The 144,179-nt window shown below is 46.0% G+C and overlaps 3 protein-coding genes and 1 pseudogene across 3 annotated transcripts in view; 2 read left to right on the plus strand and 2 right to left on the minus strand.

Annotated features, from left to right (window-relative positions):
- Positions 1–34,191: 34,191 nt before the first annotated feature.
- On the minus strand, positions 34,192–103,762 carry LOC120847579 (juvenile hormone acid O-methyltransferase). The gene is made up of 4 exons (XM_040219409.1): positions 103,716–103,762; positions 100,399–100,977; positions 46,456–46,612; positions 34,192–34,444 (listed from the first exon to the last, which is right to left on the minus strand). The coding sequence occupies exons 2-4, from the start codon at positions 100,951–100,953 to the stop codon at positions 34,266–34,268; spliced, it is 891 nt and encodes a 296-aa protein (XP_040075343.1). The 5' UTR covers positions 100,954–100,977; positions 103,716–103,762; the 3' UTR covers positions 34,192–34,265.
- Positions 89,277–89,870, minus strand: LOC120847580 (annotated as a pseudogene).
- Positions 103,763–117,135: 13,373 nt separating the features above from the next.
- LOC120847578 lies at positions 117,136–135,421 on the plus strand. Its single transcript, XM_040219408.3, has 2 exons — positions 117,136–118,245; positions 135,335–135,421. Exons 1-2 carry the CDS (start codon positions 117,136–117,138, stop codon positions 135,419–135,421), a joined length of 1,197 nt encoding a protein of 398 aa, XP_040075342.3.
- Positions 135,422–138,565: 3,144 nt separating this feature from the next.
- Positions 138,566–144,179, plus strand: part of LOC8039628 (retinol dehydrogenase 12) — a 32,513-nt gene continuing 26,899 nt past the window's right edge. The window contains exon 1 of the mRNA XM_042293999.1: positions 138,566–138,623. Within this exon, the coding sequence (XP_042149933.1) occupies positions 138,566–138,623 (58 nt within the window). The remainder of the gene's footprint in view (positions 138,624–144,179) is intronic.

Genomic DNA, 144,179 nt, shown 5'->3' on the forward strand with positions numbered 1-144,179 from the left:
CAGGCGGGGATACTGAGCACTATACTAACGAGGAGGGATGGGAAGAGGGTGAGCCAAACTCGAGCCGCTGAATGAACGTTCCACAGTAGTGGGAGAAAAAAAAATGGAGTTGCCGTCGTAAAAAGATAACTCCCCGTCGGGGAATCGAACCCCGGTCTCCCGCGTGACAGGCGGGGATACTGAGCACTATACTAACGAGGAGGGATGGGAAGAGGGTGAGCCAAACTCGAGCCGCTGAATGAACGTTCCACAGTAGTGGGAGAAAAAAAAATGGAGTTGGCGTCGTAAAAAGATAACTCCCCGTCGGGGAATCGAACCCCGGTCTCCCGCGTGACAGGCGGGGATACTGACCACTATACTAACGAGGAGTTTTTTTTTTTTCTTTATTCAGCGTTTTAAAACAATAAAAACGACTACCCAGCACTTGTAGGCAGACGTACAATTAAAATTCTTTCATTTTCATCACATCATCAAATAGGTTTGCCCATTCCGGCAAACTCACACTGTATTCATAGACACTCTTCACCTGGGTTACCAGTTCAATCAAAAATGCTCTTGCCCCTTTCGGTGGGTGCTCGGCATGTCTAACCGACATGCGAGATTTCCAGAGACTGAATATTGCCAGCAGCATAAAAAGATCATAGGGAACATTATCTTCACATTCAACAGCCAGAAAACGTATATTATAGGATGTTATGACAAATTCTTTCTTCAAAGTCCTCTTGAGAACATCCCATAGAAAAACAGCGTCCCAGCAGTACAAAAAGGAGTGCTCTACTGTCTCCGGGACTTTACATAGTGGGCAGTTAACGCCCCCAGGAACAGGCAAACCTCTTTCCCAAAGCCAGGTTTTTACCGGCAGCGTTTCAGAATGTAGGCGAAAGAAAAAAGATTTTGCGGATGGAGGTATTCTCATCTTCTTAACTCGACATAACACATCATTTCCAGGTCCGTTTTCATATAGTGAACGATAAACAGGTACAGGATACTAACGAGGAGGGATGGGAAGAGGGTGAGCCAAACTCGAGCCGCTGAATGCACGTTCCACAGTAGTGGGAGAAAACAAATGGAGTTGCCGTCGTAAAAAGATAACTCCCCGTCGGGGAATCGAACCCCGGTCTCCCGCGTGACAGGCGGGGATATTGACCACTATACTAACAAAGATTTTTTTTTTCTTTATTGCCGGCTTGGAACATAAACGTAGTTAAACAATCGCACAAAAATGGGAGGTTAAAAGCATCCGGCTCGACCTAGCCGGCGCACATGGTTTAAAAGACTCTCAGGGCGACAAGACTGTCTAACACTGGAATCCAGTCAGGCTGTTCACTCTGTGCTCTGTACAATTCTCTTAAGTGAACAATATGCTCGATAAAGTAATCCCGCACGGGGCGAGCATCGACGTCAGCGTGTCGCACAGCCATCCTCGATTTCCACATGCTGTGCAGGGCCAAGGCCATAAACATGTCGTAGGGAACGCCCCCTTCATTTTCTACGGGAAGAAAACGGATGCCATAGGATGACACTGGGAGACTCTTTTTTAAAGTACGCTGCATAATGTCCCAGTGGAATACCGCATCCCAGCAATCCAAGAAAATATGATCGATAGTCTCGGGTTTCCGGCACAAGAGGCAGTTAATCGACCAAGGAACAAAAATGCCTTTTTCTTCAAGCCATGGCTTAACGGGAAGCGTGCCGGTGTGTAGCTGAAAAAAGAAAGACTTCACGGCTGGCCTTACTGGCATCCGTTTAACTCTTTTAAGGACATCCTGGCCCGGGCCCTCACAGAAAAGAGACCGATACAAAGGCACAGGGAAGACCACCTCGACTAAGTCTTTGTACAGGCGCTTTCGTGTAACTTCGCTTAAGTACTCCAACGAAAATCGAACCTTGAGAAAATGGAAAGCCAAAATCACTTCGCGCAGGAAACCTCGAACCCGCGTACATCTGACATCACTCGAGGACACAACAAACTCAGACAATGCATTACGGAGCCTAACTTGTAATACAGTCCGCAGAAAAGGATCCCCCTGATCCCGCAAAAACATAAATCTTGACACCACTTGCCGCAGAAATAGATGAGCCAGGCCTAGCCCGCCACTTTTCACAGAGCGGAACAAATTTGTACGACCGGTGCGCTCCCACACCGACCCCCACACAAAAATCGCGAACACTCGGTGAAACTTTTGAACGCTTACTCTAGACATACACAAAGCCTGGAGCACGTACCAGACTTTAGTAACGATAAACAAATTACAAACTGTGGAGCGGGCAAACATTGAAAGATTTAGACCCCCCCACTTTGCCGTTTTATCCCGAGCCCTCTCGACTTCTTCCCTCCAATACTCAGTAGAATCGCGGTAGTGCTCAAGCGGCACTCCGAGGTACCTGCCCGGCAAACAAGACCAAGTAACTCTTTCAAAAACAGCTGGTGTACTTTCCCAGCTACCAAGCCAGTAGCCCACGCATTTATCCCAATTGATAACACTGCCCGAAAATTTACAAAAATTAAGTGCTTCTTTGACTACCTCGCAAACACTTTCTTTGTCTTCGCAGAAGACGGCAATGTCGTCTGCGTACGAAAGTATCTTGACTTCGCTCGACAACAACCTAAAACCGCGTATTCTTTCATTAAAAAGGAGTTTTAAACAAAAAGGCTCTAAATAGAGAGCAAACAACAATGGCGATAATGGGCACCCTTGCCGTACCGAGGAGAGGACTTGACAACTTTCTGTAACTTGCTTATTAACAATCACACTCGCATAACACTCCGCGTAGGACATTTTAACCCATTCCAACAATAAAGACCCAACGTTCACGTGCTCTAAAATACAAAAAAGGACGTCATGTGCTACTCTATCGAACGCCTTTTCCAAATCAAGCTGCAACATAGCTACGCGACCTTCGAAAGCATCACAACATTCCAAGATACTTCTTGCTACGTGTATGTTAGTTGCAATCGTTCGCCCCTTGATGCCACATGTTTGATGGGGTCCGACGATAGATTTTATTACACCTTGCAGCCTTCGCGCTAAGACCTTCATGACGATTTTATAGTCTACGTTTGTTAGGCTAATGGGACGGTAGGACTTAACAGACAACAGTTTCGCGGGATCATCACTTTTGGGGATTAATACTATATGCGTTTTCCGGAAGGATGGAGGCACTGCTTTACTATTGTACGCCTCCGTTATCGTGCGGTGCAGGACCTCAGCCACATCAGCTTTGAAAGCCTTGTAGAAGGCGGCACCTAAGCCGTCGGGACCGGGCGATTTCCCTGGAGTCAGTTCATCAATAGCCTTCTCTATTTCTCTCACGCTAATCGGTGCCTCAAGGCCGGCTTTAATTTCATCATCTAATTTTGGCATGAGGGGCAAAAGGACGCTGGCAAATCCTTCTTCCACGTTTCTGCGGCGACCCAAAAGATTTTGGTAATATTCCACGAAAGCGCGTTTGATGGTCTTTTTATCGCGAGTCACCACGGTCCCATGCTCTATTTCTTTTATTTCATTTTGCGTCGCATATCTTTTCTCGTCCCCAAGTGAACGCTTCGTCGGCGTTTCACCCAACCACAGACGTTCGGCGCGGGCTCTTATCACGGCTCCTCTATATTTTTTGATATCGATAAGCTCCAGTCTACTTTTAACTTCTTTTATTTCCCTCGTAAAATTTCCGGGTTGTGCACATTCAACGCTTAAAAGGAAATCTAATCGACACTGTAGCTCTTTTTCTTTTTGCTTTTCCTGGCGGCGTAAGATACACGATCTTTCAATCGCGCTGATTTTGACTTCATCTTTGAAGCGCTCCCACAGTACAACAGAGTTTCCCGACTCAGCCTCCAGCAATTTCCCAATGCTTTGTTTTACCCCGTCCATAAAAATCTCATCTCTTAGTAGCTTATCATTAAATTTCCACAATTCCCAGTTGAACTGCGATTTTGTTTCTCTCGATCCGATTGAAAATATTACCAGACTATGATCACTGAAAGAAACGTGTTTCACTTCGTAATTCTCGCACAGGGGAACCAGGGCTGCGGAGATATACGCTCTGTCTAGCCTCGCGTGACTCTCGCGTTGGAAGTGTGTAAACTGGGGAAAATCTGCCTTCGACAAAACAAACCCGACGTCCTCTAAATTGCACTCCTGCACTAACGAGTTCAAAAATAAAGCACTCTGGTCCCGAAGCGGCAGCTGTCGCGCCCTGTCTTCTATTGCGCAGACGCAGTTAAAATCACCAAAAAAAATAACAAATCTTTCACAGTTCAGATAAGATTCAACGCGTTCAAAAATCATTCTCCTATCACTCTCCCGGTTTGGCGCATAAACGCAGATAGCTCGCCACTGCAACCCCGAAAAAGAAAAATCACAAACAATCAAGCGGCCTGATTCACAAACAATCACTGTTTCTTCCACAATTCCCAAAGAATTACGCAAAAAAAGAGCACAACCCCCTGATGTACCAACGGAGTGGCACACACATACATTGTATCGCGATCTGAAAGGTTGCACCATGCGGTCCGTTTGCTCTTCGCCTTCCACCTTTGTCTCTTGGACAGCGACTACGTCAAGGTCGTTTTCCAGGAAAAGGCGGCTCAGCTGGTACTGCCGCCGCCTTGCTCCCAGGCCTCGCACGTTCAGCGTAGCGACGCGAAGCGCTGTCTCAAGGCTTACTGCCATCAAAAACTAGATCAAACGGGCCGCATGGTGCACAGCTCAAGTCGCTGAAAAACGACGACAGACTCACAGTCCCGGTGTGCCGCCCGGTGGGTCCGACGAGAGAGTTCGCCGAAAATTCGGGCCACAAAGCGGCGGCACGAGGACATCGTCCCCTCAAAGTATTGTCGGTTTCCAGTCCGAGAAGAGGTGCCCAACAAAAAATGAAAGCCGCTTACAACTCCCTGTAACGCCGAATTAGAGCGCAGCTCTTGAGGAGGAGGAGGGAAGGGCACTGGGGGGGGGGGGGTTAAACTAACCAGGGGGGGGTCACGTTACCTTGGGGGTCACGTGACCCCCAATGCCGATGATGTCATCACTGACGTCACTGATGACGTCATCAGTGACGATGACGATGCGGGTACCGATGACGTCATTAGTGACGTCACTGATGACTTCACCAGTGATGATGACGATGACGATGCGAATGTCGGTGACGTCATCAGTGACGTCGCTGATGACGTCATCAGTGATGGTGACGATGACGATGCGGATGCCGGTGACGACATCAGTGACGTCACTGATGACGTCATCAGTGATGATGACGATGACAATGCGGATGTCGGTGACGTCATCAGTGATGATGACGATGACGATGTGGATGCCGGTGACGTCATCAGTGATGATAACGATGACGATGTGGATGCCGGTGACGTCATCAGTGATGATGACGATGACGATGTGGATGCCGGTGACGTCATCAGTGATGATGACGATGACGATGCGGATGCCGGTGACGTCATCAGTGATGATGACGATGACGATGTGGATGCCGGTGACGTCATCAGTGATGATGACGATGACGATGTGGATGCCGGTGACGTCATCAGTGATGATGACGATGACGATGCGGATGCCGGTGACGTCATCAGTGATGACGATGACGATGTGGATGCCGGTGACGTCATCAGTGATGATGACGATGACGATGTGGATGCCGGTGACGTCATCAGTGATGATGACGATGACGATGTGGATGCCGGTGACGTCATCAGTGACGATGACGTCATCGGGGGGTCACGCGACATCGGCGGGGGTCACGTGACCTCGAGGAGGGGGCCACGTGACCTCAGGGGAGTCACGTGACTTCGGGGGGTCACGTGACCCCCCACGAGGTCACGTGACCTTGGTGGGGGGCTCGCGCGGTGCATTATGGGACATTTCCCATGATGCACCGCGCGGTTACGCCGACGCCGACGGCGACGGCGACGGCGACGCCGACGCCGACGCCGACGCCGACGCCGACGGCGACGCCGCTCAAGCCGCAAACGGGCCCCTAAGAGCTGCGCTCTAAAACGGGTTATCGCACCTACGGGGGTGGTGTCGCCGGTGGTCGCCTCTCCGGAGGGATGTTGGGCTTAGGCTTGAGGCTTGCCCGACGCACAGGAGTCGCTTTTCGGGGCGGTTCCTCGGGAAGGACCGCACTTACGATTAGACCTTCGTCGACGTCTTCGCGAGCCCGCTTGGGGACTGCGCCGCTGGAGCCTGCCTCCCCGACACTCATGGCTTCCGACTCCTCGCCGGGCGTCGCCGCCACAGCCGAAACTGCCGTCTCTGTGACACCTTTCGAAGCAGGGGTACCGTCCACAGGCAGCGCCTCAGGATGACGGCGTCGCTCACCGTCGTTCCCGCTGTCGGCTCTGTCCCCGGCGGAAAGCCCGGTGGGCGTCGCCTCTGTAGGAGGCTCGCCACCTTCGCCTCCGGCTGCTTCTTGGGACTCGACCACATCCATGAGTAGCTCGGACGTGCCTTCATTCCCTACGGGCCCCGTGACGCTAGCGTCACGGGCCCGTAGGCTGCTTCTTGGGACTCGACCACATCCATGAGTAGCTCGGACGTGCCTTCATTCCCTACGGGCCCCGTGACGCTAGCGTCACGGGCCCGTAGGCTGCTTCTTGGGACTCGACCACATCCATGAGTAGCTCGGACGTGCCTTCATTCCCTACGGGCCCCGTGACGCTAGCGTACGTCCTTATGCACTGGCTGTCTTCGTGGCCGAAGCGCCGACAGAGAGCACAACGCGGCACACGACACTCTCGACGAATGTGGCCTTTCCCTCGGCACCGAAGGCACAGCGGCGCCCTGCCCGGTACAACCACGAGCGCCAGGTCCCCAGCGACGCGCAGCTGATGAGGGAGGGAGTCCGCGGTGAGTCCGGCCTTGAGCCTGATGGACACCGAGCGCGTCGTGGACAACATGCCGGCGCACCCCTGGGCCCGCCACACGTCTCTGGCGACTTCCGTCACCTTTCCGTAGGGCGCCAAGGCCACTCGCACTTCGTCGTCCGGGACGTGGTGCAGCAGCCAGTGGAGCTTCAGCCGCGTGTCCTGGTTGCTTGGGTCGACAACGACGCACCGTCCTTCCTTGACTGTGAAATCCCCGGCGGCGAGCAGTTTTCTCTTGCCCTCGACACTCTTGAAGGTGACGGCCCAAACGTGGTTGTACTGGTACGCCCCCAAGGCGACCACCTCGGGGAGCAGCGCCAGGCCAACCAGGGCGTCACGAAAATGTTCCAGACGGTATGGCCTCATGGTCACATCGGCGTGCAAAAAAGCAGTATTCAAAATGGTTGTACCTGTTGGAAGCGTTGGCAGGATAACTTGGTAGTCCTGTTCGGCAGAAGCCATGTTCCTGTTACCGCGGCCAGCGGCCGCTGAACCCGCTCCGACGGAGCTCATGCTCACACGTCCTTTCGCTTCGGCGGCCGGAAGTGGAATCCATATACTAACGAGGAGGGATGGGAAGAGGGTGAGCCAAACTCGAGCCGCTGAGTGAACGTTCCACAGTAGTGGGAGAAAAAAAATGGAGTTGCCGTCGTAAAAAGATAACTCCCTGTCGGGGAATCGAACCCCGGTCTCCCGCGTGACAGGCGGAGATACTGAGCACTATACTAACGAGGAGGGATGGGAGGACGGTGAGCCAAACTCGAGCCGCTGAATGCACGTTCCACAGTGGTGAGAGAAAAAAAATGGAGTTGCCGTCGTAAAAAGAGAACTCCCCGTCGGGGAATCGAACCCCGGTCTCCCGCGTGACAGGCGGGGATACTGACCACTATACTAACGAGGAAGTTTTTTTTTTATTTCTTTATTGCAGGAGGAATGCAAAAACGGTCATGTCACTTTAAAAAAATACTCTGCAAGACTTATTGCAGGGTACATTAAAATCCTCGCATTTCGAGGAGCGGTTTACAAATTCCTAGCAACTCGGGTTTCGTTTTACGGTTTGAAAAAACACTTTCGACTTGCTTAACAAGGCTGAAAAAATAATGATGCACTTCTTTCACACTAGGGTCGGCATGACGGACCGCCATGCGCGACCTCCAAATACTGCACAAACCCAACAACATAATCATATCAAAAGGTATGCCATCATCGTTACTCACATTCAAGAAACGTATAACCGATTGGCTAATGCACAGTTGTTTCTTCAACGTGCGCTGGAGCACATCCCAAAAAAATACCGCATCCCAGCAAAAAATGAAAACGTGCGCGATGGTCTCAGGTTTCTTACATAATATACAGTCTACCGACCACGGAACATCAATACCCTTTCCTTGTAGCCACACCTTAACGGGCAGTGTATTGGAATGCAGTTTAAAAAAGAACGTTTTCACGGAAGGGGGAACGCACATATTCTTCACTCGCTTGAGCACATCTTGGCCCCCGCTACAGACTACAGTTCTATACAACGGGTTTGGAAACAAACTTATCAATAAATTGCGTGTAAGTGTTTTCTTGCTAACAGCGGACAAATACTCAAAAGAAAAACGGGAAGACAAAAATAACACTGCGTCTACCACCTCCTTTTGATATCCCACTAATCTCTTAAGTTCGCCGCCATGGGACGAAACGAGAAAAGATGGCAAATGAGGAGACAATTTGGTTTGTATAAATGTACGTATGAAAGGATGCTCTCGGTCTCGTAGAAAAAAGAATCGGGACACAGTCTGTTTGCAAAACAAATGCGAGAGACCGAGACCACCGTGACGAATCCGATGGAAAAGATTGTCTCTCCTCATCGGCTCCCACTTTGAATTCCAAATAAACGTGGCAAAAACACGGTGAAACTTCTGCACATTCAAGCGAGCACAATGAATGGCCTGCATCACGTACCATTATTTTGCTATGAGAAAAATATTACATGCTGTCGTTCTGGCAAATATGGACAGCTCACGCTGCTTCCAACGGGAAGCGCGTCTGTCCAGGTCGGCGGCGACTCCCGACCAATAGGATTTGCTTTGCCTGTAACATTTTAGTGGCACACCGAGGTAAGTGCACGGCACACGGTCCCAACACACCCCTTCAAACACCGAAGGGGTTGTGGCCCACTCTCCGTGCCAAAACCCACGGCACTTGCTCAAATTTATGGCTGCCCCTGTAGCCTTACAGAAGTCTCGTGCCAACTTCACAGCCGCGCTAATACTTGGCTTATCGCTACAAAAAACCGCGACATCATCTGCATAGCTCATGACTTTTATCTCCTCATTTTCCAGCCGGAATCCGTGACATTGATTACTGTTCTGAACACTTAAACAAAAAAGTTCCAAATAGAGGTTAAACAATAACGGCGACAAGGGACATCCTTGTCTTACGGATGTTCGCACACGTATCGGTTCAGTCAATTCCCTGTTCACAATGAGCCTAGTGGTACACTCTTGGTACGCCATTTTAACCCCGTCCAAAATACGCTCGCCCACATTAACGTGCTTTAAAACATCAAAAAGGACATCGTGCTTAACACGATCGAAAGCCTTATCTAGGTCCAGTTGAAGCATGGCAACTTGGCCCATGCCATCGTCACATGCCTCCAAAACAGTTCGGGCAACGTGCACATTCGTCAAAATAGATCGACCCTGTATTCCACTGGTCTGATGATCTCCAATGAGCTGGCAGGCAACACTCTGGAACCTCCTCGCTAGGATTTTAGCAAAATTCTTGTTATCTACATTACACAGAGTTATCGGGCGGAAACCAGTGACTTGACGTAGTTTCGCAACGTCAGCGCTTTTGGGAATTAACACAGTATATGTACGTGAAAAAGACGGCGGCAGTACTTTCCTTTCGTATGCTTTACAAATCACTCCTAAAAAAAGCGGAGCGATTACGCTTTTGTATTTCTTATAAAATTCGGCGCATAGCCCGTCCGGTCCTGGCGTTTTCGAGCTCGGCAAATCGTCTATTGCTCTCTCGACCTCTTGAAGAGTGATCGGCTCTGTGAGGTTTTCCTTCTCCTCTTCCGTTAGTTGCGGCAGGGACTCTAGAAGTTTTCCACACATAGGGTCCTGCCTTCCTTTAACTTGGGTTTCAAAAACTTGCCTTTAGTGTGCGACAAAAGCCTGCTCAATACTACTGGGGCTAGTGTTAATCACTCCGTGGTACTCGATTTCGCCGATTTCGTTGCGAAGCGCGAACCTTTTCTCATCCGCTAAAGACCGTTTAGTAGGCTGTTCTCCCATCAAGTACTTCTCTGATCGAGCCCGAACAATGGCTCCGCGGTAACGCTCTTGATGAAAATGCGCCAGGCGTTGCTTAACCGTTTCCAAATCTTTAAGAGCTGTGCCGGGTCGCTCACACTCAGCTCTTGACAGAGCTTGCAAATCTTCGATTAAGCCACGTTCGTCGCAACGTGCCTCGTACGCTAAAATCGACGACCTTTCGATAGCGGGCATCTTCACTTCCTGTTTGATGAGCTCCGATGTTTCGAATATATCGTCCCTTGCGGTTTTAAAAAAAAACTTTTTGAAGACGTTATCTACCGCTGCAAGAAAACTTTCATCATCAAGCAGTTTTGTGTTAAGCTTCCACAGCTTCCAGTTAAACTTGGCCTTCGGCGGCGCTTTTTCGCCGATCGTTGTCGAAATCATGCAATGATCCGAAAAAAACACGGGTGTGACGCGATACTTTCTCAACATTGCTGCCGCGGAAGCCGATACGTATACTCTATCTAGGCGTGCATGAGACGACGCTTGGAAATGGGTGAAACGAATCTCGCTCGTTTCATTCGTCACCGTTCCGGCGTCAACCAAGTCAAAGTCTTCAACCAGTTCGCTTAAAACTTGCGCACTCTTGTCACTGCTCCGCCTCAGGGGCGTTCTGTCTGCTGCCCTTACAACGCAGTTGAAATCGCCCAACAACACAATCGTTTTATCACATTCTAGAAAACGGCGTAAGCCAATAAAAAAGGAAACACGGTCTTTAACCGTACTAGGCACATACACACAAACAATCACACATGATGAACCGCCCTTCCGTGTCGGTGGTTACAGCTAACTCCGACAAGGGCAGGGACTTTTTAAGAAAAAGAAAACATCCGGCAGAAAAACCAACCGCGTGGGTGACACAAATTTCGTACGACTGCAGAAAAGGCCTAAGCGCACTAGCAACCTGTTCCTCCTCAGCCATTTTAGTCTCTTGCACCGCTAAGAAATCGGGTTTCTCTTTAAGCAGCAAACGCTGCAATTGGTATTGTTTTTTCCTGGCGCTCAAACCTCGAACATTTAGCAATGCGACCGTTATTGCTGGTTGGAACGTACAAATCATGTTTCTTGCTGTAGCACTTGCCTTGTCATTCGGACGTCAGTCTTTGTAACCAGGCGTCAGCCGTCTTACTTGCTGTTGAGTCGCCTCCGGTCATCTGGGGTTAAGGTGGGCGTGGACTGGAAACGCCCCTTCTTTGTCCTCTCCATCCAAGGGTTGGGCCTAGGTGTCATGCCCGGCGTCGATGGAGGGTTCTCGTCGAGACCACGCGTGATGGATTCGGTGGTTTCGTCCATAGTGTCGTGACCTTCGGAAGGCGCCTTCTCGAAAGTCGGGGGGGAGGCCTCGCGTGGGGTTACGGTCTTCTCCATTGGCGTCGCCGTGGGAGGGGGTGCCGCACCGCCTGGTTCAGGAAAGCCACCAGCCACCTCCTTCTTGTCCTTTACAGGCGAGACTTCAGTCGAGCCGTCCGCTCCAACAGGATGGCTGCAGGGCTCACCAGACGGTGAAGCTTCGTCTTTTTGTCCCTGAGCGGAACGCTCAGCCTCGTCGACATCCGTGGTTAGGGGCGAAAGGTCTTCCGCCTCCGCTGCACCAGTTGCTGGGGCGTAGGTCTTTACGCACTCCACCTACTCGTGGCCGAAACGTGAGCACACCGAGCACTTAGGCACGCGGCAGTCGCGCCTGATGTGCCCGGCACGCTCACAGCGCAGGCAGACCGGCGCCCTCCCTGGGATTACGATAAGAACGTTTGCTCCCTGAAGCCGCAGCTGATGAGGCATTCCGTCGGGCGTGACGCCGCTCTTCAGCGTCATGCGCGCCAGCCGGGTAGTCGACTCGATGCCCTCGAATCCCTCGACGCGCCAGTTCTCACGTGCGACTTCTATAACCTTCCATAACCGACGGGGAGATAACTCCCCGTCGGGCAATCGAACCCCGGTCTCCCGCGTGACAGGCGGGGATACTGACCACTATACTAACGAGGAGGGATGGGAAAAGGGGGGGTCAAACTCGAGCTGCTGAATTCACGTTCCACAGTGGTGGGAGAAAAAAAAGGAGTTGCCACCGTAAAAAGATAACTCCCCGTCGGGGAATCGAACCCCGGTCTCCCGCGTGACAGGCGGGGATACTGACCACTATACTAACGAGGAGGGATGGGAAAAGGGGGAGTCAAACTCGAGCTGCTGAATGCACGTTCCACAGTGGTGAGAAAAAAAAAAAAAAAAAAGAGCCGCAGGGGCGTAGAAAGATAACTTCCCGTCGGGGAATCAAAGCCCGGTCCCCCGCGTGACAGGAGGGGATACTGACCACTATACTAACTTTTTTTTGCCAGCTTTGCGTTTCTATTTATAAAATACGGCTATTTACATGATAAAACGAATAAAGACTTTTCACAAACATGGGGTTCTTTAGACATGACAATGCGAGTTCCTTATGCGCTTCATTTCATTGGGACAGGCGCTTGGGCTGCCTTCCATCAGGGGAACCGGCAACACCAAAGCCACCTCACTTTAAAGGGGTACTCCGCCGATTTTGGAGCTACCTCAACTAACTATATTTTCTGACTCCCCGGCCTTTACCCTTTCTGGTATGCTATTTAGTATCGTGAAATTCATAATAGTTATTGCTAAACCGTCAAATGAAAATGGTGCAAAAACCAACATTCAAATATACCCGCCCTTTTCAGTGCCGTGACGTTAGTGGAAGGTCAGCTTGCGAGTCGGGCGAGCAGTCTAAAAAATAGAATATGCCAATCATTTGTTCCGTGCTGAAGCGCGGGTCCTGGAGCGAGCTTCCAAAGCATTCATTTGACACCATGAAACTGCTTCGAATCAGTTGGGAAGAAATTCTACAGTCCAAAGAGTGAACCCCTACACTTTCACTGACGTCACTTTTTCGCTGTTGCCAGTAGAGACTTTCAGTTTGAAAAACACGGTGAGGACCAAAATTGTAAATTCAATAACTTCATGAAAGAAATTATTTTGACCCAATATTTGGGATACTATTTTGGCGATGTTGTTTGGCGAGTTTAGCAAAATTTCAAGAAAATCGGGGACCATGAAGAAATCGGCGGAGTACCCCTTTAAGCTAGCCTCCAGCACCTCCCAGCGCTCATGGCCTTCAAAGCATGTTTCTTTTATTATTGAGCATACGTAGCGGAACTCCTCCAGAAAGTGGCGCCGCGCAGGCCTGCCCCGATCCCAAACCGAATTTTGTCCTTTCGGGAGTTCCAAATGCATGCAAACAATTGAGAGTCATCATCTCGACACACTGGCTCTGTCCATGCTCGCATGTATTTAAAAATTTCATGTCGAACCCATGTAGGTTACAAGTCTACTCTCAGCACTGCCTGAAGCTCAGCCCAAAACAATTCTGCATTAGTGCAGTACAAAAATGTGTGCTCGAGAGTCTTATCGACAGGACAGAGGGCACAGTTAACACCCCAAGGGAGAAAAAAAACCTTTTGCCGCTTCCCACGTCTCCATTGGGAGTACCTCGGTATGAAAACGCACGAAAAAGTCTTTTGTACCAGGGCGGACAGGGTACGCCATTAAACGCTTGAACACATCCGAGGTTTCACACTGCGAAAACATTTGACGATACAGTGGTGGTGGCATTACGAGGTGAAGGGTGTCCCAGTACAACCGTTTTCTTTTAACTCTCTTCAGCTACTCCCACGAAAACCGCGCCTGCTCGACGAAGCTAACCGCATCTCTTATTTCCCGGTAGTACCGTAGTGTAGTGACTTTCTTGGGCACGCCTTCAGCTTCCTCGAGCCAGGGAGTAAGGTATTGTCTACCCAGAACCCGCAATGCCTCCGCCATTACAGAGTGCCTTTCGCGGTCACGGAAGATCAAAAACCGTTGCACTTTAAGCTTTATGTCTAAGTTTGCTAGGCCGAGTCTTCCCCTTTTCTTACTGATAAACAAATTGTGTCTTCGCATTCTTTCAAAACACGAGTCCAACATATAGGTTGCACAAAATCGATGCATTTTTTGCACGGCACTGTTAATACAAGGCACGGCCTGCGCAGAGTACCATACAGTCGAAAAGAACACAGCGTTGCAAATGAAACTTTTGCTTAGGAGAGGCACTTGCTTTCCATGTCATTCTATCGCTTTTCCTCTTAGTGTGTTTAAATGTATTCCTCCCGCACCCGTGCTTAGCGCATGTCTGCTCAGCCCAACTCCCAAGTAGTTTTCAATGACTCCGGACCCCGTAAGGTTTAAAAATGTTTCTGGCTTGGAAGGCCACGGTCCCCAGCCAAGATCCCGCCGATCTTTCGGGGTTCATTTCAGCCCCGAAAACAACACACAACTCGTTCACATGCTCCAAAGCGATTACCATTTCTTTCTGGGAAGAACATACCACAGTAAGATCGTCTGCGTAAGCAAGAAGTTTTGCTGACGCTATGCCCACCTTAACTCCTAAGATGTTATCATCCATTATAATCGCCTTGCCCAAGGGTTCGAGATAAATATAAAAAAGAGTAGGTGATAGTGGGCAGCCCTGTCTTACAGACGAGCGCACAGGGATGCGACGTGACTTGCAACCGTTGATTAAAAGGCGCGACTTATGTCTCTGTTGCATATCTTCACGAACTTCAAAAGATACTGGCCAATTTTACAGTGTTCTAGTATCGAGAATGGAAACGGCAATGCGAAATTTTGTCAAATGTTTTTTAGGTCAATTTGCAACACAGCAATTGGGCGCTCCATTGCCTCGGCGGTTTCAGCGGTAATTCGCATAACATGCAGACTTGTCTTTATAGGTCTTTTATTAAAACTATATGTTTGATGGCCTGCCACCACTGATTTGAATTCAATTTCTAGTCGCTTAGCTAATGTTTTCGCGAAGACTTTACAGTCAGTTGTAAGCAGGCTTATTGGTCTGAAGTCGTCGCACCCACAAACCGATTTATCACTTTTCTCTTTTGGTATTAACATGGTTAACGCTTGCGTCATTGACGGATGGAGTAGGTTTGTGGTATGGACGTCCGCATAAACCTTAGCCAATATAGGAGCCAACTCGGCAGAGAATTGCTTATAGAAAGTCGCACCGAGGCCGTCTACCTCAGGTGACTTCCTAGGCGCCAAATTCTTTTATCGCTCTACAGACCTCTGCTTCGGTAATATTTGCGTTAATAAGATCGACTACATATTCCGGCACGTTGGGTATTAACTCTAAAGCCTTGTCCACTGGAGCCTGATCGTAACTGCCTGATTGACTGAACAGTACGCTATAAAATGAAACTAATTCCCCCTCAATTTCTTCGGCTTCGGATATTGTACTCTCCCCGGACACCAGTTCAGTGATTTGATATCGACTCGCCCGTTCCCGATCACGCGTTTTAAAATGTTTCGTTGGGTCTTCCGCCCTGCCTAGCGTGCGTAGACGAGACCTCAGCATTGCTCCGCGGTACTCTGTGTCCATGATCTCAAGCAGACGTGCTTTACACTCTTTAATGTCTGGCACGAAAAGACCAGGAGCTTTACTTTCCTCGCTCACTAGCGTGTGCAGCAACTTGCACAGCCTTCGCTTTTCGGCGCGCCGCTCTAACGCTTTCGCTTGACAAAACGATATTACGAACATTTTAATTTCTTCCTTTAACAACTCCCAGTTAACTGCGTTTACTTCCTTACTCTTCATCATGTTCGCGATAAGGCCTTTCACTACCTTTTGCGAATCTTCGTGCTCGAGCACCTTGTCGTTTAATTTCCAGTTTTGCCACGATGACGGGCGTTTCTGATATTTTATTTGTTCGCCTATCTCGGTTGCAACCAACGCGTGGTCAGGAAAGGCTACCGGGCTTACGTGATAGCCGGTCGTGGCCCTTGCCAAACAACTTGACACGCAAATCCGGTCAAGTCGTGCATGACATTCTCCATGCCAGTGCGTATATGCCAAGTTAGGGGAATCCACGATCTCCGCTACGTACGGGAAATCAAAATCTCTTAACAGCTTTCTAAGCTCAGCAATACTAGAGTCTTGCTGAATGCGTCAAGAAGAGTCCTTAGCATTTAGCACACAGTTAAAATAGCCCCTAAAATGGTTGCTGCCGAAGTGCTGAGGTACTGGCGGAGATTTATAAAGAAGGCTTTCCTTTTCGCGGGTTGATTCGGCGCGTGAACCGCGACCACTCAAATTATGTCGTTCCCAAAATATGTGAGCTTCGTTTCCTGGAACAGTGCTACGTCAATTCGTTTGCTCAAGAGCGTATTTAACAGCCACTGCTTCCTCTTTAGAACAATCAAGCTCACGCAATTTAATGTGAGAATATTAATCGCGGAATCGTTGAAAGGTTTTATTAGGCTTATCGCCAGCAAGCGACACTCGCGACAGGGTTACCAAAAGTGAACGTGGTCCGCGGAGATCCGTAAGGGACACCCACTATGAGTCCTTTAACCGGCGAGGCTCTGGAATACGGGGCTTTGGGTCGAACCGGTGCCTCCGCTGGCTGGGGGCCTTCCATTTGAGGCGGTGGTCGGGAATCCCTTGGTTGTCCTCATCCGCGCTTGCATCTTCGACGCCTTCTGGACGGTCCTTGGGGGTGTTGAGCTTTTCTGCCGGTGTTACCTCCATCGGATAGCTGGCTTCGTCGTGTCCGGTCGTCTGTCGCTTTTGGCTGGGTGGAGTGTTCTCCGGGAGCACGGTGCGGTCATCATCGGCCGTGCTCTGTTGCCTCTTGGCCGTCACAGCTTGCACGGGCTCGGCTTGCAATGATGCAGCGAAAGAGGGGGCGGTTTTCGCAGGGCCTGCAGCATCCAAGACGAACGGCGACGGGTTGTTGATAGCGCTGAGGGAGCGGTGCCTCCCGCCGCAACCTCAGCCTCCTCCTCGCCCATCAAATGCTCGGTCAGCTCATCGGTAGCTCCGTTATCTGTCACAGTGGCGTATGTCTTAATAAAATCTTCTTTTTCTTGTCCAAAGCGGCGGCAAAGTTTGCACCGCGGCACCTTGCACTGTCGACGAACGTGTCCCGTCTTTCGGCAGCGCAAGCACATGGGGGCGCGCCCTGGGGCGATTGCGAGGGCAGTACCGTGCACAAGGCGCAGTTGATGCAGGACCCTTTCTAAAGTGACGCCCTCATTGAGCGTCAGCCGCACCGCTCTGTCGTGGGCTCCACGCCTTGGAAACCTTCCTCGTGCCAGGCTTCTCGGGTGATCCCTTCGACTCGCCTGTAGGGCTGGAGAGCCCTCCGATGGCATCGTCAGGAACGTCGCACGGCACCCAGTGAAGTTTCAGCCGCACCTCGGCCTTGTTGGGGTCGAGCACGAGACACCGCTTCCCCTTCACCAAAAGTTCCTTGGCTTCCAGAATCTTCTGTTTGGCTGCCAGCCATTGGAACGTAGCCATCCACACGTGATTCATTTGAAACGAACCACAACTTTCAGGCCTTCAAAGACCCCAGCATTTTTGTGCCCTGATTTAAAGTCGCCTATTTTGTATGGCCGCCCGAAAATGTTGCAGTGAAAAAAAAAAAAAAAAAAAAAAGAAACGGTTGTGTAAACCACGGTACCTGTCGGCAGAGGAGGCAGAATAATACGATAGTCCTGGGGAACATCCGTAGCAGCCATACCACAACCCGAAAAGGCCGCTGTCACAGCTCCGTCGGAGCCGGCCATTCGTGCGTCCGAACTCGACGAGCACCGGAAACAGAATGCGCAATCCGTTGTGGCAACACAACTCGGGCAAAGGTAGTGCTCACGCATTCTCACATCATAAGAAAAAGGTTAGGTGCCCTCGTCTTTTTATTTCTTCTTATTTTTTTTGCCTGTACTTATTTTACATTCCTTGCCTGTACATATTGCACACCAAGAGATGCAACGAGTCAAGATATCTAATATTGGACCTCTTGACGCGTTGGACCTCTTGACACATCGAGGCACGAGTCAAGAGATCCAATATGGGTCAAGAGGTCAAACGCATCAGGCGGTCCAACGCGTCAAGAGGTCCAATTTCGGATCTCTTGACTCGTTGGACCTCTTGACTCGGAATCGGCAGTAAGTAAATTGAAGATCGGAATCTGAGTAATATACATCTTGAAAAAAAAAACACAGTCGGGCTATTTTTCGCCTTATTTCTAGATGAGGCAGATTTATGTTAGCTTTTAAAGCGGAGGCACTAGTTTGGGACGAATAATCGCTGTATATAAATCTGGCTGCTTTGTTCTGACGGTTTGAGCCTCGAGATTAGGCAATTTAGGTGTGAATTCGAAATTATGCTTGCATATTCTAATTTTGGAAGGATAAATGTTTTGTACGCGAGTAGTTTCGCTTCGATGGGAGCTAGATGTAACGTCCATCTAATGGAACCCAGTGTTTTTAGCACTCTATTTCTTATTTGCTCGTTCTATGATAATGAGTTTGTAAAATACACGCCCAAATACTTGTACGGCGATGCGTGTTCTAGAGGTTCTGAAAGTAATGAGTACTGGGTTTGTGTTTTAGTGGAGGATTTAGTTACAGACAGTTTTTCTTTGCATTTACGAGTGTCAATGTTCATCTGCCGTAGGGAACACCATGATGATATCGTATCTAAATCGTCTTGGACAATATTGTGATCATTACGTGTATTACTTTTCCTTATAAATTATGCAATCATCAGCGAATAGTCTAATTCTCGATTTAATTAATGGTGGTAGGTCATTGATATACATATATATATAATATATATATATACATACACATATATATATATATTAGAAACAATAGAGGCCCGAGTACACTACTGCCCCAAGGGACACCTGATGCAGCAGTAACTGGCACCGATTTGGCACACAAGTATAAAAGTAGTAACATTGTCAAATTGTGATCTGATGGTCAGGCGTTATCATAGTTTAGAAAATGTATTGCACATATTTTGACCAACGCTTCTTAGACCTGTGATATATCTTTATAAGTTCAGCAATTCAATACACTCTGCCTGTTCAAATGTAGTAGTACCTGTTTCGCACCAAGATATCTGGTTGCTACATTGTAAATACACCTGTGACCTGTTTCTTGGTAATGTCCTAATTTGGAAGCTATATCGTTGCAACAAAAGTATCGTAATATCTGAGCGTTTTCCTATACGCTTACGTACTTCGACAGTATCGAGTCTCTGAAACGACACAGGTATGTTAGGGCGGCAAAAACAAGTTTAGTACACAAACGGAAGTGGGTATGGGAGCTTCATATTCAAAGTTGATTGCATTTACAATACAGAAGAGAGTCGTAAATAAGAAACTGGTCACTTTAGAGCACTGCGATTCAAAGCTCCTAATATCCAGAAGTTCTGCAAATATCCGTCTTGAAAAATATTTATACAAATGCATTTTAGATGCTTTAGATTTTGTGACACAGAGACGAACGATATTTGTGCAGCACGTCGGCATCTACGCTGTAGCACCACAAGGATACCCAAGAGACTGCCACAAGGACACTGAGTATCTGCACACACACACACACACAGATGTACCGACTTCATAGAACAGTTGCCTTTGCATGAGGACGAAGCGCAAGCACCTTGCTGGCTGGAGAGGAACTAATCTATTTAACCTTGATTCCTTAGCTTCTTATTTTTCTTATGTTGCACTGGCACCCAGAATATTGCTGTCATCTTGAACCAAAGGTTTCTTAGTTTATTGTTTTCACTGCAGTCTTACACATGCTTCAACTCGAACTCACAATGGATTCATCATCACAGGCATCAGACATATTCTTCCTGTGTCTGAGTTCGCTTCTTGGCATCCGTGACGGTTGGGAGCGAATGTTTTTGATTGCAGAGTTTTTGCGTTCCGTTTCTTTTGTTTAGCATTTTTGCCATTAATGCGAACATTCATCTTGCTGCAAAAATGTCACACACAAAAAAGAAAACGCTGACAATAACAAGTGTTTTAAGATGATCTCACTCGCATGTTAATTTCCACAGGCGTTGAAGTCGGAAGTGTTCTTTTTGGCGAGTACCTAGTTTCATTATGAGATATGTAACAAGTCGGCGCTGCCTGGGCATCATCAATTGGTGACCAACATATTTGTGTTCCACAGCATTTACACCAGGAGAAGCAAGCCCTCCTATAACGAGTTTTATTGCGAGAGCATAGTCTTCCTGTGTGAGCAGACTTTAGCCAACTTGTTTCGTGCTGTCGATGCGGCCTTGCATTTTTCGCCCCTCAGGTTTTTCCAGGTGGTGTAGACGGCACGGATGGCCACATAGCCCAGGGCCGGGAGGGTGTGTCTTGCTTTTTACAGCCCAGGGCCACATTGCAGGTATACCACGTTGCAGGTAGGGCGTCAAGTATCCGGTCACTTGGGAACATCTCTTTAGTTTCCATCCTTGCTAACTGTAATAATCGTTGACAGTGTGCTCCTCAGCAGTATTTTGTTTTCACCTTCGTAAATGTGCCTTGTAGACACGTGATATTAGAAGCACGCCTGTTGCCTATACATTCCGAAGCGATCTTCTAAGCCAGGGGTCTCAAACTCATTCGAGTGTGGGGGCCAGATTGCTCACCCCCGAAAGGATGAGGGCCAATGGAGAGCCCCCCCCCCCCCCCCCCCCCCTTCCCTCTCTCTCAGTTGGCCCTCGTCCTTTCGGGGAAATGTTTTGCTATTTTTGGGACAAAAATGTAAATAAACAATCAGCAGTGGTGTTCCACGCTGCAAACGTCGACTGTCCCCGTAACACCCCAGGGATTTTCTAGAAGGAGCCTTGTGTTTTCTGCTTTTTTAAGCTCACCGTTTTGCCATCTTTTGCTTTCATTTGCATATCCGACTACTTTGGGCCCACTCGTGATGTAATAAGAGAATTCAGTAAAACACAAACGTACGGGAAGTTTTTACTATATCGAGAACAAGCACACCGTCGTTGACCCGTCTCACAACTCATTAGGCTCAACGACATAAGAAAAAAGAAAAAAAACCTTCATATGGCAGTTTATTATTTTTTTTGCGGAGGAGAACAGAAAACACATGCATTTTAAATGTTTTTTTGTCAGCTAGATTCCCGAGCTCATAGCTTTATCTTCGGCAGTTGCTCGTGCTAAGCAACAGTTCGTGCAGCCGAGGTGCCTCCCTGAGCAAAGAGCTCGCATTTGTGGCCTAGTAGTGGTACTGCTGCTCCGGTTCGTTTTACATGAGAAAAGGCCTAGAGGCAAATATTTAAACGAAGTAGTACTCCGTCCAAAAGAAAACAGAATAATACAAAATGTGTGAACATGTTATATGAGCAGAGATCTTTTTCGATCGAAAAATAATCGACAATATAAAACTATTGTTAATGGTGCTCGAGGCATGGAAATTGAGGCTCGAATCCGCGGAAGGCTTGCGGGCCGCATCGCAATGAGTCGCGGGCCGCATGCGGCCCGCGGGCCGCGTGTCTGAGACCCCTGTTCTAAGCTGTCAGTTTTCAGCTTTTCCTATGGAGGCCGTGCAGCAGCCCGAGTTCATTAAAGCAGTATTCGGGGTGTGTATTTGACCGCTTCTGCAGTAAATAGAATGAAAAAGGAGGACATCATATTAATCCAAAGAAAGGTAATGTAATCGGAAATGGTTATAAAAATACAAAAAAAAAAAAATAAAGGAAAAGAGTGCTCTTCCATACTGAAAAAACCCATATGTTATACCGGATCATACCGGTCCATACCGGTCCGACATATTTAGACCGGAGGCTTGGTAGCATCATACCGGCGGCTCGGAGTAGTTATACCGGGACCGGTAGACGTTGTCCGGGGTCCCGGTGACGCCATACCGGCGGCCCGGAGTGTTTCAACGGGACCGGATTACTTAGTCCGGTGCCCCGGTAGCTTGATAACGGTGGCCCTATATGGTGTACCGGACTGTGGCTCCGGTCGTACCGGGCATTACCGGAACTTCAGGAAAGCAAAGCGGTCGCCCGTTGCACTAAGCCGGTGAACCAGATCGTCACAGCGCTCGCCCGGTAACTCTACCGATAAGCGGGAAAGCTGTGGCGGTTTATCAGTTCGCATACCGGCGAAGACGCATAACTAAAGCGATAAAGCGCGAAACACATGCGCGTCAAAACTGTCCGATCCGGCGTGCCAACTGTCGGGAAGATGGCTGCTACGAATCGCCGCACAGGACGGTTCGCGACAAATGGTTAACCACGCGTCGTTGCGTCGCTCCGTTCAGCTCCGCCCAGTTTCGGATATTCCTCTACCGAATGGATGGATGGATACTAATGGCTATATTTATAACGGGCGGTAGCTCGCGCCACCTAGCATAGAAAACTAAAATACTTCCATCGCGCTTCTTGGTTTTTCTGACTTTAAAACAAACACAATATTTTTATTACATTATATTAAAGTGTGCGTGTGTGACGATTTTCCGCGAGGCTACTTTTCTGCTCAACATAACTTCATCGCGATGTACCGCAGCGGACCTTAGGAGCCATCCCAGCGAAACGAGCACTGGGTACAAATCACGTGAGTAGGTACCGCGCGCATTGCTGCGTCTCTCCCGAAGTTCACGTGACACTCACATGACATTGGAATGGCTCGTAGCGTCCGCTGCTGTCCATCGTAAGGTGAAACGGAGTATATTCGGGTTTCGACGGTCTCGATCGGTCCCAGAAGGCCGGCTTGCTTTGGCGCGAGAAATCAGCAGCTCGTTTTGTGCGTGCAGGAAAACTCGATGGCGTCCGTTTCCTCCACAGCCTCGACTCGCGTCGCGTGACGCACCGCGCACCGCCACGTCCGCTTCCCCGTAGAGTGCCTTCATACGCACGCGCGCGGTTGGGTGGTCACATCTCAACCCTTTTTCCGCCCAATCGCTTTTTGGTGCATTTTGAAGTGCGCGCAATTTGATATCACTCAGCTCGAGCGCATAGCTTTGACTAATGCATAGACGCCATTTTACCGCACAAGTCACGCACCGAATGCGCCAGAGCGTCACGCGCTGGCACATTCAGGACAACAATGGATGTCTTCACCCTCGGACAGACAGACATGCAGGCACCCTACTTCCCTGAGCCACGTAGGGCCTCATCGCCTGATCGGTCCGAAAGTCACGTGGCAACATGACCTTCGTGCCACCCGTGCTGCCATTGGCTGCGGCCCTCCGAAAATCGGACAACGGTGCGGCGATATCTGGCGAGTTGGTCGCACGCGCGGCGCCGGACGGAGCCCCCGTCCGACGCTTCGGTGCGACGAAAACCCTCGCCCCCGAACGTCGTTCCGGCTGTTCGCACGTCGGATGGGACACGTTGGACGCGCATGTGTCTCGCGCTTTAAGATGGCCTTTCGGTAGCCACACTTGCGCTGCAGCGATCAAGTGGGGGCGTGCGATCGAGCAAATTGCCATAGAGATCAGTGGTACAGCTTGAATGGCGTAGGCGTTCTATATTCTCACCATACAATGCACCTAGCATTTGTTTGATCCCTGGCCATGAAATCTTTCTAAGTTTGCAATCTCATCTCACTGGGGTCCCGAAATTGGTCATAGAGATCTCAGCCGGCTTCCACTGAGGAAGCTAAAACACCGCTAGAATGGGCTGGTTTGCTACTAGTTGTCATTCTCCGACAGAAACAAAACAAAGAAGACACTGGCAAGTCTTCGAACAGAGCCAAAAATGGACGATCGCCTGCTACGAATTGTGTGCAGCACAGAACGAAATCGAACACTAATTAAAATATAAAACAGCGGCTATTTTACGATGGACGCAATTGCCGTCTTGGGCCTCTAAACTCGTCAAACACGAAGTTGGGGCCCAAGTTGACGGAACGCACCAATTGGCCTTTCACGACGATGACTTCGCGCTTTTTTCGCCGACGTCTAATCGGCGCGCCTCGCTAACTTCCGGCTCCAGCTTTGTGTTTGAGGAGTTAAGGGCCCCAGTGCTTTGTTTGGCTATCCAGATCTCAACAATGACCATAATCGAGCACCAAGAACAGTTTATTCTGTCTCTCTTGTTTCTAGTTCTCTGTGTCTGTGAAAGCAGCTATGTATCAGCAAATATATACTAGATGGAAAATAGGAATACGAAGTTAATTTTTGATATGGTTAATTGTGGGCTGGAATTAGAAGTGTTTTTGGAAATTTTGGTTCTCTCATGTTCCACTTTCTGTGATATTCATGCAAGTATGTATGCGTGCTCTACTTTCAGTTTCAAAAAAAGACAAAAAGCGCCAGAAAACGATGGAGCCTGTGAAGGCAATGCCGGAAGGAGTAGTCTCCATCATCGGTCTTGCCACCAGGAAGGTTTTCAGATGCAACACGCACATCATTGCGATCTCATTAGAAGGTGCCAACTGCAAGCCCACGAAGCGTCAGCGCCAGGTATTGGATTTAAATGCTGAGTACCCTTTCCATTGGCAAGAAGCCCCCACCTTTTTTGAAGGACTCCAGTAGGGTTTTGTTGTTGCATTTTTATACTTGCAACTCCTTCACTATGGCAATTTCGTTTTCCTGGCCTGGCTCAGCTGGCAAGCTGAGCAGTAAGTGTGACAGTGTACCATTGTTTTCGGCCAGACTGTCGATATTTATTTATCATTCTTCCCTGCTATTGTGATATGTCTGCACTGTTTTCATGACAGGTGCTTGAATGGTAGCTCCTACTTTCTAGACATTGGTCTTACGAAACATTTTGTGAGTGATTAGGTTCCCACAGTCATGGTCGTCAGCAAACTGGCGCAAGGGGGGTGGAGGGGTGAGTAATTTTTGGGGTGTAGCTTTTAGCCCTATAACTCCGAAACAAAAAGTAGGTTTGCCCCCCCCCCCCCCCCCCCCCCCTTTTCCTGGAAAACGTTCTGCAGATGCCCATGCTCGCTATCTAGGCCAGCAGTTCTGAAATGAGAGTCCACGGCGCCTGTTTGTGAAGACATTCTAGCACTCAGCAAAACTGTGACAAATAATATAAATATATATATATATATATTTTTTTTTCTTACAGCAAAGGGTTCTTTTCTTTCACTGTCGGGGACAAGGTAATTGCCTTGTATCTTTCCTGCCGCCGCAAATGCCGTGAAGGGAGTAGCTTAGCATATTTTTGGCAGAGGATTGTGTCGTGCATTCCGCCACCGCACGCAACCCTGTGGAGTGGAGGCTCACAGTGTGTGCATGCCACGAGGCGCATAACGCAGGGCATGTTCAAGCTGTGTGGATGCAATGAGGACAGAAGCAGCACCTGCGAAGCGAACAAAGCAGAGCATGCTATTATCAGCACTGGTTAATTCCCAATAAATCACAATTTGAATCATTACTGCAAAACCATTTATTTTCGCGGCCCCAATTTTTTTTTAATCGATCACAGAGGACATATTCGCGACCACTGAAGTTCTCGAATCCCAGATGCCTGCATTGAAGCCATTTAAGACCGTAATTTTCGCGTGCCCCTGCAGCAATGTGATTGCTGCGCGAATTGCGCCAAACTGCGCCAAGTAGCTAACCCTGCTACATTTCATTTATTTCATTTATTTATCCTTAAGAGCCCGGGTGGGGCATTACATAAGGGGGGGAGTAGACGAGAACTAAGATACACTTTGACACTTGAAAACGACAAAAATAGGAAAAGGAGAGAGTCAAAATAACAATAGTAAAAAACACAAAGTACTGATATGGTTTAGTCGGGAGTGGTTAGTGGTTGTGTAAAGAGACTTTCTGGCGAAACCTTATTGGGTCAGTAATGACTACAATGTCGTCGGGAAGGGAGTTCCAGATGGCTATTGCATGAGGGAAAAAGGAAGTGTTGAAGGCAAGCGTTTTGCCTGCAATACGCTTGATGCATTGACTGTGATTAAGGCGTGATGATACTCGGTCTGGAGGAGCAAGAGGGGTGGTATGGGAGTATGGATAGTTATAGTAGAACTTATGCAATAAACATAACCGAGAGTTCAATCTTCGACTGGACAGTAAGGGTAGTTCTAGAGTTTCTTTAAGTTGGGTCACACTGATGTCATGAGTATAAGCTGATGCGATGAATCGGACTGCGCGGGTTTGTATGCGTTCCAGGTTATCAGAGATGTAAGCTTGAGAAGGGTGCCAGATGGATGACGCATATTCAAGCTTTGGTCGAACGAATGTTATGTATGCAAGTTTTTTAAGGTGACTGGGCGCGGACTTTAAATTACGTTTCACGTATCCAAGTGTGCGTGATGCCTCAGCCATAATATTATCGACATGCAGAACCCAAGAAAGCGTTGAGGTTAAATTTACTCCTAAGTACTTATAAGAAGTTGAAGTATTAATTGGGGTGCCGCCGAGTGAATATAAATACGTATCTGTAGATTTTCTCCGGGTAAACGAAACTACTTTACACTTGTCCAGGTTGAGAGGCATCAGCCATTGTTCACACCAGGTATTAATTTGTGTTAGGTCGTCCTGCAATATGAGATGATCTGAATCATTTGTGAGTGGGCGATATATCACGCAATCATCGGCGAATAGCCTAATTTTCGAAAGGATGTCATGAGGAAGGTCGTTTATGTATATTAAGAATAGTAGTGGGGAGAGTCCTGCACCCTGGGGAACTCCTGATGCTACTTTACCAAGGGGTGATTTGTGATTATTAGCCAATATGAACTGAACTCTTGAGGTGAGAAAATTCTGGATCCAAGCGATGATAGTCGAACCAATACCAAGAACTGAAAGCTTGGTGAGTAGATGACGATGCGGAACACGGTCGAAGGCCTTCGCGAAGTCGACAAATATTACATCTGTTTGGTAATTATTATTCATGTTAACAAGTAGGTCATGAGTAAACTCTGCAAGTTGGGTCTCACACGAGAGACCTTTACGGAAACCGTGCTGGAGTGGGTAGAAAAAATTAATTGAGTTAAGGTGACTTATTATGTTCGAGCTGATTATATGCTCTAATAGTTTAGAAGGAACGCTTGTTAAAGAAATGGGGCGATAATTAGATACAAGTGATCGATCACCACTTTTATGGACGGGGATGATTTTTCCAATTTTCCAGTCTTTTGGGCTTTGGCGATCTGAGAGTGATTGGGAGAAAATTAGTGATAGATACTCACTTGAAACAATATTGGTGCTTTTAAGGATTTTGGTGCTGATGTTATCCATGCCAGCAGATGATGATAGTTTCAGTTTGTCAATTAAGGCACTTATTCCAGCAGATGAAATGACAATAGGCTGCATGATGGCACTAGACAATGAGCGGGGAGATGCTACTTCGCCAAGGCCTCCGTCCGTGAAGACAGAAATGAAAAAGTCGTTTAAGGCTGTCGCACTTTCGTTCTCAACGATGGGATCTTTATTGCTGTCTGTCAGCGACAGAGATTGGGAGTGATATTTAGGTGACAGGAGTTGCCAGAATCGGGTTGGGTTAGAACGAAGAATGGAAGGCATGTCGGCTGATAAAAACTTTTCCTTAGCCCGTTTAATATTTTTTGCATATTCCTTTGAAAGTTGACTGTGTGTGTCCCAGTCTTAAACGTGACCAGTGCGCTTAGCGTTGCGATACACACGTTTCTTTTTGTTTCGTAGTATTTTTAGTGTCTTATCAAACCAGGGGTGGTTCCCGTCGGACTTAATAAGGACTGTTGGTATAAAAATGTTGATGAGACTGTTTATTTTATTTCGAAAAACTTTCCAGTTTTCTTCAACAGATCTCGAATAAAAGTTCCTGCTGAAGTTTGTGTAAAAAGTTTGTATTTCATTATTGATGGATTCAATATCTCCTTTATTGTAATCTTTAATGAATTTTTGAGTTGGCATTTTCCGAATAATAGGTAATGACATAGTCATGCTTAAGAGTTGATGGTCGCTTAATCCTGCTGAATGAATAATGTTTTGAATATACTCGGGAGTAGTGGAAAAGACGAGGTCAAGCGTGTTTTCGAGTCTTGTTGGACGACTAACTACTTGAGCGAGGTTGAAGTCGAGCGTGAGATCAAGAAATTTTTTTGATTCATTTATGGCACTTTTGTTCGTCACCGTGAGTGAGGACCAGTTGATGCTTGGAAAGTTAAAATCACCAAATAGAAAAAAGACTGCTCCGGGGTGACTGGTTTGAAGCTCGTGAAGAGCATCCCGCATCTTATCAACAAAAGTATTATCGCTCTCGGGCGCCCTGTAACATACTCCGATTATAATGTTTGAGTGAGGGGAGCTAATGCGAACCCAGATTAGTTCCAGATTGTTGTTCCGACTGATACAAAGCGATGAGATGTTGTTTTTTAGGGCAATGAGGACGCCGCCTCCCCTTCTTGAGCAACGATCATGACGATATACATTATAGTTCATGTGAGGAGGGAATATTTCAGTATCATACACGTCATTCGTTAACCAAGTTTCTGTTAGAATGATAATGTCTGCTGTGCTATCATCAATAATACTATGTAGGTCATCTCGTTTGGACATGACACTGCGTATGTTAGTAAAGATTACAGAAAGTTGTAGAAACTTTTCAGGTTTATTTACAGGAACTATGGGGCTTGTGAGAGTCAAGCAATGGCCTAGTTAGCTGCGAGTTTCAATGACTTTTCCTGATTTAGCATCGTACACATAGCAGAGATTACCTACAAAAAGTTTATCGAGCCGTAGTTTAAACGAACATTTCTGAGGTTTGATAAATTCGAGCAGTTTGTTGCGGGCTAATCGCGTCGCTGGTGCAAAGTCTTCGCGGATTGCAAAGTCTGTTCTTTTCAGTTTTCGTCCGCATGCTAAGATGGATTCCTTGTCCTTGAATTGATTTAGTTTAATTATGATTGGGCGATTTTTATTTGCAGTGAACTTCTCTATGCGGTGTGCTCGTTCGATGTTGTTTGAGTCAAGATTGAAATCTAAATATTGCTCACAAAAAGCAATCAGTGTTTTTGTCCGATTGCTGCCAAGATTCAGACTGCGAGTCAGCAATTCCTAGGAACAGAAGATTATTCCTACGCAGTCTGTTATTTAAGTCCTCGTTAGCCGCTTGGAGGACGGCAATATCCTCCGAGATTGCGTGAGTGTTAACTATTGGTTCTGTGCCCCCTGAATCTGCTGAGGTGTTTTCCAGCACCGTAAGTCTTTGCTTAAGTTCCTCCGTAGTTTTATCTGCAGAGTTGTTTTCCAGCACCGCAACTCTTTGCTTAAGTTCCTGTACGGTTTTATCTGTAGTCTCTTGTCGCTCTTTCACTGTCTTAATTTCTGCAAGTAGGGCTGCTTGTCCCTGCTCGATCCTTTGTACAATGGCTAGTACAGTTTCTTCTATTTCTGTGGGACCAGGGTTTGTTTCTATGTCACCGGACAGTAACAGGGCCATGTGCGATAAAAGGACGTTGGCATACGAATTTAGGCACAAACACAAAAAACTACGCCATCTCAAGTCGTAGGGGCACGACATCGCAAGTAAACAATGATCATTACTACTATAATCTTTAGTACAGTCGAGGTAACTAACCTGTAGTAGAAGTAGAGATGAGTGCATTGCGTCGTTGGCGATGTCGTGCCCCGACGAGTGGGCGTCTACTGGTCGTTTATATAGCGGGCACAGTGTGTTCCCGCCGAAAAGCGTCGACGATCCAGGTTGGCATCCGTGTTGGAAGGGTGGCTTCACTTTTGGCCAAGTTTGCGATAGAGCAGGCGGCCGGGCTTGTTGGTTTCCGTGCAGACCTTGCGGTGTCCATCGTTGGCATGCGCGACCGTAGTCAGTGGGCTCAGTGGGGCTGCCGGCGAGCGACAGCACCTGAAGTAGAGGTGAGTGCATTGCGTCGTTGGCGATGTCGTGCCCCGACGAGTGGGCGTATACTGGTCGTTTATATAGCGGGCACAGTGTGTTCCCGCCAAAAAGCGTCGACGATCACGGTTGCCATCCGTGTTGGAAGGGTGGCTCCACTTTTGGCCAAGTTTGCGATGGAGCAGGCGGCCGGGCTTGTTGATTTCCGTGCAGATCTTGCGGTGTCCATCATTGGCATGCGCGACCGTAGTCAGTGGGCTCAGTGGGGCTGCCGGCGAGCGACAGCACCTGTAGTAGAAGTAGAGGTGAGTGCATTGCGTCGTTGGCGATGTCGTGCCCCGACGAGTGGGCTTATACTGGTCGTTTATATAGTATCCTGCTACATTTTACCAAAATATGTGTAATCTGCACCAAGCCTGCGCCAAATAACCAATATCGGTCACCTATCGACACCGCAACTAAACTGGGTACCGTAATTGAGCATGCGTGTGTTATGTGGCGCAAGCGGCAGCCCGACACGAAATACCCATGCACCAATCGCCCATCCGGTCTTACATGGTTTTCACGCCGTCTCGTGTTTCGCGCTCCCGTCGTCTCGTCTCGTGGGTCTCGTCTGGCGTTGTTATTTTTTAATATTTCATCGATAAAAGCGGGTACGTGCGGACGCTCCGACGCTAGCTTGCCGGGTACCAGCCATGCTGTCATGCTGTGAAACGAAACTACGTCGGGAGTTATTTTGTGAGCTGAAGCACTCGCTCCTGAAAGCAATGGCGGTGGGTAAATTATATTTGGTCCTTGCCTTCCGCTCACCATGGTTGCTTGACGTCGAGTGTTGCCGTCCCCACGTCGCAGGAGATATAGAGGCTTCAATAATGAAACTAAGTACCACCTCATGTTCATCAACATTCCTGTTTTTGTGTAATTCATGCTGTGTCGAAGTATTGATTCTTTAGGTTTCTTTCGGTGCACGGGCTTTCTTTCTAGAGATACCCCGGTACATGAAACATATGTCGCGAAAGAAAGTTGGTGAAGAGAAGTGAGCTAAAGCCAAGAAAGCAATGTTTTCACGCTGAACCCGCACAGCGCGCTTGTTTGTCTCGAGTCCAGTCCTTGCACAAACCGCTCCAAGAACGTTTTGACCCTGGCCCGCGATGTCTTGCATCGATGCACTCAGAGTTTTTTTTGTGAGTATGTATAGCTTGTACCTTGTTTGCCGGCCTGGCAAGCACGCGCCGCTTGTCTGTTTTTGGGTTGTATGCTCGACAGCTACATTTTGCATATAATTTTGGGGATCAAGGTTGCGACGGAGCGGAGTGGCATAGTTTCGGTTTCGATCGAACAACCGTTGTCTCCGCTCGTGCGACGAAGCATGCGCAACTGCAAGCCTGCCGAAGTTGCCCTCCCGTGCATGCGAGTATGATTGTATGACAGAGGCGCCAGCCGGGATGTTTTGAATTCATTGTTTTACGTTTGCATACTTTGACAACATCTGGCACGTCAGGAACCAGTGAAACGGTGGCAAACGGTTTTTAGTAATTGCTCAGCAACGCTGCCAACACTGTACACTTGAGGGATGTCTCGGCAGTAAAAATAAAAACTCCGGCAGCGAGTTCCGTCACAACACGTCACGTCAGAAAACAACAGAACACAAACTGCCGTTCGTTTATACACCACTTAAAACAAATACTTTTGTTCTTCAAAGAGTATTTGTTCTAGAAGCCACATTTAATGCTCGAAGACGCTGTTTTGGTTGCTCCAAAGGCCACCTTTGCCGCTCCAAAAGACTGTTTTGGCTGGACCGAAAGGTGCTCTAAAATAGCTTAGGTCACATCACTGCGTGCCCTTAAATTTTATTACCTTTTCAATTCGCAAAAATTAAGGGCTCGCGAGTTTTAAAAGTTTTACAGTACTTCACAAAACGTGAGTCTATGTTTACGCAACGCATGATCATGTAAACATACCATGATCGCATCAACTTACGTGATCGCCTAACGTCCTTTTCTCATGTCGCCAGAGTGGGTTGCAATTACAGGCGGGCGAGCGCCATCTCTCAGAAGTTTGCACACCGCCAGCGGCTCTCTCATTGTTGAAGCTCCTGTTCACACTCGCTCGCACAGCCTTCAGCAAATCTAACCACATAAAACAGTGTGCGTTAATGGCCGAGAGCTCTGGTGTCAGGCAATCTGTTTGCTCGTATCCTGAAAATTTTGAACCTTGCTAATGCACACCTTCCTAATCCAAAACTGACTTCGAAAACCTGTAGGTTTCAAAGACGGTTTCAAACAAGAAAACCAACACCAAAGTCAACTTCGAAACCTGGGGTGTTTCGAAGTGATTTTTGGTGTTGGTTTCCGAAAGGACACGTCGGTTTAGTGAGAACGGGAGCTAAGAGAATTTTTGGCTTAAAATCACACTCATATCAATGCCGCCTTTATTGTTCTCTGGCTGAATCAGTTCAGCAGTTATGTGCAGAAGGGAACTCTACCGACGACACCCTGTGTTGCCTTTTCAGGATTCGATATGGAGACAGCGAAAAGCGTGACCGTTTACGTTGATATAGTTCGGCTTTTTGAAGTGCAAGATGCGGAGGATGGCTTGACTGCGGTCATGGCGTTCTACTGACTTTTTGGCTTCGCGAATTGCCAGAAGACATACAATACGAGCTGCAGTCTTCTGAGGTTTTGCTTTCTCTTAACCTACTCGCAGCTATGGCCAGTTGCAATCAAAAAGACACTTGCAGCCTGATTGCTGATAACATAGTGCGATCGCCGAAGTCTGGTGTAACTCCTGCATGATAGTTTTGAGTTTCGAAATCACTAAAGGCTTTGTATATTTTTCTTGAGATGGCGGCTGCAAGTTGTGTGGCTCACATGTCTCAGTATGCTTAAATTTATGACCAGCTTTGTTAATTTATACTCATCACGTTTGTCTAGTCCTATGTGTTGTTTCCTAGTCAGCAAACTATTAGGCAACTGTTTGGAGTAGTTACTTTTTTTAACGTTTTTATCAAAACAGTTTGTGTCACCATGTCTGGAATTCAGCACCCTTACCACAAAGTGTCAGATTAATGTAATCCTGAGGTACTTCCCTAAATATGGAGATGACTGGCATTAAAACCTTATTACTTTATCGCTCCTTTTTAATTTACATTTAGTTCAGTCAAAAGACATCACCAGTGTTCAACGTTTCCATGTAAGTTAAATGCTTTGGTTCATTTTGTTCATATCCTGGTCATTTTTCACAGAGCAGTGCAATGCTATATATAAAGAGTCCTGTTTGGCTATTCATTTAAAACTGGTTTTCAAATAAGGTGTTTAACTAAGTCTTCCTTTTTTTTGAGGGAAGTTCAAGGTGTAAAATTGTATGACACGCCTAGAAATAAAGACATAGCAAATAACCAATGGTTGCAATTAGATTCTTGTTTTCGTTAGTACCTCTATACGAGATGTCCCCAACCCATGATTGAATTCACACTAACCTTTGTGCTCTTTCGAAATTTGAGAAGTGGACAGTGAAGGTTTTGTTACGGTTTTTTCAGAATAAACATTAAAAGAGTCAACAGAGAAAAAGGGATCCGAATTTTAAATGTTATAATGAAGATGTATAGTCTGCTAGCCCCATCCCAGCAGAAGCGTTTCAGCCTGGATAAATCGAGCCTTTACGAGCACGTACTAAGCAGTACGGAAGGTTATGAGCCCACACAAAATGTGGAGCTTCTGCTGCGTGTTCTTGTTTTGCAACAGACTGTAGCTCTCCTCAGAGAATATCGCATTTTCAAATTATCAAAAATGCTATTTTTTTTTTAAATAAAAACCAGGCATTGTTGTACATTTGTAACATTGTGGCTTTCTCGAAGAAAGCGGGCGTTCTGAAGTTGTTGCCGAAGGCTTGCCAGGGTGACAACACAGTCGAATGCGACAAGTACGAGCTTGTACACGCTCTACCGCAAGCTTTTGTTCTGCAAAAGCACATCGCAAAGTCGCTGTCGCGTGCCTGCAGTCTTCGCTTCCCTACGGTGGTAATGGTGGGCAACATCGGCTGACACAAGATGTCCCGTTACTGCCACACTCCGTTTCCCTTTAAGTGCGAGTGAAGCCGAAAAGCCAAGTACGAACCTGTTGTTTTGAACGACGTATGCGCACTGCACGAGTGCAATTGCCGAGCAACATTCAAAGCGCGGAGCTTGCTCTTAAAGCATCTGCATCGTGCTTCTTGTTGCAGATCGTGATACAGAAGCAAGGTTTCGGGCGGACACCTTTCATGAGGAGAAACTCCACCTACATTGCACTGCTCCGACCTGTACTTGGAGCACTTAGTTGCGGTACTTTAGATAAAACAGAACACTATGTTCTGTTCTATAAACAAAACACTTTGTTTATAATGGTACTTTTTTCATGCTCTATGAGCTTGAAGAATTTATTCTGAGCAGGGCTTGAATGCATCCAACCCCCATAAAACACTTTTTTTAAGATCGTTTTACAATTTTGCTTGCGTGAACTAAGAAACTATCCTGAAGATAATATGGATCCCCGGCCGGTTTTTCACTCCACATCTTGCGAATAATCTCCGTTACGTCGATCTCAAACAGCCTCTTCGATTCCTTGGACAGCAATGGTGCAATGGGATCTATAGCCAGTTCCATTTCTGAAAGAGAAGGGGAGGGGGGAGCAAAACATTTTCCCTGTTTTAGTTAAAAAGATTAACACGTGAAACAAAATACCACACATTCCGGTCTAAACGTCCCAGCTTTTTATAGGTCGCAACCGACTATTTTCACAAGAAATGTTCGCATAAAATTCGCTCATATGTATAAGTCTCACGTATATATTTGTACAGTGGGCGCGGCGACACTGAAATTAAAGGCCATCTTATATGTATAATGATCGAAAAATACGCGTAACCGCCATGAATATTGAAAATTTTTGACAAAGAATTGAACTAAATTTTTTTGAGGACACTTTTCCGCTGATATCAGTCGCATGGTTGTATGCGCCAAAGGAAAGTTTCGGGAAAAAAACAGAACAAAAACAACTTGCTCACTGTAACATGCGATAGAAATATTATATCACTATTTCCTCTCTAAAATTCGCCTCCTCGGCTGCAGAGCACCGGATATGATTGGGTCCATGGAGAAAACTCGAGACTGAATGTAGCCAAAAATATATTAAGATCTAAAAATGAAGTCTGGGCTCTGTCAAGTTCTCTGCCGTGAGCCTGCGAATAGTCAAGCTCAGTGTCACAATACAAACTTTATGATGCAAAATTGCGTCCTTACTGAAGCTAAACTGGCTTTTAAAAGTGAAACGTGCCGAGTTAGGAGAGAGTTGCCCGGCGGCCAGACACTTGCGCTGCGAGTTCCACTTGCCGCACAATGCAACATCGAGATAAACACACAGACCGACATACAGACACACACAAACACACGCGCACACACACACACACACACACATACACACACACGCACGCCCGCGCGTGCACACGCGCGCGCACAAACAGAAACCCACACACAAAAGTAAACGTGAGAGACAGGTTTGGGAAACTCAGAGACGCTTTTGAGATTTCGTCAGAGGCGAAAGCTTCGAACCCAATTTAATTTAAGCAATAGGAAGAGTAGAAACAAAAGCAGGACTTGGTGCGCTGACATGGCGTGGCATGCCTGGAAGGCTGAGGTTGGAGTTATCGTCTGCTGTGTTCCTCATTAAACGCAATTCTGCATATTGCTACGCACGAGCCGCCAAGCGAACGCGTGCGTGGCCGAATGGTTACCGCGCTTGACTGTAACGCGGAAAGTCTTGGTACGAGTCCAGCCAGCGGATTGTCCTTTTATTTGTTCTTTCAACTTGGCGTTCTGGAACATTCTCGTTTTATCGAGTTACGAATGTTCTACGAGCCGAAAGTTCTGCGCCGAATATTCCCGAAACCAACGAGGCGACATAAAGGACTCCGCCTGGCGAGCGGAGTCAGTCTCGCCCCAGCGTTCGACTGCTGTTACGTTGACTTCGACGCCCGCGACGCCCGCGACGCTCCGTTGTTCCGTTGTTATCTCCTGTTCACTTTTTGTTTTGGACGCAAGTTCGCCCCAAGAGAACGTTTCAGGTTTCTCAGGTATACTTTGTTTCATCACATCGTCTTTCTTGACAATATTATGAGTTCCTTCAACAGCGCTAAATATACCTGCAAATTCTTTTATACCGATAGCTTTTAGGAGTTGGAGTCTCAAAAAAGTCGACATCGGCGGGACGGAAAAATCAAGATTGGTCGATTAGTAATACATTCGCCTTAAAGGAAGAATTCGAAAGAACATTAGGCTGAGCGGGATCGAACCCTCGACCCCTCGGTTGCGAGCGTGACACGCCACCGACACGGACATGCAGAGACTTTTTTTTCTTTAATGCAAAAACAAAACACAAGACTCCAATCACTTTAAAAACAATGTACAACAATGTTTGTAGCGCACATTAAAAACCTCTCATATCTAGAAGACGTTCAGATAGTTTTAGGCAGCGGGGCTTCGACTGCGAATCTTAAAAAAACACTTTCCACTCCTCTCATGAAGCTGAAAAAGTAATATCCCATCTCTTGAGCATTGGTGGGGTCGGCATGGCGGACCGCCATGCGCAACCCCATATGCTACACAATCTAAGAAGCATAATCAAATCAAAAGGAACGCCTGCGTCATTCGTTACATTCATGAAGCAAATGCCGGTTGGGCAACTGTTTCTTTAGTGTACGCTGGTAGACTTCCCAATAAAATACTGCATCCCCGCAAAATACACAAACGTGGCCGATAGTTTTCGGTTTCTCTCATAAACCACAGTCAGTCGACCATTGTTCATAAATCCCTTTTTCCCTGAGCCACACCTTGACGGGTAAAGTGTTGGTGTGCAACTTGAAAAAGATGATATTAACGGAGGGAGGGAGACAAGATTCCTTGACCCGCTTAAAGGGGCCCTGCAATCATATTTAGGCGTCTACCTTTTTTTGCGGTTTCCACGTCTCCTAGGGTTCGGGCAAGCCAGCGGGCACGGAGAGAGTAACCAAATATCAGTGCGTCATATTTTAACCGGCTGACGCGAAAACCTCCTTCACCAACGGGGGCGACCCGCGGTGCCGAATGCGCGCAATATGTGACGACATCGTGACGTTTTAGGTCCTGGACTTTCTACAGGTCAGAGCCGCTAAAAGCTTCTTTTTTAATCGGAATACAAAAAAATTTGTGAAGGGAGCCGTTTCAAATATTTATAAAAGTAGTTTTTGTAGAGTATTTTAGTTCAGAAAAGACACAAATGCAGTTTATAAAGTGCGGAAACAAGGAATGACCCGTCGACATACCCGCCACCAAGCGGTTGAAAAGGCGGCGTATACTAGAATGGTGCAGTGCGATCAGGCACAGACGAGCGGCGAGCATAGAAAGGTCCCGGATGTACGCGGCGGCGCTGCAGTCGAGGATTCGATCGGTTCCGATAGTTCGGAAGGCCTTCGGTGAGCAGCTTTGGCTTGTGGTTTGGCTTTTTGGCGGTATGGCAGCGCGAAGTGGCTCCCGTTCGGAACTGATCTTTACCCCGTGTTTGCTGTCGTTTCTGGCCGATGAAGTGGCATGCTGAATTAGTGTTTAATCCCACAGCAAATTCAATGCCAGCCGCCCTGGCTGCCCCTTCATACAGCCTATCCAGAACATGCTTTAGTGGCGCCCTCTCGAGCCGTAGACACGGAGTGTGGCTGCCGTAAGCGCTTGCTGAGCTCACTACTCCCCCTCTAGTTTCACGACCACTCAAGCAACTAAGGACGTTATGAAGGAGGTTATTTCTTGCTTGTTTTTGTAATTTTAATTTACCTATAACTAGGCTGTACACTTTCCTGTTTTAACCGAAAAACAGCAATAAACATCTGTCGGTGTCGAAACTACAAAATCTGTTAAAACCGAAAAACACCGGTTCTTTCAAATTGTCGAGCAAGCGCTAGTTTTTTCCACCGCGAAAGTCCTGTATACTTTCGAATTTTTCTTGAAAAACATCAATAAACTTTCGCCAGTGACGGAAATAAAAATCGTTCAGAACAATAAAAAAAAAAAAAAAACTCGGTTTCTAAAAATTCTTTTTTCGGAATGTTGTGTTCGACTTTTTTTTTTTTTTTTTTTGCACTGAAAAGGTTTTAGGCAAACTTCCGTCAAACATATTGTCTTACCAGGAATCATGCACTTGGCATGTCTTTCTTTTGCGACCTATATGGTCTTGGACTCTTGGAGGACAGTAGGTTTGTTCCACAGTTCTCGAAGGTCAGCGGTCCTCCTGAGCCGCCGAGCTTGAAGATCACTATCAGCGGCCCGAGAGGCCTATCACAGCTGGCCAGTACTGTCACAAGCATCGTTGGACGTTTTGGGGCTTCCCGTGTCTAGCGCAAATGTTGAGCGGGCATTCTCGAAATTGTGCGTCGTCAACAGGAAGGAGTAGCGTCAATGACAGACACGAGCCTAGGAACGTTCGCTTTCATATACTACAATAATCGAGTGTGAAAGAGATTGTGTAAAAGATGTAAATAAAATTTGGACTGTTTTCCGTCTCCAGTGGTAGTTTACATTCGCAATTTTCCCCCAATAATAACCGTTTTTAGCGTCTGGACGAGAGAATTCACCGAAAAGCACCAGTACTGGCGAAATCAATAAATACCGATAAACATCCGCCGATTTTTGTCATAAATAAACACCGGGAAGTATACACCCTACCTATAACTTTTAAAATAAATCGAAATTCGAGAAAACAAAAGTATCATTATGTTACTATGTTCAGTGCGCTCAGGTTCGGAGCAAATAAAAAAAAAAACAAAAAAAAAAAAACAGTAAACACGTCCTTGCAGGGCCCCTTTAAAGGGGCCCTGCAATCATATTTAAGCGTCTACCTTTTTTGCGGTTTCCACGTCTCTTGGGGCTCGGGCAAGCCAGCGGGCACGGAAAGAGTAACTAAATATCAGTACGTCATATTTTAACCGGACGACACGGAAACCTCCTCCACCGACGAGGGCGACCTGCGGTACCGAAAGCGCGCAAAATGTGACGTTTTTGGTCCTGGGCTTGCCACTGGTCAAAGCCGCTAAGAGCTTTTTTTTAGTCGAGATACAAAATATAAGTGTCGCGAACCGTTTCAATTATGTATGAAAGTAGTTTTTGTTCACTATTTTAGATCAGAAAAGAAACAAACGCAGTTTAGAAAGTACGGAAGCGAGAAATGACCCGTCGACATACCCGCCACCAAGCGGCGAAAAAAAACAGCGCATACTAGAAAAGGATAGTGGGATGAGGCTACGACGAACGAGGAGCGTAGAAAGGTCCCGGATGTACGCGGCGGCGCTGTGGTCGTATACCGGCTCGAGAATCCGACCGGTTCCGAGCGTTCCGAGGGCCTTCGGCGCGGGCCCTGCTGGCAATTTGGCCATTTGGCGGTGCGTCAGCGCGAAGTGGCTCCCGTTTTGAACTGATCTTTACCCCGTGTTTGCTGTCGTTTGTGGCCAATGAAGTGTTATGCCGAATTAGTGATTAGTCACGCAGCAAATGCAATGCGAGCTGCCCTGGCCACCCGCTTCATACAGCCTATCCAACACGTGCTTTAGTGGCGCCCTCTCGAGCCGTCGACACGGAGTGCGGCAGCCGTGTGCGCTGTATGAGCTCACTACTCCTCCTCTAGTTCGAGGCCACTTAGGCCAGGACCTACGACGTCATGAAGGAGGTTATTTTTTGCTTGTTTTTGTAATTCTAATTTGCCTAAAACTTTTAAAATAAAGCGAAATTTGAGAAAAGGAAAGTTGGATTAAGTTAGTACGCTCAGTACGCTCAGGTTCAGTGCAAATTAAAAACCAGTCAAAAAGTCATTGCAGGGCCCCTTTAAGCATATCCTGGCCACCGCGACAGTTGACAGCTCTATAAAGTGGTGCTGGGAACAAACTAATCACCACATCATGTGTACGCGTCTTCTTGCTCACAGCAGACAGTCTAAATAAAAACGGGCAGAAAAAGATTGCACTGCGTCGAAGACTTTTTCCGAATATCCATGAGCCTTTTTGGCTCACCTCCATTTGACGAAACAAGGAATGACGGCAAGTAAGGAGTCAAAATTGTTTAGATGAAAGCGCGAATCGATAAGTGTTTTTGCTCTCGTAGCAAAACAAAAAAAGAAAAGAACTAGTTTATTATCAAACAAGTGGTAGATCTTAAGACCCCCATCACGTACCAAGTGGAAAGGGCTGTCTCGCGTCATTTTCTCCAATTTAACCCCCAAATGAGCTCAGCGAAAAATCGATGAAATTTCTGCATATTGAGGCACGCACAATGTAACTTGCAGAACATATCACTCCTTTGAAATTAGAAACAAAAATTGCAAACAATCGGACCTGGCAAATATGGACATGTCGCGCAGCTTCCTGCGGGAAGCGATGGCCACGCAGAGACTTTTTTTTACTTTATTGCTAGGCCGCGCAGACAGGCTTTAACGGCTACAGAACGAGTGTGGGATTATATTCACTTACCAGTCTTAAAGGCGGAGCTTAAGCGTACTCCTGTATTTTTTATGTAGGAACGTATATGTGTGTTTGTGTGTCTATATATATATCAGGGTGTCGAACCGGAACCGAACCGAACAGAAAACCGGAACCGAACCGGTATTTTTTCCGGAACTGAACCCGAACCCGAACCGTTATATTGTTATCGCGATGAACCCGAACCGGAACTGAACCGGAAAAAAAAATAACGGTTACCGGCTCATGTCAAAACGGTTCGGCCACGCGCTGTTGACAATGAATGTGCTATCAATGCCATTTGTTTTTTAAGTGCCGTCAACTGACACACACCTCGCTTACATATTTTTCTTCTCCACACAGTTTTAGGAATATAAATGCTGCATCCATGAATCTTGACAAACGCTGCATCCATGAATCTTGACAAACGCTGCATCCATGAATCTTGACATAGGAACCGGTATTGCGCTGGTCGCGGCTTGCACGGAAGAAAAAGAATTGGAAGGCTGTGCAAAAAAAAAAATAATCGCGTCACGGGATTTCATTTTTCTACAATCTCGTAAATCCTAAATGCTGCTGTGTGCTCATTTCATAACACGTTTCTAGAACGCGCGAGTTCTTGAAGCTTGCTTCCATCAGAATGAGAAAAGAAAAGGCTGTGGAGTTTCATAATAATGCATCCGGTTTCGTATAGGCACTTAGAAGCTAACGTATTTATGAGACAGCGAACTCTTCCATTTTAATATTTATCCTATTACGCCCTTCTGGCGTTGCGTTCGGTGAAGTGTTTTTCACATTCCGTATCTTGTTTAATGAAAACTTCTTTAAGGGTCTAATTTGAGTTACCGAAGGCTAGTTCAATTAAAGAAAGCTGTATTTTCTCCCCACTGTTCCTTCAATTGCTTACACGCCGAGGTGGCGGGATAGTTAGCGAGTTCTGCTTGTAAGTGGGTTTGTAAGGAGGTCGCGGATTTTACAGATACTGCGTCGGACCCAATTAGATGAAGTCCGATTGCGTAAACGTCGGTGAGGTAACCTTTGAGTGCACATAAAGAAACCATTCCTGGTAGAAATCCCTGAGCCTTACACTACGATGTATCCCGTTTCGTATGTGCTGATTTCAGATGTTTTATTTGTAATTTATCTTGATGTTGCAATTTGTCATTTATAATTTCCAAACCGGTTCGCGAACCGGTTCGCGGATCGAATTAATCGACCCGGAACTGAACCGGAACAAAATAAATTTACCTGAACCTGAACCGTAACCGAACCCGTATTTTTTTCGGTTCGACACACTAATATATATATATAGGGTGGTTCAAGTCACCAGGCTCGATCTGAAATATACCGTAAAAATCGACGCCTTCACGTAGCCATCTAAACTTTTCGTCAAAGGTGTATTTCACAGGTCGGTTCTTTCTTGTAAAATTACAGAGCGTAGTTCTCTTTTAGTAAAAAATAGGGCCAAGAAACTTGCCAGGGTCTACGGCGGGCGGTGACCCAGACTACCAAGTCCAGTAGCAGGCAGTGTTTGCCGTTCGTATTGATAGATGGCGTCGGGAGCAGCCTCTGAAGGTGCAGCCGACCAGCGAAAGATAGCAGACGACACGCAGACGAAAACTGTTGGCAGCAAAAGCGCCGCCGTTATGCAGACGCGTTTTTTTATTTTATTTTTTTATTTTAAGTTTTGTTTTTATTGTTTGCATTCATTTTTTAACCGAAGGTACATTTCAAAAATATTGTATTCATTTTAATAAACTACGGTGGTCGCGAGCCGTCGCGATTAGGAGGTAGCGCCACCTGTCAATACGAACGCCAATCACACCCCGCTACTGGGCTCCTGTCGTCTGCATTGCTGCCCGCCGTGGACCCTGGCAAGTTTCTTGGCCTTATTTTTTTTGCAGAAACAGAGCTACGCTTTGTAATTTTAAAGAAAAAAAACGACCTGTGAGATACACCTTTGACGAAAAGTTTAGATGGTTACGTGCAGGCGTCGATTTTTACGGTCCATTTTAGATCGAGCCTGGTGACTTGAACCACCCTATATATATATATATATATATATATATATATATATAAAGCTAATGATTCGCCAATCCATACCCGACAATCACTGGTTGTATGACTGTTTAAGGACATGTAGATGCAGCGGTGCTTTTCAAAGTTACGGGGGTCGCCCCACACGCGTAGGGTGCGTTTTTCGTGCGTCTAGATGCGTATGAGTCGACTTTGCAAACAGATGCTCCGTAGTGGTGAGAGTTTTTAGATGTGCTTTGCCATCAGAAATTCTCCAGCTGGGGTTCCGCGGCAGCTGATCTGAAAAACTTGTTCGTGCTTCAGCTGAAAACACAGTGTTAAAGTGAGACGCGGCGCACCTATAGGGTCCATCGATATTTTTCTCCGGGCTTTAAAGCAGATTTTGAACGCAAGGTACTAGATTGGAATGGAAAGTAGCTTAGAGTTCTCGATCAGAGCAGAATGAGCGTTTCCTTTTAGGATTTTTATTAGTCTCCCTATTTCAAAACGTTGCCGGCTTTGAGAAGAGAGGCGAATTTGCGTCTTAAATAACATGCATGTAGCTACACCTACGTGCGAACTGACAGTAACGATGTTAAGAGGAAAACTAGAGATATCTATCAGCTCTACCCCTTGCAACTCTGAAGCAAGAAAAGCAAGGATATCAAACAATGTACTGTATAGCGGTATATGTTCTTCAGATCTGGACTAAACAGAATGTAGTTGCCTATAAAAATGTGATTTGGAATGAGTGTATGATAAAGGGGAGGGAAGGCATTGCAGTTGTGCGTATCATTTTTTTTTACACGTGGATGTGCATCTTATTGGACAGTATATAAATTGGATTGTAGCTGCAATCACCAGCAACGCAGCACGACTTCCTTTACTCAAGCGATTGGAACATCAAATTCGGTGTCATCGCCTTTTCTACATCTGAAGAAGCGCCCCTGAGCCAAGCATACACTCCCCAGGTGATAGCACAAGTTGTACATTATAATTTCCGCTCGACCTCAGCTTGTGGAGTCTCTGATATTTCACAACAAAAATAACCCATGGAGAAGGGGAACAAGGGTGATAAAGGACAAACACCAATTTCCAGACAGGCGCGCGACCACTGGAAAGGTGCGCGACCAGTAGAAATGGAGAGGTCCCAGGTTCAATACCCGGACCAGGCGGGTTTTTTCGGTCGCGCACCAGTCACCTAGATATGTTTGGAGATTTGTGTTTGTCCTTTGTCCCTGTTGTTCCCCCTTCTCAAGCGATTATTTTTGTCACAGTTGTACAGCTCGCTTGCACCTTTCCATTTAGTTGCAATTTTATCACTATTATTCTTAGGATATATCTAGGACAAATGTTCATTATATTGTAGAAGAGTAGTAAGTTGGGCGAGTTGGTAAACGTTGAACATGGTTAAAATCGCGCACAAAGAGACGAGGACAAACGAGGAAGGAACACAGAACACAGACAGGCGCGCACTCACAACTCTAGTATATTAAGTGAAGAAGAGAAAGATGAAGCACTATTTTTTACAGGGGACAACGTCACCAGGGGGAAACAGATCACCCGCAGTCAAATGATCGCAAGAAGGCAACTTCTTTTTCACTCAAAGCAACCGACGGCTGGCTAACGCAGCGATCGCTCAGGCTCAAGATGGTGAACGCCTCGAGCACCTCGCGCGTTTGTTTTTCTTTGAAGCGGCCAATGATTGATGTTTTTTCTAAAGATGGTGTGCACATACAGGTTTTACAGTGCACCGAAAGGTGACCTCCTACATTAGATGTTAAAGAAAGTTTATGCTCTCGTAGCCGGTCATTCAGACACCGTCCCGTCTGACCAACATAGCATCTTCCACATGAAAGAGGGATGCTATAAACAACACCCGATGAACAGGGAACAAATGGCCGCACATGTTTCTTGTGGCACGTGTTTTTGGATAATTTTTCCGCTTCTAAGGTTCGTGAAAAGGCGGAAAAATTATCCAAAAACACGTGCCACAAGAAACATGTGCGGCCATTTGTTCCCTGTTCATCGGGCGTTGTTTATAGCATCCCTCTTTCATGTGGAAGATGCTATGTTGGTCAGACGGGACGGTGTCTGAATGACCGGCTACGAGAGCATAAACTTTCTTTAACATCTAATGTAGGAGGTCACCTTTCGGTGCACTGTAAAACCTGTATGTGCACACCATCTTTAGAAAAACCATCAATCATTGGCCGCTTCAAAGAAAAACAAACGCGCGAGGTGCTCGAGGCGTTCACCATCTTGAGCCTGAGCGATCGCTGCGTTAGCCAGCCGTCGGTTGCTTTGAGTGAAAAAGAAGTTGCCTTCTTGCGATCATTTGACTGCGGGTGATCTGTTTCCCCCTGGTGACGTTGTCCCCTGTAAAAAATAGTGCTTCATCTTTCTCTTCTTCACTTAATATACTAGAGTTGTGAGTGCGCGCCTGTCTGTGTTCTGTGTTCCTTCCTCGTTTGTCCTCGTCTCTTTGTGCGCGATTTTAACCATGTTCATTATATTGTACGAAAGGTCTGACAAAAAAGTTAAAACAAACAGCAATTTACAAAAAAAAGCTATAGTGGTATACATTTGAAGCCCTATTTGAGTGCACTGTACACTGGGCATGCTCAAAACGAGCTGACACTTACTGGTTTAAAATATTAGCAACCTTGATGGTGCGGGATGAACGTTGCAAAAGCTCTTTCGAAGCTTGCCGACAGCGCATGCTGAGCAGCTAGGCACTCATCTATGGCCGTTATTTAATACCTCTGTCATCGCTTCCGATATATTTCGCGCTCTTTCTGCGGTCCTCAAGCAGTTGCATTCACGCTGTAGAGACTCTGACTGCAGGGTGCTTGGTGGTACTCGCAACCAAGCCAAACAACACAAAGAAATAGCCGCGAATTATCATCATTTCCATTATCGTTCGTCTTCAAAACTTAGGAGCCGCATAAAATGTTCTCCCAACCTCTCGCTCCAACACACATACATCTGGGAAGGAAAAACTTGATCGAAATTTGAAGGTTCGCTTTTTCGAAAACCACAAGGTGTAGAAAAAATTCTTACGATTTTGTGACCGCCACCAAGCGCCCCGCAGTAACAGTCTCTACAGCGCGAATGCTATGGCCTCGGCTTGTAGACGAGTCGGCTCATTTCCGGCGACACAGGGAGTCCAGCACAACCGTGGTAGGGCTCCAGGGGTCGGTCGGCATTGGTCGGGCGGCGCGGTCTTTGCGAAAGCGGGCTCTAAAGTCTCCCAGCTTGCTGTCGCTCTTGTAAACAAACCGCCTGACCACTCGGTCAATCGAAGACATGGTGGGTGGCACTAGTGTAGCTGGCTGTCTGACGATGCGAAAAACACGTCTTACGCCAAGCTGGTTTCATCCTCCTCCGATTTTTCATTCTGAGGATTTTTCATCCAGCGAAACAGCCCAAAGACCGGGGAACCGAATAAAAACTACGAATGAAGAGACTCCGACTACCCTTTCTCTATTATGATGATGAGAACAATAAAGATGCAAGCTTCATGCCGCGGGCTCACACTTCACAGCGTGATTTGAGAAGAATATGTTTCCGTTTCTGGCCTGTTACTAAGCACCGCGTGAGGCGATCTAGTGAACAGACTCAAATCACCTTTTCTGCTGGGCAGCTGAGCGCATGGAAAGGCCGGAGCAGAGCGCGGGGAACATTTAAGAGGCCATGCCCCTATACTCGATGGCAGCTGAAAAAAGGCGCTGTGTTCAGATGCAGCTGCGCTGTAGATCATGAGCAACCCAGAGCCGGAGTCGCAATACTCACACATCATACAGAAAGCACTATGTGCGCTGAAAGCAGGAGGACATAATTATCTGCCGACGCGCGTCAAGTGTTACTCAAGCGTGTTCGAAGCGAGTTTGCTGCAGACATATGTATGCTTCAAACATGTCTGCACATAGTGTTTTTTACGAAAAATGGGGCGTTTTACAAGAAAGGACCACTGCTCAAAGGGCGTCTGCAACTTGTCTTTTATAATATGTATCCGCAGTTTGACTGCGACTTACGTGCACGAGTGAAATAAATTCACGGTCTGGGATCTCGCTGCTCGTGCACTACGCTCGTGGAAATGAGGAACCTCGCTAGGATTGTGAAGAAAGACTTACGAATGAATTTGTCCACACCAATGTCGATTATGTTTATAGTCATCACATCGCACCTGCGTGGCTTTAGGTTGGCGCTTTCAAGGATGCCAAGCATGTACGGAGTAAGGGCCGAACTGTCTTCGATGTCGTGGCTTGAGGGAATAAAGCGCTCAACAACCTGGAAGAAAATATGATTGCGTCATTCTTCTGCGTGATCAACCTTTCTGCAGAAAAAAAATAGTTTCTGAATGTGATAGAATTGATTGTGCTTATTATTATAGATGAATTATTTGTAAATCTGAAGTAAGAGGTGGCTGAGCTAACAAACATCGCCGCGCGCATGCAGCTGACCAATTAGGCAGCGCGCTTGTGGCCTAACGGTTATCGCGCTTGCCTACGCAAAACGCCTGGCCGCGGGTATACATTTTTGTTGACTCTGTAATGTGATTTTTTGGTAAATTCAAGCACCGTGTTGGCTGATTCGAGGTTAGAATGTTCTACGGGTCGACCCTTCTATGCATAAGAGGCTCAGTGTGGCAAGCCGTGGTCATCCTTACGCTTGCGCCATATTCTGCCTCTTCGCCGACATCGTCGCTCACTTTCGACACCTGTTCTTTTAACCCTTCTTTTTAGCACAAGTTCGCCTTGATTTAAACTTTAGTTTCTTCACCGAACAACGTCTCGTCACTTCACACATGACACTATTCCAAACATTGTATAAGGCACTGCGTTTAAGAAGAGTAATGGCTACCTTAAGCCCTAATTTGTTTTCTGATCATGGGAACAAAATTAAGTAAAACATTTCGGTGAATTGCACTTGCAATTACTAGCTCTAAATTCATTTGGTCACTTTTTGTTGTGATCACGAGTAATATTTTCGTGAGGGCAGCTTTCTTTCCAAGGGATTCCAACAAAAGCGGCACATGGTGTTTTGAAAACCCAAGGAACCGATTTTAAAGGGGTTGTGCTACCATAAGACATTTGATGTTTTTTGTGTTTTTTTTTTTACTGTACCCATAAACAGGGACGCTACCCATAAAATCGAATGTTTGAACCACTTGTTGGACTTAAATGACATTTACAGGGCTTGTTTCTGATGACGTTGCGAACATTTCAGCCAAATTTTGTTAACCTGGGTGAAGTACAAACAAAATTGCAAATGTTCAAATATGAAAATGAGCGTGTCTTCATAGGAAAACTAACGTTTTGAAATTACTTATAAATTTGTCGTTTTCATGTATTATATTGCTTTAGGACAGTTCAGGGCAGATAGCTATGGAGCTTTATTTCGATATTACACCAACTTTCATGGCAAAAAAAAAAAAACCAGATTTTTTTAGATTTCCATTTTTTGCCAAAAACTTAAGTTCTTCAGCATGAAAACTGACAAAAATAAAATATACAAGCTCATAGCTATCTTCCTCTCAAAACGTTCGCCCCAGAAAAACAAAAAACGTGAATCCAAGTTACGTAATATCAAAAAGATAGTTTTCCTAAAGTGAAATTTATGCCAAAAAGTGTAATGAAGAAAGATGCGTACAAAGTGCTCCAAAATCTACCTTTTCCTTAGCATCGGTAAACCGAAAATAATTTATAAAAAAAAAGAACTATACAGTGTTAACTAAGAAACCTTTGTGGGAATACTCTCTAGATGTTGGTGTATGTAAACATGACATTTTTCAAACTCTAGGTTTTTTTTGCAGAAATTGCTTTTTTTCTGGATAGAGTCGCCCCATAAGACATATGATAGTAGTCTAACGTAAATATAGGGCATGCGGTACTAACGACTAACTTTTTGAGGTGCGATTTTAAGAATAAAAGTAAGCTATGTATTTCAGCATCTCTCTCGCAATACTTCATCACGAAGTGACAGAAATCGAAGGGTTCACGCAGTCCCTGAGATCACCCCTGAGGATCGTGAAGTGAAGTCTATGGAGTTCACACGAGCACTGCATGATCACTCGGCAGGGGTCCCGTCGAGAATCAAAGGTTCGGCTAACGTTTAGGTAATGGCTCGCATGCCGTTGCTGCTTTAACGGAAATAACCAAACTCTACGAATATCTGGAGCTCAGCACAGGTCCTGTACTATGCAAATCCCAGCAAGTTGCTACGACTAGCATTTGCGACATAGTCTAATTGGCACCAGATCACGTGTCCACCAATTCCGGCTGTTCTGGCTGCGAGTTGAAGGGGCGTACATTTGACGGCTTTAATGAAGAATAGGCCGATCGCATATCCAGTTTCATTATTCCCCCTCTGCCGCCATGCATAGGGGGAACTGTAGTCTTTCTGCGCGAGTGACAACTCTGCTGAGGGTCTGCCCGAGCAGAGCACGAATCCTCGAGCTGTCTCGTAAACTGTCGGGTACCTCCTAGTTATTGAGGCGTCACAAATGCGTGGAACACTTAGTGAGATCGGTCTATTGTACTAACAAAAAATATGTTTTATAAACCGATATATGAGCTGCTCTAGCAGCCGGCTGTAACTGCCGGTTGTAAGACCAGCTGCAACAGCCGGCTGTAAAGAAAAACTGACACCGACAACGTTACGCCCATCATACACCATATGAATAGACATCAGTCCCGGGAAAGATTTGAACTAACCACCTGAAGATTGTAAGCCAAGTGCTTTGCCGACTGAGCTATCCAGTGCTTTTTTTTTTTTTTTTTTTTTTTTTCTTTATTGCCTGTTTTGACAATTGCACCAAGTACACACATGAGAGTGTTAAAAGAGAAACCGACAACCTCCGCTAGACCAGCGCGGTTACATTTAAAATCGTTTAAGGCACACCAGCTTTTTTAGAAGCGGCAACCAGTCAGGGGGTTCAGGCTGTGCCGCAAGAACTGTTCGAATGTATGCCACGCTCTCAATAAAGTTTTCTCGCACTGAGCGTACATCGACGTCCGCATGGCGCACAGCCATTCTCGTTTTCCAAATACTGTGAAGACCGAGTACCATAATCATGTCGTACGGAACCCCACCTTCATTTTCGATGGGCAAAAACCGAATACCGAACGGTGTTACAGGAAAGTCCTTTTTTTAATGTGCGCTGGAGAATATCCCAATAAAAAACTGCGTCCCAGCATTCGATGAAGACATGCTCTATGGTCTCCGGTCTTTTACAGAGCAGGCAGTTGGTTGTCCATGGAACGAATATCCCCCTACTCTCAAGCCACGACTTCACAGGGAGTGTGCCGCTGTGTAGTCCAAAGAAAAAGGATTTAACCGCTGGTTTTATCGGCATTCTTTTAACTCTTTTTAGTACATCCTGACCCGTTCCCTGCGAATATAGAGATCTGTAAAGGGGTACGGGCAATAAGACGTCAACTAAATCTTTATACAACCTCTTTCGCGTTACATTACTCAGGTATTCTAAAGAAAAACGCACCTTCAACATCTTAAAAGATAAAAGAACTTCTCGCAGGTAACCACGGACACTGCCACTCGCTTCGGTACTCGATGACACCACAAACTCTGGTAGAATATTTCGCATTCTTACTTGGATAACTGTGCGTAAAAAAACATCATTTTGATCACGGAGAAAAATAAACCGAGACACAATTTGTCGGATGAACAGGTGAGACAGTCCTAACCCACCGCATCGCACTGAACGGAACAAATTCGTGCGGGAAGAGCGCTCCCAAACTGATCCCCAAATAAAAACTGCAAATACTCTGTGTATCTTTTGCACGTTGATACGCGACATAGCCAGCGCTTGCAACACATACCACACTTTCGCTATCAAAAAAATATTGCATACAGTAGCCCGTGCAAACATCGAGAGTTCACGACCCTTCCAACTTTCCGCTTTTGTCCGGACCTTCTCCGTCTCCTCGTTCCAATACCGCGAGCTGTCTCGATAATGTTCGAGCGGCACCCCAAGATACTTGACTGGCAAGGCCGTCCACTGGATGTTCAAAAAAACACTAGGCGTCGCGTCCCAGTTACCATGCCAAAAACCAGCACATTTTCCCCAGTTAATCAAACTCCCCGTTTTTTTGCAAAAAGAAGATGCAACAGTGACCACCTCGCGCACGCTATCTCGATCAGTACAAAAAACGGCAACGTCGTCCGCGTACGCCAGAACTTTCACCTCGCTTGACTGGATTCTAAAACCATTAATTCTTTCGTCTTGAAGAAGTCGCAAACAAAAGGGTTCTAAATAAATAGCAAAAAGCAAGGGCGACAGTGGGCAACCTTGCCTCACAGAACAGCGGACGTCGACACTCTCACTAACATCCTTATTAACAATTAAGCGCGTAGTACAGTTTTTGTAAGCCATTTTGAGACCGTCTAGAATAACACTACCTACATTAACATACTCCAGAATATTGAAAAGAACTTGATGCGATACGCGGTCGAACGCTTTCTCCAGGTCGAGCTGCAACATTGCAACTCGACTGGAGAAAGCGTCGCAGCATTCTAAAATGCTTCTTGCGACATGTATATTCGTACAAATGGTACGCCCTTTTATACCACACGTCTGATGTGGCCCCACTAAACATTTAATTACGGACTGTAATCTTTGAGCCAGGACCTTCATGTAGATTTTGTAGTCCACATTCGCTAGACTTATAGGTCTGTAGGATGCCACGGACAAAAGTTTTACGGGGTCATCGCTCTTGGGTATAAGGACAGTGTGTGTTCTTAAGAATGATGGCGGCAAAATATTTAAATCATAGGCCTCGGTTAGTACATGGTAAAGGGCATTTGCTGATTCCCATTTAAACATTTTGTAAAACTCGGAGCCTAGGCCGTCAGGACCGGGTGTCTTTCCTGCGCTTAACTCGTCAATGGCCCGCTCTATTTCGCGGACACTAATCGGCGCTTCCAAGCTGATACGAAGATGCTCTTCTAGCTTGGGCATTAGCAGCAAAAACTCGCTGTCAAAACCGTCCTGTAATGGCGCGCAGTGCCCAAGTAACTCGCGATAGTGTTCGACAAACGCCCGTCGAATTGTTATCTTATCACGCGTTACCGAGTGGCCGTAGCTGATTTCATTTATCTCATTCTGCCGCGCGTATCTCTGTTCGTCACTAAGCGCGCGCTTTGTCGGCTTTTCGCTGCACCAAAGTCTTTCGGATCGCGCACGCACGACGGCCCCTCTGTAACGTTCTGCGTCAATAATTTCCAACTGGTTCTTGATGTTTCTTATTTCCTGCGCGAACTCGCCGGGCAGAACGCTTTCTTCGCTTAAAAGAATGTCCAATTCACGCCTCAGCTCTTTCTCCTTCCTCTGTCTCTGGTAGTTGAGTAAACTACTTCTTTCTATGGCGTTCATTTTTACCTCCTCTTTAAACAGTTCCCACTTGACCCCCCACTTCATTTGATTATTCTCTTTTAACTTCTCAAATAAACTGTTAACTGTACTTTTAAAAACCTCGTCCAGAACAAGACTCCCGTTTAATTTCCACAGCGACCAATTCCACTTTTGCCTTCTGGCTTTCTTTCCAAGGCTGAACATTACTAACGCGTGGTCACTGAACGAGACAGGCTGAACAGTATAATGGTCACATAACGGGGCGAGATCAAGCGAAATGTAAGCTCTATCGAGTCGGGCATGACTGAAACCCTGAAAATGAGTAAACTGAACCTTGCCTGTGGAGGCAAGGCGCGCGACGTCTTCCAATTCATGTTCAGCAATAATATCACTTAAATAAATGGCACTCTGGTCGCGAAGAGGGACTTGATTCACACGATCCTCTGGCGCGCACACACAATTAAAATCCCCTAAAAGAATAATCATTCTTTCACTTTCAAGGTACGCCCTTATACCTTCAAAAAAAAACTTTTCGCTCACTGTCGCGATTTGGCGCATAAACGCAAATTACACGCCACTCGATATTCGAAAAAGAAAAATCACAGTACACAAAACGACCGGAAGTGCACGAAACCACAGCAGTCTCTGTGATGCCAATCGATTGCCGAATAAATAAACAGCAACCCCCTGACAAACCAACTGAATGTGCAACGCATACATTAAAACGAGATCGAAAAGGTTGCACCATGCGGTCGGTCTGTTCCTGGCTTTCTACTTTCGTTTCTTGGACGGCGACAATATCAAGCTCGTTGTCCGCGAACAGTCGGCTAAGCTGGCATTGTCGGCGCCTCGCTGCCATCCCGCGGACGTTTATGGTGGCAATGCGTAAGGGCGCTTCTAATCTTAGTGCCATTCCAGGGGGAGAGAGACCGCATGGTGCTTACCTCGGGTTCGGAGCCGTGTATTGCGTCTCGACGAGAAACTAGCGTCCGACTGTCCACCACGCCTACCCCGAGGCCTCAAGGTAGCCACGGTCGGACACTCACGGGGGTGGCTTGACCACTCTTGCATCGTCGCCAGGGACCTTCGGCTTGACGTTGAGCCGTGGCCTCCTGAAGGGGGCCGCCTTCGGAGGTGGCTCCTCGTGGTTTGACACGCTGGGGCCCGTGCTGGCGTCCTCGTGAGTCCTTTTGGTGGTAAGGCCACTTGCCGAGGCCTCCACGTCAACCATGGATCCGTCAACGGCAGAGTCCTTAACGACGCTGATTTCCGCGCCGTTCGGTGTAACGTTCTCTGCCGTAGGAACCTCTGACCGCCCAGCTTGCCTCGTAGCGTCCGTACCAGGTGCCGCGTCAACCGTGCCTTTCGTCCCGTCACCTTCAGGTGCTGGTGTAACGTCCGCTTTTGGGGCTGCCCTGTCGGAAGTACCCGAGGCGGCCTCCTCGGCATCGGCCACGTCCATGAGGTGCTCCAAGTTATCGTCGCTCCCCACGGGTCCTGCGACGCTTGCGTAGGTTCGGACGCACTGGCTCTCGTCGTGGCCAAAGCGACCGCAGAGCGCACAGCGCGGTACTCGGCACTCCCTCCGAATGTGGCCCTTGCCCTTGCACCGTAGGCAGAGCGGGGCTCTGCCAGGCACCACTACTAACGCTAGGTCGCCGGCGATACGCAGTTGATGGGGGAGGTCGTCCACCGTGACACCAGGTCCCAACTTAAGGGACACCGACCGCGTTGTCGACCCCATGTCCGGGCATCCTGGGACGCGCCACTTGTCTCTTGTGATTCCTGTCACTTTTCCAAAAGGCGCCAGGGCCGCCCGTACCTCTTCGTCAGGGACGTGATGCAGCAGCCAGTGGAGCTTGAGCCGGGTGTCCTGGTTGCTTGGGTCCACCACGACGCAGCGGCCGTCCTTGACTTTGAAGTCTGCGACGGCTAGCAACTTCTTTTTCCCCTCGGCGCTCTTGAAGGTGACAGCCCAAACGTGATTGTACTGATACGCCCCCAAAGCGAGCACCTCTGGGAGAAGTGCCACACGTGCAAGGGCGTCCCGAAAATGCTCAAGACGATAGGGCCGAGCTTTCGTGTCGGCATGCAAAAATGCCGTGTGTAGAACAGATGGTCCTGATGGCAGCGACGGCAAAATGATTTCATACTCCTGTGATGCAGCGTCAGCATTCCTGTTACCGCGGCCCGACTGGGCCGCTGAAACCGCTCCGACGGAGCTCATGATAAGAACGTCCGACGCGTTCGGCAGCCGGAAGTCGAATCAGCTATCCAGTGCTCTTGGCGAAAACTTAGGTGATAAATTCGACCGCCATGATCAGCCGGCGTCAAGGTCAAACGGGGCACCGGTAAATCACGGCAGCGGAATTCCCCGCCGACTTTTTCGCCAAGTGTCCAATTTAGAGCCTCAGGAGCGGTGACTCTCACCCATTTTGGGCTTACCAGTCTTCGTCAGCATGATCAAGATTGTATAATTTCTTTAGCTAAAGCCAACTAAAATTTTCCCATGCATTCGTTGCACGCCGCAGCCAAGCCGAGTAGAAGTTACCACGCTGGCCCAGTTAGGCTGCTGCCAAAATCCTGCGCCGCGAACCAACTGCGCAGGTTATCGCTGCCCGAGTTAGATGCGAACATCGACGCAGAGCTCGTGCACAGCCTATCTCCCACGGTCTCTTCCAGTAGTTATAGTTTAAAACACAGCACTCTTGGAGGCGTCCAGGGACCATCTGCAGTCTGCAATAGCGGTCTCTAGTGGTCCTACTTCAGTCTCCCCGCTCAACTGACACGACGGCGAAATCCGTAGAAGCTTCACTGTTGCCGGGTCAATCAATCGCCTCAATTTTCTCACCTCGCCCCAATATCTGCGCGGTATTTGCGCAAATAGTCTATCACAATTTGCAAGCACGATTGCCAGCGTAAGTTGTTATTTGACCCTAGAGACTAACGTTACTAGAACCCTTAGTTGAGAAACTCAAAGTTGAAACCTGGGCCGCTCGCGTCCACCAAGACCGAGCTAAATACGACCACAGCGCCCCTCTTTATCATTTGACTTTACTGTGGTAAACTTGAGCTTTTGGAAAGCATGTTTTTGCGTATAACGGAAAAAAAATCTTTTTGTAGTAACCTTTATTGGAGCTTAGTACAAAATAAAGGACGCGTGATGTCTTCTAAAATATTTATTTTGCAAGCTTTCGCGGCACGATTAATATTGCTTTTGTACAACCATGCCTCAGCGGTGATTTCAGGTAGCGCGTCCCGACCCAGGTGCATCTTAACTTCGGTAGTTATTCGCGGCGCGTCTTCCAAGCGGACGCGCCTCGGATAACACCGCTGAGGCATGGTTGTACAAAAAAAAAATTGTTTTTGTAGAAAACTGAAACCTCTTTCACCGCATTCGTTTCGGCGCCAAAATAGCAGATTAAAGCCAAAATACAAGTCACGTGCAGTTCCTCGTGTGACCGCTACAGAGAGATGGCGGCGCTGTGATCGCCATTAGCTCGGTTCTCGAGTACGGATCGGGGCAACATTTTCAGAGTGGTTTCTCTGGCGGTTTCCCAACTGAGTGGTTCTAGCAACATTGCTAGAGACATTCAAAGGCAGTTGCGTCGGAAGTTACGTACGTACTGGTTTTTATTACTACAATCTTTTCCATTTGGAGATCACTCCAAAATTAAATTGGAAGTGCTCACAACATAATTCAACTACTTGACATCTAACTAAAATTTTGGTCTCGGAAACACTTTGAGCCACATTTATTTCCGCTTTACTAAGTCAACGGTTTGTGAAGATCAGGGTGCTTTAATTTTATTGTGCTGCTAGACTTCGCCGAAATCTAGAAAAACAGCTAGAGTTCGTGCGAGTACTCGAATGCAATCACGCGCTTCGTGTTCAATGAATAGGGAGTTTTAGAATAACGTGCGCAATTTTAGCGCACGCTAGCGCTAAATTTAGCATTTGCGTTAGCGCACTCTACGCGAGAGAGTGTTAGAATAGCGTTTCTCCACCGCGACGCAAAAGCCCAAGCATCTCGTGCTGGGAACGTCCCCAAGATACAGTCAAATTTTTATTTCACGCACGAAATGCTGTAACTTAACATAAAAACAAGTGTTTTGATCCAGAGTGATATTTTAGATCTGTTTAAGCATGAGAATGCGACGCGAACCGTCGACCGGTCGTGTCCGCTTGGGTCGCCTCGGTAAGAAAGATATCGTGTACTGACCACTGATCTGTATTTTAGTAGGCTGAATCGCGGATGGGAGCCCGTCGGTGTCGCCACCGGCGGCCATTGCTTGACACCAGGGAATACACGCAGGTCTATGGGAGAAACGCACAAAAGTAAGCATAGTAAGCATGTACAGTAGTAGAAAACATGTACCAGTTCGGCCAGTGACCAATCACAGCGCAGTAGGGCGGGGCCCCTTCCCTCTCTCCCATCCCTGTGTTCAATGTCACGCCGTGGGCATCGATGGCCACGCCCACAGTGGTCACCGACATAGGAGGCCCCGCCCACAGGGTGTTGGGCAGTGACCAATCAGAGGTCGCCCGCGTCTTAGCTGTTCGTGTGTGTGTGTGTGCGTGCAATTCAGATCACGTGTTTTCCTGCCACTTGGCTTTTGTAATGCGGTTAAAAACAGGATGCGTCATTGCCGCAGGTCATGTGCCGATGGTCGTGTGACGTAATGCATCGCTGGGCGCTAACGTTGCTCGTCTTCCTATCACGTGATTTCGCGCACGCGATTAAAGCGGTGTTCGTGGCCTCGTAGCCCCCCATTACTGTCACATGTCCAAAGCCCAGGAGGGTGGAGCCAAACCCGATCCGACCAATCACAGCCCAGCAGGACGGGACCAAGCCCAATCCGACCCATGACAAATGACAGGCCGTTGGCATGGATGGCCCCGCCCACAGGGCATTAGCCAGTGACCAATCGGAGCTCATCGAGGTCCCGCCCTCGAGTCACGTACGCGGTATAGGTGTCAGGTCACGTACGCGGCGCGTGTCACGTATGCGACACTTAGCCTGTAATCACCAGGTGTTAACAGCCGATGTTATCAGTCCCGTACGCGGCGCGTGTCAGAAGCGTGGGAAAGACACGTATCACAGACGTCGTCACCACGGCTCCCATCACGTGATGTTAACCACGTGATATTCCCCAGGTTCGACTAGCGTCCGACAGAGGGCGCTCACCTGATGTCGCACAGGGTTCGTGTTTTCCCCGGGTTCGAGTTGCGTCCGAAAGAGGGAGCTCACGTGATGTCACACAGGGTTCGTGTTGAATCCGACAGAGGGCGCTGCGCAGCGCTCACATGACGGTCACGTGACATTATTTGAATCGCTGCGCGGTAAACGACTTTTATTCGCTAAACAAGGCTCTGCGGCGGCTGGGAATCGACCTCGCTAACTTTTGCACAGCAGCCCGACACTCTACCCCCTGAGCTAAATGCACATTTTTTTTTATTTATTGCTAGGTATATGGGATTATACAGATACGTTGTTCACAAACACGTCAGCGAAACTTCGGTGAGCGCGGAGTGCTTATAGAGATGTCATTGGAGCCAGGTTGTCTAGGACTGGCAACCAATCTGGGCCATCTCCTGAAACGCTAAGCACTTCCCTAATTTTCCGGATACTCTCAGTAAAATACTGGCACACAGGTCGCGCGTCAACGTCCGCGTGCCGCACTGCCATGCGGCTCCTCCAGATGCTGTGGAGACCTACGACCATAATTAAATCATATGGCACAGAGTCTGATATCAACTGGCAGAAACCGTATCCCATGCCCATTCAACGGGAGATATTTTTTCAACGTTCGCTGAAGGACGTCCCAGTAAAATACTGCATCCCAGTAGTTTAAAAACACATGCTTGATTGTTTCGGGTTGCTTACACAAAAAAACAATTCACAGACCAGGGGACGTACACACCTTTCTCATGTAGCCATATTTTAACCGGGAGTGTCCCATTATGTAATCTAAAGAAAAACGTTTTCATATTAGCGGGCACCAGCATTTTTTTAACCCGACAGAGTACATCCTGCCCCGGGAGAGTGCTATACAACATTCGATAAATGGGAGGTGAAAAAGACATTTCTTTTAAATCTTTCGTTAGGCGTTTTCGTGACACATTGCATACATATTCCAACGGAAAGCGAGCAACTAAAAATCTGTAAGCACCAACTACTTCTCTTAAATAGAGGCTTAGTACCCCAGACCCTCCGTCACAGGACGAAACAATAAAATCAGGTAAGGCGTCACACAAATGAACCTGAAAAGCAGTAAGTAAAAGGGACTGGTTTGATCACGCAGGAAGATAAAACGGTTAATAACTTGTCGAATAAAGAGATGGGCCAAAGAGAGGCCACCAGATCGGACACGTTGAAATAGGTTCGCTCGGCTGGTACGTTCCTAAGAGGAGGCCCAAATGAATACCGCGAAAACACGATGCAACCTTTGAATGGAAATACGAGAACAGTGCAGTACTTGAAGTAGGTACCATACCTTTGCAACAAAAAATAGGTTACACACCGTGGCGCGTGCGAACATTGACATGATTGATTGATATGACGGCAACCGCTCTCCGTTGCTTTATCATGTAGCTTATCAGTTTCTTCGCGCCAGAAATGGGCATTATCACGGTAACACTCTAGTGGGACGCCTAGATAACGGGTTGGTAAGGCTTTCCATTCGATATTTCCGTACACTCTCGGCTTCGATGGCCACTCGCCATGCCAGAAACCCAAACACTTTGACCAATTCACTGAACACCCAGTTTGCAGACAGAAGGTCTTTGTGATTTCGATTACTTTTTTAACACTCTCTCTATCGGTGCAAACTATCGCAATATCATCCACGTAAGCCAGTATTCAGACCTCACACGTGTTTAGAGTAAAACGGCGAACATTCTGCTCATGAATAATGCGCAAACAAAAAGGTTCTATATACAAAGCAAACAATAGTGGTGATAGCGGGCATCCCTGCCTGACGGAAGATCTGACAGGGATGCGTTCGCTTACACGCTTATTGACAATCAAGCTTGTTGTACAGTTTCGGTACGCCCATCCGCACTCCTTCTAAAATTACAGAACCTACCCCTATATGTTCCGAAACACTAAAGAGGACATCATGAGACAGGCGGTCGAAGGCTCTTTCTAAGTCTAACTGTAACATCGCTACCTTAGATACAATAGTAAGGGTGCAGGCGAGCTGGTGGATGTTAACCATGTTGAATATACCTGAGACTGGGGTAGAAAAACATAAAAGTCGAAGAAACAGAACGGGACAGGACGACGTCTCAATTGAGACGTCGTCCTGTCCCGTTCTGTTTCTTCGACTTTTATGTTTTTCTACCCCAGTCTCAGGTATATTCAACATGGTTAACATCGCTACCTTCATTATCTCCGAGTCGCAGCACTCCAAAATACTCCGAGCGACATGAATGCTAGTTAAAATACTTCGACCCCGTATGCCGCACGTCTGGTGCGGCCCCACCACGTTCGTGATCACGCATTGCAATCGTCTAACAAGGACTTTTATTAGTATTTTGTAATCTATGTTAGTAAGCGTTATAGGACGATAAGATTTTACACTACGAAGTTTAGCGGGATCGTCACACTTAGGGATCAATACTGTATGCTTACGCTGAAACGATGGCGGTAAGAAGTTTTGGTCATACGCTTCAGTAAAAACATCTAACAAAATAACCGCAACCTCATGCTTAAACGTCTTATTAGAAAAGTGCGGTCAACCCATCTGGGCCTGGCGATTTCCCAGGTTTCAAATCTTCTATCGCAGTTGTTATCTCCGACAGGCTTATCGGTTCTTCGAGGAAACCTTTTAAATTACTATCTATTGTCGGCAGTAAAGACAAGAACTCGCTTCCAAACGCCACCTTTTGTGAGGCATGGCGACTGAAAAGATAAGTGTAGTGTTCTACGAAAGCCTTTTCTATGATATTTTTCTCGTCAGACAGAACGCCATGGTGTTCGATTTCCACTATTTCATTGCCGCGCGCGTATTTCTTTTCCGCGGCAACCATCCTTTTTGTGGGTGCTTCTCCTACCAAGAATCTTTCGGAACGGGCTCGTATAGCGGCTCCCCTATATCTTTCGTGATTGATGATCTCGAGTTGGGCTTTTAGGTTATTAATTTCAACCATAAAAAGGCCGGGAGTTCGGCATTCTTCCCGTAAAAGCTTCTTCAGGTTTTCACGCAACACATCTTCGTTTTTCTTTTCTTGGAACTTCAAGGAACACGCCTTCTCAATTGCGCTAATTTTTACCTCCTGCTTGAAGGTCTCCCACTTCTCGATGACACACCCTCCCTTCAGCTCTACTTCATGCCATTTCTGCTTGACTAAGTTCCTAAAAGACTCATCTCGCATCAGCTTCGTGTTAAGTTTCCACTGTTCCCACGAAAAAGGTGGCCCGTTTATCTTGACACCTAATTGAACACTAACAAGGCAGTGATCGCTAAAGGAGACGTAGTCGACCGAGTAACGACCACTAAGGGGAACCAAATCCGACGAAATGTATATTCTGTCCAACCTGCCGTGAGTGGTACCTTGGAAGTGGGTGTACACCAGACCCTTTGCACGAGGCACGCAACACGCAATATCCTCCAACTCACAGTGCCCAATAAAGTTATTTAAAGCCATAACACTGGCGTCTCTGTAGCGCCCTCCATTGGAGCGGTCCTCACTTTTGCAAGAGCTAGAGGCACATTGCTTCCTAGAGGGCTTAAAGGGGTACTCCGCCGATTTCTTCATGGTCCCCGATTTGCTTGAAATTTTGCTAAACTCGCCAAACAACATCGCCAAAATAGTATCCCAAATATTAGGTCAAAATAATTTTTTAACGGAGTTATTGAATTTACAATTTTGGTCCTCACCTTGTTTTTCAAACTGAAAGTCTCTACTGGCAACAATGAAAAAGGGACGTCAGTGGAAGTGCTGGGGTTCACTCTTTAGACTGTAGAATTTGTTCCCAACTGATTCGAAGCAGTTTCATGGTGTCAAATGAATGCTTTGGAAGCTCGCTCCAGTCCCCGCGCTCCAGCACGGAACAAATGATTGGCATAATCTATTTTTTAGACTGCTCGCCCAACTGGCAAGCTTGCCTTCCACTGACGTCACGGCACTGAAAAGGGCGGGTATATTTGAATGTTGATTTTTGCATCATTTTCATTTGCCGATTTCGCAATAACTATTATGAATTTCACGATACTAAATAGCATACCAGAAAGGGTAAAGGCCGGGGAGTCAGAAAATATAGTTAGTTGAGGTAGCTTGAAAACCGCCGGAGTACTCCTCTAACTCGTCTTAGCTCTCCGTGTGTGCAAATCAGATCACGTGTTTTACCGCTACTTGGATTTTGTAATATAGGTAAAAAAGAAACCCCACACGATATGAACGCGTCCTTATCGCAGGTCATGTGACGATGTCGTTATCCGTATGTCGCGCAAGTCACATCACGTGTTATAGCTGTCCTGCTACTTGGCTTATGCAATCTGGTCTTCGACCCGCTAAATGTGGGCGTCATGTGACGGTCCCGAAAGGCACCAGCTGAATCCCGCTCAATTGGGGGGTGAGGTAACGGTAAAATTTTGGAGCTCGCGGATTGTGATATATCTTGGTCCAGCGTAAAGCTTCTAAGTAGCCCTACTAAAATTTGGGGCCAGCTCGTAAAACTTTGTAAAGACCCAGCGAATTTTGGGAATAGGCGCCATCTAGTGTTCAAACGGTGAAGTGGTCCTAGTTAAAACTGAGTGCTATCTGGTGGTAAAAGCTTCGACGTGTTATAAATTTTGGGCGTCATGTGAAGGTCCCAATTAGCACCAGCTGGGTGCCGCTAAATTGGGGGTGAGGCCACGGTAGAACTTTGAAGTTCACAGGCAGTTCTACATCTTCGCCCCAGCGTAAAGCATTCAAGTGGCCCTGCTAAGTATCTGTATGCTTGGGAGAAGAGCGTGTTGGTTTGAGTCATGGATGAAGAAAGAATAAAACAATTAAAACAGGGACAACACAACCACATCTTTCAAAGATGTGGTTGTGTTGTCCCTGTTTTAATTGTTTTATTCTTTCTTCATCCATGACTAAATATCGGGTTCCAGCGTAAACTTTGAAAAGCTCACAGACCGTGCTGGACCAACACCTCCTAGACTATTTCAAGGCCTCCGCAGGCTCCCGTGACGTCATCGAAGTGAGATCGGCCTGGAAGCTGGCTTCACCCACTCGGTCGGGCTTCGTAATGCGAGTCTCTTCGTTCTCGGCGCTGAATTTTCGAGAATGGAACACTGACAATACGTTTTACTTCAGAAAAGCTCGTAGGAATTAATACTTTGGTTCGAGCTAGTTGGTTCATGATTATTTAAAAGGTTAAAAGCGCAAAACAAGGACGTAGAAGAAACGCACACGAAACAGAGTGGCGCTCGATGGACGTTTCAAGTCGTGTTTTGTATTTATTCTTCGAATTCTCACTTCCATGTCGCCTATATCTACGAACATTTAAGGAGTCCAGGACTCGCGCACGATTTGCGAACATATTAAATAACACAATTAAAAGCAAGAGTCCTGGCGCCCCGATTTTCACAGCCATTATTAAAACATCACAACTGTTTTTCGGGGGTACAGAATTTCACTCTTTATTTTGCAGGAATAAGCAGGAAGAACTTGGGTTTGTGGAAAAAATACAATTTCTCGGGAATAGCTTCCACAAATGAACTGATAGCACATTCATAACCGAAGTTTCAAACAAAAATATTATTACATCAACATTTCCAACAGAACAAAGCAATAAGGAAATCCTCGAAGTTCTAAACAACATACAGCAATGTCCCCAAAAACATTGTTTGCACAAATTGAAGAACAAGAAACAGAAATAAGTCGGAGCACACACACACGAAAAAAACACTTATGTGACAATAATTTCCAGGCAGCAGTCGAAATGATAGCAGACGTTATGCGCTTATGCCTGAAGCGTCTTCAGTTTCCGTTTTGCAGCTTTGGCTTCAGCAAGCATGTTGTTTTCTCGTTTGCACAAGTTATTCAACAAAGTGTTGGCAGCCGCACTTAGTACATAACCCATCACCACGTGAGGTAAATGGCCGTTTTCACAGACGTCCAGATCTTCGTTATACTCAACAAGGGGTGTTGTCAGGGACACAAGCAAATCTTTTTGCTTTTCACAAGAATAAAATTTTAACGCGTACCTTTCGCTGCTCAGTTTTTCCAGCACAATATTCATTGCCAGCACGGCATTTACCACCACGGCCTGCGGGAACTTTAGTTCACCTCTTGTTACACCAGCAATGAGCTCTTCTGCCTCAATTTCAAGAGAGCGGTTGTCAACCACAAGGTTCTCTTTACAGAATGGGCACATCAGCTTTTTCAGCGCAGCATGCGCACAGTACCCAGCCACGTATGTAATAGCTGGGAGCATGTGTTCTTTTTTTTCTACGTCAACTGCTGTCACTTCAACATCAAACTGGTTCACGGCAGCATTCACCGCATCAGTGCGGGCACATAGCGAGATGTCGTCGAACTCGGGAAGCTCAAGAACCTTCTGCAATCTGAGTTTGTGTTCCGACTCGTATATCTGGCGGATCGAGATGTGGTACTGTGCGCCGCTCAATTGTCGGTACCGTCCAAACCTATCTTCAAGGCAGTCAGACTGAAATTTACCAAGAAGGACATACTTGAAGCCGAGTTCTTCAATGCAGTAACGCGACACCTGAACTAAAGCAAGCGATGTGTGACGAAGTGCATTGTGTGTCTCATTCGTGAGGTGGCCTGCATCATGCTTCAGGCTTTTCCAGTAGTCTAGCCACTTGACTACTTTGTTCAGGAAATAAATTTGGGGGCAAGACATTACCGTTATGGGTTCCTGAAGCTTGTCCCGAAGACGCCGACCCTTGTTTGGCGTTTTCACATTTACTATGCACCACCACATAACGATAATGTTAATAAATTCAGCTGTGCCTTTGGCATGCTGCAGTGTTGCAGCCTTGGTGCTTCTAAGTGCTGCAACAGTAAGAATGTTAAAGATCTTCAGGACAAGCTTGACATTCTGTCGCTCCAAACTCGAAGGTTTGAGTGCTTTCAAGCATAAAGTTGGCGCAAGTCGCACTAGCTCATTTCTCTCTCTCTCATGAAGCTCTACCAAGGCATTAAACGAAGCTGTCAGCACATGTGGTTGATCACCAGCAGCATTAATATCGGGAAAAAACATGCACTTGCTGCTGTTTCGCTGGTTGAGCCAGTTATTCCGTACACACTTGAGCACGTGAACAGTATCCAAAATAAAAAACAGGGACCTTGACTGGTCCGAAGGATGTTGGTACACAGTGTTAACCTTCGGAGGTTGGGAAAAAAATGACATAGCTTTGCCATTGATGGAGTTATTGTCTGAAACTACTGCAATAATTCGAAGTCCAGTTTTCTCGAGCTCATTTATCAGCTGACGAAGAAATTCATGCAACTGTTTTGCATCTATCTGTGCTACTGGCAGAATATGCACTACATCTTTGCTCGCTGACAAAAGGCTTTGGATCATGAACACATATGCTGTCTTTGCAGCAATTGTACTGTTTGCGGCCATTCCCACTACGGTTCCACCCTTATAGTCGAGGTATGGCTGAAGGTGAATCTCGTCCATGACGAGCGTTACAGTCTTCTCATGCTCGTTCATTGCAGCTACAAGTCTTTTTGCATATGAGAGAAATAAGGTACTTTGTTGCTCTGTACAAGGGTTGACAACGTAAGACGCACAAACACGCCTAATAGTGTCAGGATGGGGCAGTTTGAGCTTTGACGTGCTCCGGATGAACCTATAAGCGTGTGGGGATATTGTAAACACGAGGCTTGAAAACACAAGCAGGTCTGCAGGGTAATTCGGAGACTTGCTTAGAAGCATGTGTACCTGCTGCATTAAGAAGTTCACAATTTCCATTTGCCACTCATGAGGGAAATTTTCTGATGACAGCTCCTCTAGGATTGCCACTGTCTTCTTCAAGACAATTTCTAGTCGCTGCTGATCGTTAGAGGAGTTCTTGGCAAAACCATGCACAACCTCTAAAGCTTTCTCTAGCTCCCTAATGTCGGACACACACATTGGAAAAATGAGAAGACCAACCTTGTCGAGCTGCAGGTCCCCAAAAAACGCTTTCAATGAAAGATCTGCAGAGACCGTCACTGAATAGCGCACAACTGGTGCATCTCGAGGAGCAAAGTTCAAAAAAAGCACTTGCTTGTCAGTGACCAGCTTTGTTCAGAAATCGGCCACCTGGAATTCCTTGAGAGCAGCCACGAGTTCGTCAAAGCTGCTAACGGAATTATTTCTCTGTTCGTCTTCATAAGCTTCGGTGGAGCGCGCCAGTGCTTGCTGCAGGGCCCCCGCTTCAAGCCGAGCGCGCTTTTCTTCAGGACCTTCGCGGGCAGCAGGTGTGTTGCGGGACAGGTATGCAGGGCAGTTGGGGAAGATGCTAGGAGTAGCGCAGGGCTTCAGCCGCCGTAATTGAAGAGGAACTTCAAGCACTCGTCCAGTTTTTTCGTCCGTGTACGTTGTAGTAGTGGCGAAGTCACCCGGAGAAAAGTGCTTTTCACAGACCTGTAGGAAGTGCAAAAATCTCAATATAGGACAGGCGATTCGCGCACAATACCAAGACAATAAAATGGGAAGCGGTAAGTTACACGTCGCAATAATTCTAATGCGCACTTGTATAGACACAAAACTACTTTCTGTAAGTCCTCGTAATCCGTTCGGAACTATACGCGAGAGCTTGAAAACTATTCCCCGCGTCAAGGAAGAAAACGAAGACATCCTAGCTGGTAAGGTCAAGAATCATTGCAATACCCCGAACAGCAAGGGAACACGCAACAACCACGAAAATTAAACAGCGGAAGAGGAATTACTCACCACGCTGTACTTCGTTGGCGCGAAGTCTTCGCGAGGTATTGCTTTTGTCCAAGCCGTTCTTCGTTCCGCATCAGAAGGAAAGCGGTAAACCCGCACTTTCGGCCCACTCACATAGTTTGAGTTACAGTTCGGCGCACAACAGCAGCCAGGCATGTCGCGTAACCCGAGAACAAACAAGAACAAAACAGAAAGCAGCACATCAACGCCAGCGGCCAGAAACAAATGCGCCGTTACTACTGTTTATGGTTGCCAGATGTGGCAGTACGCGCCACCAAAATTCGTGCCTTCCACGATACTGCGCTCCACACGTCAACGGAATTAAGTTTCTTACGTAGCAAAAATGTAGGCATGTAAAATATTTCGTACTTAAAAGCGTCGAAAAGAATTTTTTGTTGTTACTAGTTCAATTATTCACGTTTTATAAGAATAGCTTTTTGAAACGTTTTCTAACTATTTGCGCCGGGCCACACATTATACAAAAGCCGTAAGTCGTTCCAAGCCAAGCCCGTTGTTCTCGGATTTGGACCGATCTCACAGTGATGACGTCGTGTTGTGGAAAGGGAACGTTGCGGGGGCCTTGAAATAGTCTAGGAGGTGTTGGCTGGACCCAGTGAATTTTGGGATAGACGTCATCTACGGTTAGAACTTTGAAGCGCTCATCGCTAAAGTTGCTCACATCTGGTGGTAGAAGCTTCGACCCGGTAAATTTGGGCGTTACGTGATGCACATGTGGCACATGTGGCAAGCTGTATCCATCTAATTTTGAGGGGTGACGGTTAAATTTTGAAGCTTACGAGTAACCATAACGGGTACGAAGTGGCTAAACGATATTTTTAGGGATTCCACGATCAAGTGACGAATATTTCTAGGTATCGGTGAGCCTTTCAGATATCGAAACAAAAAAAGTCCTATTAGCCAGGAGAACGCTAGGATTTTAGACCTTGCTGTGCAAGAACGGTGTGATGCCGGACCGAGGTAATGTTTCTCCCTCTTGATGACCACATTCTGAAACAAAATGTCTTATTAGCAAGGAAAACGCGATTATGATCAACCAGCTTAACGAGACAGTGGTTGGAAAGAAGTAAAAAAACCAGGTCAAACCGCTTCAAGGTCGCTATTTCGAGATATACCGCGCGCGCACTTCCTCGACGGGCGCTTGTTGCAGACGTGTGAGACGTTAACAACCTTAATGCGATGTTAACTATCTGGATCTCATTTGCATGTACTTCCAAGAAGCACGTCTTGCACCCAAGGAAAAGGTTTGTATATAATAGGGGTAGAAACTGACTCGCTGTAGCACTACCCAAAGGCAGCCTCATAACTACCCGTCGTTTTAAAGATGGCAGATGTACATTCTCACTTCATCGAGCGTTTTCGGCAAAGAAACCCTCGGTCTTTGGAGGAGATCATTGCGTTTGTCTATCCGCGACTCCTCCACTACTGCGGCTCGGGTGAAGGAGAAAACTGGCACGAGGAAAAAGTTGCTCCCGGGAGAGATATACAACCACCTCTATTTGCCTACTTGGCGATGCAAATGTCGGCGATCCTTGCGGTCGCCTTCGGTGAGTATAATTGCCCTTGCGGGATGTTTCTATCGTATTTTTCACCCTCTGACCTTGTACAACAATTGACCGGCCCGCTTCCGGACTCTACAGTTTTGGGCTGGGTTGGGTGGATCCCGCGAGGCTACCGGGGCGGCCGAGGCGACGCAGCAGGTGCGAGAATTTGTGCGGGATCATCTGATAGCGGCTGAGTACCTGCTGCCAGTGCGGACTGGTGAGTCACGTATGTACAGCTTGATAGCTTCATCCACTTTTCTTTTTCTTTTTTTCAGATAACTATAGGGGTGTGGAGGATGACTATGGGGACAGCGAATAACAGCTGATACTTCGTGTCACCTCCTCATCGGTGAGAAATGCGTGTAGAACGTTATGCTGTTGTACCTAAAGGATGACTTGACAGAAACGCGTTCGCCGACATTGGTTGGAAAAAGGGCGGAAAAATGTCAATGCGTGCGGTGGGTAAAAGAAAAGCCAATCAACTTGCACGCCCTATCGGATTTTCTTTACAGCTTTCGGTATGCCATCTGTCGGTTCAGGCTGGAGAGGATCCCCCACAAAGCTGCGCCTGCCAAAAAAGCGTTCCCGGAAGCAAGCGATCTTCATATCCTCATCGCACGCCCTGACTTTGTAAATATTTTTTAGACTGTATACCGCGTTGCTCGCGAGATGTCATTTCCCAAACTTTTTGCCGTCGGTGTGTCTTGAAACATCTTGTATTGTACAATTTTTTTCTATAATCCGATAGTGTACGGAAGAGAGCGATCTCTCTCCTCCTCGAAGATCCTGACCTCGTAAATATTTTTGGACTGTATCGCGCGTTGCTCGTGAGATGTCATTTCACAACTTTTTTTGTCTCGGATTTGTCTTGAAACTGCTTCTGTTGTACATTTTTTGTGTAAAGTATTTCTAATGATGTCTTTGCTGCGTAGAGTGAAATTAAACGCCGAGTCTGAATTTATAAGTGTGCGTGCTCTAAGAGCGGACGAGAATTTAAAAAAAAATGAAACATCATATCAGTCTCTTGTTTAGCGCGTATGGATGCGCCCACGCTCCATTCCATTTCCCACACTGCTCCGTTCAGCAGACAGATGACGCTAAAATTATCGAGAGATGTCACGCGCGCGAGAGAGAGAGTTGACGCCATCTACTAAGCTGACGCTAAATTTTGCGAGAGATGTCGCGCGATAATGCTAAACGTTTACGGCAGCTAAGGGATTCAGGTGCGCGCCATGTACAAACGGAATTAGCAACTCATCCGCACAAAGCCCGGACTTGCGCGAGCGTCAAAATACGAATGAGCACACCTTAGAAATACAAGCAATTCACCTTTTCCGCAAAAGATGTCGCAAGGTCACACCCACGCCGCTAGCCCCCAAAATATGGCAGTGCTACTTCAAAACTTTACGCTGGGTCTGAACTTAGCACGGTCCGTGAGCTTAATTTTACCGCCACCCCTCAAAATTAGATGGATACAGCTTGCCACATGTGCTAAGGAACCATCACGTAACACCCAAATTTACCAGATCGAAGCTTCTACCACCAGGGCCGGTTTTCTCGAAGCGATGGAAAACCCATTTTGGTAAACCACGGTGCCTAGGAAGGGAAAAGTACCTAGGTACTGTAATTAACGGCTGGATATAGAACAACAATAATTATTTTTGATTGGGCAATAAGATGTGCCATCTATCGGTGAAACAAGCCAGTCATTTTATTTATCCTCTTTTTCCGCTGGTTGTCATCGATCTAGTATGGTGTTTTAAGTAAAAATATAGTAATGTTGTACTTGAAGACCAATTTATTTGCTTCCGATAGTAAAAAGAAATTTTAGCTACTATGCTAGAGTTTGTCGACGAATATTCGAAAATGTAAGAAACATTTCCTTCAATATATTTCGCCATAAACAACGCATAACTTTCCCGCGTTTCTTCCAGTCTGGCAACGCCGGTGCTGTAGTCTGCTTTTCGTTCCTTGTGACGCACGTTTCTGCGATTCCTGCTGATCTCAACTGTTTGCCCCCTTTTTCCATTTGCCCAACCAATTCACCGGTGACGAGAAGCTAAGCTTCTCGTCACCTTTGAATTGCTGGCCACCGGGGATATGTAGAAACCTCAATGCTGTCGGCATACTGTCGGCGCACTGTGAACAAAAACAACAGTACAATGTCTCAACTGTTCACCCCGAATGAAGACTTTATTGAGGATAACCCGCTTTCTCCGCAAAGCAATCGCTGCTCACGAGTTGGCGTGCATAGTGTAACGAATTAAACGTCTTAGTATAAATATGTACCAACACTCATTCGCAAAACATTTTTAGAGCGCAGCTCTTAGGCGCCCGTTCCCGGCTTGAGCTGCGTCGGCGTCGGCGTCGCCGTCGTCGTCGGCGTAACCGCGCGGTGCATTATGGGTAAATTTTTCCGAAGGGACCCGAGGACTCCCGAAGGAACCCGAGGTCGTCCCGAAGGAACCCGAGGTCCTTCGGGAGGACCTCGGGTCCCTTCGGGAGGACCTCGGGTTTTTTTGGTAGGACCTCGGGAGGACCTCGGGTTCCTTCGGGAGTTGCATGCAACCGGTTGCATGCAACCTGTTGCATGCAATCCAGGTTGCATGCAACCTGATGACGTCACCGTTATCCGCATCGTCATCGTCACTGATGACGTCATCAGTGACGTCACTGATGACGTCATTGGCATCCGCATCGTCATCGTCATCATCACTGAGGACGTCATTGGCATCTGCATCGTCATCGTCATCATCACTGATGGCGTCATCAGTGACGTCACTGATGACGTCATCAAATCGCCACCGTCAAGGTCACGTGACCCCCCGAGGTCACGTGACCTAAGGGTCATGTGACCCCTAAGGTCACGTGACCCCTGAGGTCACATGACCCCCTAAGGTCACGTGACCCCACTGAGGTCACGTGACCCCCTGGAGTCACGTGACCCCCCTCCCCCGAGGTCACGTGACTCCCTTGACGTCACCCGACCTCCCATGAGGTCACGTGACCTTAAGGAGTCACCTGTCCTTCAGTACGCTTCCATCCTCCTTCTCAAGAGCTGCGCTCCAACCGGCGTTACAGGGAATTGTAACGGCTTTCATTTTTCATTCCTCACCATAAAAACACTTGCAAGGCTTATGTACCGTATATGTCTTGGATCCCGGACTGCTGAAGAGTGATGCGTTCGCGGAATGCTGCCGTTGGTTAGTTTAGTAGTCCCTCGGAACTATCGTTTTGCTTGACGTGCTAATAGGTTGATGGTGAGTCATTAATATAACAGCCAGATCGAAATGAATGTTCAGCAGAACCAAGCAGAACTATTAGCCCTCATTAAGCGATGCCGCGGCCATTTTGCTTCTAGGCACTGCTCCTCCCTCGGTGCCCCTGCTCTCCCAGTCACGTGACCTGGAATTCCCCCTTCTAGGGACAATAGTTAACTTTAAACCACGGTTCGCGTTCGAGAAAACGGGCCCAGATGTGAGCAATTTTAGCGACGAGCGCTTCAAAGTTCTAACCCTAGATGACGTCTATCCCAAATTTCACTGGGTCCAGCACGGTCTGTGAGCTTTTCAAAGTTTACGCTGGAACCCGATATTTAGCAAGGCCACTTGAATGCTTTACGCTGGGGCGAAGATGTAGCACGGCCTGTGAACTTCAAAGTTTTACCGTGACCCCAGCCAAAAATTTAGCGGCACCCAGCTGGTGCTAAGGGAATCTTCAGATGACGTCCAAATTTAGCGGTTCGAAGCTTTTACCACTAGATGTCAACAATTTTAGCATTTAACTCTTCAAAGCTCTAACACTAGATGGTGCCTATCCAAAAAATTAAAAAAAAATCACTGGGTCCGGTATGGTCTGTGTGCCTCAAGACTTTGCGCTGGCCCGCAAAATTACGGAAGTTCACTTCAAAGCTTTACGTTGGCCCAACAATCAACACGGTCCGCCAGCTTTAAAGTTTTACCGTGACCTCACCCCCAATTTAGCAGCACCCAGCTGGTGCTAATTGGTACCTTCACATGACGCCCAACATTTATAGCAGGTCGAAGCTTTTATAACCAGACGGCACTCAATTTTAACGAGGACCACTTCACAGTTTGAACACTAGATTGCGCCTATTCCCGAAATTCGCTGGGTCTTTACAAAGTTTTACGAGCTGGCCCCAAATTTTAGACGGGCTACTCTAAAGCTTTACGCGGGACCAAGATATATCACGATCCGCGAGCTCCAAAATTTTACCGTCACCTCACCCCCCCAATTGAGCGGGACCCAGCTGGTGCCTTTGGGACCGTCACATGACGCCCAAATTTAGCGAGTCGAAGACCAGATTGCATAAACCATATAGCAGGACAGCTATAACACGTGATCTGACTCGCGCGACATACGGATAACCACATCGTCACATGACCTGCGATAATGACGCATTCATATCCTGTGGGGTTTATTTTTTACCTATATTACAAAAGCCAAGTAGCGGGAAAACACGTGATCTGATTTGCACACACGGACAACTAAGACGAGTTAAGTCCTCTAGGAAGCAATGTGCTTCTAGCTACTTGTCTAAGAGCTGTGGTTCGTTTTACGGTTGCTGGGACATGGTACCTACTTTTTTCGAGGGTTTGGAGTGGAGCAGAGAGCCCTGTGAATACCTCGGGGTGCCCCTGCAGCACCGCAAAAACAGTAAAAGGTATTATTGGGCAGACTGTGCAGTCCGGCTCAAAGATAGCACCACGATGTGGGCCAGGAGCGAACTCTCCGTGTTTGCGCGAGCGACAGTTTGTAATGTGTTCCTGGTGTCGAAACTGTGTTACGTATTGCACGTGTTGCAGTGTGCGCGTGTGAATATTCAAGCGTTTCACCGTATTTTTTTTTATTTATTTAGAGCTCAGGGTCAGAGCCTATGAGACGGGACAACCTTTTTAGAAGTGTCAAGTTAGGCGGAGTAGGGTTAACACACTTGTTTATTTCACAAATTGCTTCGCGTTTTTTTGTTTTTAAGGGACCAGGAAAACACTTTTCTGAGGACAGTTCTTCAGTGTAAGCTGGCCTTTTTTGTGCCAACGTTCGTCGTGTCATCTTGTTCTTCGGAGTCACCACGTTTAGTTGGCTTTCTTAAGGAGGTGGCTGATTCCTTTTTATTTTTGAATGCAAGGTTCTCGATCGAGTATTTGAGTTCCGTTTCCAGGAAGAGGCTTGTGCGGGACTTGAGGGACATGCTTTTCCCCATTACGCTCTATCGGTCTTTATTTGCTGACGGACCTGGGCAGGACTGTCTACAGAGGGTAAAAAAAATGACAATAGCGCCACGAGTAAAAACTTTCTTTTTCAAACTACATACTGCAACGCTGCCAGTTAAGCCCTGGCTTCAAGGTAAAGGAATATATGTACCCTCGACTATAAACTGCAACTTATGTAAGGCCCCCGAAACCATTAATCATATTTTCATCGACTGTTGGGATGCCATTTTCTTTTGGGACCGTCCTCAAAAGAACAATAAAAAAAGAATTATACATGAACCCACATACTATCCGTTATCTCCCTCTTAAGAAAAATGAAACTATGCCCATTGATACGTTTTTAGTTCTTGGTCTTTATAGCCTCTGGCGATCTAGATTGAGTGTAAGGCACGCAGACGTTACACTCCTGCATACGCACATTGTATTTTTAGAGTGTATTTCTACTCTGAAATCCGTCATCAAGGCACTTCCAGAGATGCCCGAATGGGCAAGTGTTTTTGATCAGCTACTTGCAACAAAGTGGCTGTAGGGGACGCCCAGAAGGCTTGGGTGTTGCCTTTTTAAACCACGGACCAGTGTATGTGCTACATGCCTGTATATTGAAATTAAAAAAAAAAAATGTGCTTCTAGCTCAGGGGGTAGAGTGTCGGGCTGCTGTGCACAAGTTAGCGAGGTCGATTCCCAGCCGCCGCAGAGCCTTTTTTAGCGAATAAAAGTCGTTTACCGCGCAGCAATTCAAATAATGTCACGTGACCGTCATGATGATGATGATGATGCTTGTGGTTATCCCCTTTGAAACGGGTGGTCACGTATGTCGTGTCCAAGCCACAGGTGGCTTTCACTTTCCTCTCTTTTCTCTACTTATCCACCAATTTTCTAGTCGTCGCTTGGTGACGTCGACAGCCCATCTATCTGTCCATGGATGAAACAAGGTATATGTACATGGGTAGCGAAGCTTCCATAGAAGCCCACATGTCGAAAAAATGGCGGCCCATGGAGCTGCTTTAGCGCCATCTATGAGTCGTGGGGACACTTCCGGCGGAACAAAAAATCAACAGGAAATGACGACACTTCGGCCTGGTTCACACTTACAGCTAATCTGCTGCCGCCGAAGCGGAATCGGTCGCGGCAATGCACAGTGGACGCTACGCCCGGCGGCCAAATTCTTGTAGATTCGCCCGCCGATTCGCAAGTGTGAACCAGGCCTTCCGGACAAAAACGTGACGTCATGCGTGCGTGCGGTTTGGCGCGAAAATTAAACAAAACTAATTCCAGAGATCACATATACAAAAAGTCTCAAACATAGCTCCGTGTTTGATACTTTTTAGTGTATATGTCGTTCTTTTTACCTGCAGTCTCGGGTTTTTCTTGGGGTGTTTACACCTTGCGTTTACTCTATACTGGAATACTGTATCGTTTACACCCTTATTTGCCCTTGCTCGTATATTTTGGGGTGATTTCAGATAAGATCGACCAAAGGGTGGCTGGTCGACATTTTTAAATCAACTGATGTTTTTATATGACATTGTCTAGTGTCTGGTATAAACGAATCCACACTTAGTTTTGACCAGAAAAAAACATTTGGAGACAAGAAAAATCGTAAGGCAGGGAGAGGTGGACAGTTGCAATAACGCGCACTGATGGAGGGGGCAAGTTTCAAAGTGAATAATTAAAACAATAAAACTAGGAGAATTTTAAAACTTTTTACAAACAAACTATGGGTACAACTTGCTTGTAATATAAAGTAATAATATTTACTAAAATTTATTTAGTTTTCTAAAAATTGCCAAACATGCCTGCTGGAACGACAAATGGCAAACTTTGGAAATCTGTATCTCATGAAATAATTTAATCATTATTACATAACTTGCAGACATTATTTTACTAATATATGGCTATTATTGAAAAAATAAATAAGGTATCTGAGTGACACAATAGTTACAATATATTTAGGCAAACGTGGGAAAAAAATCAAACAAAGAAAAATTCCAATGCGAATAAAAAGAAAACACCACCTTCGATTTTTTTAAAATTTGGGTACCCTGTTATACTCTATTTCGGCATTCATTTCTATTAAAAACATGTTGCATCATTGCACTGTGAAAGAAGAAACAACTCCCCAAAGTAGGGTCTTTTTTCAAAGCCTACACTTAGCAGTGTCCTATACAAGAAGTGACTCTGAGTTCCAGTTTCATGAAACTTGCACAAATCTTTTATATACATTTATTCAGATGAGGTCATTGATAAAAAGAGCGATCGGTCACACAGTAAAAGGGAGGAGAAACTATATACAGCATTTTACATAAGCGTACAAAGTGGTATCATATTAGAGACTAATGATTTGAGAAAAGTTGATGCAGTGTGAAGTTGTACCTTCCGGTATATTTTACATCTAGAGTAAAATAAATAACTTTACTTAGACACACAAAAACAAAGATATAATAGTAAGATATTTAGGTTGGCTGTGTATTTACGATTACAAATAATTTCAGGTGACGGATGCCATAGTGCCTAACTGGAGCAGCTTCGATGCTCTCGGTGTATGAATGAATCGTGGCAAGCCCATATATTTTATCCTGCTCGAGGATAACATTTTGGGATTTTTTTTATAGTGATCAGATAAAAATTATTAGTAACCACCAACAAAAACAGTAGGTTAAATACCCCGTGAAGAAAAATGTGATAAATAAGATGTCCCTGCATTGAAAATGAGCAGTCCTTGGGAAATCAAATTCGGCACTTTACGCTAAGGTTTTCCTCGCTGTACCCATTTAATAAAGTTGCTTCCAAGCAGATCCGACTGTCCGTGCTACATATACGTCACAGGTCCCTTCTGTTGATGACTTGCTGAGCCGCCACGCGTGCCAAGACTGAATGCCAGGGAAGGCGCGCACCGTCAGCCACTCTTCTTTTTTTTGTTCACGATACCGAACAACCTCATTTTCGTCCAGATATACAAGATGCACGCCTTTCAGTTTCTTTGATAGAACGCTCACCATTGTCCTGGCAGTCTGAATTGCGCTTACTGAACGTTCTCTCAGGTTGTTCAGCGTGGCCTGGTGCTTCACGAGTCCGCCAACTCCGTCACATGCATTTTTCCCATGTCCAGATGCAGAAAATAACCACTGGGCTTCTGGGCAATCGTCCTTTGCAAATTGGTGAAGCTGGTAGCGATTCATGAAATGACTGGCGGCGCCGTCACTTACGTACGTCACGTACGAGTATACCGCAACGTTGTCTTCAACCCACTCCTTCACTTTTTCTAGAGCCAAGCAAGCGTGAGCGGCGTCGTGACACAGGTCCTCACTGATGATGGCAAAGCTGTTTGTAGATTTTCTTGTCGTCACTACACATGTAAATATCGAAACTTGTTTTTTTTTCCAGTGATATGCTTGCACTTCGTCAGGAAGCACGATGGTCCAGTTTTTAGCAAAGTCAAAATGAAAGACAATGCTCCCGCGTTGCATACACTGTTTTTCATCGTAGATCGCTTTACCTTGCGTCTGCCGGATATGGTTATGAAGTACCCAACTTCCAACCGTCACTTGGATGACTTTTAGGAAAGTCTCAGGTTCCAAAGTTTTTTTCACAAGGTCGCCGGACTCCCATGTTGCAAGCACAATCTCTTCATCCTCCGGGATATCAAGTTCCTGGAGTGTAAGAAACTGGCCTTTTGGGCAGTGATCAGTCTCCTTGAAGGCACAGTTCTGTTGCTGGGTCGCACAGAAATGCCGAGTTCATTTCACCAGTGTTGAATGTTGAGCCTGTAACGTTCTCTAGAGCGGCAATACAAAGGTAATAATTGGCGCAGCGCACACAAACGCACACTTCCTGGTGTGGAATACATTGGACCCATCTAGGGCGCAACGAATAAAATTTCGTTAGCCCAACGCCGGAATCGGGATGCTTGTCTTTGTATATACGGAAGGCCTCTCGTATTGAGCGTGTCATGAAGCGCTTTGGCACGAACGTTTTCTCTCCGTTGAGCATGACAGAGATGACGTCCTTCTGGTTGGGACTTTGGTGCGAACATTGTAGCTCGTCTTTCGTGAAGTACTCTAGGGCAGCAGACAGGTTCTCAGGGCTCACCTTGCACCTCGTGTAAGGATCCGGCTCATACCACACGCCATGCTTTTCCTTGAGTTTTCGGGATTTACTGATGAGGTACATTGAGGCCTGTGGAATCATCTTTTGAACCTCATTCTTCGTCAGTGTTGACGGCAGGAGTGTAAGCAGTTGACAACGTTCCCGGAGAGAGGTGGCGGTTTCAAAGGCCTGCCGAAAGTTGTCCACCCACTCAGTGCATGTGGAGCATGTTGGTTCGGACGACCCCGATGGTGCGTCCCTGTAGTACGCAATACGTAGCCTTGAGCGTATATTCTTGACAGCAACCTGCTCCAGTTCTGTCTGCTTTCTCTTGACATAGGCAGGCCTGTCCCGACTTCTTACGACGCTTGGTTGTCTCAGCGGCGACACATCTGTAGGTAGTATGCTGCGATTTAGATCTTCAATTGCTTCTTCAGCTGGCACAAATATGTCAGGGCACTGCTCTGAGCTTCGCATCGAGATCTCCTTAGTGATGTGCATGAAGCAATGGTAGCACAGGTAGTCCGTCGCACTCACTTTGGTGGAACAGTCAGGCGGAAGAATTTGCTTCAACGAGTTTAGGTCCAACTCGCCAACACTTCGAAAATTCCGCTGCTTTGGTATAGTCTTTTTGTGTTTGCAAAAGTAATCTGCACAAAATACTCGTTCGGAGCTCCAGGACGTCTTCATAATGTATACATAAATAATAGAAATTAAACCCCAACTGATGGCATATAATTGCCAAGTGAAAGAACTACTGGGTGCACAAGTGACAAGTCCGAGGCTGAGGAGCTCACTCACTGCAAACGTACATTTGAAAAGAGAGGTCACAACTGAGGCTGTCGGCAAAGCTTGATCCACGCAAAAGGAAGAAAGAGGGAAGGTCTCCAGACAAAAAATTGTGGTCAGTGGCCTTCGAAAGAGACTTTCCGGAATCGCACTCTCGTCCCTCCACGCGCTGATATGAAAGCACCCGAGCTTCTACCACGTGGTTCATGACACAGCCTGAGCCATGTCGGCGACCGGTTCGCGAGGGGTTGGCGTTGGGGTTACGTTGATGGTCACTCGGATTAGCCCTTGCTGTACTGAGCTACCGCCTGCAGTGCCTTATCGTTGGCTGGTGTCAACAACGAGAACACACACACCCTGTCTACACCAAAACTACAAGCGTTCACCGCACACGCAACGCCGCCGCCGCTTTTAAGCTTTTGTGAAATTGCTTTCTTTTGCCGTGGAGAACCGCCTTATCTTAACTACGCGCCTGAAATCCTTCCAGGCGGGCGTACACAATATCAAGCGTTTCGAGAAATGCCCGTGGAGTAGAACTATGGGAAAATTCGGAGCCCGCGATGTCGATATCGTCGCCGTTGTGTTAGTACGCCGTCGCGTACTGCAGTCCCCCGTTGGGGGAGGGGGGGGGGGGCGGTCTTACTACGATAACATGGCGACAGCGTTTAGACTCTATGTATTTACGCGAGGCTCGAGTATTTGGGGATAATGCTGCCGGTTGGTGTGCCCCTTTGTGCCTGATATTATCGCCCGTGACGCCAGCGAGTGAGATGGCGACAGGCATGGCTGCTCAGTAAACAGGCGTCGGCGGCCATGTTTTGCTGGTTGAAGCGAACCCCCTTGTTCTTGACAGCGAGCGGGGAAATGCGAAAAAAAGATTGTATCAGCCGTTTTGCCAGAACTAGCGACGAGTGTCGTCTGCGGTTTCCGGCAACTATTTTGCCATAATCGTGAGCTTAGCGAGGAAATGATTTTTGCTAGCCACAGAACACTACCACGCAGAAAGGGAATGCTTGAACATGTTTTTGTTCTGGATATATATCAGGGATATATATGAGAGAGAGAGAGAGAGAGAGATGAAGGTAGAGCGGAAGAGGGAATAGCATATAGTGTCGCAGGAGAATAAAGTAAACAAAGTTCCTAGTGGCCGATGGCTGCATGATCTTTTCTCGGATCACTAGTCCGTAATATGATACCTCTTTGTACACAGTAGTTTCTCCTTAATTTAAGTGTATGAACGATTTCTTTAGTTATAATTGGCCTCATCTGAATAAAAATATATAAAAGATGTGTGTTGGTTTCATGAAACTGGAACTCAGAGTCAGTTCTTGTATAAAACACTGCTAAGTGTAGGCTTTGAAAAAGGACCCTACTTTGGGGAGTTGTATCTTCTTTCTCAATAAAATGATGCAACATGTCTTTAATGGAAATGAATGCCGAAATAGAGTATAACAGGTTAGCTAATTTTAAAAAAAATTGAGGGTGGTGTTTTTTTTTTATTCGCATCGGAATTTTTCTTTGTTTGATTTTTTTTTCATGTTTGACTAAATATATCCTAACTATTGTATCACACAGATACCTTAGTTATGTTTTAAATATTAGCTATATATTAGTAGAATAATATCTGCAAATTATATCATAATGATTAAATTATTTCATGAGATACAGACCTCCAAAGTTTGCCATTTGTCGTTCGAGCAGGCATCTTTGTCAATTTTTAGAAAAATAAATAAATTTTAAATAAATATGATTACTTTATATTACAAGCAAGCTATAGCCATAGTTTGCGCCTAAAACGTATTAGAGTTCTCCTAATGTTATCGCTTTAGTTATTCACTCTCAAACGGGCCCCCTCCATCAGTGCGCGTTAATGCAACTGTCCACCACCTCATGCCTTACGATTTTTCCTGTCCCCAAGTATTTTTTCTAGTCAAAACTAAGTTTCGATTCGTTCATACCAGACACTAGACAATAACATATAAAAACATCAGTTGATTTGAAAATGTCGACTAGCCATCCTTTGGTCGATCTTCTCTGAAATCACCCTTTGTTCGAAATGTTTTTTTTTCTGCAGCCGACTTTGTTAGCCGACCTGCTTTGAGAGTAGTTTCATTTCGTCACACCATCGTGTCTTTGCACTGTGGTCAAACTCCAGCCGCAGTGTTTTGCTTTTTGTTCCTTCAGGATCCCTGGGAAATATGTGAGAAACCTTAAATCAAGTTATGTAATGTCACAAAAAAGAGTGAATCAAATTGCTGGAGTGTGTTGGGCGTATGAAATACACAACAGTAACTCTAATGCAAGTCCAACGTCGCTTTAACAGTCGCGTTTATTTGTTTTATTCACTTACAATCATTCACTCAGATTACTCACTAGAGTGGGCAGGTTGGCGGCAGCGAGGCCGAGATGTCTAATAAGTTGTTCCTTCTTTTTGTTCAGATCACGCTGCTGCCTCATGGAAAATCCACTGATACGACAGCAACTAATCTTTGCTTCGAGGGTACCATCGGTTGCACGCGTGGAAGTTGCGCGTTGAGAAGTCAGTACACCTCACCCTACCGTGACTCGACGACGGCCAGTGTCATCTTCGACTACCAGGTGTCGTGGGACACCGAGCGACTACGTGGGACATCAGCGTTGCTGTCCGAGTGTATAAAGGCGTGCCATCTCGACAACTACTTCAGTGGGCAGGTTGGCGGCAGCGAGGCCGAGATGTCTAATAAGTTGTTCCTTCTTTTTGTTCAGATCACGCTGCTGCCTCATGGAAAATCCACTGATACGACAGCAACTAATCTTTGCTTCGAGGGTACCATCGGTTGCACGCGTGGAAGTTTCGCCTTGACAAGTCAGTACACCTCACCTTACCGTGACTCGACGACGGCCAGTGTCATCTTCGACTACCAGGTGTCGTGGGACACCGAGCGACTACGTGGGACATCAGCGTTGCTGTCCGAGTGTATAAAGGCGTGCCATCTCGACAACTACTTCAGTGGGCAGGTTGGCGGCAGCGAGACCGAGATGTCTAATAAGTTGTTCCTTCTTTTTGTTCAGGTACGTTTTAAAATTGACAATTGCTATTCTTTCCGTTCGGACGATCGTTTTTTATTGCTGCTGACCTGCCCACGCCACTTGCAGTCTTGTGTTGCGACTTCCGCTTCTTTTTTTCGGTCACTTCTTTGTTGTGGCGACGTTGAACCAAATCCTGGTCCTATGAGCGCAGACCAGTTGGCCCAGTTCACGCAGATGCTTCTCCTGTTGAACGAACTGAATTCTCGGTCGCAAAGGTTTGAGACGGGTCAAACAGAGTTAAAAAGTTCCATTGATGAAGTAAAACAGGGCCAAAAAACAATCGACGACAAAATTACAAATATCGGGGAAAGACTTACGTCTGTTGAGAATAAAGCGGGAACGATGGAGAGTGAACTGGATGCACTGCGACGGGAAAACAGAGATCAGAGGAATGTTAATGCCGCCTTGCACTCACGTCTGAATGAAGTGGAGGATCAATCCAGACGAAACAATCTACTTTTCTATGGAATTCCTGACTTGGCAGCAGCAACGGCACGAGCTAGCACGCTTACAACCCGTCATTTTGCAGACCGTGCTCTCAACCCATCCAAGAACGCATCATCATCCCTGTGTCCCGGTGGCCTGCCAGACTGCAAATCTGTTGTGCTGCCATCTACCCAGCGTTGATCTTCCACGGGACACCGTGCCATTGGTCAAGAGCTGGAGGACGTCAGCCCCTCTTCGCTACAAAAGACGCACGCATCTCGTCTTCCATCACTTGGCAGCAGCAACGGCAGGAGCTAGCACGCTTACAACCCGTCATTTTGCAGACCGTGCTCTCAACCCATCCAAGAACGCATCATCATCCCTGTGTCCCGGTGGCCTGCCAGACTGCAAATCTGTTGTGCTGCCATCTACCCAGCGTTGATCTTCCACGGGACACCGTGCCATTGGTCAAGAGCTGGAGGACGTCAGCCCCTCTTCGCTACAAAAGACGCACGCATCTCGTCTTCCATCACTTGGCAGCAGCAACGGCAGGAGCTAGCACGCTTACAACCCGTCATTTTGCAGGTTTGTTCCAATTTCTTACGTTAAATACTTCAAGCGTTGTCACCGTTGCTGCTGCCACAGCTGTTGAATATTACGCCTGTCTGCTTTCTTTGTTTGTTTTTGAGTGATCCCCTATGACGAAGGAAATCTCCAAAATATTAAATGAACTTAAAGATGAACTTCGCCAGGAATGGAAGGCTTTTAGGGAGACACTGGAACGAGATATTAGAAGTGATATACGTGACTTCCGGAATGATGTTAAAGAGGCGAAGGATAGTATGGATTTTATGAACCGCGAGTTCGAAGACATAAAGAAAAAGCTTGATACAGTACTTAAGGAAAACGCTCCGTTAAAGAAAGAGAACGGAAATCTCTCGCAAAAGTGCGATGAACTGGAAACATGCTTAAGGAACTGCCAGGATCGGCTTACGGACGCTGAGCAGTACTGGAGGAACACCAACCTGGAAATTAAAGGAGTCCTCAAGCGTGATGCCAAAGTACTTCCAGATGTGATTCGAAAACTGGGAGAGTCAATTGGGGAACAAATTACTCGAGCGGATATCGCCATCTGTCATCGTGTACCGACGCGGGACACTGAGACTACAAACATAATCCTACAGCTTGTAAACCGCAGCAAGCGCGACGCAATACTTCAGAAGGCAAAAAAGAAGCGCCTTACAAACTCGGATGTAGGCCTCGACACAAATACGCCGATATTTGTGAACGAGCATCTTTGCCCGTCATTAAAACGTATTCTTGGCAAAGCGATTGCTAAGAAGCGGCAGTCGAACTGGAAACATGTCTGGGTGAGCAATGGAAAAATATTTGCTCGCCAAGCCGATGGTTCCCCACTCGTTCCAATCAAAAATGAAGCTGACATCGAGAAGATTAGTTAGCTTATCTACTCGGTCTCTTTGTGTTTCTTTTTTTTTTATTTGCAATGGAATACAGGGAGTTAGTTTTGCCTGTAGACCTTGGTCATTGCTTGTCATCGAAAGATAACACTGTAATCTATCACCTAAATGCCCGTTCCGTAACAAATAAACATGACAGTATCATATTACATTTAAATCAGTGCGGTGTTTCCTTTGACATAATAATGTTTACGGAAACCTGGTATCAGCATGAAGCTGACATGCTCATTGTACCAGGTTATAATCATTTCTATTTGAACCGAACAGATAAACGTGGTGGTGGTGTTTCTATTCACGTAAAATGTTCTATTAAATGTGAGTTGCTACATGCGTTTTCTCAAAAATCAAGCGATTATGAGATACTAACTCTAAAATGTGGTAACACTATTTTTACTGTTATATACCGCCCCCTTCGGCAGATTTTGGAAACTTCATTTCTTTTCTTGAGCGCTTCTTTGACTACGTCTGGGTAAATAACTATCGCCTAGTTCTAGGCGGCGATTTCAATGTTAACATATTAGATGACTCCTTCTATTCAAATTCTCTCAGTAGTACACTCAACTCTAATGGCTTTGTAAATGTAATTACGTCTGCTACTAGAATCACCCAAACCACGTCAAACGCAATTGATCTTTTTATTACGAATGTTACAACCAATGTTAAGGTATCTGGCACTATAAGCTGCAGTATCAGTGACCACATTCCCATTTTCTTGTCGATACAAAATTATGAAATACCGAAAAAAGTAAAAAGTACCGCCACCTTCCGTAAAATGTCCGATGACTGCCTCCTGGCATTTAGGGATGCAGTTCTTAACTGTGACTGGAGCTTTGTTTATTCTAGCTTAAACGTCGATGTCTCTTATAATACTTTCCTGGACGTTTTTAAAGAACTTTACCATTTGCATTTTCCGTTAAAAACCGTAACCGTAAACAAAAAGATAAGGAAACCCTGGGTGACCGCCGTACACATTAAAATGATGCATAAAAAAGACCGCCTATACACGGCTTTCCTAAAAACGAGGGACCCAAACAGGCTCTCATCTTTTAAGAAATTTAGGAATAATCTAACTTCTGAACTTAGAAAAGCAAAATCTTCATACTATAAGCATATGTTCCATAATGTCACTAGAGAGCGCCCCGATGTGGTTTGGAAAATAATAAATGAAGTCATAAATCGTACAAAGGTGTCCCCCTCTATCGGTGAATTAAAAATAGACGGTCAAGTTATGTCCGATGAAAGTCTGGCGGAATGCTTTAACACTCACTTTTCGGTTGAACAACCCACTGCTTTTAATCCTAGTGCCCTTTCATTTGTGAGGCATAATAACGATACTTTTTTTCTAAGTCCAACTGACGAAATTGAGATCTGTAATATATTCTTAGGACTAAAAAACACCAAAAGTAGTGACGTTGATCAATTACAAATAAAGCCGGCTAAATATGTAATAGATATAATCGCCCCATGCTTAGCACACATATATAATTTGGCATTATCATCTGGACAATTTCCAGCAAACATGAAGTTGGCAAAAGTTTCTGCTATATATAAAGGAGGCGATAAGAACGCCCCAAATAATTACAGGCCTATATCAGTATTACCTATCTTCTCTAAGGCACTTGAAAAAATTATACTCGCACGTCTAAATTCCTTTTTTACAAAACATTCTATACTATCGGACTGTCAATTTGGTTTTCGACAAAGTAAATCCACTGAAGCCGCTTTATTACTTCAAAAAGAAATTATATTGCAAAATATTGAAAAAAGGCTTCTTACGTTAGGTGTATTTATAGACTTCAGTAAAGCGTTCGATGTTCTCAATCACCACATTCTTCTTGCTAAACTTGGCAACTATGGTGTCCGCGGAGTACCCCTTGCTTTACTTACATCATATCTACAATATAGGAAACAGTGCGTGGTAATTGACGGTCATTACTCTTCCTTTCATAATGTTATTGCAGGTGTGCCGCAAGGAAGCATACTTGGGCCTTTTCTATTTAATGTATACATAAATGATATTGTTAACATCGATCACCAAGTTCAGTTTGTCATTTATGCTGATGATACGAGCCTCTTTGTTTCTGCTACTGATGCTGATGTTCTGATATGTAAAGCGAATAATATCTTAAGTAAATTTGACATGTGGTCCAAAGTTAATGGCCTTAAAGTAAACACCCAAAAATCTAAAGCCATTTTATTTAGATCTATTAATAAACCAGTTCTGGTTAAAAATGAAATTAAACTTGGTGTTTCACAAATTGAATTAGTTAGCCAACATAAAATTTTAGGAGTACTTTTTTCCGAGTATATGATGTGGGACAGCCATGTTAACTATCTAATTGCTAAACTTTCCAGAGTTGTCGGCATTATTGCCCGCTGTCGTCATGTTCTACCAATCAGTATTAAGTTAAAACTTTACTATGCACTATTTGAGTCCAATTTAAACTACTGTAATCTTGTATGGGCTACGACAACTAAGACAAACCTTCAAAATACACTATTATTGCAAAAAAAAGTTTTACGTTATATCGCAGGTGTCTCATATACAGACCATACAGAACCATTATTTTCTAGATATAAGATACTTCCCGTAGAACACGTATATAATTATCGTTTACTCTGTACCCTTCGTTTCTCATCGCCAACACTCATAGATTTTTTGTATTTTATTTCTGAACTTCAGAAACGTGAAAGAAATCTAAACACACGCCGTGTCGACACTTGGCTCCTTCCTCGGTGCCGCACAAATTACAACCTCCAATCATTGCATTACAAAGTACCGTACGTGTTAAATAAATGTTCCACGAACAACATAAACATCTACACAATCGGCAAAAAAGACTTACGTACCTACTGTTTTAACTATTCATAGCTAATTTTGTTCTTCTGCTACTCCAATGTTATGTGACCTTGTTTTATTTTTCTTATCACCATGGTAAAGTGTTTTATATGTTTGCTTTCCGAGCTGCTGCCATGTATAAGGGGGACCCAGACCCAGTCAAGCTGCTTTTAGCAGCTTTTTGTCTGGGGACCCCTCCAGTACTTCTGGAAAAATAAAGTGTATTGTATTGTATTGTATTGTGTGTCTGAAACGTGGTCACAGGCGGAAGAAAAGGTTAAAAACGCGTTAGCGCTCTGCTTCGACAGGGGTTCAGCTGAGTTGACTGCCAACACGCTCTCATTTGACGTCGAGCGTGCTCATAGATTGGGACAGTTTTTTTGGAAACAAATGTAGACCAGTGATTGTCAAATTTTCGTCTTTTAAAACGAAGGACCAGGTGATGCAGCTCAGAGTCAAGCTAAAGTTAAACTGCATCAGCATTAGCGAAGATTTTTGTCCTGCGACGCGCTTGGCTCGAAGGAACTTAATCGGATTTGGAAAGACTCAGAGTTCCACCTTTAAACCTACTTATAACAAGTTGTATGTAAATGATAAGTGTTATTTTTATGACCAAGAGCTAGACCAGATCTCGGAGCTCTCTCGACCACGACCCTCCCGTAATTTGGTGCAACAATCACCAAGGTCTGAGGGTGCGCCCAGTGCACCCACACCACTTTAGCGGTCGGCGAGGGGTGGTGATCGTAATCTTCCCTCGCCTACTATGTCCAGTGCCTCCTTAGTACGTGATTTTTCTTTTTTGCTTTGTAACGTCAGGAGCGTTATCAACAAGCGCGACGCCTTGTCTTCTTTAATTGACGCATGTCTTGCTGATGTTGTGGTCTTGACGGAAACTTGGCTATCCGCAAAAGTAGATAATAGTGAGATTTTAAATTGCCAAAAGAAGTATCGGTTCTACAGATGTGACAGGGGAACTCGGTCTGGGGGTGGCGTTTTGATAGCGGTTTGCGACGAGTTGGTTTCTTTTGATGTGTCGCTTGCCTCGCCTCTGGAATTAACTTCTGTGCGCATTCGTCTGAACCACAAGGATGTAATTTTTTGCGCTTGTTATCGCCCCCCTAATTCACCTTCTGGATTTTCTTCTGATCTATATGATGCTTTGAATACATTACACGTAAGGTATCCGTCATTGCCCATTTTTGTTCTTGGTGATTTTAATTTCCCTGGTGTTTCCTGGGACGCACCTATACCCGTAGCAAGCTTCGGCTCTCTTGAGTGCAATTCCTTTCTTACTACATGCTCGGATTTTAGCTTGACTCAGCTCGTGAAATGTCCAACCCGTACAACCCCGACAAGTGCCACTGTCCTTGACCTAGTATTCACTACCCATCCAGATCTTGTACAATCACTTTCAGTTTTTCCAGGTGTAAGCGATCATTTCGTCATTCACTTTAATATTCCAAACGGTTCGCCTCGCAAATGTGCAGCTTCAAAGGTATTTAGAGACTATAGTAGGGCTGACTACACCGGGATTAATAATGAACTTGAGATATTTTTATCAGATTTTCTTCAAAAATTTTCTGAGCAATCGTTGGAAGATAATTGGTGTATGTTTAAATCGAAAGTAACTGAGCTTACTAGCCGTTATATACCCCTTCGTAAAATTAGAAATACACAGTCACCTTGGTATACGCCAACATTAAAACGGTTATCAAACAAAAAAAAAGCGCCTTTTCCGACGAGCCAAGATATCAATGATCCCAGAGAGATGGGCAGCTTATCATTGTGCAGAGGATGAGTACGCACGTGCACTGTCTCTCGCCAAACATACTTTTTTTAATCAAATCCTTCCATCGCTACTGGAAACTAATCTGCGTAAGTTTTGGCACGTTGTGAGCGGAAGTGAAAGGAAACCAATTGAACTTGCTACGGATAGCGAATCGGTCGTTCCTAGGGAAAACTGCTGCGTTGTTTTAAACTCTGCATTCTCATCGTCGTTTGTTAACAGCACGCCATGTATGTTTCCCGATGTTCCGGTTTATGATTTTATTCCGATGGATCCAATAGTTATTGACTGGGCAGGCGTAATGAAATTAATTCAAAATATGAAGCTTTCCTCTTCTCCAGGTGATGATGGCATTAACCCCAAATTTTTGAAGAACACCGAAGTGTATTCATCTATAATACTGTCGAAGATTTTTGCACAATCATTAGAATCCTGTACGCTCCTGAACGACTGGAAGGTGGGAAAGGTGGTTCCTCTGCACAAATCAGGTAACACTCATTGTCCCAATAATTATAGACCCATTTCATTAACCAGTATACCGTGCAAACTCATGGAACATGTCATATACTGTCATATGGTGTCCTTCCTCGAAACTAATTCTTTTTTTAGTATGCATCAACACGGCTTCAGAAAAAATTACTCATGTGAAACTCAACTACTCGCCTTTACTAACGACTTATTCTCTGCTGCAGATCACTTAATCACTGTTGACTGCATTTTCATCGACTTTTCTAAAGCATTCGATAGTGTCTGTCATAGTCTGCTCCTGTATAAATTAAGTAAACTTAACATGGACCCTAATATTTTTAAATGGATAGAATGCTTCTAGTCTAATCGCACGCAATATGTAACCGCCAATGACCATAACCCCCCTCACTGTCCTGTAACGTCCGGTGTCCCGCAGGGGTCAGTGCTAGGGCCCTTGCTTTTTCTTATTTATATTAACGACTTATCTAGCTGCATTTCTTCATCTATAAAACTTTTTGCTGACGACTGTGTTGTTTATCGCAAAATTCTGGAACCTGCTGATCATCATGGTCTTCAGTCTGACCTCGATAACATTTCATTTTGGTGTGACACCTGGCTAATGAAACTTAACCCTGCTAAATGTAAGTCAATGAGAATTGCACGTCATTCAAATTACATCCTACCATGTGACTACTTACTTAACCGTGTTCGCCTAACGCAAGTTTCGTCCTACAAATATCTTGGCATTATCATTTCTGCTAACCTTTCATGGCAAGATCACGTCAACTACATCACTAGTAATGCTAATCGCGCACTTGGTTATCTACGGCGTAATTTTTCTTTAGCCCCAACTAACCTGAAACTCATACTTTATAAAACTTTAGTGAGGTCAAAGCTTGAATATGCATCATCAATCTGGGACTCTCATATTAACTCCATTATTCTTCAAACAGAAGCCATTCAAAACCGTTCCGCGCGTTTCATCTTCTCAAATTACTTTCGAACTGCCAGTGTCACTTCCATGAAATCTAATCTTAACTTACCCGATCTTTCATTGCGTCGTAAACTATCTCGTCTTTGTCTCTTTCACAAGGTTTATCATTTCAATTCTCTACTCAGTGACTCTCTCTTTCTGCCACCATCGTACATTTCTTCCCGCAGCGACCATCAGTTCAAGGTTGGCGTCCCAAGCAGCCGCACCAATTTGCACTTCCACTCGTTCATTCCCCAAACCTGCACATACTGGAACCACCTCCATGCCTCCATCGCTTCAATCACCGACAGCGACCGTTTCAAAAGCGCCATTTGCAACCATTTTTTGTAATCTCCCTGCTGTGTTTATGTTCATGTTGTATTTTTTTTTTGCTTCACCACTCCTCTCTGTAATGCTTCGGCCTTGAGAGTAAATAAATGAAATGAAATGAATTACACAATCGGTATCAACTATTTTCAAAAGGTCATGGTCGAAGAAAATTAGTAGATCGGTACATAAGGCACACTGTTATAACATCAGACATTGTACAATCGGCTGGATGTTGTGAGGACATTGACAGTTGATAGGCAGCCACTAATAACTCGGAGGTTCCAGAGTGTTCCGACGACAACTGAGGCCACCACTGTAATACACAGAAAAGCTACACTTTTCTACACATTCCTTGGGCAAGGTACCATAATGCTGAAAATATCTTAACTTGCATCTGCTGGTGCTGCTACACTGCAACGCAGCGATTGTTTGGTGCAGGTCAAGGAAGCCAAGTGGATTAAACCCTCTTGGAGCCCTGTGGTATGCTGCACTTCATAAGCCAGTTTTGCTTCACAGCTTTAAACTCTATATATGTGAATAAGTTAGAAGACTACATTAGTCGTCAAGAAACCGAAGAAAATGAAAGGCCTGAATAGAACATGCCTGCACTGCTTTAAAAAGTACTCTGGGTGGTCTCACATACGTAGTCTGGGCACTTGCTGCCTAGCTTTACACTTTGCTACAGTATCAAATAGTCAGCATTTTTTTTTCCGCGCGAACCAGTGCAGAATGACTCTGGCAATCAGAGAAAACAAATTATCATAAACACTTTCGTCGCATACAGTCAGAGATTTTAAAATCTTCTGGTTAAAAAGAACACAAAGAGTGCGCCCTACGTTCTCCTTTGAAATTAGGTTGTTGATACACGTCTCGAAGACTTCCTCACAAGCTTAAACAAATAATATGAAAGAAGCAGAAGGAACTGAGAGGATTCCAAAGTGGGAGTCGGCAGTTCCTTTCACACTCAAATACAAGAGCACTTGATTTCCCTAAAAAAAACACGCATTTTCTGTCCTCAACTCATATTTCTGGGATGTTCCTACACAGGAATGAACCTTGAGGAATTTCGATGCCAGCCACCCAGCAAAATAAACCACGTTGTTCTCTTCTATTGCCAAAGGATAATTTGAAGGCGAATCGTCTGCCGTGGTAAGAAAAACTGTGCTTCCTAAGGCAAGACGAGGAGAAGGTGCCCAAAGGCCTGCGGTGAACATAGCAAGGAGAGACATGTCATCACCACAGTTCGATTTTTCCGACAGCTTGAATAGTTTGCTAATCAAAAGGTGCCTGAACGCAGCCTGAAATTGACGGAAAGTGGAGTTTGTGTTTGCACCTGATTTTGAACGTATAACAGCAAAAGTGTTTTCAAGGGTGTCCTGGTTCAGAGGGCGGTTTAAAAGGTGGGAAAAACCGCAATTAACCGCGAGGTGATTGCTGAGCAGCAGTAGAGACCTAACTGTTAAGCAGAAGCCACGAATGCAGTGCGGCTGCCTTCCACATCCGAGTACTTGCAGGCTCTTAAAAACCAGAATGCACTCTTTCAGAAACTCCTCATGGATAGGGCCGTTACAGATTGCAGAGGCATATGGCGTCTTTGCAGATTTCTGCGAGCTATTTAGGGCTGTCAAAGAGACGGTCGATTCTTTTAACGAATCTCGCTGTGTGAACAGCTGTGGCTGGCAATTGCTAAGAAGTAACAAGGGCATACATTGCAGCTGCGCAGTGATTGCTAAACACTTGAGCTGCTAGCTTCACCGACATCTTTGACGAGAAGGTCAAATTAAAATGCTTCTCCTTCAGCTTTGGCATAGAACCGATCTCAAGTTTACGGTCCTTTTCATAAGCCTCCTTGATGTAGGAACTTCTCACTATGTAATCACCAACGTTTTAGTCGTATTTAAATAGCATGTTTCTTAGTCACTTCAAAAGGTGCGGAGCATCGAAAAGGAAAAAAAAAAAGTGGCTTGCCATTGATCTCTACGTAAGGCTTTTCGGCAGTTACGATGCTTGAAAAAGAGACACGTTCTGGCACCGTTCATCGCAAACAACAGCTACCGGCTTCAGGCTAGCGTCCACAAGGGCGCTGTAGCACTAGAAAAAGAGATCTTTTAGTACATCTGAAGGTGCGCCTTTGTGAGCAAAAAATAGCCAAGCGGCTGCTTCCACGGTGTTCCGACTCCTTTCGCCATGAACATGAGAGCCTTATTTGCCAGTCTTTTGCCTTGCTGTCCACTATGTTCTTTAAGTCTTTCAAACCTGTCAGACGAGGGGTTGTATGAAAGCTCTTTTTTGATGTGCATTTTATCAAAGACTATGCTGCAGGCCCGATCGGCTCAAGGAAAAGAAGCTGCCCGCCTCTTTATCAGCTCGAAAATGCTAGGGTAAAATCCAATCTTTAGTGGCACACGCTGAAGCCATAGCTGCAGTGACCTTACTGATGGCAGCCTGAGCAGCCGCCTGCAATACTTACAGCCTTTGGGGCTATGAAAGTAGAGGCCTAAAGCCAAGGCTTTAATTGTTGTGGCTGCACCATCGCTGGCCAAACCGGCTCACATTGCTCATTCTAAGCTTGGCTTCAACGAGTGCGGCGTCACAAGGAGACACATGAACGCGGACACTCTCAACGACTTCGGCAACAGTCCTCATCGGACGTTGTCGTTGCAGCCTTCTTTGCAGCCTCTAGTTACGCTCTTGAAGCTGTCGCACCTTGGCTCTCAGGCGTTCACCTTCTTGTTACCGATGCTGCGGCTTTTGCAGGGTGCCTCAATTTGGCAATTGACCCAGATTAGATCTCCCAGAAAAACTTGCATTCGCCATCAATTTATTAAATGTGTAATCTATTCACGCTCAAGAACATTCCTCAATGATCTGAAGTGTCTTTAAACAAGAACCGCAAGTTTGACAAACTACACATGCAACTGAAGTTTAGGAAAGCAACAGTACATCTTTATGTTGGACTAGGCGCTTCATGTTGGCCAGAAATCTGATAGTCCAAAAAGACAAGGGCGCACACAGAAACATGCAAGTCAGAATAGGCATCCAAACTGTGAAATGCATTTTCTTAAAGCTTGACCATACCTTACTTATGCCCACGGCATTGTAACAGTGAAGCGCTCGCACAACAACAGGCGACTAAAGTCTGGCAGATAGGACACGGGACCATGACAGGCTCAGCATCACACACATATGACCACGGCAGCTTTTCGATAAGTTTAAAAAGTTATCGAAAAGCTGTCTTACGTGAGGTTTTGCGGGAAGACTTATGATTCAGTGAAACCGGTTCAGCTGTTTTGATTTGACGGTGTTAACACCTGGGCGTGGAACATTTTTTTCTTGTCTTTTTGTGTGCTTGACAATGACAATACCGTGAAACAAAAATGTGGCGAACTTTGAACAAACTTGGATTTGTAGCTGCCAGCTAGTCGGTCTGGTGTTATGTGGCCCCTTGCGTCATCTGCTCTCAAGATAAAGATTAGGATCCCCTGGTGTTTTTCGAGCCTTGACTTTTTATTCTTGCGTCCCAATCTTTTATAACTTCACAAAAAAAAAAACTGCAAAAGAAAAAAGTTCGCATCATAGAAAGCACTCACATTTGCGAGAAGGCCCAGCAGCACAGCCAGAGAGAGAGTCTCTAGGCGACGGTGGAGAAACCAAAATCTCCGTGTGAGCCACGTCCCCGCTGGACTCTTGAGCAGGAGCAGCATCTTGACGTAAAGCGTAGCTGTGATCAACCGCTAAAAGAAAAAGAAAGAAAGAAAGAAAAGCTTTTGTAAAAACTGCAAGTAAGAAAGCAAGTTCAACAGAGTGGAAAGTTGGACGAGTTGGTCGTTCATTTAAGCTGGCAGAAACAGTGCCTCTCTGTGTACTTTTACTGCGCCTGTATGTATACTCCTTGTTTCCTGTTTCACGTCAAGTTGCGCTGTTTCTACCACTTGAGAAAGCAAGCTCACAAAGAAAAGGGAATAAAAAAGATAGCACAAGCAATATTCGGTCACCACTTATTATTGGCCTCTAGTCGACTGCTCTCTACTAAGGTGCACGAGTATGTGTGGTCCAATGAAGCCACAGAAATCCGCTCTGCAAATTTAATGTGAACTTAGCAAAGGAGAAGAGGAAGTCCTCCCTTATTCCCCTATTTGAATGCATAAAATGTATAGTCACCTTCTTTTATGACAGGTTTAATTCAGAAGACTGGTCGTCAGGGTGACTACAGGAACTCCACCAGTCTAAGTGGCCGGAGTATGTGCAGCTCGATGAGGCTGGCGAAATCCTCTCTGCAAATTTAGCGTGAAGTTGGCCATGGAATAGTAGTTGAGTTCCATCTGTCTATTCTAACACACGACAAAGGAAATCACCTTGTTCCCACGAAAGTTTCATTTCGGAAGACTGGTCGTCAGGGTGACTACAGAAGCTCCGTGAGTCTGAACTGCCGAAGCATGTGTAGCTCAATGAGGGTGTCACACTCACCTCTGCAAATTTATGGTGAATTCGCCTATTTTAATACAAAATGTAAATCACTTTCTTTCATGGGCAGCTTTATTATGGAAGACTAGGTGTCGGCAAGGCAAAATATGCTCTGTGACGTTGATTATGTCACCTCAAGTAAAACATGTCATTATAAACGGGCCTGAAATGAACTTCTAGCAGTACCTTTGTCCATGTTCAACCAGCTTTTCCCAGATAATCTCACCTAGTTCTTTTGCAAAATGCTCAAGTCATGAAGACCATGAGGTAATGCAGTGGTGCTGGCAGTTGCTGCCACTTTATGTTAGTTTCAGTGAAAAAGCTCACCATGCAAAACTGCTGAACCTGGAGAGATTTTGCTGGAAATGTCGCATGTGTCGTCCCTGCAAATAATATAAAAATGTTATGAGCCCACAAAGCAATATTTCAACCCCATGTGGTAACCATTTTTCTAAGAGCGGGTTAACCATGCTTAGTCACAAAGTGCACGGAAGGTTTATTGGTCTGCTTACTTTTTGTGGGAAGCACACTTGGCAACGCATTGTGACGGAGGTGTCCAGGGCGCAGGAGAGCTGACTCCTCGAAATGTAAGGAGCAAACTACCCTGTCTTGTAGCCGCCATGGAGTCTTCCCCTGTAGACTTCGGTTGTTGCAGAACCAAACCCAGGCTTCGCACCTGCAGATAAGGCATGGTGCTATGAGGGTGCCATGAATACTTACGAAAAGAAAATGTAGCCAAAATGTCCACAAACCAAAGCGAATCAGTGCAAGGACCTTAACAAATGCATGACATCCCTGCTCTGTGTACATCATCAAGAGTAAAAACACGAGTCTTACGCACAGATGCCCTATTATATATCTGTGTTGTACCACTGATAACCACGCCGATGATCACGACACTTGGCTCCTCAGAGTCAGGCCGGTACAGGTAAATTTTAATATCGTGGGCACTTTTATAATGACGGCACACACCGCTGCGAAGTCAGAGTGATTTCGAACTTAGAACATTCCTAGTATAACATATTACGCCTTCAGGTGTAGTTTCTTGTGCACGTCCGGACAACCCTAATAGTTTTAGGTCAATCTAACAAGAGTTAAGAGGAGACCGAACAAAGGGCATCACACAGCAGGCATGTCACTGACAGTAGCGAAGTCTCACCTTCGAGAGTCGAGGGGAAACCGGTGCAGCGAGATGCCAGCCATGCGGGTGTTGCTTTCACACATTTCCACGGAGCACCGTTTCTTTGCGTATCGCGCTGTGCTCATCGTCGCAAAAGACGTTGAGCCCCTTCGGCGCAGTAGCGTCCAAGATCCAAGCGCACGACAGCCGAGTTCCCGCGCAGGTAACTGGGCTAATCACGCCCGAGCAAACAACAAAACTCCCGAAACGGTCTTAACTGCCGCTAAAACAATTAAAAGCGAAGAGCACGTGGAGGCCCAAACACAAGCAAGCAGACGGACGTCAGCAGACTGCCTTTCCGCGCGCCCACGAGGTGGCGTACAGAGGACGCTAATAAGAAGTATGCATAATATTAGCAAAAACAAAGACAGTTTTGAATTTTGTAGCGCGTTAAATATGATTTATATTATCTAACAATTATATTTAGCTTGTTTAAAAATACCAATGATTATACTTCTAGTCACAAACTAATTAATTTTAATAATGTTTGTCCCCACCTCTCCTAGTCGCGCTTCAATCGCATCCTTCACGTGACCCTCCAGGTCGATGTCCCTGGTGATATGTTTTGAACAGCTTTTTGGCCGAAGCTTCGCTACCCATGTACATATACCTTGGATGAAAACCCAGTGCCTGTGGTAGCAATGGTAGCATTGGGGCCGCTGCCGCTGGTGGACCGACTGCCGCAGTCTGTCTGGCCCAGCTTGTGTTGTTTTGGCTATGCCCCTGTTTGTGCACGCGCCACGCTTCATCCCATTCTGGTATCAGGCCGGTGCAGTGCAGAACTAGGTGCGTGATAGTTTCTTCTTCCTGACCGCAGGCACTGCACTGATTCTATTGCTGGATCGAACCGCTGCCGATATAGTCTTGTGCGCAGCGCTCCTGCTCGGGCCTCAAACAGGAGACGGCTGCCTAGACTGTTATTATAGTAGGCCTCCGGTCCAATTGTGTCCTTGTGAGCAGTATAGATTTGGAGTGAGGATTTCTTGTTTGCCTCCTTAACCCAGTGGGTCGTCTCTGCCTCTTTGACCCGTCGCCTCACCTCACTTGCCCACTTACTCGCAGTCGCCTCCATGACTGGCTGTGTGAAGAATGCATATTTCTTGCGGAGCTGGTCGACCCGCTTCGTCCACTGCGTCTGCGCGCAGTTAACACTGATGTAGTCGAACACTCGCCTTGCCCACCGATGCCTGTCCATATGTAGGAGTCGCCCTCGGTAGGTTAGCTTGTTTGATTCCTCTCGTGCCTCAAACGTCGACCACCCGATGTCTCCTTGTATGGGCTCAATCGCCACGTTGCCGTGGCAGCTGAGTGCTTGGCGACCGACATCCCTCTGCCTGCGTTCTATCCAGGCTCGTGTGTCAGCCGAGGCACAGACGATCTCATTGGCAAACGTGAGCCCAGGCACATCAACAGCTTTCCACAATTCCTTGATCATCAAATATCTGTTACAGCTCCACATTATGCGCCGACGTAAGATATTTTGCCCTATCTGGGCTGCCTGTCTAAGGTGTATTTGGTATTCGTCACAGTAGTCGGGCCCATTCGTTAGTGTGACTCCCAGGTACCTATACTTCGCAGTCATCGTAACGACTTCCTTTTGCAGCTGTGACTTATTATTTACAATGCCGTTCCCAGAGAACTGCACCACTGCCGATTTCTGAACATTAAACTTCAGACCCAACACGGACGATATTTCCACGCAAATATCTGCTAGCCTCTGCAACGTGTTCATGTCTCCAGCCATGAGGACGAGATCATCCGCGTATGCAAGACCCGGTAATGTCCAGTGTGTCACGCATCCATCTTCTATGCGGCGGAGTGAAAACCCTAAACCGGATGTTATTAATTTGCGCTCCATCTCTGCCGTGTACCACATGTACAATAGAGGTGAGAGAGGGCATCCGTGCTTCAGTCCCCTCTTTACATTGACACCCGTTGAATGTACACCTCCAAACGCGGCTGTAACAGTACCTCCGTCGTATAGTCGCTGTATCAATTCCGTCCACTGGTCAGGCATGGCTAGTCTTTTGAGGCAGCGGAATAGGGACCCATCGGGCACGCTGTCATTTGCCTTAGCGACATCCAGGAAGCAGCACATGAAGTCCCTGTTTTCTTTTCTGGCTATCTCTATGATATGTGTTAATACAAAGAGGTTATCCTCCAGTCGGCGGTCTTTTCGGAAGCCGTTCTGAAGTTCAGTCAGATTTCCATTCCCTTCTGTCCAGACACACATCCATTCTTTTATCACGTGCGCGAACACTCAGTAGATGACGCTTGTCACGGTCAGAGGGCGGTAGTCCTGCAGTCGTCGCTTGTTTCCTCCTCGTTTCGGCAGCAGTACGATTCGACTATTCACCCAATCGTCGGGAATGGAGCTGCCTGAAATTATATTCGTGAAGATGCATGCAAGTTGTCTTCTACTCTAGTCGCCCATGCATTTAAGAATAGCCACAGGTATTCCATCCTTTCCACGTGCTGTGTTAGTTTTGATATGGGCGATTGCTCTGTCAAGTGCCATTGTTCGATACGTCCCATTTCGGCTCAACCAACCGCTCTTTTGATCCTGGCGGTTGTGATTCGGTCAGGTTACTTGGTTTTCTCGGTGTTGCCACTGGGTCTCTTGACTCGAACATCGATGTCAGATATTCAGATAAGTATTCCGCTAAATTCACTAGATCTTTCCCTGTGTCGTCCACCAAGACGGTTGGTACAGGGTCCCTACTGTCCATTGACCTCACGTATCGCCAGAATTTTTCGGCTGCTGCTTTACCGCTATCTCTAAGTTCTTCTATTTTTCGCTGGTCTGCCTCTGTCATCTTGTACTGTATTAAAACTTGCAGCTTGTGTTTTAAAGTAAGGAACTCGTTCCAAGCCAGCTCCACTTCTACGCTGTTTCCTCCCTTGACAGCGCATCGATGAGCCTGGTTGACTTGCCTCCTCACATCTCGTGCTGCTTTTACCTCCGCATTCCACCAGCTATTGCGCCGAACTCCGCCTCGTGACCGTCTCCGGATGGAGTGTACTTTAATTAGATGTTTGAGTTCCCTGATAAACTCCTCATAGTTCGTCGCTGAAGCCCGTCTTGTGCTGGCTTCGAACTCCTTCACCACGGTTTCTATGGCGCTCACAGGTAACACAAGTTCGACAGTCTTGTACTATTCCTTTTGTGGCCGCTTTCATGTTGAAGACGAAAAGTCTACCCTCAGACGGTTATGATCACTGCCTAAACTGAATGTTCCATCTTCGTCTATCTGCATGCTCTGTAGTTTACGTCCAAGTGCACTGGGAGTTAGAACGTAGTCAATAAACGTTTTGCTATTCCTTGCGCACCATGTGAACTATCCTACACAAGTCTCACGGAGATTGATTATTTCAAGGTTTAAGTCATCCGCCAGTTCACGTAATAGCTTTCCATTACCATCTTCTTTTCCGCCCAATTCCTCCAAATGTCCGTTGAAGTCTCCAATTATAAGTACTTCGGCTTCCTTAGCCATGCCCTCTGTCGGATTCAACATGAACCCTGTGTGACATCACGTAAGCTCCCTCTGTCGGACGCAACTCGAACCCGTGGAAAACACGAACCCTGTGCGACATCATGTGAGCGCCCTCCGTCGGACGCAACTCGAACCTGGGGAAAATCACGTGGTTAACATCACGTGATGGGAGCCGTGGTGACGACATCTCTAATACGTGTCTTTCCCACGCTTCTGACATGCGCCGCGTACGTGACTGATAACATCGGCTGTTAACACCTGGTGATTACAGGCTAAGTGTCGCGTACGTGACACGCGCCGCGTACGTGACCTCACACCTATACCGCGTACGTGACTCGAGGGCGGGACCTCGATGAGCTCCGATTGGTCACTGGCTAATGCCCTGTGGGCGGGGCCATCCATGCCAACGGCCTGTCATTTGTCATGGGTCGGATTGGGCTTGGCCCCGCCCTGCTGCGCTGTGATTGGTCGGATCGGGTTTGGCTCCGCCCTCCTGGGCTTTGAACATGTGACAGTAATGGGGGGGCTACGAGGCCACGAACACCGCTTGAATCGCGTGCGCGAAATCACGTGATAGGAAGACGAGCAACGTTAGCGCCCAGCGATGCATTACGTCACACGACCATCGTCACATGTCCTGCTTTTCCTCCATCCTGTTTTTAACCGCATTACAAAAGCCAAGTGGCAGGAAAACACGTGATCTGAATTGCACGCGCACACACACACACAACGGATAACTAAGACGAGTTAAGCGGTTTCGGAAGCAATGCTCGTAACTCAGGGGGTAGGGTGTCGAGCTGCTGTGCACAAGGTAGAAAGGTCGATTCCGAGCCGGCCGCGGAGCCTTTTTTAGCGATTAAAATGCATTTGCCACGCAGCGATTCAAATAATGTCACGTGACCGTCATGTGACCGCAGCGCAGCGCCCTCCTTCGGATGCAGCACAAACCCTGTGCGACATCACGTGAGCGCCCTCTGTCGGACGAAGCTCGGACCCTGTGACATCACGTGGTTGTTATCAGATGATGACCACAGCTGTCAACACCTGGTCAACCACGCTTGAGGTCTGACGTTTGAGGTACGACCTCACACCTGTGCCGCGTACCTCGGGATGCGGGACCCGGGCGAGCTCCGATTGCCCGGGTTTGCCCCAGTCTGCCCCAGTCTTAGGTTTACAATCATGTTCTCCGATTGGTCACTGCCCAACACCCTGTGGGCGGGGTCTCCTATGTTGGTGAACACCATGGGCGTGGCCATCGATGCCCACGGCCTGACATTGGTCACTGGGATGGGAGAGAGGGAAGGGGTCCCGCCCTCCTGCGCTGTGATTGGTCGGTGGCCGAACTGGTACATGTTTTCTGTACGCTGTGCTCGGAGGCGAGTATTGTATGGTGCGCTGCGATCCTTATGTCGGATGTTTGGTGATCGAATCGGTATTTCTCAAACGCCCGGTCACCGAATCAAAAAATTAAACGTACCGGAGCACCTACGGCTGAGCTGGCGAGCTTGCTCTCGTAGAGGAGTAAACAAAGGAGCTTGCCGTCCATAAGGAGCTTCCCGACAGCAGCTTATGGTCCATAAGGAGCTTCCCGTCCATAAGGAGCTCCTTATGGACGCTCTCGTAGAGGAGTAAACAAAGGAGCTTCCCGTCCATAAGACCGTCCTCAGGACGGTCTTATGGACGGGAAGCCCAGAAGTTGATGAATGACAAAGACGATCCATCTCGACTGCGGCTTTCCGGGAGAGAGCGAATTCCGCCTACGAGCTTGTCGTCTGCTAAACCCAACTCAACGAAACCGCCACCGACTCGGCGGTAACTCCAGGTAACTCTCGCCTCATTGAGCTGCACTACAGCGGAGTTACTCTCGACCACAAAATATTTATTAAGAAGAACTGCGACGGCTGTCAGTTGTAATGTTTGTACGCAAGCTATTTGACGGGCTTATCGAAAAGCATCCAAAAAGTTTCAGTGCCGACAGCAGCTTAGAAACAGCGGAAAACGTCACTTTTTCTCGTTCTGCGCATGCATTGGCTGGTGTCAATCAATGGCCGCCGGTGGCGACACTCGGCCCCAGCTGCCGAGCCCGCGGTCCGCGATCCAGCCTATTACAATAGAGATCAGTGGTACTGACCTTCGCTGCCTTCGCCGAGAAATGTTCGAGCGTCGAAAGCATCAAGCTGCCGGTGATTGTTGCCAAACCGAGTGCAATGTCGTCCCGTATTAAAAAACGCAGACGCGAGAATGACACCGATTCACGACTCCGCCAAAGCGACTTGGCCCTGGGAGCCGCCATTTTTTAACTGTGCTCGTCTTGGCTTTAGCCAACCTATCATCACGAATCCTCCTTGGAGGAGCGCAAAGACCCTTTGCGTACGGACGCAATTTCCGAAAAAAAATAGCGTACTCTGAAATAACGCACGCACAGCGCAAAATCTGGTTAGCGTTCGGCGCATACGCAGTGTCGACGACGCTATTTCTTTGCTTACGCAAAGCTTTAGCGTGCGCTATTCGAAAACTCCCTAATGGCGACTGCCAATGTTGCTTGATGAAAGTTTGAAAAAGGTCTTTACGTAACACAAATTGTGAAAACACAAAAACAGGATGAGCGAAAAATCTCACTCCTTTGTACGGCTTCCATCGATCCAGCTCCACAATTTTCCTCCACACCACAAAGAAATTGTTGCGAGCCGCGAAAACCAGCAAGCACTCCCCCTCGTCGGTCATCAATGCTGCCACATTTCTTAGAGCAGCTCCGAGGTCCTCCGCCCAGTTCAGGGCGAAGAAAGAGTAGACGCGCTCAAACTTGCCGTACATCTTGACGAGCCCCGACACGTCGCTTTCGATGTCATGTACCTCGTACGTGATCTGCGGATGCGGGAAGTTCTCCTTGGCATACTTCACCATTTCAGCGGACACGTCAATGGCCACCATCATGCCGCAAGGTTGGCAGCGTGGCAACAGCTCCTGACGCGTGAAGTCGCCTGTCCCGCAGCCAACGTCGATGAACTGCCGGTTACGGTTTGGTCCACTGCCGAAGGACTTTTGCAGTAAGTCGAGACCTTTTATGTTGATGTATTTCTGTAATTGGTTGGCTTTGATGTAGGCCTCCGGAACAATAGCCATTCCAAGAGGCGGCTTGCCGGCAACGTCACCATCAGATGAAGCAGATGCCATTTTCGCCACTGAAGTGTCACGAACTGTATAGAATAAAGACGTTTTAGTAAATTCTGCGGTGAAATCTATAACATTAATCGATGCGAATCGGAGGTACTGGTCAGTCTAAATGGCAACTAAAACTTGTCAATAGGTAGTTTTTCAAGCTCTAGTATAATTTGATGCCGATAATATAATTTTAAACGCGCGAACAAATATGGCAATCAAAAGTTGGAAAACTATCATCACTGGTCTGCTGCCAACTGCATCATTTTTAATTACCAAGTTATGAAATAAAGAAAAGTCTAATATCAACGAACCCATTCTAGCTAGTCCGAGAAATTAATGTAAACTGACATTAATTCTGGTCCAAGCATATGGTGCTATCAAAGTCGCGACTTTTGACAATTGGCAAAACTTCCCAAGTCACGGCCAATCCTTCCGGACCAAAAGCCCCGAAATAATATTAATTAAACAAAAAAATATTCCGTTTCTCTTTTTTAATTACAAATATTTCCTGAATATATATTTATATTTTTTTTTTTTAATTTTCACGCGCCGTCGTTTTGCCAGCCGCAGCCTTCCCAGTTTAAAGGAACGCCCACCCGTTTTCAAGTCTGCACAGTGCTCCCCGCTGCACGTTTCGCTGGCGTCATAAACCAGTGGAGCAGAGGTGAGCTTTAGTATTGCGTATACGAGCAAACGCAAGCACTGTGTGTTCACGTTTGGGTTGCGTGTTCCACACTGCGCATGCGCGAGAAGCATGAAACTCTAACGCAATCGCAGAGGGCTTGAGCTTCCTTCTAAACGCAATACTAAAACTCTGGTACAATCCCATACCGACTGCAGCATTGCATTGGCACAGTGAAGAGTGTTGCGTGCATTCAGAAATGACTGTTTGGGAGCCATAATCGCGAGCAGTTGCGCCGTGCCCGCTGAGCAAGAGATCTGGGGGACACTCTCTAGAACGCTTGCCGTTTCCACCGCGAGAGGGCGAGCAATGAGCTGGAGACGCGAATACTTTCAGACAGCTGTTTCAGAATAAGCGAAGAGCGCGCGCGCACTGCTTTGATGGAGCCTCAAGATGCTCAAGCGCACGTTCGATCATCGCTTTGACTGCATAGCAGCAGAATGTCGTCCGCAAGTATTGTGCGCTAAATATGGTTTAGCGCAACTGTGGTTAAGTGTACCCATGGAACAATATAAAAAGCGGGCGACTTGCAAACTGTGTTCAAATTCAAAGGCCTCAATTCATTATCGAAGACTTCCTTTTGTTGCTTTGCACTCGTACTGAAGACATTTCGGCAGGAAGCTTTCAAGAGAAGGAATGACAAACCCTTGGAGTCTGCTTGGCTCATGTTTAGATTTGTTGATGTATTATATCAAATAGTGAGTAAAAAAGCAATCTGCTTGTACTCCGACTAGATGCATGGTAGGTTTTACGGTAATCAGACTCTCCACATCACAATTACATTTACAATTGATTTCTTTACTCACGCTGTTTTCAATTATTCAGATCATTAAACAATCCATTTTTCAAATGTAGAAAAAGTATCAATAACAAATGTACTCTTTTGTAGAAATAGTAATACAAATAATAATAAATATTCTAAATATGATTTGAACCGAATTTGATTTAAATACGTAAGATATAAATGCGTGAACCTGTTTGTGCTAACTAATATTTGATATTCGATTTTATTTATCTCGTAAATGGCACTCGTTACATTACAGTGCAGTGAACGAAATTTCACAAGGTTTTCAATTTTTATCATAATAAATGACGAGAAGTCATTTGTTCGTGCAATACTAGTAGAGTTAAATCTTCGCGCAATTCGGTAAAACGTGCGTAAATAACCCTGTTTAGTATCATGTTCACCGAGGGATCTTCCCAGCCCAGCTTGTGTGAACACTTTTTCGGAGAGTAAAATTATAAAATGGAAGCAGATACCAACTGCGGCCACTTCAGTTGACACCACTCACTGACGTATAAGCGAATTCATATTTTACAATATGAGCATCTACCTATAGCCCGTTGCAACTCAAGACGGTAGGGCGAGGGAAAGGAAGGCCGGGGAGGAGGAAGCAGACGGAACGCTGGAGAGAGAAGGAGGTTTCCCCCTCTCTTCTCCAGCGTTCCGTCTGCTTCCTCCTCCCCGGCCCGTCTTACCCTCGCCCTTCGTTCTTAGGTTGCAACGGACTATAGTTCGACGTCATGCCCTGAGTTACGTGGCGACAAAAGCGAAACATATATTTAAGTTACAGTTACAGTAAATTAAGAATAAATGAGACGCGTTAAGTTACAGTTACTTCGTCTTTGTAGCTTAGTTCCTTTCAAAACTTCAATTTTTTTTTATTTAACTATGAATACATTGATGACAACACACGGTGACTCCGATTTATATTTATTTGGAGCTCTCAGAAAACTTTCATTTCACTTTTCGATGTATACATTATTACTGGCGCACAACTTCGTTGAACCAAAGCGTTTACTGCATCGATACAGGATGGACTAATTAATAAATTTATTAGTTCATGTAACACAGCCGCAAATACCTTTCAAAAGTATTATCACTTTACTTTCCCGTTTTGATGTACAATTGTTTTTATTGCTAAAGAGGAGCTCAACAAATACGTTGGACGGCAGTGCACTATTCAGGCGTAAAATGTTTTTCTAATCGTGGAAAAGTATTTGGGGATTGCGAGTGCTATCGGGGTTTCAGCCTGCGATCGCTCAGTCTCCATGCTAGCGGCGATGTTCAGAAATTAAAGACTATACTCACCCGAGGTGCTTGTGAAGGTTGGAAGAAGAGGACCTCCCGGCTGCGTGTACTCTTTTGCAGTGTTTGCAGAAAGCAGTGAAGATATTGCCACTAAATACGACAAGGTCTAAGTGCAGTTCATAGCCGGGTCATGATAACAACTGCCGTTCGTCAGTCATGAGATTCTCTAGTTTGACCGATAACGGTTATTTACAATACAGATATTTTCCATCTTTCTTCCGACATTCACTATCCCTTCCTCTTTCTCTTAACAGTTGTCTGATTCCCCCTTCTCGGCTGACAGGAAAGCAGGATATCGATGAACAGAAGAGTCCTTTACAATGGTAGGGAGGGGAACAGAAGTCTAAAGCATTTGCAACTGAAAAAAAGTGTAAAAGATCGTTAGTATTAAAGAAGGTAAAGAAAGGACTGAACAAAAACAACACAAAGTCGTCTCGCAATGCGTTACGCTTTTTTTTTTTTTTTTTTTTTTTTTGTAATTTTACGCAGAACGAAACTTTCCCTTTACCAGGTGCCCAGGACCCCTGGGAAAGGGCAAGTCGGCCAGTTGAGACATCGTCTGCGGCCCCGGTCCTACAGTGCCTCTCCTTGCCGCAACTCGCTATAGGAAAGAAAGCTATTCCGGCGACTGCGGCGGAACCGGCGACAGAACGACAGAGGCTCACGTTTGGCCTTAAACAATGGACCTTTTTCGACTACGGAGCACCGTCTAGGGAGTTGTCTACGTACTACAAATTAAGAGCAGCCTAACATGCCTCCGCCCGTCAGAACACATTGGCATCGTGCCGTTGTATAAGTTTGCAGTGCTTTTTACACCCCCTACTACCGAGACCAAAAAACAAAGCGTCAAATTAGACTAAATACGCGCAAAGAGAGATGGTGACAATGTTGCTGTTACCATTTTCGCAGGGCACCGCGTTCCGGTGTCCTGCAAAAATGGCGACAGCGGGAGTGGACGCATGCGCAGAAGCTTTCTGGGAAAAGGTTCATTCACCGTCAGGTTGTCTACGCGTCGCGTGTTTCCGCGAGGTGGCTCTGTCTCTTGGCTGGAGAGGCGGGGTGTTCGATGAGGCCGGAAAGGTGAAGACGGGGCGAGAGAGCCCCGCACAAAAATGTTGAAATAAAAGCAAATGCCAAATACGCTTTTTCGTGCGAAGATAGAGGAGAAACAAAAGTAGAAAAACGCTTGCCATTTGCTCCCGCAACTTTGCTATGAGAAAGAAAAAAAAGTTTTGAGTTCTTGTTTTATTTTTGCGTGTGTAATGTGGGGCCCAACCTCCGCATATGATATAGCCCGCTTTAGTTTTCACCAGATAGGTTAAATTTTTTTTTTCGCAAAAAGTATCAGCATCTTTACGGATATCTTTTAGTTACTTTTTCAAAAAAATAATTAAATTATTGTTAGAACTACAGCAGAAAAAAGTATCGAGTTACAGTTAAAACTTACGAAACAAAGCATAGAATTACAGTATCGCAATAAAAGTATCGCGATAAGACTGGACAAAAGTGACTCCCCTTTTCCGTCGCCCACTTATCGCATGTTAGCTTTGCCATAGTTAGTAATCTGGGTACCTACTCCTGCTTTTTCCCCAATTTCTATGCGGTGCAGAGCGACTAATTATTGATTGCAGAAAAGACAAATGGACACTTCAGTGGTAATCAACAGTACAGATCTAGTGATAGCTGCGACACGTCACGGCGAAGTCGTTGGGCACTGGCGTCGCGCTCACACAACGTGGAGTGCGCGACAAAAGCGTTCGGTACATAATAGACGTCTCACCATTTTGTCCCGAACGCTTTTGTTTCTTTTTTGTTCCGGAGCGCGAGAAAGCGCGTCTTTCGGCATTTACGCTACTACAACGGCATTTCATTGTTGGCAATTTTTTTTTAGAGAACGTGTGCAGTGGGCATTTGGCTCCACAAAGATTATAAGTGTATAACGGGTTGTTAACGCTATGGCGTAGCTGTGCATTTCGCACGCAGCGAACCCGGGTTCGATTCCCGCGGTCGCCGGCGATCTTTTTCAAGGATTTGGCATCATCGAGGACGGACCCGCTACAACGCCAACTACAAGGTCAACAACAACAACTACGACACCAGCAATGGACGTCGTTTCCAGTAGTGGGAAGAGCCCATAACAGCTTAATACTTTCTTACTGTTGATATTCCGGTGCTCGTTCGGAGCCCGGAAAGCTACGAACTTGGAATTTTTGAGCAGCTTCCAATTTACGTCCTTGCACGCAACATGTACACCTCGTTCGGGCTTTGACCGCACGCAATTGATGTTCGTTCTAGACTAACAAAAAAACTTTGCTAAAAAAAAAAAAACGAAGCTCGGGTGCAGATAGCTACAAGAGCGAGCTTCAGGTTTCTCCCAAGCATGCAAGCCCGTGCAGCCCATGCAATGTTCAAGGCCAGATAGATGCTCGTACTTGCAGCTTCAATCTCGCCCCCACTTAAATTAAAAAGAAATACCAAGGTTTAACTCTCATATACTTTTATGCACCGGTGCAGGAGGTATAAGTAAATCGAAAGCAGTTACTGTTACAGCCACATACATGTCAGCAGTACCACAAGACCCAAACAACTCCAACACAACAACTCCGCGACTCTATACTCTGCACACCTTATACCCACCCGATTCGTATATATGCCGTATAATATTCTGAGAAGGATAAGGCAATTAAGTGCAACTGGTTACTAGATAAATACAAAGAGCATTTGCAACTATTATTGGTATAGAAGTGTTCTGTGAATTTGAACGGGAAGGCTAGACACATCTTTTAATCTAGCGCTTCGATGGGCATCATAGTATGAAAGTAATCAACTCAAGTAACACGGCACTGCATGCTCCCGGTCAGTTTCGGATTCGGATTCACTTAGTGATAAGCTTTCTCAGGCCATGTTGCCCCATGCACATTCCGCGGGTGTAATATCAGCAAAAGTTGTAACAATATCTGCATTCCTCGACAGTAATCGGCTTAGGCTAACATAATTCTTAGCCTTGTGCTGCTCAATTCATTCATATTTCCATTAAATTCAGGGCTTGAGAATAGGTGACTTAATTATAGCGGGAAAACGCTGACGGCATGCTTTCCTCTGTTTGTCGAGTGACCGATGAGTTGCTCTACTTGCTCCCCTTTAAGATCCCCTTAATCAAACATATTTAATATATATATATATATATATCATAACCCAGGTTTTTTCTTTTATGTGCTGCATTTGGAGAACATATACGCCCCTATCAACTTGTGTTGACAACGAAATGTTGGTATTTTCCAAGCATGGGGGCACTTCATATGAGCAGTGTAATAGGCTCAAAACACGAGGGCATTACAACCAAAACTATACTGTATAAATACAAAGTGGCTATAATGAAGACAAAGTGTTCAGGTGGCAATTGTTTGTATCTTTTATTTTCCAAACTTTAATCCTTAATTTTAAAGGAAATATTTGCCTTTAAAACAAATTAGAATTTTTAAAACAACCTTGTAGGTACTTTTGAAATATTGTGGAATTGTAAATCAGAAAAGGGAGTCTTTTCCAGCACTGGACCATCAAACTATAATAATTATAGTAATTATATATCCTGAAGCCAGAAACAACCTTGCAGCCTTCTTATTGGCACCTTTAAATATGAAACAAAAAAAAAAAAACTTATATGAAAACAGGGAACATTTAACCAAAATCAAGGGTTTGTATGGCTTGAAAGCATACTAAATAATCAGAACATGATACAGTGCAGTCATGTCACCATTCTGAAAAAAAAAATCTGAAAATATGCATAACACAAAAACGGTTATGATTTACACCAAGCAAGATACTGGGCCATAAAACTAAAGTTTCAACAATCAAAAAAAGTACGGGGGGGGGGGGGGTACCCAAAAGTATTTGGGATTATTTCAGGGAGGTCGGGCGTTCGTAGTATAAGTATCCCCCTCTAGCAGCGCTGCGCCGCACACTTCCCGAGTCAGCTTGCTGACCGGCGCCGTCAGCTAAGGATCTGGAGGCATGTAATTTTTTTTAATTTTTTCCCCAAGCGCTTCAAAATCACTCTTCGTTTTTTGCAATGTCTAACTTGAAGGACGTTCCACATTCACAAAACGATTTCCTTCCAAGATGTTTCATACGGGAGAACAAAAAAAAAAGTCACACGGGGTGAGGTCCTGAGAATACGGGAAATGGAGAAGCGGTGTCACGCCATTTTCGCTAAAAAGAATTGTTGCACCTACAGGGCAGTGTGTGCTGGGACACTGTTGCAATGGAACTATCATACCCACTTTCCTCACATTGGCGCATTTCTGCTTTACTGAGTTTCGCAAGTGCCGCAAAATTCCCAGGTAAAACACCTGATGAACAGTTTCATCAAGAGGAACAAACTCGGAGTGAACAATGCCCAATTTTTTTTTTTGTTTCCATCAGTATAGGAGGTTGAAAGTCGCCCTGAACGAGGTTGGTCGTCGATCAATAATTGACCTGCCTTAAAGCAAGAAAACCACTCATAAACTTGCGATTTCTTATTAGCTTCTTCTTTGTAAACTCTCTGAAGCATTACTAGAGTTTCCGGCACAATACTTCCGGTTCCCCCCCCCCCCCCCCTCAAAAAAAAAATATTCACGGTTGCATGTTGTTTCTTTATATCAGACATTGCAAAAAAAAAAAAAAACAAAAACAAGATATGAATTTGGGCGGATTTGAAAAACAAACATTTTAGCCGACAATGAGAGTCTGCGCACTCACTCGGAAGAGGGCTGCTGAACGCTGGTGGCTGAGGAAGCTGGTACTACAAAAGCTTTCAGAAATTTATTCCGATAACTTTTGCATCCACCCTCGTATTATTCACTGTGCCAAAAGCTTTCAATATATGCCATGTTTATAAAAAAAAAGGATGGCAACCAGTGGAATGGGTTCAATGGACGTTATGTGAAATTGCTTGGTGATCTGACAACAATGAGAGCGTCGCCATTTTAATGTTGGCAGGCGTCGTCGGTACAAAGACACGGTGGAGGCATCGTCGGGTCGTCGCCATCGTGTACACAGGCCTCCGAAAGTTTCTTCAGACAGTTGTGGTAGGTTGTTTTAAAGGAGCTGTGCAACAATTTCAGGGCTTTGCTTAAATTATTGTGGAAGTTGATGCCTGACACTTCTGAAGTGAACTACAAAAAACAGATTTTGCCTGGATACCCTAGTTTTTATTTAAAAAAAATTAAAAACATCCAGGTTTTTGCCGCCTCTCAACTCGTACGTCGTCTTCCGGGTCACGTGCGCAGTGACGTTGAGGGGGTAGGTGCGGGCTCCCGGAAAAGTTTTCTCTTTAAAGCCATCAGTGAGCAGCGAGAACTCCTCCACTCCCGACCGCGTGACACGTGCTGGCGGGCGCAGCGCGAACAATGTGGTAAAAGGAGGAAAATCTCATCCGGGTCCGGCCATACCCGTCCGGCTCTCTCAAGGAGGTTAGGCTCTCTCCCCCTCCCCCTCCGGCTTCTGGCGGCTGTTCACGGTAGCAGATGGAGCTGATAGTTTTGTGGACCTAGGATAGATGGCGCCACTAAAACTCCGTATAATAAAAGTTTTGTCGATGATACCAGGTTTTTGACGCATTTATGTATATATGTTAGAACGGCAAGATTTATAGAAAAGTTATCGTTTATCGAGCAGGTATTCGCACAACTTGCTATCTTTCTACAAGATTCCCCATTGACGCCACGCCGCGTGTTTATCATGGCCGCCGCTCGCGGCTGCAGGTTGGGGAATATTCTACGTTTGCCTCGCTATTACGAGGCGGAATCGCAACATTTCGATGAAAGGAGGTGTGTTTTATGCCATTTGTGACAAGGTGAACAATATCAAAAGCAGAAGATGCCAATTCTTTCAACGTTAAAATCGTTGCACAGCTCCTTTAACAGTTCGTTCACGTTCCATGGTCAGAAGGCGGAAAACACAGCTGCCGCGCCATCGCACAATGCCCGTACGGTTGTCTCCGATGCTTCCACTGTGCTTCGCTACCGACAACGCTTGCTAACATTAAAATAGCAACGTTCTCATTGTTGTCAGGCCACCAAGCGATTTCGTCTAAGGTGCTTTGAGATGAGGAAATTTTTTCTGTAATCGACCCTTTCATGATCACGTCCAGCAACATTGGTGGTCACCGTTTCTTGGGCACGATGCCTGTAATTGCATCAGAGTCATTGCCAAACTATGACGGCGTCATAACGTAAGAAAGAAGCATCTCGCAGGCAGAATGCGACTTCTGGGACACGAATTTCCGGGCCTTGGCCAAGATTAAGCCTCGATAGTCGAAGCGAGCTTGCCATTGAAGAGAAATTTTCTTAGCACCCAGTTTGTGGCGCGTTCATTAATAACTGGTATGAGCTAGAAGAGGGGCCAAGAGACGGTTTATACTTGGTTCCACATTAGAGACTTCTAGGGAACCGTCTTTGCGCACCCGATACGGTACGGACTGCGCATACGCTAGCGCAAAAGACTCGCGCGTGCGCATTTTGTACCGGAGGGCCCATGGTACTGTATCGGATGTGCGAAAATGGTTCCCTAAAACTCCCCAAGACCGACTGCAGCCAACGCTACGATCCGATAGAGTCCATGGAGTATCTGCGCATGCATACGCAGTTAGTCTAATGGAGTTAATCAAGACGCGCCAAAGGTGCATTCCCATGGCGCTCGACGAAATTCTGCGTTTGCTGTCATCGGCTAAACTAATCACTGAGTGTTCCCGGAGTACCGAAAATAACAGTCTTCGGTGTAGAACGGAGTCGCGGCGCAGCAGTCGCGCTCCATACCATCCCCAACATGGCCCTGACCTGTGCGGTTGAAGTGAAGCGCGTAGAGTGTAGTGCTGGTTCTCCTGCGAGCTCTGCAATCCACTTTCGGGGTCTGTGGTGACACTGGTTAATTTTTATTTAATTCTTATTTTCCTTCGTTCCGAGTGGTGCGTGACTTGCTCATCGCTGTCTCGTCTCTCTCTCTCTCTCACCCCAAAGGGGATCGAAGTCGAGTGATAGGGCTTAGCACCCGAGGAGTAGTGGTTTGAAACGCCGCACCGGCGCATCCGGAGCGAGCAAATGAGCCGGCAATATCTTCTTTGGATAGCCAGATTAGCCGCTGCTTCGTATAAACAAAATCTAGAGAAAATCAACTCGCCTTCCGTCCTAGCTCATCGACTCCCAGAGCACCCAGTAGTGCGTACCCGCCGTGCCCGTGATAACTCAAAAACTTTTTATATACGTTTTTTTTCTTTAAGGGGTGGGGGTTGGGAGGGAGGTTATTTTGAAGATAGACTGTCGGCTCCGAGCACTGCTAAACGGAAAGGAGAAGGCAAAATAGTACGCGTCACTGCAGTGCGGTGGAGCCCCCTGGGCGCACAAACCTCCAGCCAGGGAGGAGGTTCAGCCAGGGAAGTGTATGGTGGATGCTATGACCTCAGCATGTGAGGGGGTGTGGGATAACCGGGAGGGATGGAACCTAGTAATACTTCATGCGGGGCTTAATGATGTGCTCAAGGGTAGGAGTTAGAACCTCGGAAAGCAGCTAAACGTGGGGATGCGTAAGCTGAGGGACGTGTCTGAGAATTTGCACGTGGTTGTGTGCACCATTCCGGAAGTTCGGGGGCAGTCCGGAATAACGGAAATGAGGGTTGTCGAAACCAACAGAGTAATTAGGGGTATGAGTCGACAGCTTGGGTACGACGTAATGGAAGTAAACAGGGAAGTGTACGAGGCTCGCTCCCGCCCTTATGCATGCAGATGGCATTCACTACAGTGAGGCCATGGGTTACTGGGTGGGGGATAGGTTGGACCACAAGGTGACTGCGTTTTTGGGGGGACCGATGTCCCTGGGGGCACTCAAGTAACTGAAAACCCCATCAAAGTCAGAAGAGGCACCCAGGGCTAAAAAAAGGAGAAAACGTAAGAACAGGTATAAACAAACAGCACAATCAGACATTGGATATATTAACATGCAGGGTGGTAGAAATAGGTTAAAATGGGAAGATATAGTGGAGCAACTAAGAAATTAAGAGTTAGTGGTGTATGGGTTTTTGGAAACACATTTCAGAGACATGGAGCAGCCACCTTGCAACCCTGACTATGCGTGGGAAGAATGCAACTGAATGGAGGGAACGTGGAAGGGAGGTGGAATTCGAGCATTTATTAAGAAGAACATGAACTTTTAGAGGATCAAAAAGGAATGCGCCGAACATTTGTAGCTTAAAGAAAAAGTCGCTGGGAACCAACTTTCCTTGGAGTTCTTTACTTATGGACAGGGACAGGTGCTAAAGAGGAAAATAGAAAAATGATTGATTGCATATCAAGAGACATTAGTGAGCTAGGGGAAAGCTCTCAAGTAATTATTATGGGAGACATGAATGCCCATATCGAGGGTCTGGATGGCTATACGGACTCAACTGGAAGCATATTACTAGAACCGGTGGAAAAGCATGACTTAGTTTTATGTAATACCAGTCAGAAGTGTGACGGGCACATAACGTGGGAAACTGGCAATCTACATTCAACTATAGATTACGTACTCATGTCACACAAAATATATGGTAAGTTACAAGTAATGAGAATAGATGAAGAATGTTCCAAAACTCTTGGTTGTGATTACAAACGTATTAAGCTGAATTTTGCCAGAGAAGTAAATGCTGAAACTAGACAACATAATTCAAAGCAAACTTTCTGCAGCGACAAAGAGTTGGAAATAGTTGCTGAAAGAATAGAGGATGCAGTTTCAGGGCAACGCTATGCAGATTGGACCCATGAGAGCCTAACTAGACTTTTTGCTCTGGAACTATAGCCCGTTGCAACCTAAGAACGAAGGGCGAGGGTAAAACGGGCTGGGAAGGAGGAAGCAGACGGAACGCTGGAGAAGAGAAGGGGAAACCTCCTCTCTTTAGCGTTCCGTCTGTTTCCTCCTCCCCGGCCCGTCTTACCCTCGCCCTTCGTTCTTAGGTTACAACGGACTATAGACAAAGTTCAGAGTAAACGAAAGGGGAAGCAAGGAAATAGACCAAACAGCTGGTGGGACAAAGAAGTGAAGCAAGCGATAGAAAACGTCAGGAAGCATCTAGAGAAAAGAGGCATTCCAAGCATACACTCTAAGAAAAAGTCGAGGAAAAAAGTAGCAACGGCGCGTCTTCCTCCCTTCTACTGACGCGCCCCCAAGCGGACACGAGAAACAGGGAGGGACGAAACGTTTTTCTCCTTCTCCAGGCAGACGGGAGAAAGCTTTCGCCCTCCCGACTCATCTTCTTTCGGTTTCGTTTTTCGAGCAGGTCGCGCACGTTGTTTAATAAATGGCTGTTGAGTTGATTGAGCTTCAGCGGCAGTGAAGGCCGCCTGTAATTCCGTCTTCTAGTCTAAACGTGCAGAAAATTTCGGTTGCATTGATGTTTTTATCACTAATTTTATCAAACGAGCAAACGAAGCCGCTAGAAACAGCGAAGTTCCGGAGTAGTGACAGCAGCGCCACGTACACTGGGCAGGATGGCCGTCTCCGGATTGCAAGACTCACGCGGCACAGCACTACACTAACGAAACCACGCGGAACTGTGTCGACGTTTTCGACGTTATGGAAACCGCAGGAACTGCGTCCAAGACAGGCAGGTTTTGCTGTCGGCTGCCTGGGTGCTTTCCGTGCTGAGTTCGGCTCTGCTTCCCGATGCCGAGTGCAACCGGCGTTCAACGTGGTTCTGTATTTGTGCGTGTCAGCAACATAGCTGCAACATCGTGATTGCAGTGTTGTGAGTTGTGAACAGAAGACTGGAATTATCGCCGATGTGACCGTGTGTTCGCGTATCAGTGGTGTAACAACAAGATGAGATCGTTAACTGTCGGGCATTGAGGCCGCTGGTCGGGCCGTGATCGGAGGGGGCGGGGTGTTGCAGGTAGACATTCCGCTTTACATAAAAAGTTTAGTATCATCTGAGGGATTACGTGCAATCGATCAACGTGGGGATAGTCATGTTGGAACGCTGGTCTGAACAGTATAAGCTCCTATCGTACAGTGGCCAATGTGACTGTCGGTTGTCTCGTCCCCGAGAGCGATTGCGCTCCATGGGGCAAGGACAGCAGTACGAAATCGTGACGGAAAGTACGTATATTTACAGTGGAATTTTAGCATTAAAAAACAATAGTAGGTAAAATCGAAAAAAAACTACCCTTCATTTTGCTGTTTAAATATACTACGGTTCCTGGAGAAACTGCCCTCCAAGTGGAGTGCTGAGATGAGCGCTAGAAGTTTTCGGGCTCGCCACGGCGTAGCTCCGTACACTTAACACCTGCCGCAAGTCGCGGCTTTGACTGCATTCAAGTTGATCGAAAAGCGATTTCTCAGCCCGTGAAGCATCACTTCCAGCTGAGTGAATATCCGCTCTACAGAGATTAATTCAAGACGGCAATTGCAGCTTTGCGCGAACAGCACAAATAGAAAAACAAACACTACAATAGAAATACAGGCTACGACGTGCCGTGCGGGGAAACAAACTCATGGCTTCGAACCGCATTGGAGCGGCTTGATTTATTGGCTTTCAAATAATTACGGCATGATCGAGCGTTTGCTTTTTATTGGCCGGAGACATTAACATAGACGTGCGAAATGCTTCAAAATATGGTGTCAGCGATTATCTCTACATGATAGCAGGCTACGGTATTGAAAAAATGATTACAGATGTTACCAGAGAGGAACATCTTGGAAACAAGATAACAAAAACTTGCATTGATCACATATTGGTTAGATTTGATGACATGTCGACAATGGCTGGTGTAATACAAAAAAAGCTATCTTATCATTATTTTACTCCCTTTGTCGCACTATAGGAAATTCCAGTTGCAGGTAAAAAAAAACGAGGGTAAAGAAATAACCATAATCGACAATAAGATGGTCGACAAATTAATCTCGGAGTTTGATTGGAGTTCTTTGTCGCACTATTCCCATACCTGCTTGGACGAAAGTATGGTAAAAGAATTTAATAATATTTATAAAAAAAGCTAGCAGAAAAATTATGGTCAAAGAAAGAAATCTGGAAAAGAAATGGGTCGACTCAGAAATTTTAAAGTTATGTTATATCTAAGATAACCTATGGACTAGGTGTAAACAAAATCCGGGAAATGAAGCTTTAAAAGGAGATTTTCGATCAATAAGAAACAAACTAACAGCCAAGCTCAGAATGGCAAAACGCAATTACTATGTAGCAAAATTTGAAACCATGAGAGATAGTACGAAAGAAACATGGAACTTAGTAAATGAGTTAACAGGTAGAGAAACAAGACCAAGTATTGACGACACAATTACAAGACATTTTGGTGAATCAGCCGATCTCGTCTCACTTTGTGAATTATTTAGTAGAAAATTTGTCAACAATGTGTCGGACCTGCGGTCTAATATTAACTATCAGATGCAAACCGGAAGGTCACAGCATAAGCAAAATTTGGAATCCGCATATCTTCCTTTGATGACGGAAGCAGATTTACGCGAAATCATAAGCACTATGTCGATAAAAAAAACCGTCAGGAAAAGATAAGATTCGTTTAAGAGACATTCTATGCAATTTGGATAAAATGAAAGACGTTCTACTAGCACTTTTAAACGGTATATTCATTACGGGAGTTATCCCGGATGGACTAAAAAGTGCTATAATGAGGCCATTGTATAAAAGTGGTGGAAAAAAAAGAGCTAGGAAACTATAGACCGCTATCTATTATGCCAGTGATTTCTCATGTTATGGAAAAATACATTGCCAATATAATGAATTCCTTTTGTAATAAATTTGATTTAATTAATAAATCGCAGTACAGCTTTAGAAAAGGAAAAAGTACAACGATGCTGCTCGAAGATTTCACTGATATTGCGAATGAAGCTCTAGATCATAATAAAATCTGCTTAGCCCTTTTTGTAGATTTGCCGAAAGCTTTTGACACAATAGATCATTCAAAAATGCTTGAGAAGTTGCTCACGTTCGGTTTTAGAGGACCATTTTTTGAGTTTTTTAAAAATTATTTTTCAAATAGAACCCAGTGTGTTAAAATAAAGCAAAATATTAGCAAGGAAGTACATATAAATTATGGAATACCTGAAGGGTCTTCATTGGCCCCCTTGCTATTTAATATTTTTGTAAACGATTTGGGAAACCTGAAATTTCAGTCAACGCTATTTCAGTATGCAGATGATACGGCTTTAATTTTTCCACATGAAAACTATGAAGTGGCAGTGACAATATTCCAAACCGACATTAATCTATTATCCAATTGGTTTACTGAAAATCATATATTTGTGAATTCAAAAAAGACAAAATTAATGTGTTTTAGAAATCCCCACAAGCGTGTCTTATTGAATCGTTCTGTATTCCTTCCTGGAAACAAAGGGGTGCAGGATACTGAATTGAAATATGAGGCTAGCGCTAAATATCTTGGACTAAATTTCGATGAACACATGACTTGGGAATGTCACATTGACTGCATTAAAAAAAGATTAAGAACGGTCTCATCATTTATATATCGTATTGGTACTTCAACATGTGCTCAAGTAAAGAAAAATATTTATTGTGCTTTAGGAGAGTCTATACTGAGATATGGCATTTTGATTTATGGATCCATATTACGAACCGTAGATAAACTAATATATAGGATAGTGAACAATATTGCATATGGTACACAGGTTCAACACTTAGACCTCATCAACAAACTTGAAGCATTTAATATAATTCAGTTGAGTATTTAATTTAAATATATAGCTATAAGAACAAATTATTTCTCTAGAACAGAATACAAACATCCGGTGCAGAAAAGGCCTCTCAGGAATATAGACAGATATTATTTGCCAAGAATAAAGACGCATTACGGAAAAAGAAGGAGAAGTTTTTATATCCCTTATATATTCAATAAGATACCAGAAGAACTCATTAGTTTAGACTCTTTAAAAGAAGTTAAAAACAAATTTAGAGCATGGTGTTTGCAAAACCAGATGTAAACATTTTTATATACAGATGTTCTGTTTATAAATTAAATACTTCATATTATCTGGGCGGTCTAAATCTGTTATTTTGCGACGGCAGAATTGTTTTGTTCTAAATGCTTACGGTTAAAAGTTGTTGTTTTTGATTGTTTGGTTCGTATAAAGAAAACGTTCCCGTTTCTTCGGTGGGCGTGATATTTTGTAAGTCATCTATTTGGTTGTGATAATGAGAAAACAAGATAACACTTTTTTTTTCTTTCTTTATTTTCATGTATATCTCCAAAGGAGTGAACTTGTCATTGATGTATTGTTGTTGTTTTGTTTGTGTTTTGTTTGCTTTTCAACGCAAATGGCAGCGTTGTATAAATAACTATTCGCGGCTGCCGGGCCACGTCGTACAAGCCTCTAGGCTTGGATTCCACTTCCGGCCACCGAAGCGAAAGGACGTGTGAGCATGAGCTCCGTCGGAGCGGGTTCAGCGGCCGCTGGCCGCGGTAACAGGAACATGGCTTCTGCCGAACAGGACTACCAAGTTATCCTGCCAACGCTTCCAACAATTGCAACAATTTTGAATACTGCTTTTTTGCACGCCGATGTGACCATGAGGCCATACCGTCTGGAACGTTTTCGTGACGCCCTGGTTGGCCTGGCGCTGCTCCCCGAGGTGCTCGCCTTGGGGGCGTACCAGTACAACCACGTTTGGGCCGTCACCTTCAAGAGTGTCGAGGGCAAGAAAAAACTGCTCGCCGCCGGGGATTTCACAGTCAAGGAAGGACGGTGCGTCGTTGTCGACCCAAGCAACCAGGACACGCGGCTGAAGCTCCACTGGCTGTTGCACCAAGTCCCGGACGACGAAGTGCGAGTGGCCTTGGCGCCCTACGGAAAGGTGACGGAAGTCGCCAGAGACGTGTGGCGGGCCCAGGGGTGCGCCGGCATGTTGTCCACGACGCGCTCGGTGTCCATCAGGCTCAAGGCCGGACTCACCGTGGACTCCCTCCCTCATCAGCTGCGCGTCGCTGGGGACCTGGCGCTCGTGGTTGTACCGGGCAGGGCGCCGCTGTGCCTTCGGTGCCGAGGGAAAGGCCACATTCGTCGAGAGTGCCGTGTACCGCGTTGTGCTCTCTGTCGTCGCTTCGGCCACGAAGACAGCCAGTGCATAAGGACGTACGCTAGCGTCACGGGGCCCGTGGGGAATGAGGACACGTCCGAGCTACTCATGGATGTGGTCGAGTCCCAAGAAGCAGCCGGAGGCGAAGGTGGCGAGCCTCCTACAGAGGCGACGCCCACCGGGCTTTCCGCCGGGGACAGAGCCGACGGCGGGAACGACGGTGAGCGACGCCGTCATCCTGAGGCGCTGCCTGTGGACGGTACCCCTGCTTCGAAAGGTGTCACAGAGACCGCAGTTTCGGCTGTGGCGGCGACGCCCAGCGAGGAGTCGGAAGCCATGAGTGTCGGGGAGGCAGGCTCCAGCGGCGCAGTCCCCAAGCGGGCTCGCGAAGACGTCGACGAAGGTCTAATCTTAAGTGCGGTCCTTCCCGAGGAACCGCCCCGAAAAGCGACTCCTGTGCGTCGGGCAAGCCTCAAGCCTAAGCCCAACATCCCTCCGGAGAGGCGACCACCGGCGACACCACCCCCGTAGGTGCGATAACCCGTTTTTTGTTGGGCACCTCTTCTCGGACTGGAAACCGACAAGACTTTGAGGGGACGATGTCCTCGTGCCGCCGCTTTGTGGCCCGAACTTTCGGCGAACTGTCTTGTCGGACCCACCGGGCGGCACACCGGGACTGTGAGTCTGTCGTCGTTTTTCAGCGACTTGAGCTGTGCACCATGCGGCCCGTTTGATCTAGTTTTTGATGGCAGTAAGCCTTGAGACAGCGCTTCGCGTCGCTACGCTGAACGTGCGAGGCCTGGGAGCAAGGCGGCGGCAGTACCAGCTGAGCCGCCTTTTCCTGGAAAACGACCTTGACGTAGTCGCTGTCCAAGAGACAAAGGTGGAAGGCGAAGAGCAAACGGACCGCATGGTGCAACCTTTCAGATCGCGATACAATGTATGTGTGTGCCACTCCGTTGGTACATCAGGGGGTTGTGCTCTTTTTTTTGCGTAATTCTTTGGGAATTGTGGAAGAAACAGTGATTGTTTGTGAATCAGGCCGCTTGATTGTTTGTGATTTTTCTTTTTCGGGGTTGCAGTGGCGAGCTATCTGCGTTTATGCGCCAAACCGGGAGAGTGATAGGAGAATGTTTTTTGAACACGTTGAAGCTTATCTGAACTGTGAAAGATTTGTTATTTTTTTGGGTGATTTTAACTGCGTCTGCGCAATAGAAGACAGGGCGCGACAGCTGCCGCTTCGGGACCAGAGTGCTTTATTTTTGAACTCGTTAGTGCAGGAGTGCAATTTAGAGGACGTCGGGTTTGTTTTGTCGAAGGCAGATTTTCCCCAGTTTACACACTTCCAACGCGAGAGTCACGCGAGGCTAGACAGAGCGTATATCTCCGCAGCCCTGGTTCCCCTGTGCGAGAATTACGAAGTGAAACAAGTTTCTTTCATTGATCATAGTCTGGTAATATTTTCAATCGGATCGAGAGAAACAAAATCGCAGTTCAACTGGGAATTGTGGAAATTTAATGATAAGCTACTAAGAGATGAGATTTTTATGTACGGGGTAAAACAAAGCATTGGGAAATTGCTGGAGGCTGAGTCGGGAAACTCTGTTGTACTGTGGGAGCGCTTTAAAGATGAAGTCAAAATCAGCGCGATTGAAAGATCGTGTATCTTACGCCGCCAGGAAAAGCAAAAAGAAAAAGAGCTACAGTGTCATTTAGATTTCCTTTTAAGCGTTGAATGTGCACAACCCGGAAAGTTTACGAGAGAAATAAAAGAAGTTAAAAGTAAACTGGAGCTTATCGATGTCGAAAAATATAGAGGAGCCGTGATAAGAGCCCGCGCCGAACGTCTGTGGTTGGGTGAAACGCCGACGAAGCGTTCACTTGGGAATGAAAAAAGATATGCGACGCAAAATGAAATAAAAGAAATAGAGCATGGGGCCGTGGTGACTCGCGATAAAAAGACCATCGAACGCGCCTTCGTGGAATATTATCAAAATCTTTGGGGTCGCCGCAGACACGTGGAAGAAGGATTTGCCAGCGTCCTTTTGCCACTCATGCCAAAATTAGATGACGAAATTAAAGCCGACCTTGAGGCACCGATTAGCGTGAGAGAAATAGAGAAGGCTATCGACGAACTGAATCCAGGGAAATCGCCCGGTCCCGGCGGCTTAGGTGCCGCCTTCTACAAGGCTTTCAAATCTGATGTGGCGGAGGTCCTGCACCGCACGATAGCGGAGGCGTACGATAGAAAAGCAGTGCCTCCATCCTTCCAGAAAACGCATATAGTATTAATCCCCAAAAGTGATGATCCCGCGAAACTGTTGTCTGTTAAGTCCTACCGTCCCATTAGCCTAACAAACGTTGACTATAAAATCGTCATGAAGGTCTTAGCGCGAAGGCTGCAAGGTGTAATAAAATCTGTTGTCGGGCCCCACCAAACATGTGGCATCAAGGGGCGAACGATTACAACTAACATACACGTAGCAAGAAGTATCTTGGAATGTTGTGATGCTTTCGAAGGTCGCGTAGCCATGTTGCAGCTTGATTTCGAAAAGGCGTTCGATAGGGTAGCACACGACGTCCTTTTTTGTATTTTAGAGCACGTTAACGTTGGGTCTTTATTGTTGGAATGGGTTAAAATGTCCTACGCGGAGTGTTTTGCGAGTGTGATTGTTAATAAGAAAGTTACTGAAAGTTTTCAAGTACTCTCCTCGGTACGGCAAGGATGCCCATTATCACCATTGTTGTTTGCTCTCTATTTAGAGCCTTTTTGTTTAAAACTTCTTTTCAATGAAAGAATACGCGGTTTTAGGCTGTTGTCGAGTGAAATCAAGGTACTTTCGTACGCAGACGACGTTGCTGTCTTCTGCGACGACAAAGAAAGTATTTCCGAGGTAGTGAAAGAAGCACTTAATTTTTGTAAATTTTCGGGCAGTGTTATCAATTGGGATAAATGCGTGGGCTACTGGCATGGTAGCTGGGAAAGTACACCAGCTGTTTTTGAAAGAGTTACTTGGTCTTGTTTGCCGGGCAGGTACCTCGGAGTGCCGCTTGAGCACTACCGCGATTCTACTGAGTACTGGAGGGAAGAAGTCGAGAGGGCTCGGGATAAAACGGCAAAGTGGGGGGCTCTAAATCTTTCAATGTTTGCCCGCTCCACAGTTTGTAATTTGTTTATCGTTGCTAAAGTCTGGTACGTGCTCCAGGCTTTGTGTATGTCTAGAGTAAGCGTTCAAAAGTTTCACCGAGTGTTCGCGATTTTTGTGTGGGGGTCGGTGTGGGAGCGCACCGGTCGTACAAATCTGTTCCGCTCTGTGAAAAGTGGCGGGCTAGGACTGGCTCATCTGTTTCTGCGACAAATGGTGTCAAGATTTATGTTTCTGCGGGATCAGGGGGATCCTTTTCTGCGGTCTGTATTACAAGTTAGGCTCCGTAATGCATTGTCTGAGTTTGTTGTGTCCTCGAGTGATGTCAGATGTACGCGGGTTCGAGGTTTTCTGCGCGAAGTGATTTTGGCTCTCCATTTTCTCAAGGTTCGATTTTCGTTGGAGTACTTAAGCGAAGTTACACGAAAGCGCCTGTACAAAGACTTAGTCGAGGTGGTCTTCCCTGTGCCTTTGTATAGGTCTCTTTTCTGTGAGGGCCCGGGCCAGGATGTCCTCAAAAGAGTTAAACGGATGCCAGTAAGGCCAGCCGTGAAGTCTTTCTTTTTTCAGCTACACACCGGCACGCTTCCCGTTAAGCCCTGGCTTGAAGAAAAAGGCATTTTTGTTCCTTGGTCGATTAACTGCCTCTTGTGCCGGAAGCCCGAGACTATCGATCATATTTTCTTGGATTGCTGGGATGCGGTATTCCACTGGGACATTATGCAGCGTACTTTAAAAAAGAGTCTCCCAGTGTCATCCTATGGCATCCGTTTTCTTCCCGTAGAAAATGAAGGGGGCGTTCCCTACGACATGTTTATGGCCTTGGCCCTGCACAGCATGTGGAAATCGAGGATGGCTGTGCGACATGCTGACGTCGATGCTTGCCCCGTGCGGGATTACTTTATCGAGCATATTGTTCACTTAAGAGAATTGTACAGAGCACAGAGTGAACAGCCTGACTGGATTCCAGTGTTAGACAGTCTTGTCGCCCTGAGAGTCTTTTAAACCATGTGCCCCGGCCAGGCCGAGCCGGATGCTTTTAACCTTCAAATTTTGTGCGATTGTTTAACTACGTTTATGTTCCAAACCGGCAATAAAGAAAAAAAAAAATACAAGCCTCTAGGCTTTGACGGACCCGATTTTCTGTATTATGAAAAAAAGACCAATAAAAATTATTATTATTATTATTATTATTATTATCCCCTGAGCCATTCAAAATACACCCAGAGGTATGACATTGCTGCAAAAAAATCAACATGCTGGGAATATTTTTTATTGCTTATTCAGTCACCGAAAAATTCCGTCCGTTCAAAACGACCATTATAAAAGATGGAAACGCAGAGTATGGGTGTAGTGTTCGGGTTAGTGTGGTGTTCCGTTGTACTGATTTTTGTGTGTGCCGTGTATGTTCTCAATGAATGTTCACCTGATGCTTCCAATAAACGAAATGTGTGTATACTAGAGGATCCGCAAGCGCGAAAGTGCCCTGAGGTAGTCAAATTATTTTTTGAAGAACATGAATTGGGCGGTACCTATCGCCACCTAGCCTAGCTACTTGCAATTACTCTGCTTGACCCCGCCATCTGGTGGCTAGCAATTTAACCTTCTTTCACGCTACGCGATAAACAGCGGCTTCGACTTTGTTCTATCGAGAGCGGTTTTTGGTTTCGCGGATTGAGTTTGCCCTTCTCCGTGATGTGCGGTTGACGAAGGAATTGTGACTCGAGGAACACCAAAGGTAAGACGCGAAGTGTGCGAAGAAACTGGGTATCGGTTGTCCCCGTTTAACATCGCAGTGCTGTCGACGAGAAGACTGAGTAACTGCTTTCGAAATGCAAGTTTCTGTAGCTGCGAGGGGAATCTGGCTTCGGAAATAAACACAGTTCGCGGAAAGCTCGTGCTACGCTTTTATTTGCTGCTTCTCTCGTCCCGTACAAAAGACGTAGCGTCCTCGTCAAGCCTTATTGGGCTCGATCTGCTCGATTCGGGGCCGCCATATTGAGGTGCAAGCGACGGAGGAACTTTGCTCCCCTGCTTCAGGGACGAAGGTTTCTCCCTTTCTTAAGGAACATAGGTTACAAGACCGTTCCTCCCCTAAGGGAGGACTATCCATACCCTTTTTTCTAAGAGTGTAGTGGGGAGTCAGAAACGGAGGTAAAAAGAAAATGGGACACTTTTATAGCATGTCGCCGAAAGGCATACAGATTGATCAATGCGAAAATTCAGAGAAAGGGTGAAGAATGGATGAGTAATGTAAGCAAGAAATATAGATACTCAGCCAAGAAGTTTTGGGAGCACTTGAACTCACTCGGTGAAACGACGCAAGCTAAACAGAGGTTCATACTCTCGCATCAGGAAGATCAATTAAAGGGAGATGATGCGATACGACAGTGGTTCTCAAATAGGGGTCCGCGGACCCTTTGGGGTCCGCGAAGGCATTCTAGTGGTCTGCGAAGCCCCGCCTTATCAGTCAAGCGCGGCAATTAAAGTTGTCTTTTTTCAGATTTAAAAGAAATGTTTCAGTTTTCGGGCGAGTTTTCTCGTGTGTATATCAACAAGACAAGTATACTTCACTTTAGCCCTTAGTTATATCCATTTATTTAATCATTATTATATTTAACCTATACCTTTCCCTTCCCCTCACTACGAACGGGGTCCTCCATCATCTCCGCCGATCCACAAGTGGTCCGCGAAACATGGATGGTTGAGAACCACTGCGATACGACATATAGGAGCAGTGATGGAGGATAAACTTCGCGAACGGGTACATGTAGAAGATGGAGAACCGATGGAAGTAGCAGTCCAGCTTGCGACATCGCGGATTTCGGACAAAGAGAATGGAAAAAGGAGGAACGAAGAGTCCCTAGTGGCATGTCGACAAGCACAGATGGTATCTTACTCAAGGTGGTAAAGAATTTGGGTCCTAAATCTAAAACAAAACTAAGGGAGGCAGCGAGCACTATGATAACAAAAGGAAATATTCCAGATGAGTGGTGGCTTAGTAGGGTGAGTATGATATATAAGAGAAAGGGGAAGTCTGATATTAGGAATTATCGTCCATAACCGTGACACCAGTTATTTACAGGTTGGTAATGCAGATTATAAAGAACAGACTGGGGGAATGGGTAGATTGCGAGGGCATACTGGGCGAGTCACAGAACGGGTTTCGGAAACAAAGAAGGTTGGAGGACAATATATTTTCTCTAACGCAGTGTATAGAAATAGCGCAAAAAGAAAACAGACAGCTCTGGCTGGCATTTCTGGATATCAAGGGTGCATATGACAATCTGAACCAAAGGAATCGGTGAGACATAGTGAAGAGCTTAAACCCAGATGAAGGACTAACAGAATATTAAGGAACATTTACAAAGATAATAAGGTGATTATAACATGGGAAGGAAAGGCAAGGGGGAAAATAGAAATAAGACGAGGCCTTTCCTAAACAAAAATAGAAATAAGACGAGGCTTTTCATAAAATGATATCGTACTAATGGCTAACAACAGGATAGATTTGCAGGAATTGATGAGCATCTGTGGTAGGGAAGGCGAGGAATTAGGTTTTGGAATTCAGTAGTGAAAAATCAGCAGTCATGACTTTAACAATGATGAAGTTCAGAGGCTGAAGATACAGAATATTACTGTTGAGATAGCTAGTAAATACAAGTATCTAGGAGTATGGATATGTGATGGGTGCAGAATATCTCAGTGAGCATGAAAAGTATATAATAGGTAAGGGCAACAGAAATGCAGCTGTAATGAAAAATAGAGCACTTTGTAATTACAACAGGTATGAGGTGGTGAGAGAGATTTAGAAAGGGGGTCATGGTGCCTGGCTTGACTTTTGGAAACGCAGTGCTATGCATGAAATCCGAAGTGCATGCAAGACTAGAAATAAAACAGCGCGGAGTAGGTAGGCTAGCTTTGGGGGCACATTGCAAAACGCCAAACCAGGGAGTACAAGGAGACATGGGATGGGCGTCATTTGAGGGCCGGGAAGCTGTGAGCAAGATAGAATTTGAGGATCGGTTGAGGCAAATGGATGGGGAGCAATAGGCACGAAAGTTTTTCAGCTATTTATACATGAGAAGTATAGACAGAAAGTGAAAGCAGCGCACTAGGAAATTAAGAGGAAAGTTTTTAGGCTATAGTGCAGTTACAGAAGAGCATGTCTCAGTTAAGAAGAAAGTTAAGGCCACAGAAAAAGATCGGTGGCTAGAGGGAATGCAGACGAAGGCGGCTCTAGAAAGCTATAGATTAAACAAAACAGTTATTGCCAACGAAAGCATTTATGACAATTCTAGGGGAAGCCTATTGTTGTTTGAGGCAAGGACAGGTGTTTCGCGAACTAGCACATAGAGAGCGAAGTACCAAAAAATGGTACGAGACGGCTGAGCACTTGATACTCTACTGTACAGGGCTTCACCCTATGCCTACCGAAGACAACATAGATTTAATAATGTCATTGCGTTTTAGAGAGAGCGAATGAAAAGTGGATTTCAAGACAGTAGAGATTACCAAGCAAAGATTAAGTGAATGGCGGCAGAAAGCGAGAGAAAACTATGGATTTTCTTATTAACTGATGGCAAGGAAATTTTAGTCTCACTTTCTTTTCAATGCGGAGTGAATATCGAATTCACACTCAAATATTCTAAGCTTAAGTGGTAAAACAAAATGGCTAGGTGGCGTAAGATACCGCCCGATCCAAAGGGTTCAGTTGGATTCATCCATCCATCCATGCATCCTGCCGTGTAGTGAAGAGAACCATCTCTTCCGTAGGAGATTCAATGATGTCGCCCCAGTAGCACCGACAGCAAGAAATCTAAATGTCCTTGACTGACAGTTCAGAACTCGGGATCAGCTGGCTGTTTTCAGCAGTGTGTTACTTCTTATATTTTTCTACCTTTCACCCGCACACGACCCGGCACCAACTATTTCTGGGCGCCCGATTCAAGGTAAGAGCCAAAGCCCCAAACTGCCGCGGAAGCAGACGGCCAAGAGGCCAAACATTCTCCGCATACGCGTGGCACTAGCGCGGCCTGGGGCCCTAAGCTGGACGCTTAGTGAAAACGACGGCGCGAAATCTGGCAGCCGCGATTGGCCAACGCCACACTTGACCTTGGCGCCGGCCAATCATAGCCGCCGAATTTCTCGCCGACTTTTCCGCCAAGTGTCCAGATTAGGCAACGAGGTAGAGGGGCTTAGAGCGATAAACCGGGGTTCCGGTCTGCACTCGAAAGTGACCCCCATAAGGCGGCTGCCATTGTACGCAAATTTGACCACACGTCACATGACCAAACCAAATACGTGACGTCACAGAAAAGATGGCAGCGCCCATGCAGCGGCTCGCCCCAGCTGGGCCGGAGCTTGTCGGATGCTTTGTTGGTTGTCGTTCGTCTCGGCGAGTTGATTTCAGACGCGGAAGCCGTAATATGAGCCTGGTCGAAAGCGAGTTCAGAGTTCAGCGTGGTGTTTGACATAGGTATAACGTGAAAATACGGAGGAACGGTGTGCATTTCGCTGGTGACCGACCGGGATATTGCCACGGAAGAGACAATATGCCCTACGTTGCTCGGACCTCGGATTGATTCGGATACCGCTAGGATAAAATTTAAGGCGACGTTTCTGTGCACTCGTTGACCATCGGAATCTTCGAGGTTTGCAGTGAACCGTGTGCAATATATTTGGATACACAGCTTAGCGACGGAAATTGCGTGAATCGTGCTTGGCGGTGTGCAATCGTGGTGCAGCTTCGGTCAAATGACCGAGGGCTCACTTTGGTTGTGCGGCGCACCGGATGGCTGCCTTGAAGCTGGTAGTTCCCGTGCCGTGCTGAATGATGCTTTGCTGCTTCCGAAATTGTTCCGGCGTAGACGTGCACTTTCACGGAGCACAGATGTTGTAGTTGGTATTGATCCCGCTGGTCTGTCGCACGTTTCGTCAACACAAACGTTTCATCCACACTCGTTACGCGAATTGTAAGCTGTGCGGACATTTCATCGAGCGTGTTACCTACCCAGCTCACGCCGCTTTGTGGCAACAGTCTGCAGTGGCTCATTACCAGAAAAGTGGTCCCAGATCCATTTCAGCTCAGTTCGTCCACGGCAGTCGCCAAACCCCGAAGGAGAGGATTTATTCGGACCGAATGCCACTAAAGCAATGCAGCTTCTTCAGTGGTCAGGATAGACTCTCTTCTGCGAGTTTTGTTTTATTGTCACGGATCCTTGTTCCAGTCCTATCTTCTATCAATATTCACTATTCTGGAACACTGCAGGTCATGCTCGGCTGTCATCGTATGTTCTGGTGGAGGTGCTGGGTACTTTACCCATGGCCCTTCACTCTGTGTGAACCCGGCGGCTCCTCAGCCGAGTTGCCCGATAATGGGACACGGGTGGCGGACTATCCTGCGTCTTATACCCCGGCGGGCCGTAAGCAAAGTCCTAACCCAAGCCTGGCAGAACAACCGCAAGACAAGCGAGTACCACAAGGAGTAACCTCTGAAATACACCACGAAGCACCTGAAATCCGAGCCCGTTGCTGCTACCAGGAAAAACCACCGGAATTCGGTCTCCTGCCTGAAAATCCAAAGCTGACTAAGCCAACAATGACAAACCTGTAGCAGGAAACCACGTCCCCTCCCACCATTGTTTGCATGCCCGTCGCAAATCACACTCCGATGCTTTTTCACACAGGTGTATGAAGACGTCAAGGACTGGATTGAACAATATGACAGCGTCGCTCGCCACATTGGTTGGACAGACAACCAGCTCCTGCAGAACCTATACTTCTCGTGGAAGGAACTGCCGGCGCCGGTCTGAGAACCATGGATCCTCCTTAACGTCATGGGAAGTTTGCAAGATCGAGCTGAAGCGTGCATTCGTCAGCCAACATCAACGAGAGAGAGCCGCATTCTTAATTCTGTCCAGGACACTTCCCCAACGAGAGCGCCACCGCACTCGTGGAGGATGTTTTGCGCTTGATCGAGCGCCATGCCCACGCCCACGCCGACCTTGATGCTACAGAAGAAAAGAACCTAAGAACCCCATGCCCTTCATGTGAGGGACAACACCTTCGGCAGCCTTGTCCCCAACCCCCCAACAACAGTCGAAGTGTTCATATCACCGAGGCTTCCAACATTGAATGTGCACTGCATGCCCGAGCCTGTCACTATGAACAACTTTCTGGCGTCTCGTCACTCGAGTTGTCCAGCTGCTACTTCGGCGCCAGCCTCCCAGGCATCCACGACATTGTCTGGGAGGAGATCAGGAAGCTACTTCCTGCCATCAGTTGCCCGGCTTTTATTTTGATTGCCGAGATTGTTTCGGAACAAGTTCGACAGGTATTTCAACCGAGACTTCTGCGAGCGAAGCGACATCTGACAAACCAAGGGCAACTTACGCCACAATGGCACGACGACCGCCACCGGCTGCCCCTTAGTATTCAGTGCCAATTCAATGAGACACTCTCACGCTGAAGCATTCCCGACATCGTGTGTAGGTCTGTGCTCAACAAAGTACACCGAGGAAAACGTAGGTGATGCGAATGGCTGACCGAAAACCACTTTGCTACCACTGCATGAAGCCGACCATGTCTACCAAAGCTGCCCGTACCGATGAATTGGTCTGCAAGGGTTCGTGCCGAACGACCCTCGATCACGTCTCGAGGAGCGACCACGGGAGATTAAGGATTACCTTCGGCGACCTTTGTCCCCGATGCCGAAGGTGCTGAATCAAAGATGTTGAATCCCTGATTACCCCGAAGCTCCTGATGTCCATCACCTCAACGAGAGGTAAGCACGACAAAGCAGGGGAGCGGCAATGCAGTGACAGAGGATTTGGTGTCGGTTGTCGTCCAAAGGCAATACCTAAAAATTTGCCGACACCAATTATCTGTGTCCACTCCACGAAGCACACAATTTCCAACTTTGAGAGAGAATGCTCCTGAGTGACTTGAAGGAATAGAATGGTTCGTTGCTCTCAAAAGTGAACTGCAAGCATCACCATACTCGGATAGCAAACAAACATTGTTGCCAGCTATTAAATCAACGGTACAGCAAAAGGTACATCCACGTAAGCAATACATCCCGAGCTTGCTGCATTGATGCAGAAAACTACCAGGAAAATTTTCGGATTAGAAGCCAGCCCGGCAGCTTCAGTGCATCAGACGTCAGTGGCCGCACATGACGTATGATTACAAGACAGCATCGGTCGGTCAAAGTTGCCACTCGACCAAACTGAACACCGACGTGCCAGGAGTGTCATCCGACAACAAGGTCCACAGGTACTACGACTGAACGCCTGACACGAGACTGTCACAGAAAGAAGTCGTTATGGAACCATTTACTAAGAATCAATAATTATCTAATCAAGTGGAAATAAACATATTTGATACACTAACCAGATAAACATATCTCCGCTTGCCTTCACGCCTTGAGAGTCTATACACCGAGAATTGTGTTCACTGCACGCTCTGGACCTTACGAGGACACTCGCATCTCTGACCTAATATTAATTAATGGGACATACCAGACTGGCAGACTTCTTGCATGGGGCTGCACTCGTTCAACCTTTCCTGAACATGTGGTGCATCCGAAAACCAACTCCAGTGATGTGAAAAATTTATTTATTAATTTATTCCCTCCAGGGGCCTTCGTAGGCAATTGCAGAGAGGATACTTAAGACTACACACATGATAATAACATTAAAGCACACTGCTGTAACTTGTTAAATGAAAAAACAAACATACCTCTGAGCATATAGTTTAATAGTATGTGTTGATGCATTGTTATATAGCATGACACTTTATATATGTATGACACAATAGACCCTTTGCAGAACCCCATCAAGCAACACAACTGTCACAATTTTTTTTGGCGTAAAGCACACGAATGGGCCCCAGTTCACATCGAACGTTAATGCAGCATTCGAGTCCAATAGATGCCGAGCAGAGTTCACAGTGATGGCGGACATAACATTCTTGCCGAACAAATGTCCAAAGTATGAAAGCCTGGGGTAATTAGAGTAGTAGCGACTGTAATTCGTTTCATCGGAATTTGGCAGACGGCAAAAGGTAGTCTCGGTGAGTGAATACACACATTGGTGAGAGGCACATGACAACATATCACCAGAGTGCTCGTCAGTACAGATTTGTCACACACCTTTGCTCCGTCTCTCTGATTGGCTCGAGGGGGCTGTGGCGGTTGGCCTTTTCCAAGCTATGGTGATACAAAGTATAGGCAGCCCACACTTTTGAAAAGAGCCTATTAAAGAGACCGAAAGGAATCGTAGTCAACATTTTTCAACAAGACTGCTCTCCAGCCAAGGGATGAACACAAATATGAATCATCTTATCCAGGTAATTAGAACAAGTAAATAATTGACCGACTAACACAATGCACTCTTGATGGAAAAGAGTATTGCTGCAATAAATCCTACGAAAGAGAAAAAATGTGCAGTTAATCTATGCATGCACCAAAACCGTCGTTCTTATAGCAAGTCGAATAGCTTTGAAGCAGGTGCCTGCAACGATTTATTCTTCCCCACACTCAATAAAACGTCATCCTCGTAGCTGAAAATAAGTGTGACTACGCACTCACACACACACAAAAAAAAAAGGAAGAAAAGCGATCGAATGTAGAATCGTGGATTAGCGAGCACAAAAGGTTAAAATCGCAGGAGCTTCCTCGCTAAAAGTTGCTACGGTTGTTCGGTGACGGAGGGCTGAAACAACTTCCCTTAGGCCCTAACGCGACGTTACATTTCGCGTAGATTCTCAGATATTTCAAAGTTCAGACAAAGCTCAGAGAATGCGAAAATTTCATGTTAAAAGCACTCAAAGTTCTATCGATCCTCGAACAGATCCCGGAATCCGAGCACCGGTACGGCGATGCAGAGCTGATGCTGTCTCACAGGCGTTAATATCCAGATGATCCAGAGCGATCTTGCGCAAAAGCGGTATAAAGTCTCATTCCTTCATATTTTCACAATATACCTGCGTCAGCGAGCACGAGGAAGCCCAAAGTCGTCGGAAAGCAGCTGCACATCACGGCTACCGCGCACCGAACAAACTCGCATCCGCCAGCTCTGGGCGCTGCCATCTTGCCTGTGACGTCACGGCTCTTGGGAGGTCACGTGACGAGTGGTCACTTTTGCGTACAACATGGCGGCAACCGGGGGGGTGCCGCTTCCGAACTTCCGGTTTATCACTCTAAGCCCCGTAACCTCGTTGAGATTAGGGCCCCTGGCCGTGCTTGTTTCGTAGTTTCGTATTTTGTCCAAGCAAAACGCGTTTAAATCGAAATGGTCACATAAAAAAAAATATGTTCCACGTGTTGTTAGAAAACATAAATGGCATATCTTCAATGATAATGTAAATACTTCATGCTAAAAAAAAAAAAGAAACGTCCGCCTGGCGCCGCTACATAGCCGTTCGTGCCAGAGCCGTTCATTAAAAGAGATTGGCCATACATTGGTTTGAATAGGCGAGCATCTCGGGGCCAACCACAGGCCGCGAAACTGCCCCTAGCGGTGGTCGTGAGCTCTAAATATGTTACACGACTAATTTCAGCAATTTTTTCGTCGCTAGAGTGATAACGTTTAGCTCTCGGTGACTAAAAACTTTGCGCATGTGAGGTTTTCGTCACGCCAATATTCAAGTGTAGAATAAATGAACGTGCCCTCCAAACCAGGGCCGACTTGCTAGAAACAGCGTCTCAGCTAGGGATGTCGCGAACCAGCCTAGGTTCGATTTCAAAAGGTTTCGATACTTTCAAAGCGAACTGATGTTTGAATTCGAAAAATTTCGATATTTTCGTACCGACCGAGGTTCGAATTCCAAAGATTCGCAACTTTCGATCACAGCGGAGTTTCGAATTCGAAAAGCTCGAAGCTTTCACGGTTTCAAAAATTTCGGGTTCGAATATTTCGAATATTTTTTTACTTGAGGGTCGGTAAATTCGAAGTTTTCGCACTTTCCGAACATGAAAGTTCGAGATATTCGAACAATTCGAATTTCCTCGGATATTAAATTCGAAAAATCGAAGATTTCGAAATTCTTTGGATATAAAAATCAAAAAATTCGAACGCTTCGAATTTGTTTAAACATAAAGTTAAAAAAATTCGAATATTTCGAACTTCTTACTACATAAAGTTTGAAAAGTTCGAAAGTTTCGATTCTCTTTTAACGCTAATTTAAAAAAAAAATTCGAAGGTTTTGAATTTCTTTTAGGTCCAAGTTTTCAAAGTTCGAAGCCCGGTTTTCATGTTCCTCCACAGTTTCAGTTTCAAATAATGTTTTCACGACTCACTGTTTTTCATGAAATCAGGTTTAGAAAAGATAGGGTGTGATATTCAGACTCCGCGATGTTGGGTCAGGCAATTAAATGAGACGACAAGTGTCCCGGATGTGCTGGAATATTTGGTAGTGCAGATGCAGAGTGACGCGTGACCATAGATCAGTACCCCGGGGTTGGGGAGGGGGGGGGGGGGAGGGAGGGGACGGGGGAGGGTCTTTAGCGTGCATCACACAGTAGTGATCACACAGACGCACTGTTTTACAATACTCATCCAGTTCGAAACGTCCAGGGGCGGGCAGGAGGTTGAAGCTCACAAAAACCTTGAAGTGACCTGGCAAATTACCTCCCTACCCCTTGCACGCTGGTAGTAATCCGATCGAACACCACCCGAGTGACGCTGACATATAGTAAATTAAGTTTGTAATTGTCCTGGAGGTTTATTTTCCGGGACGGAGGAAACGCCTTGCAAAAAAGCACAAAAGCCGACACACCTCGAGGTCGAGGAGCGTCCTACCAAACAAGTGGCGTCGGGAGAAGAAAAACGGGAAGGGGGGGGGGGGGGGGGGGTGTAGGGGAGGGGAGGGGGGGGGGGATGCAGTTCCCCTTTCTCCCTTCCAGATATTTCGGACACTAAAGAAAACAATGCGGGGAAAGAGGGCGTGGTCGAGGTTATTTTAATCTGAAATTATTTATGCATATGTATAGCTACTGTCGCTCTTCACTGCATAAAAGATCGAGTAGATGGTCATTCTCGAAAACTCATTGTTAGAAGGCACTACTTGTCACATGCTTAGTGATTCGGAAGTTCACAGCTATGTCTTTTCGACCTGAATAACTGTGCCATTGATAAAAATAAATAAAAAAACAACATAACAATAAATGCCGAGATAAAAAGCTGACGAAAAAAAACTATCAAGAATTCGCCGGAAGTGTTGTATTCTTGCATATTCAGAAGCTCAGAACTTCGAAACATGTTTCTCCTACCAAAATGTGTGCAGGCTAAAAGAAACACGTCCCAAGAACGTGAAGTGAAAAAAAAAAAAAGTTTATTTTTTAATGACGTGCTGAACTTGAACAATATTGGATATCTTCTCCTATGACTTAATTTAATCCTGAACGTGAAAAAACAATAAATACATTATTTTTTATTCTGCAGATGGCAATGATATGTACTGTCTGTAGTGTTAATTTAAATGCGATACCTAAAACTTAGACGAAAAAAATTCCAAGTTTAGGGCATACGTACCCATAGATACATGTTTGGACATTTCTTCGAAACCTATCTTAAATAACAATAATCACATCTTAAGACGACTCTTACCTAGGCTATACATAGATCATTCTTAAAAAAGTATAACATCTCTACCATAAATAGCTTCGGCTATAGCGCGCTTCAAATATGGCACAAACGACAATCGTCGAAAAACTGTCGTCCTTCCTCGCCCCTTCGGGAATTTATTTCTTTAAAACTAAGCCCGCCAGAACATTGAAATAAACGGCATTGCCTTTTGTAAGGAACGCAGCACCGCATGTAAAAATTTGAGAAAAAAAAGAATTGCGAATGTACCTCACTACTTGAATTCAAATGAAACCGTCCGCCAGTCTTTCGAAGTTCGACGAACGTCGAACGTTTACCTGAAAGTTTGAAGTTCGTCGACCTTTTGACATGTCAGGATTCGAAAATTCAAAACTTTTAGAATTCCCTTGATAAATAAGTTCAAAACTTCGAAAATTATCGAATTCATTAGCGTAGGAAATTCGAAAGTTCGAAAAGCTTCGAATTTTTTAGTGCAAGAAGTTTGAAAATAATCGATTTTTTTGGTATGTCAAGTTAGAAAGTTCGACAAGCATCGAATTTTGCAGCGTAATAAGTTCGAAAGTTCGAAAAGGATAGAATTTTTTAGCGTCATAAGTTTGACGGTTCGAAAAGCGTCGAACTTCTTAGTTTAACAAAATCGAAAATTCGACTTCCGTCGAATTTTACAATATAGAAAGGTCGAAAATCGAAATCTTTCGAACCTTTCGAACCGCTTGATTCAATAGTCGAAACTTCGTTCGAAAAAAGTTCGCGGCAACCCTAGTCTCAGCTGAGACGGGGAAAGAAAGCACTGTTAAAGCCAGCGCACGATCCGAGCGAAACTCGCGCCCCGCCTTTTGCACTGCTTTCCTTCAGCCAGTCTCAATTTAGGCGCTGTTCTAGCAAGCCGGCCTAGAGTAAACTGTCACCGATATCTGCACAAAAATCAGTAGTGCAGACAAAGGCATGGGTACGAGCGCGTGGCTTTGGAAAGTGCCTTCTATGCACGAGTTCTCGTACAAAGAAAAGCATTTCGTTGAGCTAGGCTCACCCGCCTGCGCCGTTGTCTTTACTGCATACGTTCGTGAGATATAGTAGAAAGGCTGAGATTGGAACGCACCGGGATGACCAAATTAGCTGTGCAAGTCAGCACTGCTTTCCGTCCAATAGCGTTTCTTGGCTTTGGTAATCGTAGCGTAGGGCAGTTCTTATTCGGGTTAAGAAGCTTGACGGTCGGGGCCAAGTTTTTCGGCCCCGATCGTCAAGCTTCTTAACCTGGATAAGAACTGCCCTACGCTTCTCTCTCACGAAAGCTCCAACCGTCACCCCGCCGAAATTTGTACTCGACCGTAGCATTGTATAAATAACACCCGCGTTCATCTGTAAAAGTTCTTCCTGACGAAGGCCGGACTCCGGTCGAAACGTCGAAGATTAAATCGTCCGTTGTGGCTGTTTCCCCCACTAAGGGTTCTTTTATTCTTCTATATATGTATATATATATATATATATATATATATATATATATACAGGGTACAGAAAATGATAAGCATTGTTGTTAAACTCGCATATATATGAGTTTAAAACCACTGTTATGGGAACAGGCCCCTCGTAGTGTGGCAACCTTGAGAGTAACCCGGAAAGGGTCAGAGAAAAATGAAGTATAGCATTTGATGTGCGTTTAGTGACTTGTGAACTCCGGAGATCTAGTAAGAAATGTATAATAGATCCAAGCGACACGCTGTATATTATAAAATTTCAAGAAATGCATGTGCAAAATCTCTCTAATATATTGAAGCTCATATTATATTGCAGACCAAAGCTGCCCTGGTCATCCGTCCGTTTCTGACGAAGTCGGAGCTGGTATTTGTCATGACTGAAGACTTTGCGACCATCTATTAGAAACTATGGCTGTGTACTTAAATACCGAGAAAAACATATGAATATAAAACAGTCATGGCTTTTTCGCGAACTGCGTCGCGGATCGTATGCATCAAGTCCTTTTTTTCCGTGTCAATGATTTTATTATATTTGTGCGCCTCGCCCTTATCCGTCTCTCTCCCTCCTTCCATCATTCCTTAAATGCCGCGGAGAAAAAAAACATCTCCTGGAAGCAGCGTCCAACGGGACCACTGTGGGGTCGACGATCATCGGCCAGATTGTGGCCAGTGTGATCGGCTTCTTGGTGTTTATAGCTTTGCTCAACAGCACCCTGCTCTGGTTTGACTCTATTGTAAATCTCGACTTCCTAACGATTGAGGTGACGTAGTGGCTCACCGCTATATACTTTGTTTCCTTAAGATGTGAGACCACAGTTACTCCGCTACTGCATAATATGAAAGAGACTATTCAGACACTGAATGAAGCTTGTATCTTACTCGTATAACTGTGCTGCCGTGTTGGCCTTGTTCAAAGTATATTTATGTATGAAGTGGGCTTGATTTGAACATGTGTAAGGCGCCCCCGCAGTTAATGGCGTCATATTGGGTTTGCAACGGACACCGTGTTTTTGTACGATCAAGGAGCATTGTGTCTCCGTCGTGGGAAAGATGAACATGTAGCGTTGATGGCCCAAGTATTATATAGCTGTCTCTATTGCATTTTGCCAAGGCGTTCTAAATGCTTGCCATTGGGAACATCGTGTAACCACTCGCTAGCGAACTGCAACGTAACTGCCATTTGTCGCGTGGGATATATATATATATATTTTTTTTTTCAATCTCGCGCGCTCTTTTTAAGGTTTGAAAATATTCGAGAAAAAAAATGTAATGCCTTGTTAGGAACAATTCGATGGGATGTTTCTCAACTCGCGTATGGGAGGGTTTGTGAACAAACTAATGTTTAAAACGGAGCTAATTAACCTGTGTTAATTATAGCCAGTTTGGCAGAAAGCGAAAACATATATACTCGCTCAATTGGACTATGAACAACACACCGTCGATTGGACTCTTTTTAAGACTGGTCGCAAGTTATCTGACCCACTCTGTGTATTACCGCGGTCGGATAGCAAAAACCACTGTTTGCGATTCGCAAGTCATGGCCTCCGACATGGCTGAACAAAATCCCTGCTAAAGCTAGGTCGCTGCACGGGAGGCAGTGGCTTGCTATTAGCTGTCATGCGCCTATTGATACCTTCTCTCTGTAATGTACCCTTCCTTTTAATCATAGTCAATCAGATTTTGGCGTCGCCCTAATGTCGCCACAACCCGTGCGCGAATAGCAGACTACCTTCTCTCTGCATAGGAGTCAAAGTTGGACACCGCCATGACTATCAACCCTCAAAGAGTTGAGACTGTTCTTGGGCTATGTTGACTCCATCAAAAATGTGTGCGGGATGCCCTTGTGAACGCTTTCCAACTGTCACAGCCCCTACAGCTGCTTGGAATTTGCGATTTTTTGAAAGGTGATCTAGAGCTCGAGATTAGTTGATCATTCTAAACCTATCGCTAGCGGACGATTCGCAGCGGATTTACCGCAGCTCACCGCAGTAAAGTCCCTTAATAAACGCAAAGAGGGGCTTTACCGAAAGGACCATGCAAGCGATGCAAGTGCAGCAGTCGACGCGGAAAGAGCCCATCTCACGGCCACTGCAGCGGCACTGTTTCGACCGCTACTGCAGCGGCCCGCGCTCTTCCGGTGAATGCAGCCCAAGTTCCCAAACTGACCACCCATGGTAAGGTTGGGCATCAATTCTGATTTCGTTTCGGTAACAAAGTAATAAAGGGACGATCCTGAGAAAACACATTTTTCAACTTGTGTAAAGGTCCCCTCTTGTAATATTTCTTTCAAACTTGTAATTTAACAAAGGCGCTGTCCCTAGTCCAAACACAAATAAAAATTCAGGTAAAACGATATAAAGGACCACAAACTTGTACCTCGGACCGTCATTCAATCGTATCGGCGAATCGCCCTTCCATCGATTTCCCCTTTTGGCAAGCCGCCCTTCGAAGAATTGCCCTAATACGAATTCCCTTTTAAATGAATGGGCCGTGGAGGAGTTGGTTGGATGCCGTCCGGCATATAAAAAGAAGCACACAAGCCTGAAATTAACACTTCATATATTTTATACCATTTTTTAAATCCCCCAAGTGCCCCGAACCGCACTCAAGGAATTATGGGAACGGTGTTCCTTCAGCTGGAAAAAACAAATTTATTTACAAGTTGGGACAACAGTACATAAGCAAAACGAGGAAACGCCAGGCACAAAGAGGACGCACACGAACGTAAATGACAACTCGAAATCTACCTCCCGGGAGCAATACAAATATATACAGTAATTACCTGGAAACGGGTAGCAAAAAAGGATCACAGACACATAGATAATAAATAACAAGTAGTCTAGAAGGGCTCCATCCGCTACACTACGAAAAGGAGCGTGAAAAGATTATTGATCAAGGCACCACTGAACTTGAAGCACCACTCTGAGGCCTACAACGCCAATGAAGTCCGCATGCCACCTCCGGAAAAACTCCTCCTCCCGAATGGCGAAAGTGCGTTGTCGAGGCGGGAGAGGAGCAGTGTGCGGAGCCGTCGCAGCAACGGGAACATCAGACAGAGACGGCGCTGGCGGCCCACAGCAACGTTCCTCTTTTGCCACAAGACGTAGCAGGTGGCGGCAAGCCCCAGACCCGCACTCCGGTGTCTGGCGTAGAAATGTCTGCTCAGTGGCAGCGCGAAGATGCGACTCACAAGAGTATACAAAATTTTTGGCTACAACGCACTCAGACACAGCATAGGTGTTGGTTTCAACCTGCTCACAGTTGACACACAATCTGAAGTTAGCGACAGCCCATCGTGCTAGACAGTCAAGGGTAGGTAGAACGCCCCGCCCAAGCCGCCAATGAAAGTCTGCAAGGCCGGGAGGGATGTCTGGGGAGAAAGCGCTGGTCTCGTTTGCAGTCCGACTTTGAACTCGGAGTAGAAGGGGCACCTCCGGCTCGCAAAGGGCCTCACAAAGACGTGAAACACGTACCTCACGGACGTCACAGTCAGGCGTGGCCGTTTATAACTGCTGATAGACTTGAACTACTGTCGCGTAGAAAGACAATGGGGACTCCGCCGTCGGGCACGAGTTTCCTAGCCCCCGAGGCACCAGGACGCGACGGTGGGTGCTGAGCCAGTACAGCGTCAGGGTCCGGCCAGAATAGTCAGGGGCGTCTAGGATGTCCAGGACGTTCTGAAGGGCAAGTATGCGGCTGAAGGTGACAAGGCATGGGATGCTCAGTCCCCCATCAGAGCACGACATTCGAAGGGCCGAGCGAGCGACCAGCTCAGGCCGCCCTTGCCAGAAGAAGGCGAAAATCATGGAGGTAATGCGCCGGACGACAGACGGAGATGGGAGAGCGACCCGTGAGGCGTACGACTGCCGGGCGTACAGGACCGAATTCACGATATAAGCTCTATCGTGCTAGGACAGGGAGAAACGCGAAGCCACAGCGGCCTTTGGCACGACGAGCTGTGGCAATGCTGTTTCATGTTTCTGCCGACACACCAGAACAGTCAAATGCCAGCGTGAAGTGGGTCGGCAAAACCACCAAAGAGAACTGCTCTACTTTTGGACGTATTGAGCCGGGCCCCTGAAAGGCCGGCGTACTTTTCATACAGCCGTAGGGCTGATATAATGCTCCCGGAGTACCGTACAAAAAACAGACGTCGTCCGCATATGCGGATACTTTGATGGATCCCGAGCCAGGAAGAGGGAAGTAACGTACCGAGGGTTGGTCGTGGATTCGTCGGAGAAGCGGGTCCAGGCAAAGGACGAAAAGTAAGGGTGACAGGGTACAGCCCTGGCGTACCCCTCGCTCAACGGCAAAGCACTGGGTAATCTGGCCATTGACAACGACGTCACTGACCTGATTCAGATATAAAACCTCAAAGAGGCGCACGAAGTCTGGAGAGAATCCATTCGTCCGAAGGACTGAAAGCAAAAAGTGGTGATCTAGACGGTCGAAAGCCTTCTCCTGGTCTAAGGAAATGAAAGCGCCGGAAAGGCCACGGGACTCTGTGAAACGAACATGTCACGCGTTAGCGTAAGGGACGAGAATATGCTCCGTCCAGGAACAGAGCAGGTCTGAAAAGGGCTTATAAGTCCTGGTAACACGTCTCGGAGGCGGTGAGCAAGAATGGTGGCCAACAGTTTGTAGTCTGCGTTGAGGAGAGTGACGGGCCGCCAGGCCTGCGGCGTGGGAGGTCGCCAGTCTCCTTCGGGACGAGGACGATGCGGCCACGCCGGAAGGAGTCGGGAACGTTGCCGCCTCGAAGGAAAGCAATGAATACGCGTACTAGTGCCGCGGCAACCTGGGGCCAAAACTTTTTGTAAAAGTCTGCAGGCAGGATGTCGAAACCTGGCGCGGAAACCATCTTCATGCCTCTGAGAGCCTCGTAAGCCTCGAATGCGCTGACAGGGCGGTGCATAGTATCACGCAGGTCGGACGGGACTTGAGGTAAGGAACCAAAAACTGTTGGACGAGGAAATCGTGAGTGTTCCGGGGGGAGTAATCTTCCATCCGGAACAAGGCTACAAAGAGTTCGAAGAAAACTTTCGCTATGTCAGGCGGGTGGGACGACTGGAAGCCATCTGGTGTGGCGACAGGCGGAACCCAGCCCGGTCGATCCCAGCGGCCCCGAGAGACGCGGAAGTGGCGGAGGACCTCAGGGCCTGACACGGGACGTCTGTCCCAGGGCTGCAATGACGCGGTTCCTGAACTCTCTCGCAGAAGGCGAGAGTACCTTTCCCGCAACAGGTCAAGTACTCAGACATGAGGGGCGCAAAGGTATACTACCGCGCTTAATGACGCGCACTACATTGTTCACATCTACGATAACTGATATATTTATTACAAATTTTGACAATGAAAAGGTCAGAGCTGGTGTAGTAAGTTCTGATATTAGCGCTCATTTGCCCATATATGTCGCTAGTCGATACAGCACGAGAAGTATGTAAACGCAATTCAGATACTGTGACTGTTCAAAAAATTACTCAAACTACTCTAGATACATTTAAGCAGAAATTAATGACTTCAGATTGGGCCGATGTATTCCATTCCGACGACGTAGATAGCGCATAAAACACGTTTATTAAGAAGTTTAAGCAGCTCTATTCTGACTGTTTTCCAGATAAAACCATTAAACTTGCTAGAAAGGGACGAAAGCCATGGATGACCCCTACACTTTTTAAAAATACACGTAGTTATTACCAACTTTATCAAATATTTCATGCAACTCGTGAAAAAACGGCACTTGAACAGTTCAAATATATAGAAATCAATTACTGGGGAAATTAGAAAAAAAAACTCTATTACTCTAATTTATTTGATTCGGAGTGCCTAAAAAAAGCCGATTTATTATGGAAACGTATAAACAGTGTTCTTAATATGTTCTATAAATCAAACAAAATTGAAAACATAAACCATAATGGCGAAATATTGAGCGGTTCGAATTTGGCAAATGCATTTAACAGCTATTTCGTGAATATAGCTAATAGCTCTTACAATCCTGAAGCGTCAAATCAGATTAGGTCAATCTCGGAATCACTATTTATCTACCCTACTGATGAAACTGAGGTTTGTTCTTCTATTTTGTCTCGTAATAATAATCACAGTCGGGATGCCAATGACTTGAAAATTAAACCTATAAAGTAAGTGATAGATATCATTGCTCCCATGTCTAACATACATATTCAACGTTGCACTATCATCTGGCACTTTTCCCCCAAAAAATGCAAACTGCAAAAGTTTTAGCGTTCTTTAAAGCAGGTAACAAAAATGAACTAGGGAACTACCGTCCTATATCTATACTTTCTATGTTCTTAAAAGTCTAGAAAACATAATTCACTCTCGTGTTGTTTATTTTTGTGATAAGCACTCTATTATTACTGACTGTCAATTCGGATTTCGAAAGAATAGGTCAACCGAGACAGCGTCATTGGTTCAAAAGGAAGAAATACCTACAAATTTCGAAGAAGAAGCGTTAACGCTTGGAATATTTTTAGACTTCAGCAAAGCATTAGACTGTAAAAATCATTCCATTTTGTTAGATAAACTATATGCTTATGGCATTCGTTATCTTCCACATACACTAATCAAATCTTATTTAGAATATCGTACCCGGTTTGTGCAAATTAATAATGAGAAATCAATTTCATTAACCACATCAGCTGGAGTGCCCCAAGGAAGTATTCTAAGACCACTTCTTTTTTTATTATATATTAATGATATTGCGAACATTGAATCAAACTGTAAATATATAATCTACGCGGATGACACGAGTATATATTTTTTCTGATATATCCGAAGGGGGCCTCATAAATAAAGCTTACGGATTTCTTTCAAAGTTAAAAGTATGGTCTCAGTCCTATTGCCTGAATATAAATACTTCAAAAACAAAAGCAATAATGTTTCGCCCACGCGGTTCAAGTAACCGAGTTTATAGACGCTTTGCACACGCGCCAGATTACGGCAGCCATTGCTGACCTTCTCTTGTCTTATTCAGATGCCGAGCCATTGAAGCGAACTTTGACAAGCCTTCACAAAGGCCGATGCTGGGGAGAAGGACACGATAAAATCTAAAATGGCAGTGACCTGCCCTGCTAGGGTAATGATGACGTGAATTAAACGCAATAAGAGGAAACAAAAACTGAAGGTCAGCTATGGCGGTGCCCATGCACAGCTGCTGCAAAGCGTCTATAGACCTCTTAATTTCGGGTGTTCAAACATTGAATTTGTAAATAGCGTAAAAACTCTCGGAGTCATTTTTTTTCCGAAGCCATGCTCTCGACCAATCACGTTAAATATATCTGCTCTAAATTGGGCAAAGCAGCAGGAATTATAAATAAGCAAAGGCACGTCCTTCCATCCAGCGTAAAAAAGGTTTTGTACAATTCCTTATTTTATTCTCATTTATGTTACTGCACCCTTATCTGGGGTAACACGTCTTTCTCAAACTTACATATAATACACTTATTCAACAAAAAAGTGCTAAGAATAATAGTAACGTTTCCAACATATATCATGCGCAGTCACTGTTCAAATCGTACAAGATTATCAATATAACCAAATCTATAACTATTGTTTAACGATGGGGTATAAATATACGGCATTAGGACGCTCAAATATAATTCTTCAACTGTCTGATTTAAGAGAAAAAAGCGATTATTATACATCGAGAAATCACCAGCCCTGGCAAGTTCCGAAATGTAGGACCAACTATGGAAAAAAAAAAAGTTATGTTTTACCGCCTATTTTTAACGAACATTTTCTTAAAAATATAAATATTGCGCAATTCTCAAACAGTCAAATATTCAATTTGTTCAATTGATGTTCTCTTTTTTGACCACTGTATTGTATGTACTCCGTCGTCGCTTCTGAATGGGGGGCCCGGAGCCTCGTCGAGCTGCATTTCTGCAGCTTTTTCTCCGGCCTCCCATTCACCACTTGTATTTGTGGTGAAAAATAAAGTTCGTATCGTGTCGTATAGTATGATCCGAATGCGTCGCAGGACCTCATTGAGCTTGTAAGAGAGTTGACGCCGACTCCACTTGCCCTCGCGGACGCACAGAGAACGCCACAATACCTTCAAGCTGTCCCAACGTGCAGGATCCGGCCCATGACACGTTGTGCCTCAGTGAGCGCTTGGCGGAGTCACTGAACCGCTTCTCTATCCCGAAGAAGCCGCACGTCAAAACGCCAAAAAATGCAGCGAGGCTGTTCGCACCCAGGAACGGACAAGGAAATCGGGACAATACGATGATCCGAGATGTACCCCGCCGCAGAGGGAAACGAAAGGGTCTCACATCGAGTAAGACATGCAGCAAGCCAGGTTGGGAGGTACACCCGGCCTAAACGACTGCTCCAGCCCGCACGAAACCACGTGGGCGCAAAAGAGGATCCGCGTAACTCGCACCAAGCGTATCCTAAGTCGAACTCGTCAACGAGGCGACGAAGCTCACGAGCATTCTAGTTGGCCCTACCTGACCAGGGGCTCTATGTTGCACGTTTTGGACTCCCACGGCGACTATGGAGAAGGAAGTGACGTCGACAACGCAGCAAACGCAGATTGGATGTTGACTTCGTTTTCTTCTGTCAAAATCCAATCTTTGTTTGCCGCGTCGCTGACGTCACTTTCTTCTGCCTAGTCGCCGTCGGAGTCCAAAACATGCAACATAGGGCCCCAGGACGCCGAACATCGCGGTGAGCGTCTAAAACACAGTTAAAAGCCCCCAAAAGAAAAAAAAACGGGAGGGAATCCAACAAATATGCGTCTAACTCTCGAAAGAAGCCAATCAATAAAGTCATATGTGCGGGCGCATACACATTCACTGCGCGAAAGCGATGCTGACAAAAAAGAAATCAAATGTAATGACGCGACCAGCGGGATGAAAAATGCTTCGACATCCTCAACCGAGCACTTGACTAAGATAACAACGCCGACGCCGTGACAGCGCGTGCCTCCAAAAGTAAAAAAAAAAAAAAAAAAAGTTAAGGCCGAAGCGTTCACGAAAAGCAGTGCTGTTCCGTGCAGAAAAAACAATTGGTTTCTTCTAATAAAACAATAGGTCTGTTCGATTAGGCCAGAAAGTTCTGAACTAGTTCTGTCCGAGTTCAGAAGCCTAGTTCAGATGCAGCGGTTTTGGCCCTAGAGCGGCGCGATTTCTGCCGTCGCG

Source organism: Ixodes scapularis, unplaced genomic scaffold (genome assembly GCF_016920785.2).
Source record: "Ixodes scapularis isolate PalLabHiFi unplaced genomic scaffold, ASM1692078v2 PGA_scaffold5__190_contigs__length_132052651, whole genome shotgun sequence".
Classification (NCBI taxonomy): domain Eukaryota; kingdom Metazoa; phylum Arthropoda; class Arachnida; order Ixodida; family Ixodidae; genus Ixodes; species Ixodes scapularis.

Excerpts from the sequence above, each read along its gene's own strand:
- LOC120847579 (XM_040219409.1), bottom strand. The coding sequence starts at position 100,953 with ATGGCATCTGCTTCATCTGATGGTGACGTTGCCGGCAAGCCGCCTCTT. Across the intron at positions 46,613-100,398 it reads GATGGAAGCCGTACAAAGGA|GTTGTTGAGCGCTTTATTCC; the intron begins GTGAGATTTTTC and ends ATTTTCTTCCAG. Across the intron at positions 34,445-46,455 it reads TGGTGTGGACAAATTCATTC|AAATGGAACTGGCTATAGAT; the intron begins GTAAGTCTTTCT and ends CTTCTCTTTCAG.
- LOC120847578 (XM_040219408.3), top strand. The coding sequence starts at position 117,136 with ATGAGCTCCGTCGGAGCGGGTTCAGCGGCCGCTGGCCGCGGTAACAGG. Across the intron at positions 118,246-135,334 it reads CGCCCCGAAAAGCGACTCCT|ACCAAAGCTGCCCTGGTCAT; the intron begins GTGCGTCGGGCA and ends ATTATATTGCAG.